The sequence below is a fragment of the Pan paniscus genome, chromosome X, assembly GCF_029289425.2.
Source record: "Pan paniscus chromosome X, NHGRI_mPanPan1-v2.0_pri, whole genome shotgun sequence".
Taxonomy (NCBI): Eukaryota; Metazoa; Chordata; class Mammalia; order Primates; family Hominidae; genus Pan; species Pan paniscus.
This window is the reverse complement of record NC_073272.2, coordinates 152,951,916-153,094,000: the sequence shown is the minus strand read 5'-3', so window position 1 is coordinate 153,094,000 and position 142,085 is coordinate 152,951,916. Positions and strand designations below refer to the sequence as shown.

The window sequence follows — 142,085 nt, the reverse complement described above, 5'->3', positions numbered from 1 at the left end:
CAGCCCACACGGCCTCCTGGAACTCATGTTCCTCGAAGTCGTCAGGGATATCCAGGATGAGCAGAGAGCACTCTGCGTTCACACCCATCCTCCTGCACCAGTCCCGAAGCATCGCCAGAGCCATCGCAGAGGACTTGAGGGAGGGAGCCTGATCAGACAGGAATGTGTGCTGACTGTTGCAGTCTCTGACGCAGCCTGTGAGTGCAAAGGAGAGAGAGGGACGTTGCTGCCAGTCAGCCCACCCCCACCGCACAGCCAGAGACCAGCCACTCCCAAATGCAGGGCCTGAAGCATCTCCCCTGCCCAGTGTCACAGCCCATGCTCCCCCACCCCTACTGCTGCAGCTCAGAGTCCTTCACTGCACCCCCCACCTCCACAGCAGGAAGCGCCTCTTTCACCTGGTGAACAGCCCCTGATCACAAAACTTACAGCTGGAGCCCCTCCAACCATCATGTGCAACCCTGCAGCTGGATGTGCCCACCTCCTCTTTTTCCCAGCACTTGACCAGGAGCCCTCTCCCTAATCCCATCCTCCCTGCAACCTGGCAACCCCCTCCCACGCCTCCCACATCAGCAGCCAGGAGTCCCCTTCCCCCACAGCCAGAGCCCCTCTCTCTCCCATCGCCCCCTTCTGTAGCCAGAGGTGCCCTGCAGCCAGGAGCTCACCCCACCCAGACTCCTGCAGCAAGGAGACCCTCCTCCCCTCTCCTCGGGCTCCAGACCAGGACCCGCTGTCGCACCTACTGCCTGGGGGGACAGCGATCTGGCTCCTGCCCAGTGTGCCCTCAGCCACTCTGGGGTCCCGCTGGTGCCTGCTCACTGTCTGCAGACACTGCAACCACCCACGGGGAAATGCCACCTTCAGGCTGTGGAGCCCACTCTGGAGGCCGCCTTGAGACCCTGGAATGGGAAGGTGGAAGATCGCGCCCCAGCAGCCCATCTGGGACTGCACAGGGCAGGGATATCTCAGGCCAGCTGTACTAAGGGCACGTGGGCTTCCAACTTCTCCCAGAAGCCTCAGATAGATGAGGGAGAAAAATCTCAGAGTCTCTGTGGGAGGCAAATAGCTAAACAGGGGGAGGCATCCGTGTTGCCCTGGGATCGGGACCTGCACGGTAAGGGCTTGATGTGCCAAGGCTTTGAGCCTCCAGGGGCAAGAGGCCCAACCATTGACCCTCTACCATCAAAATGGCCTAGTGGAAGTGTTGAGAGAGAAAGGGGATTGGAAACTGGCAGAGAGGAAGCTCATGCTTAGGGGCAGCGTCTGGAAGCTGGGAGTTGGTGGACAGCCAGGTACTAGGACTCCAGACTAGGTCCCCCAGATCACTACATTCACAGGCCTACCTCCTCATTCCAGGAATCTCCACAACAGGAAGAGGCTAGCTGTTCCTGACTCAAGAGCCTCATCATAGTTCTTAGGCTACAAAGCCAGCCTTCACCACCTAGGAAGCCATTGCATTGGAAAGACTGTGTACTGCCTTTGGAAGCAGGCAAAGCTGGCTTCACCTAGCAGCTGGGTGGCTTTGCACAAACCACTGAACATCTCTGTTTCTCATCTGTAAATGAGCAATAAGAACATTTTTCTTGCAGGGGAGTCATGGAGCTTTACCTTCTATTAGACACACGGTAAGCCTTCAGTAAATAACCACAAGGGCACAGGAATGAAAAAGGGTGGTGTGGCCAAGAATGGTGTGGGTATTGGAGGCTGGTTGTTGCAGCCAGCTCAGTGGTCCCAGGTCTGAGCTCTGAGAAAAAGCAGGATGTAAGTGGGAACATTGGAACCATTTTCCTGAGGAATGCAAGGATTGGCCAATGTGAAAATATGACTTTCTGTTTCTGCAGGCCTTGGTCAAGAGAGGCATTTGGGAAACTCAGCCAGTCTCTGCCATGTCTAGGACTGGCTACCCATCTGGCCAGCAGCTTTGGGAGTTTCCTGAGAGTGAACCCTTGATGCATCCTTGAGCACTGCTGCACAGGCACCACTGCCCTCACGTCACTTCCCCAGCCACCAACAGGAACAACAGGAAGAGTAAGAGAGTAAGGGTAGGAGGGGCAGAAGCAGACCACATGTGACATTCTATGCAAAGTGTAGGTGAGGGACTTGCCTGTGAACTCTTGTAGTAGATTTATATATATATATACACACATATATATATACACATATATATATACACATATATATACACATATATATATACACATATATATACACACACATATATACGTATATATATGTGTATATATGTATATAAAAATATATATATAAATCTCTCTCTATATATATAGAGAGAGAGAGAGTAGAGAGAGAGAGGGAGAGAGGGAGGGAGAGAGAGAGAGAGAGAGATGGAGGCTCACTCTGTCACCCAGGCTGGAGTGCAGTGGCATGATCTCGGCTCACTGCAAGCTCCGCCTCCTGGGTTCAAGCAATTCTCCTGCCTCAGCCTCCTGAGTAGCTGGGACTACAGGTGTGTGCCACCACGCCTAGCTAATTTTTTGCATTTTTAGTAGAGACAGGGTTTCACCGTGTTAGTCAGGATGGTCTCGATCTCCTGACCTCGTGATTGGCCTGCCTTGACCTCCCAAAGTGTTGGGATTGATTTTTTAATGTCCCTGGTTCTCCATTTGTAATATGATTTCAAAACTCATTCTATCACAAGTTAGAGTCAGTTTCCCTACCTCTGGAATCTAGGCTGGCCTAGAGACTTGCTTTGGAACATGGAACATGAGAGAAGTGATGAGATGCCAATTACTGTTGATCATGGGTCACATTTCCCTGTTACTTCACATGTTCTGGGTTTTTAAAAGTTGCATGTCAGGCATTGTGCTTCAAAGAACCACAGGGATTAGAGTACACTCTTTCCTTGGTTAGGTACTATAGTTTCCCTGAGATATATAACTTCAATCCAATCAGAATTCGAGCTGTACCATGGCTTGCATACATCTTTAGTTAGTATTAGTATTAGATTTCAAACACCCTGAAGGTAGGATTTGTGTTAAAGGCTGCTTCCTCCAGTTGCTAGAGTCAAGCAGAACTTTGGGGCCTAAATACAAGATTGATTCTCTCTCTCTCTCTCTCTGTCTCACCCCAGCCTGCCATATTACTTCTGTCACCATGCACTCAGAAAAAAAAAAAGACTCATTAGGAGAATCCATTGATGGGGAGAACTAGCTATGCATTTGGGGCTCCTACAGATTCCAATCTGTCTACCCAGGCCACACAGTCATTAACTGTCTTTATCTCAGCAATTATTGCACCTATGGCCGGCACAATCCTCTGCCTTGTAAGACCATTCTTGCCGGAGAGGACAATGGCCATTGATATGTGTTTGTCTCTCTCTGAAATTTAGTTACTTTAGACTTCAGGCAGGGCACGGTGGCTCATGCCTGTAATGCCAGCACTTTGGGAGGCCAAGGCGGCCGGATCACTTGAGTCCAGGAGTTTGAGACCAGCCTGGGCAGCATGGCAAAAACCCGTCACTACAAAAACCCAAAAATTAGCCAAGCATGGTGGCGTGCACCTGTAGTCCCACTTCTCAGGAGGCTGAGGTGGGAAGATCCTCTGAGCCAGGGAGACGGAGGTTGCAGTGAGCTGAGACTGTACCACTTCACTCCAGCTGAGGTGACAGAGTGAGACACTGTCTCAATATATATGAGATTTTTGACCATCTGATTTTTTTATAGTTGTTACAATGAGATTAATGCTCTGTCATGACCTACATCCTAACCAGAACAAGTCTACTCCAAACCCACAAAGATATGGGTCTGGAGTTCTTGTTCTTGAGACATTTTAAGTGATCTCTTTTAATCCTAGAAACTAGGTGGTAGGGGTATTCGGTGCACTTGAAATTTTGACTTGAGAGGGAAAGTGACCCTAGTGGATTTATAATTTCCCTAAGTTCCATTTCTGTAGAGCTAGGGATGTTCATATTGGTGGCTTACTTTTGCTCCCTGGCTTTACAAATAACAAGTGGACACAATTAAGTGCCCGGTTTGTCAATGGGAAAGTTGTGTAGACCTGGTTCATTGGACATTTTTCTGAGATGTATATTGGGTTATCACCAAGTGAGGTGATAACCTCATCCCAAACCTGCTATTAATAACAAAAATTGCATTGTAATGTAGAATGCTAGAACAATGGGATATTGCACAACTAGGCTCGAGGAGTTAATTTGGATTCAGTGGACAAGGTGCATGTGCAATTGAGTGTTCAGTAACAAAATTTATCCTAAAACACAGAGGAATTTTGTATCCATATTTATTACCATAATTGTCCACAGTATGTATCAGTCTCTCCTGGAGATACCACATGGTGATAGACCAGCAAGACTGGACATATTTATGCTCACAGAAACATTTTCTGTTCTATCTGCAGTGCTATCACAGCTTACATGGTGGCACCTGGGGAAAGGTAACAAAAGCACCTGACAGAAATAAGGGACCCAGTGGATAGTGATATAACAGAAGTGAGTAGGTGGTAAGAACTTGGTATAGTGGTATGGCTCCACGGTTTGCACATGGAAAATAATACATATAAGCTCCTAAGAACTGGAACTTCACTACACCAGTCCCGAGGAGGAAATACTCCATGGCTCTCTCCCTCTGTGGGAAGTGGGGGGACTGTGGCTCCTTTGATACTCATGTTGCACCCACTGAGACCTGTGGTAAAAGTGTAGCTCATCCCAGGCTGAGCAAGGAAGAGCCATTCCTCCAAGCCCAAAGCAGTAGAAAGGATATCAGTCATCATTCCCCACTGGCTGCTGTCATCAGCATATGCACTGAGCTTGCCCAGAGGGCAGAAGACCTGCAACCCTTTCCTCCCCTTTCTTGATAGTGTCCTTAGATGCACGAACGTTTTTGTTTTTGTTTTTGTTTTTGTTTTGTATGAAGTCCAATTTATCTATTCTTTCCTTTGGTTGCTTGTGGTGTCATATCTAAGAAACCATTGCCTAATCCAAGTTCATGAAGATCAACATCTATGTTTTCTTCTAAGAGGGCTGTAGTTTGAGCCCTTGGATTTAGGTGTTTAGTTCATTTTGAGTTTATATAGGATGTGAGGTGGGGGTCTGAATTAACTGTTTTACAAGTGGAAATACAGTTGTCTTAGCACCATTTGTTGACAAGATTTTTTTTTCCCATAGAATGGTTTTGGTGTCCTTGTCAAAAATTCACTTGACAATATATATATGGTTTTATTTATAGACTCTAAATTCTATTTCATTGATGCCAGTATCATAGTCTTTTTTTTTTTTTTTTTTCGAGACAGGGTTTCACTCTGTCGCCCAGGCTGGAGTACAGGGATACAGTTACAGCTCACTGCAGCCTTGACCTTTTGGGCTCAACCTATCCTCCTGCCTCAGCCTCCTGAGTGGCTAGGAACACAGGCCCAAGTCACTAGGCCCAGATATTTTTCCTTTTTTTGGTAGAAATGGTGTCTCTCTATGTTTCCTAGGCTGGTATCAAACTTCTGGCCTCAAGGAATCTTCCTGTCTTGGCCTCCCAAAGTTCTGGGATTACAAGCATGAGCCACCGCACCCAGCTCCAAAAAATATTTAGCCTCTCTGTACCATTTAAAGACCAGAAGGAAAAATAATATAAACACAAATATAAATTTATGCATAGTAATTAATATTTCAGTATTTTTACTTAGAAATAATCTAGCCATTTAATGAATATCTATTACTTAATTTAGCATAGCATAAGGTTGTAAGTTATCCCCTAAAAATTGGAAACTGTTTTTAACCATATTATAAATATTGTTGAAATAAAAGTTATCATCAGAATAATGACTCGATTAAACTCAAATTTATATTCTGTGAAATCTTAAATATCTAACAGATACAGTGTTAACTTTTTGACTAGGAAGCCTATATAAGCTTAGTAAGAACATACCCAGGTAAGATAAATATGTATGTTTGTATTATGCTTAATGCTGATAACTCAGAGACATAGCTGTTTTTATTAAAGCAGATATCTATTTACAACTATATCTACATCTATTTAGAGACGGAGTTTCTCTCTGTCATCCAGGCTAGGTTCCAGCAATCCTCCCACCTCAGCCTTCTGAGCAGCTAGGACTACAGGTGCATAACACCATGTCCAGCTACTTTTTAAATTTTTGGTAGAAACAGGGTATCGCTATGTTGCTAAGGCTGGTCTCGAACTCCTGGCCTCAAGTAACCTTCCTGTTTTGGCCTCTCAAAGTGCTAGGATTACATGCATGACCCACTGGGTCTGGCCTTAAGCTAACTCTTCTTTATCAAAGATTTACTAAATGATGTGATGTTGAGTTTTTAAAGCATTTGGGTTAGTTTCTAAATTCTTGAGAGTTTTAGTTTAACTTATATAAGTGCTTATTTATCTCCAGGATACCTAGAATGGAGCTCCTTTAAAGGATTTATAAGTTTGTTTGGTAATACCATCTATAGTCAGGAAAATATCACATATACATAACATACACATATACATACATACATGTATATATAAACATACACACAGATACAAATACAGATCTTATGGCTTTATTTCTAAATTTTCAGCCAGGACTCAGGCATAAACACAAAAATACAAAACTCACGGTTTAATTTTTTTAATTGGCTTTCATCTTTGACACACCTTTAAATTTTGACGAAGATTGTGTTTTTGGTAGATGGCACAAGATGGGGTTACCTGCTCAATAAGAAGGCTGAAGCATCCCACTAATATTTGTAAAGGAGATTTGTAAGATTTTCTTTTGCCCTGATGTATAATCCAATAAGAAGCTATAGATTAAATTTTGGGTGAGGGACCAAAGAGACATCAAGTGGATGTCTGGATGTCTCAAAAATCCATCTGAGTGGATATAATATCCACAGTGGTCCCAGTGAGCCTTTTCATCCTTGAGTGATTGATTTTGAGGTCCCTGAGCACCTGGAGAGCCCTCGATGGGGGAAGGGTGCCTGAAGCCCTAGTGACTATAGGCAGCTAAGAGGCCTGAGTGGGAATGGAAAGGCCTGCTGAAGAGTGGATAGAGGGGTGCAGGAAGTAGAGGTGTTGAAGGGGACAGATGAAAAAATTCAGGGAGCTGAAGGAAAGGTCCAAGGTGGTGAACAGGAGGGAGGAGTGATGAGGGAGGGGGAGAGTGACAAGAAGCGGGAAATCTTAGATGAGCCGGTTTAGGGAGACCCCGAGTTCTCAAAGAGGCCATTGCAGTTCCAAATCGGCTGTAAAATTTTGCCATTTCTGGAGCTAGTGAACTGAGTCAGTGCCTTTATGGCTAAGCATGTAAACAGCGGGGAAGAAAGGAGAAAAGGTGACTGACACAGTAAGAATTACCCATGGAATTAACAAATAGTTAAACAAAAGAGAAGAAAAACTTGTAAGTGACCAGAAAGTAGTCCCACTTACTTAATTTTTCACACTCCCTGTGTCTGAGAATGAAGAGAACACCCCACACAGTCCTTGAATTCAGAAGCCTAAGGATCCCCTCCCCAATTTCTGGGTTCCAGAGCCAAGGGACCCACTACCACCCTTCTCGATTTCCAGATTCAGAGAGGCAAGGGAACCCTCCCATCGAATCTCTGGGTTCAGAAAGCCAAGGGAACCCCTCTCAATCTCTGGGTTGAAGAGTGAAGGGAATCTCCTTGCACAGTTTCCAGGTACCAGGTAGCCAATGAAATTCCCACAAAATGCCCAGGTTAGGGGAGCCTAGGAACAATAGAAGATGCCTCATGGAAGGTGCAAAGAAAAGTTGTTTTGCCAGAATAAAACTCTTTAGTACCATGTTACAAGAGACAAGTGTCTGGTCACTGAATTCCATAAGAGCGTGTAACTCACCACCATGAACCTCAATTTCCCCAGTCAAGAAAGGAGACAAAGAGTCTGAGAAGCTGGTGTGGATATCCAGGTGAAGACAGGAGTAGTCAGCATGCCAGCAGATATGCTGCACCATTAACTAATACATAAAAATAAATCCCTCTGGATATATACCCAGAAGTTGGATTGTTGGGTCATATGGCCATTATATTTCTAATTTTCTGAGGAACCTCCATACTTATTTCCTAATGGCTGCACCAATCTACATCCCCATCAACAGTGTACAGGAGTTTCCTTTTCTCCACATCCTTACCAACACATGTTGTCTTCTGACATTTTGATAATAGCTATCCTAACAGATGTAAGTGATACCTCACAGTGTTTATGATTGGCATTTCCCTGATGATCAGTGATGCTGAGCACCCTTTCATGTGCCTGTTGGCCATTTGTATGTCTTCTATGAAAAAATGTCTATTGGGTCCTTTGTACATTGTATAATTGGGTTATTTGGTTTTTGCTATTGAGTTATATGAGCTCCTTATATATTTTAGATAGTAACTCCTTATCTGATACATGGCTTACAAATATTTTCTTCAATTCTGTAGTCTGCCTTTTCATTTTGTTGTTTCCTTTGCTGTGCAGAAGCTTTTTGGTTTGATGTAGTCCCACTTATTTATTTTTGCTTTTGTTGCCTGAGCTTTTGGTGTCATATTCAAACTATAGTTGTCAAGATCAATGTCAAGGAGCTTTCCCCTTGGGTTTTATTTTAGGAATTTTGTGGTATCAGGGCTTATATTTAAGTCTTTAATCCATTTTGAATTCACTATTGTGTATGGTGTAAGAGAAGGGTCTAATTTCTCTTTTTTGCATGTGGATATACAGGTTTCCATACAATTTATTGAAAAGTTTATCCTTTTGTTATCAAACTGAACTGGGGTCTGCTCACCTGGCACAGTAAAACCAGATATCCACACCAAGGTTTGCAGTGGTAGAAATGAAGGTGCTTATTTGCAGGGCACTAAGCAAGGAGGATCAGGCAGCTAATGCTCAAATCCAGGCCTCTCCAGCGGCTTTCAGGTAAGGGCTTTTAAAGGCAGGAGTAAATTTCACGAAAGCAGAAGTTACAGGCCAATTCATAAATCAATATACATGGAGGTTACACGTTGGTTTTGGCCTAAAAGGATGGGATATCTTGAAGTGAGGGGGATATCTTGAAGTGAGGGCTTAAAGGCTGTAAATAGATACAGAGATTTTCTGATTTGCAATTGGTTGAGAAACTTTGTTTAAAATTTTGGGGTTAGCAGAAAAGAATGCTAGCTCTGGCTCGTGGGTGGGCTGTAACTTTCTCCAGGCCCCTCATGAAGAAATTTGGAACAAAGAGGGGTGGTCAGAGTTCAGTCCACAGCTCTACCTTTTCTGAGGTTTGCATGCCACAGCATCCATTTGGTGGGGGTCCAAGTTTCTGAAAAACAACTTAGAGACATATGTGAAGATGTTATCTTTAGTTTCTATAAGGGAACAAAACATCCTGTGATTCTAGCGTCCTGGGCTATTGTGGTTTTTGTGTGTTTTGTTTTGTTTTTGCTTTCCAACTTTTAAGTTCAGGGGGTACATGTGCAGGTTTGTTACATGGGTAAATTGGGTGTCATGGCAGTTTGGTGTACAGATTGTTTTGTAACGCAGGTAATGAGCATAGTACTCAGTAGGTAGTTTCTCACTTGTCACCCTCCTTCTACCCTCCACTCTCAAGTAGGTCCCAGTGTCTATTGTCCCCTTTTTTATGTCCATGTGTACTCAGTGTTTACCTCCCACTTATAAGTGAGAACATGTGGTATTTGCTTTTACCTTCCCACATCAATTCACTTCGGATAACAGCATCCAGTCCATTCATGTTGCTACAAAGAACAGATTTTATTCATTTTATGGCTGTATAGTATTCCATGGTGTATATGTACCATGTTTTATTTATCCAGTCTACAATTGATGGGCATTTAGGTTGATTCTGTGTCTTTGCTATACTGAGTAGCACTGCAGAGAACATACACGTGCAGGTGTCTTTATCGTAGAACAATTCATATTTCTTTGGATATATACCCAGTAATGGGGTTGCTGGGTCAAAGGATAGTTTGGTTTTTTTTTTAATTGAATATTATAAGAATTGCATTTTTTAATTATACTTTAAGTTCTAGGGTACCTGTGCACAATGGGCAGGTTTGTTACATATGTATACGTGTGCCATGTTGGTGTGTTGCACCCATTAACTAGTCATTTATATTAGGTATATCTCCTAATGCTATCCCTCCCCCTTCCCCCCACCCCACGACAGGCCCTGGTGTGTGATGTTCCCTTTCCTGTGTCCAAGTGTTCTCATTGTTCAATTCCCACCTATGAGTGAGAACATGCGGGTTTCTGTCCTTACAATAGTTTGCTGAGAATGATGGTTTCCAGCTTCATCCATGTCCCTACAAAGGACATGAACTCATCCTTTTTATGGCTGCATAGTATTCCATGGTGTATATGTGCCACATTTTCTTAATCCAGGCTATCATTGTTGGACATTTGGGTTGGTTCCAAGTCTTTGCTATTGTGAATAGTGCCGCAATAAACATACGTGTGCATGTGTCTTTATAGCAGCATGATTTATAATCCTTTGGGTATATACCCAATAATGGGATGGCTGGGTCAAATGGTATTTCTAGTTCTAGATCCTTGAGGAATCACCACACTGACTTCCACAATGGTTGAATTAGTTTACAGTCCCACCAACAATGTAAAAGTGTTCCTATTTCTCCACATCCTCTCCAGCACCTGTTGTTTCCTGACTTTTTAATGATTGCCATTCTAACTGGTGTGAAATGGTATCTCATTGTGGTTTGATTTGCATTTCTCTGATGGCCAGTGATGATGAGCATTTTTTCATGTGTCTTTTGGCTGCATAAATGTCTTCTTTTGAGAAGTGTCTGTTCATATCCTTTGCCCACTTTTTGATGGGGTTGTTTTTTCTTGTAAATTTGTTTGAGTTCTTTGTAGATTCTGGATATTAGCCCTTTGTCAGATGAGTAGATTACAAAAATTTTCTCCCGTTCTGTAGATTGCCTGTTCACTCTGATGGTAGTTTCTTTTGCTGTGCAGAAGCTCTTTAGTTTAATTAGATCCCATTTGTCAATTTTGGCTTTTGTTGCCATTGCTTTTGGTGTTTTAGACATGAAGTCTTTGCCATGCCTATGTCTTGAATGGTATTGCCTAGGTTTTCTTCTAGGGTTTTTTTGGTTTTAGGTCTAACATTTAAGTCTTTAATCCATCTTGAATTAATTATTCTATAAGGTGTAAGGAAGGGATCCAGTTTCAGCTTTCTATATATGGCTAGCCAGTTTTCCCAGCACCATTTATTAAATAGGGAATCCTTTCCCCATTTCTTGTTTTTGTCAGGTTTGTCAAAGATCAGATGGTTGTCGGTGTGTAGTATTATTTCTGAGGGCTCTGTTCTGTTCCATTGGTCTATATCTCTGTTTTGGTACCAGTACCATGCTGTTTTGATTACTGTAGCTTTGTAGTATAGTTTGAAGTCAGGTAGCGTGATGCCTCCAGCTTTGTTCTTTTGGCTTAGGATTGTCTTGACAATGCAGGCTCTTTTTTGTTCCATATGAACTTTAAAGTAGTTGTTTTCAGTTCTGTGAAGAAAGTCATTGGTAACTTGATGAGGATGGCATTGAATCTATAAATTACCTTGGGCAGTATGGCCATTTTCACAATATTGATTCTTCCTACCCATGAGCATGGAATGTTCTTCCATTTGTTTGTGTGCTCTTTTATTTTGTTGAGCAGTGGTTTGTAGTTCTCCTTGAAGAGGTCCTTCACATCTCTTGTAAGTTGGATTCCTAGGTATTTTATTCTCTTTGAAGCAATTGTGAATGGGAGTTCACTCATGATTTGGCTCTCTGTTTGTCTGTTATTGGTGTATAAGGATGCTTGTGATTTTTGCACATTAATTTTGTATCCTGAGACTTTGCTGAAGTTGCTTATCAGCTTAAGGAGATTTTGGGCTGAGATGATGGGGTTTTCTAAATATACAATCATATCATCTGCAAACAGGGACAGTTTGACTTCCTCTTTTCCTAATTGAATACCTTTCATTTCTTTTTCCTGCCTGATTGCCCTGGCCAGAACTTCCAACACTATGTTGAATAGGAGTGGTGAGAGAGGGCATCCCTCTCTTGTGCCGCTTTTCAAAGGGAATGCTTCCAGTTTTTACCCATTCAGTATGATATTGGCTGTGGGTTTGTCATAAGTAGCTCTTATTATTTTGAGATACGTCCCATCAATACCTAATTTATTGAGAGATTTTAGCATGAAGGGCTGTTGAATTTTGTCAAAGGCCTTTTCTGCATCTATTGAGATAATCATGTGGTTTTTGTCTTTGGTTCTGTTTATATGCTGGATTACATTTATTGATTTGTGTATGTTGAACCAGCCTTGCATCCCTGGGATGAAGCCCACTTGATCGTGGTGGATAAGCTTTTTGATTTGCTGCTGGATTCGTTTTGCCAGTATTTTATTGAGAATTTTTACATCGATGTTCATCAGGGATATTGGTCTAAAATTCTCTTTTTTTGTTGTGTCTCTGCCAGGCTTTGGTATCAGGATGATGCTGGCCTCATAAAATGAGTTAGGGAGGATTCCCTCTTTTTCTATTGATTGGAATAGTTTCTGAAGGAATGGTACCAGTTCCTGCTTGTACCTCTGGTAGAATTCGGCTGTGAATCCGTCTGGTCCTGGACTTTTTTTGGTTGGTAGGCTATTAATTATTGCCTCAATTTCAGAGTCTGTTATTTGTCTATTCAGGGATTCAACTTCTTCCTGGTTTAGTCTTGGGAGAGTGTATGTGTCCAGGAATTTATCCATTTCTTCTAGATTTTCTAGTTTATTTGCGTAGAGGTGTTTATAGTATTCTCTGATGGTAGTTTGTATTTCTGTGGGATGGGTAGTGATATCTCCTTTATCATTTTTTATTGCATCTATTTGATTCTTCTTTCTTTTCTTCTTTATTAGTCTTGCTAGCAGTCTATCAATTTTGTTGATCTTTTCAAAAAACCAGCTCCTGGATTCATTGATTTTTTGAAGGGTTTTTTGTGTCTCTATTTCCTTCAGTTCTGCTCTGATCTTAGTTATTTCTTGCCTTCTGCTAGCTTTTGAATGTGTTTGCTCTTGCTTCTCTAGTTCTTTTAATTGTGATGTTAGGGTGTCAATTTTCGCTCTTTCCTGCTTTCTCTTGTGGGCATTTAGTGCTATAAATTTCCCTCTACACACTGCTTTAAATGTGTCCCAGAGATTCTGGTAATACCTGTGTCTAGAATGTTATTTCCCAGATTTTATTCTACAATTTTTATAGCTTAAGTCTTACATTTAAGTTTTAATTCCTCTTGAGTTGGTTTTTGTATATGGTGAAAGAAATGGATCCTGTTTCAGTCTTCTGCATATGGCTAGCCAATTATTCCTGCATGATTTACTGAATAGGGGGTCCTTTCCTCATTGCTGTTTTTCTCAACTTTGTTGAAGATGAGATGGTTGTAAGTGTGCCACTTTATTTCTGGGATCCCTATCCTGTTCCATTCGTCTAAGTGCCTGTTTTGTATCAGTACCATATGGTTTTGTAAATGTAGTAGAGTTTGAAGTCGGGTAGTGTGATACCTCTGGCTTTGTTCGTTTTGCTTTTTTTCTAATTCTGAGAAAAATGACATTAGTAGTTTGATAGAAATAGCATTGAATCTGCAAATTGCTTTGGGCAGTATGGTCATTTTAATGATATTGATTCTTCCTATTCATGAGGATGGAATGTCTTTCCATTTGTTTGTGTCATCTCTGATATCTTTGAGCAATGTTTTGTAATTTTCCTTGTAGAGATCTTTCACCTCCCTGGTTAGCTGTATCCCTATAGGCATTTTCTTCATTTTGTGGCAATTGTGAATGGGATTGCATTCTTCACTGGGCTTTCAGCTTGGATGTTACTGATGTCTAGAAATACTACTGATTATTGTATCCTGAAACTTTGCTGAAGTAGTTTGTCAGATCTAGGAGCCTTTGGACAGAGACTACGGAGTATCCTTGGTTTAAAATTATATCATTTGCGAAGAGAGATAGTTTGACTTCCTCTCTTCCTATTTGGATGCTTTTATTTACTTCTCTTGCCTGATTGCTCTGGCGAGGACTTCCAGTGCTATGTTGAATAGCAGTGGTGGGAGAGGGCATTCTTGTCTCATTGCAATTCTCAAGGGGAATGCTTTCCGCTTGTTCCCAGAGACTACATGTTGAAAAATGTCCTTGAGAGCTTGACTTTGTAACACGTGGCAGTACCTTCTCTCGGTCTCTGCCATCCAGGGAACAGGAATTTTGGGGTTCATATCAGTTAGCCCTAAACATTATCTCGAGCAGTTAAAAACTTTTGCAAGCTCAAAATTGGCTGTTCTAGGCTCCTTCTGAGAAGAGGAGTGGAAACTGCCCAGTGCTATAGCTCGGCAGCTAAGGTTTTGCCGTATTATAATGGCTGCCCGGATTCAATTCCTGGCTTAGGGAATGAGTCCTTTCTGATTGATATCTGGGTAAGATTTACCATTTTTTAATTCTCTTCTCCTCCAAGAACTGTCTTGAATTTTCCTTTCTCTGAGCCAGAAATATTGGTCATTTGGCCTGGCTAAAGTTGGGTAATAAGAAATTTAAAAGAACTTTTTAAAAAGAGCATTATGGTTAAAAGTCAGCTTAATTAAAAGCGGATATTCAAGCTCTAATAGCCTGGACTTCTTGAGGAAAACAGAGGAGGCGCCACAGACCCTGTTTTGGGAAAAACCTCCTCTGTTTTCCTTGTAAAACCCAAGGAATTGAAAGCAGATAGATCCCTTTCCAAATCTAAGGTTCTGTTCCGTTTTGCATTGCATTATCTGACGTTTTTTACTTTTTGAGGTATCAGAAATTACTTCACATTATAAGAGAGCTTTGCTGTGTAATAACTAGGTAGGAAATATACTTTTATGGATGGCTAATGGCAGTCATGAGGCAATATGTGGCTCTTTGCATGTTTGGATTAGAAAAGCATGCTCCTGGCCACCTGGAAGGTATGGAGATATTCCCCCACTGAGAGATAAGGGTCCCATGGGAGATGGGCTGATTCCCTCTTTTTGGGATCCAGGATCTGGTATAAAAATGGGACCTTAATTTTGGGGAATCTGTTTTTGCCTTTCAGCTGTGCCTGCTTAATAGGCCCTACAAACTGCATCTTTTAAAAGAAACTTAAGAAACTGGCAAATGAAAAATCTTACAACTACTGGTTATTCTTCTGTCTGTGTATTTATATGTGTTGTGTGTGTGATGTTTATGAAAGAGCTTTGATTAATTGGCTTAAAAATAGTGCTTAAATATTTTATCAGAAAAATAAAAAGCATAATGCCTTTTAGTTCACATTACTTTAGTAATTTTGGGGAAATAAAAACAGTTTTACAAGCAAGGTGTGTAAGGAAAGTGAAATGTGTTTTTGGTAAAAGATTAAAAGAAGGCATGGGAATGTGGATTTTTTTTAGAAGGTTAAAGGATTGTTTTAAGTTAGGTAGGAAAAAGCTGAAGATTTGAGCAAGTTGTGGAAGGTTTGTGAAAAATTAATCTTGTAAAAGAAATTCTGTGTGTGAACATATTGGCTAACATTAAAGGGTATTCAGTTTTTCTGTAAATTGAACATTGGAATAAAAGCACAACAGGCTTTTCATAAAGCACTCATCTGCTCTTTAACAAAAATTTTTCAAGGGTTTATAAGAATCTTACTTTATGATGAGACTTTAAAATTGGATAGATTTGTGTATAAGGTTTTATTAAGAATTGGGTTTAACATCAATAGTGCATTAATAGAAAGGGTGAAATGTGGCTTTCTCTCTTGAACAGGATTTTCATGTTTTATTAAAAAATAATGAAAGATTTTTGTTTGCCTTTTAAATAAACTACAGGAAAAGAGGGGAAAGAAAAGAGACATTGTTTGGAAAGCTAGGTCTTCCCTTTTCGTGAGTAAGGGGTTTTGCCTTTAAAAAATTTTTTAAGTTATTATTTTGGCAAAATGAATGACTTCTGGTCACCTGGGATTCTATTTTGTGATATCTAGTGTTTTAAACCTTTGATATTTGACAAGCTTCCTAAAATCAAATTATAAAATATGTCTTTTTCTGACCTAATTAATCTTTTAGATATTAGGTCACCTAAAGTCCAAAAGTGACTTTTGGCTTATTTGGTATAAAAGTCATACAGGAAGCATTGTCAAATATGAAATGGTGTTTGGCCTTCTTTGGGCTGTGTTTGTATAAATATGTTATTGGCATGTATTCCAAAATTATGGAAGCTCCTATAATTCTGATATAACTTAGTGTATGTTATTAATAGTTATAATTGCTATGTAAAATTGTTGTATACCACAGAGGTAATCAAAATTTTTTTGTCAATTGTGGCTTTAATAGTGGCTGTCCTAAAATTTTGTCATCCACAGACAATTGTTATCTTGTTTTAATACTCTTCAGAAGGTGGTTTTATAATCACCTATAGAACCCTAACAAGTGTTATTAAATGCAGGTTTTCTGATAACTTTGGAGAGTGTGACATTCAGATAGAGGAAAAACTTTCAGGACTCATGGACAGCTGAAATGTTCATGAATATCAAACAAGACAGGAGCTAACTGCATGTATTGCGCTAATAGAAGTTTGAAGTAATCTTGGCTGTTTGCTTAAAACGTTGCTGATCCTTTGTTTTGTTTTCCAGAGTCAAGGAAACTTTTGAGCTATTTAAAGCTTTTAACAATTAAGTAAAGTATACACCTATGAACACAATTTGGAGCATATGGGGAAACTGGTTATTTTACCAAGGCTTTGATGAGAATAGGGTGCTTTCCTTTAAGGAAAAAAACTTGACTTATAGAGCCAATAAAAGCCCCTTGGGAAAACTGGCCTCATACGTTGTCTATACAGTCCCTGTACAGGGTTCCTGACCCGTGGTAAGTAAAGCATGTCACTTTCTGACAGGCCCAGGTGCCCCCAGTTATCTTAGGACCTCAAGAGAAGAGGAATTTACCCAACTCATAAGTATTTGAGAGTATAAACCCACAGCTGGGCTTGGCTTTAAAAAAAAAAAAAAGTCTTCAGGGCTCACGCCTATAATCCCAGCACTTTTGGAAGCGGAGGCGGAGGCGGGTAGATCACGGGGTCAGGAGTTCAAGACCTGCCTGGCCAAGATGGTGAAACCCCATCTCTACTAAAAATACAAAAAATTAGCTGGGCGTGGTGGCAGGCACCTGTAATCCCAGCTACTTGGGAGGCTGAGGCGGAGAATTGCTTGAACCCGGGAGGGGAGGTTGCAGTGAGCCAAGATCATGCCATTGCACTCCAGCCTGGGTGACAGAGCGAGACTCTGTCAAAAAAAATGGAAAAAAAAGTCTTATCTGAGATTCTTTCAATGGAACAGAGTTCCATCAAAGCTAATTTAAAAATAATTATTCTTGCTGCACTTTATATGAACGATCAGGCCAAGTATAAGAAAGTAAATTGGTCTTACCATGATTTGTTTTTAATAAAAATGGGAGACTGGAGATAGAAAAACTCTTTCAAACACTGTGGTACACATGTTAATAGATTCTAGTCTCATCAGTTGTTCTGGGACTTTTTTCTGCAATTTAGACTAACCCTGCTTATTCCTGTGAACAAACCAGTGACCTCTGACTGCTATTCAGAAGAAAGAAGAGGGATAGGTGATGTAAAAATCTGGATCTGTATTCTAATTCTGGGCACATATTGGGATGGGCTAGCAACCCCATATCAACTTGGTTCCAACAATTGTCCAGTTCATGGAAAGCCTTTTCTAATTTAATTTACTAGAGATAATTTTACTTATTTTGCTTTACTGTTGTTGAATATATTGCTGTTATAGTCTTTGTGTAGGAATGCAGGACAAGCTTACTGAATGTTTCCTTAAATTGAACACTTATTAATCTTCCAGATATCACCTTTTGTTGAAACTCAAGAGTTATGAATGGCCTTCAACATACCGACACTTTCTAACTGAACTCCTCTCTACCCTGAATGCAAGAGACCCAGTAGTTAGGTAAGAATATCATCTCCCCTGTTCAGCATAAAGAAGTTACAGAAGATGGATTTTCATCCCTTTGCAACCCTTAGGATTAAGGGTTCTCTTGTAAAAGGGAGCAGGGAAATGTCAGAGGCATTTGAACCAAAACAACTCCATCTTGAATAGGGGCTGGGTAAAATGAGGCTGAGACCTACTGGGCTGCATTCCCAGATGGTTAAACATTCTAAGTCACAGGATGAGACAGGAGGTCAGCACAAGATACAGGTCATAAAGACCTTGCTGATAAAACAGGTTGCAGTAAAGAAGCTGGCCCAAACCCACCAAAAACAAGATGGTGATGAGAGTGACTTCTGGTCATTCTCACTGCTACACTCCTGCCAGTGCCATGACAGTTTACAAATGCCATGGTGATGTCAGGAAGTTACCCTATATGGTCTAAAAAGGGGAGGCATGAAAAATTCACTCCTTGTTTAGCATATCATCAAGAAATAACCATAAAAATGAGCAACCAGCAGCCCTTGGGGCTGCTCTGTCTGCGGAGTAGCAATTCTTTTATTCTTTTACTTTTCTAATAAACTTGCCTTCATTTAAAAAGAAAAGAAGAAATTAAACCATTGGTTAATTATGGTGAAATCAATAGGCTCAGAACAGTTCATAACCTTAGAGTATAGAGCAAATCCCACACCCCTCCACAAAGGAGTTAGAAAGAAGCAGGGAACTGAAGATGTAGGGTCCAGGATTGCTCCGTTTGCTTGATAGGTCACTCAAGAGGGCCTTTCATTATATTCTATGGTAAAATTGGGAACAGCTGTAAAGTTAGTTACAGGCATGATTAAAGGATCAGTATGGTCATGAAACCAAAACAGTTTGGGATGACATACACGACAATCAGTTAAATTTACTGAAGAGGCCAGAGATTAGGAAAATCTAACCGTAGAGTTATCTCTCTATGTGAAACAGAAATCATGTTTACTGGTTCCTAGAGGGGCAATTAGAATGATATAGCAAGTAACATATGCTATATGCCACACACTTTTAAACAACCAGATAGTGCAAAAATTCACTATCACAAGGACAGCTCCAAGGGCCATGAGGCTAAACCATTCATGAGAAAACCACCCTCATGATCCAATCACCTCCCACCAGGCCCCACCTCTGACACTGAGAATTACAATTCAACATGAGATTTGGGTGAGGACACAGATCCAAATCATATCAGCATTTAAAGATAGATCCAAAGATTGTACATACCTGACAGTGTCCAACTCTTTGATTTTTAAATCACTTATCTGTTTACCTTGTGGCTCAGAATATAGACAGGGTCTCCCATACAAGATTTCATAAGGGCTTAATTGAAGCCCGCTTCTAGGGGCCGCTCTAATCCTAAGCAGTGCAACTGGCAATACCTTGTCCCATGTCCAATTTGTTTCCTGACGAATTTTTGCAACAGTGTTTTTTTTAGGGTGTGGTTCATCTTTTCAGTCTTTCCAATGGACTAGGGTTGCCAAGAGGCATGTAATTTAATTTCCAGCTGTTTGGACACCTCCTAGGTTATCTTGGCAATAAAGACACTCCTATTATCGCTCTGGATGGTGAATTGCAACCCAAATCTGAGGATAATTTCCTCCATTAAGATTCTTACTATTTCTGAAGCCCTCTCAGTGTGGCAGGAAAAGCCTTCCACCTATCCAATAAATAAATAAATGTATTACTAACAATTATCTAAAATTCCCTTTGGCTCTTGGCATTACAGTAAAATCTGTTTGCCAATTTTCTCCTAGCCCATTGCCTCTTGCATGTATTCCCTTTGGTGTGGATGAACCCGATTTTGGATTATTCTTGGAACAGATTAAACATTTCTATATGACCTTCTATATAATCTTTTGCATATTAGGACCTATGATGCAATTCTGAATCCACCTAAGTGTGGCATCCCTTCCATAGTGGGTACTCAGATGAAGCAAACTAATTATTTTTTCCATTAAAATCTCAAGGATCAGAGCTGGACATGGTGGCTCACGCCTGTAATCCCAGCACTTTGGGAGGCCGAGGTGGGCAGATAGCTTGAGCCCAAGAAGTTTGAGACCAGCCTGGGCAAAATGGCAAAACCCTGTCTGTAAAAAAATTTTTTTTTTAAACACAAAAGTTAGCTAGGCGTGGTGGTGCATGCCTGTAGTTCCAGCTACTTGAGAAGCTGAGGTGGAAGGATCACCTGAGCCTGGGGAGGTTGAGGCTGCAGTGAGCTGTGATTGTGCCACTGAACTCCAGCCTGGGTGACAGAGTGAGACTCTGTCTCAAAAAAAAAAGAAAAAAATATCAGGGATCAGTACTGTTCCTTGCTGGCTTATAAAGCAGGAGTTGGGTTTTAGGACCACTACATTGAAACCCTACCCTTGCGTTCCTCTTAAACCTTTCAGAGAATATGTTGGACAAAACAGGGTCAAGTCAATCTGTGAGACTAGGGCCATAATAGTGGAAGTTTTGGTCCAGGCTGCTAACTGGTCTGCTTTATTTGATTTCCGTGAGATATTAAACAGTTTGATTTTTCGTGGCTCAGGCAATGTATGATTGCTGACAGAGCAGGAGCATCGCCATCTTGAACAAGCTCCTCATTCTAATGTTCACCTTAATAAAAAAGCTGCCTAAATCTAAAGGGCATCAGCCTAATGGCTAATGTCAGCATGACCATAAAACACAAATAACATCTCCAACAAGAAACATCCAAACTCCTCCCTGACCAGAGACATGCTAGCCCCGAGATAACCCCCCTCCGGGCCCCAGAAAGATGTCTGCCCCAAGATAACTTCCCCTCCTCCCAGGGGGATTCCAACCCTTCCATAAACTTCTCCACACACCTAAACATTCCAAGCTTCTGATAAGCCACCTCACTGTAAAACCAATATATACTCTTAGTCTGTAAGAGAAAGTGCTCTTGACCAAAATTGGCCAGGAGCACCTGTCAGGTTTTATCTAAAGAAAACCTGTCTTTAACTGTCAGCCACGTTTCACGTTTGTTTCCTCTTTCTTTAATTCTTACAATTGCCACTTCTTTAGGTTCTAACACCATTTTTAGTAATTTTAAAATTTCCTGCACATGTTTGAGTTATTTTTTTCCCAATGTTAATAATAGCCCTCTTTCTTCCCAAATAGCCCCATGTGCATGCACCATAGAGGAGTTCTTTGAATCAGTGTAAATGTTTATCTTCTTAATTTTTCCTCAGTGAAGAGCACGGTTGAGGCATTCTGGGCTGACGTTACCTGGTGGCAGTGCTTCAGCTTCTTATAATATCTTGCAAAATTATCACTGCATATCCCACTTTCCAGTTTCCCTGGTCCATGAAGCTGCTTATATCCGTGGACATTTATAGATCTGTTTTTCCCAAGGGCACACCTGTTTGTCAGAGTGGCTGGAATAGACTTGTTCAATAATTTGTAAACAGTTATGCCTAGGTTCCACTGATGGGTTTGGAAACAGAGTCGTGGGGTTTAAGGTGGACCGTTTTTAGCATCACATTAGGATTATCCTAGAAAATTCCTTGGTTTTTTTCCACATCTGGCCTGAAGTAAACCAATAACCACCTTTCTACTCTAATAATGGTAACACACAATGTGGGGTATGCAAGATTGTGGACTGCCCCCAAGGTGAATTTTTCAGCTTCTTGCAGTAAGTTACAGGTGGTGGTCACTGCCCTATGGCACACTGGCTACCCCTGGGTTATGATGTCCAAAGTGTCTGAAAAGTACTATACAGGATGCTTGGTGTCTCCTAGATTTTGGGTAAACACTTGCAACCGTATTCCTTGTCTTTTGTGCACAAATAGATCCAACGGCTTTTTGAAGTCTGGCATCCCTAAAGCCAGAGTTGCTAACAATTTCTCTTTTACCAACTGAAAGCCTTTTTGACATTTGGCAGACCATACTAGAGGCCCATCCTTCATTCCCTTCAGCATGCTATACAGAGATTTTTTCCATCAACCTGAAATTAGGAATCCATATAAGGCAAAATTCAGCCATTCCTAAAAACCCTCATAATTGCCGGGCGCGGTGGCTCACGCCTGTAATCCCAGCACTTTGGGAGGCCGAGATGGGCGGATCACGAGGTCAGGAGATCAAGACCATCTCGGCTAACACGGTGAAACCCCGTTTCTACTAAAAATACAAAAAATTAGCCGGGCGTGTTGGCGGGCGCCTGTAGTCCCAGCTACTTGGGAGGCTGAGGCAGGAGAATGGCATGAACCTGGGAGGTGGAGCTTGCAGTGAGCCGAGATCGCGCCACTGCACTCCAACCTGGGAGACACAGCGAGACTCCGTCTCAAAAAACAAAAAACAAAAAACAAAAAACCCTCATAATTGTCTTTTGGTGGATGGCATAGCTATGGCTACTGCTCCCCAGCAGTTGGGGAGTAAATTCCTCTGTCCTTTAGTTAAGTCAAATCCTAGATACCTTTCCAAGGGTTGAGAAGTTTGTACTTTCTTTTGGGATACCTTGTACCTTCACTCAGCCAGGAAATTTAAGATGGTTATGTTATTTTCATCTGAACTTTACTTTATTTGCTATCAATGTGCCATCTACATATTGGAGGATAGCCCCCTCTTGTAACTGGAGTTCCCCAAAAAAGATGAGGGAGTTTTTGAATCCTTGTGGCAACAGTCCAGCAACATTGGTGCTTGCTCTTTGTTTCTGGATCTTCCCATTCCAAAGCAAAGAGTTCTTGAGATTCAAGACTTGGGGAATGGAGGAAAAATGCATCTTTTAAGTCTAATACTGTGAACTAACAGAAGTCTCCTGACAAGATAGTCAGCAAGGTGTAAGGGTTTGTAACAACTAGGTAACCTCCTCTACTATTTAGCTTTTTAATAGGTAAGATGGGAGTATTGTATGGAGAGCTACATGGCCTGATGAGCTGGAACTCTGGAAAGGCAGTGATTAAAGGCCAAATCCCCCTTTTAATCTGTTCCTTTAGGGGATATAGTTTTGAGTTTCGAGTTTTTGCTTCTGGTTTTAGCTTCATCTATACTGGTATAGCAGGGATATAGTTTGGATGTCCCCTACAAATCTCATGTTGAGATGTAATCCCCAGTGTTGGAGGTGGGGCCTGGTGGGAGGTGTTTGGGTCATGGGGTGGAATCCTCATGGCTTGGTGCTGTTTTGTGATAGTGAGTAAGTTCTCACAAGACCTGGATGTTTAGAAGTGTGTGGCACCTTCCCTGCTCTCTCTCTCTCTTGCTCCTGCTCTCACCTGCTTCCACTTTAGCTTCAAACATGAATTAAAGCTGCGTGAGGCCTCCCCAGAAGCCAAGTGGATGCTGACACCATGCTTCCTGTACAGCATGCAGAACTGTGAGCCAATTAAACCTATTTTCTTTATAAATTACCCAGTGTCCAGTATTTCTTTGTAGCAACACAACAATGGTCTAACACAGAAAATTGGTACTGAGGAGTTGGGCATTGCTATAGATATCTGAAAATGTGGAAGCAGCTTTGGAGCTGGGTAACAGGCAGAGGTTGGAAGGGTTTGGAGGTCTCAGAAGAAGACAGGAAGAAAGTTCCAAGAAATCTTGGAAATTCTTAGGGACTGGCTAGATGGTGGTAACAAAAATACTGATAGTGATATGGATAGTGAAGTCCAGGCTGACAAAATCTCAAATGGAAATGAAGAACTTTTTGGTAACTGAAGCAAAGGTCATCCTTGTAATGCCTTAGCAAAGAACTTGGCTATATTCTGTCATGCCCTAGGGATCTGTGGAAGTTTGAACTTAAGAGTGACAACCTAGGGTATCTGACAGAGGAAATTCTTATGCATCAAAGTGTTCAAGGGGTGGTCTAACTGCTTGTAACAGCCTATGTGCAGATGCAGGAACAAAGAAATAACTTAAAGTTGGGAATTATATTTATAGAAGAAGCAGAGCATAAAGTTTGGAAAATTTGCAGCCTAGCCATTTGGCAAAGAAAGAAAAAGCTTTTTCAGGGGAAGAATCCAAGAAGGCTGTGGTGTAACCACTTTCTAGAGATATTAGCCTGATTAAAAGCAAACAATGTCCTGATAGCCAAGACAATGGGGGAAAGACCTTGAAGGCATTTCGGAGATCTCTGAGGCAGCCCCTCCCATCACAGGCCAAAAGGCTTAGGAGGGAAGAATGGTTTCAAGGGTCAGGCCTGGGATGCCACTGCCCTGCTCAGCCTTGTGACACTGCTCCTTGCATCCCAGCTGCTCTGGCTCTAGCCCCAGCTCAAATGGGCCCAAGTACAGTTTGGGCCTCCACTCCAGAGGGCACAAGCCATAAGCCTTGGCAGTTTCAAAATGGTGTTAAGCCTGCAGGTGCACACAGTATAAGGGTGAAGAAGGCTTGACAGCCTCCGCTTAGATTTCAGAAGATGCATGGAAAAGCCTGGGTCTCCAGCCAGACACTTCCTGCAGGGGCGGAGCCCTCACAGAGAACCTCCACTAGGGCAGTGCAGGGGGGAAATGTAGGGTTTAAGCACCGCCCACAGAGTCTCCAATGGGGCACTGGGTAGTGGAGCTGTGGGAAGAGTTCACTGTCCTCCAAATGCCAGAATGGTAGATCCAGTAGCAGCTTGCACTCTGCACCAGGAAAAGTTACAGGTACTCAATGCCAGCTTGTGAGAGCAGCCTCAGAAGCTGAGCCCTGCAAAGCCACAGGGTCAGAGCTGCCCAAGGCCCTGGGAGCCCATCCCCTGCAGAAGCATACCCTGGATGTGAGACATGGAGTCAAAGGAGACTGTTTTGAAGTTTGAAGATTCAATGACTGCCCTGCTGAGTTTCAGACTTGGGTGGAGCCTGTAGCACCTTTCTTTTGGAATGAGAATGTTTACCCAGTGCTTGTATCTCCATTGTATCTTGGAAGTAAATAACCCATTTTGATTTTACAGGCTTCTAGGTGGAAAGAACTTATTTCCAGATAAGACTTTGGACTGGGGACTTGGGACTTTTGAGTTGTGCAACCGCCCAAGGGGTTCACCTTGCCTGCTGCCTAGACACAGCTTATTTATCAAGACAGGGGAATTGCAATGGAGAAAGTAATTCACACAGAGCCAGCTATGCAGGAGACTAAAGTTTTATTATTATTCAAATAAGTCTCCCCGAGTATTCGGGGATCAGAGTTTTTAAAGATAATTTGGTGGGTAGGGGCTTGAGAAGTGGGAAGTGCTGATTGGTCAGGATGGACATGGAATCATGGAGAGTTGAAGTGAGTTTTTCTTGCTGTTTTCTATTCCTGGATGGGATGGAAGAACTGATTGAGCCAGATTACTGGTCTGGGTGGTGTCAGCAGATCCATCAAGTGCAGGGGCTGCAAAATACCTCAAGCACTGATCTTAGGTTTTACAGTATTGATGTTATCCTCAGGAGCAATTTGGGGAGGTTCAGACTCTAGTAGCCAGAGGCTGCATGTCCCCTAAAATGTAATTTCTAATCTTCTATCTAATTTGTTAGTCCTGCAAAGGCATACTTGTCCCCAGGCAAGAATGGGGTCTTTCTGGAAAATGTCTGTTATCAATTTTGTTTCAGAGTCAAACCATAAATTGAATTCCTTCCCAAAGTTAGTTTGGCCTATGCCCAGTAATGAACAAGGACAAAGGTTAGAAGCAATATGGGGTTGGTTAGGTCTGATTTCTTTCACTGTCATAATTTCTTCACTTATAATTTTGCAAAGGCAGTTTCATTAATGCTGGAATGTGTTAAGACTTTGGAGGACTATTGGGATGAGATTATTGTATTTCACAGTATGAGAAGGACATGAGATTTGTGGGGGCAGGGGAGAATGATATAGTTTGGACATGCCCTCCAAATCTCATGTTGAGATACAATCCCCAATGTTGAAGGTTGGGCCTGATGGGAAATGTCTGGATCATGGGGGTGGATCTCTCATGGCTTGGTGCTGTCCTCATGATAGTGAGTTCTCACAAGATCTGGTTGTTTAAAATTGTGTGGCACCCTCTCTCCTCCATCTCTCTCTTGCTCCTGCTCTTGCCATATGATGTGCCTGCTCCTGCTTTGCCTTCCATCATGAGTAAAAGCTCCCTGAGGCCTCCCCAGAAGCTGAGCAAATGCCAGCACTATGCTTCCTGTACAACCTGCAGAACACTGAGCCCATTAAAGCTCATTTCTTTATAAATACCTAGTCTCAGGTATTTCTTTATAGCAATGCGAGAATGGCCTTAACACAAGCAGTCTTAGCCCTTCCCAGCCTCCCATCAGCCCAAGCATCTGGGCTTATCTGCTTTAAGATGTTCTCCATAATATTGATGGTGTATTTTTCTGCTCTGTGGTCATAAAGGGCATTTGGGAGAGCACAAGCTTGTTCTGGTGGCACCTCAATTTTCCCAAAGCAAAGGTTACTGTGGCAATTAACTTAGTTAACAAGTCCTGTCCCAGTGAAGGGATTGGGCATTCTGGCATGTACAAGAAACTATGCTTTAGTTTGACTGTGCCCACTTGGTAGTCCATAGGTTGTAAAAAGGACTTTTTCATAAGTGTTCCAGACACCCCATGATAGTCATAGTATTGGGCGACAATTTTGTTATTTTGATATTTAGGACTGTATTAGTCTGTTTTCATGCTGCTGATGAAGACATACCCAAGACTGGGCAATTTACAAAAGAAAGAGGTTTAATGGATTTACTATTGCACCTGGCTGGGGAAGCCTCACAATCATGGCAGAAGGCAAAGAGGAGCAAGTCACGTCTTACATGGATGGCAGCAGGCAAAGAGATGGCAGCAGGCAAAGAGAGAGAGAGCTTGTGCAGGGAAAACCCCATGATTCAATTATTTCCCACCAAGTCCTTCCCACAACACATGGGAAATATGGGAGCTACAAGATGAGATTTAGGTGGGGACACAGAGCCAAACCACGTCAAGGAAGGAGTACGTGGCTCCAATATCAATCAAGAAATCAACTTGTCTTTTTCCCACCAAAGAGTTACCCAGGGTTCCAGGCAGGAGATGGGGATGCAGCCTCATCCACCTATTGTACCCCCTGAGACCCCATCACTCTCTTGGATACCTCTGACAAAAGTAAAGCCTTTTCTTCTTTCCCCTGGGATTGCCCTTTTAAACTCAGGAAGTCCTTTTCCAATGGTCCTCTTGTTTACAATATGCACAATGCTTGGGCCCCATCTATGGATCGCCTTTCTGGAGGCCTTTCTTGTTTCCAGGGGTGCCTACCTTCTCATTGGGCTTCTTTACTTCAAGTGCTGTGAACAGAGCAGCAACCAACAAAGATGCCTGTTTTTCCATCCTCTGTTGCTCTTTATGATCCAATGCTTGATCTCAGTTTTTGAACACCTTAAAAGCAATCTATACAGTTAAGAGATAGACATTCCAAAAACACTTTCTAATTTTTATAGCTTTTTCTGAATGCCAGGAGTGCTTTGACTAATAAAAGTTATGTTAATTAATCTGAGGTTCTCAGGGGCCTCAGGATCTATCTCAGTTGACATTGCCAGGAGGCTTCAAAAATTATCTCCAAAAACTTTCAGATGAGTTTTCATTTGGCCTCTGTCACATTTCCTGAAATTTATTAAAGCTACACTACTTTGAGACCCCTTTCCTCAGGACTGCTAAAATTCAATCTCTTTAATGCTCGCAATGAGCTTGACTCTCGTGATTTGGATCCTATCAGGATCTTGCACATGCCAGAATGCCCAGTCCCTTTGTTGGGACAGGACGTGTTAACTAAGTTAATTGCCACAGTAACCTTTGCTCTGGGAAAATTGGATATTGAGGTGCCACCAGAATAAGCATGTGAGCTCCAAGATGCCCTTTTTGACCACGGAGCAGGAAAACACACCACCAATATTATTGAGAACATCTTAAAGCCCAGACACTTGGGCCAATGGGAGGCTGGGAGGAGCTAAGACTGCTTGTGTTAGGCTATAGCCTCAGCAGTAGCTGCCCAGACCAGATTGCTGGCAGTCTCAGTATGTTACTGGTCAGCTTCTTCTCTAGCTTTTTCTAAAACTGTTCTCCACTCTTTGGAGGTAAGTAGTGCATTTCGTAAATATTGCACATTCTCTCAGTTAGAATTATGAGTAGTGTAAATGGAGAACATATTTTCCATCCTCCTTGGGTCACCCCAGTAGGTAAGCATGTTATCCTTCCAATGGTATAGGTCAGAGACTGAGAATGGCACGTGTACCCACACAGGTCCAGCTGGCTGACCCTGGGCATTGATTCTGCCAATGGGTACTTGCCTAATGGAATTGCCCTACCTCAACCAGAGTGGCTCCCTGACGATACTGAGTGCCCTGTCAGGTGTTTGAAGGAGAGAGCACTCCTGGCCTGTTTACGTCACTATTATTCCCCAGTCCAGCCAGGGTAATAGGGGCTCCCATTCCTGCCTGAGCAGGGGGGCGGGGCCATTGCTCTGGCTTCCATATCTCGCCCCCCATAAGGTGGAGAGATAGGATTGGTGCATTCATTTGTTGAAGTAGTAAGTCATCTTCTGATTTTTGAGAACCGGGTAAAACTTTTACCTCTTTCACCTTAGAGGCATTTCTTTCAACCATGATTCTATGCAAATTATACCTTCTTTGAATTAGCTCACTTTGGTACAAAAGCATAAAAGCTTGTACATTCAGAATTTCATCCCATTTACCTTCTTGTTCACAAAACAATTCTAATTGAAAAATTATAACGTAATTTAGATATCTAAATTCTGGCTACCATTCCCTGGATCCTAGGGGATACCGTGGTCAGGCAGAATTTCAACATTAAAAACATTTTTCTTTTTCATGGGCTCAAAGCTAAAAATGGCCCGATTCTGCAGAATGCACCACAATGGGTTACAAGGAGGAACATAATTTGTAGTTCCCATTTTAGATGACAAGACCTTAGGTGAAAAACCCTTAATGCCTCAGCTGGGCTTTAGGCAGATTGTCAAGCAAGCAAATCGAAATCAAAATGTGATTTCTCAAAGTCTCCATCCCTTCAGTTGCTTATGGAGTATTCCCTACTAAACACACTATGATGAAGCAGAGTCCTGTAAATTGCCAAAGCAAGGCCAGATGTCCTGCCAATGCAGAACGTAGTGTTTGAAGAAAATATACCTTGGGGCTATTGCCCACAAATTTGTCACCTGCCAAAAAATGTCTTCCCAGCCAAGTGTCTCATTTCTAATGCTGCAAAAGTAAAAGCAACACAAGCAACACAAGCCAGTGATGCCTTGGTGGCAGCCAAATACACAGATCCATCCCTGAATAAAATAATTCAGGCAGCTACTGGACAGGGTCCAAGGGTGCTCATAGCCAGGGGCTGATATGCTATTGGCAAGACACCCACTCAGGGCTTTTGAGTTGTGGCCAAATGTTGTTGAACTGAACTGGAGTTCTCTTGCCCATCACAGTAAGATCAGATATCCACACTGAGGTTTGCAGTGGTAGAAAGGAAGACATTTATTTGCAGGGCACTAAGCAAGGAGGATCAGGCAGCTAACGCTCAAATCCAGAGCTCCGTGATGGCTTGCAGGTAAGGGCTTTTAAAAGTAGGAGTAAATTTCAGGAAAGCAGAAGTTACAGGCTAATTCATAAATCATTACACAGAGGTTACACATTGGTTTTGGCCTAAAAGGGTGGGATATCTTGAAGTGAGGGCTTACAGGCCATAAGTAGGTTCAAAGGTCTTTTGATTTGCAGTTGGTTAAGCAAGAGAAGCTTTGTTTAAAATTTTTGGGTCAGCAGAAAAGAATATTAGCTCTGACAGATGGATGTGATTTCCTCCAGGCCCCTCATGAAGAAGTTTGGAACAAAGAGTGGTGGTCAGAGTTCGGTCCTCAGCTCCCCCTTTTCTGGGGTCTGCATGCCAGCTGATCAGTTTGGTGGGCATCCAAGTTTCTGAAAAACAACTCAGAGATATATGTTAACATGTTATCTTTAGTTTCTATAGGGAAAGAAAACATCCTGTGATTGTAGCTTCTTTGGCTATTGTTTTAAGCTATTACTTTCTTGCTTATCAAGTTGCTTATTTACTTCTCAGGGCTAGCTAGGTGCCTGGCATTTCCCCTGAAAGAACTCAAGATTTCCCTTTATTTATATGCTTAAGGGGGCCTGCAGACCCCTGAGACGGGGTCCCTGCTCCATCTCACTTTCCTCATTGTGTATTCTTGGCAGCTTTGTTGAAAATTAATTGTCCACGTATGCTACTGTATGATCCAGCAATTCCACTATGGGTATATATCCTAAGCAAATAAAATCACTATCTCTAAGTGGTATCTGGACTCTCTTGTCCATTTCAGCATTATTCACAATAGCTAAGATAAGAAAACAACCTAAGTGACCATTGACAGATGAATGGATAAAGAAAATGTTTTTTATATATCTATATTATATATATATTATTTATATATATTATATATATTTTACATATATAATATATAATATATATTTTTTATATATTATATTATATATATTATATATTATATATAACATATATAATATATAATATTATATTATTTATATATAATATATAATATATAATAGTATATTATTTATATAATATATAATATATATAATATATAATATATATATTATATAATATATATAATATATAATATATAATATATATAATATATAATATATAATATTATATTATTTATATATAATATATAATTTATATTTTTATATATAATATATAATATATATTATATATTATAATAATATATAATATATTATTATATTATATATTATATATAAAAAATTATATATATTATATATTATAGATAATATATAATATAATATATATTATATATTATAGATAATATATAATATAATATATATTATATATTATAGATAATATATAATATAATATATATGATATATTATAGATAATATATAATATATATTATATGTATTATATATTATATATTATATGTATTATATATTATATATAAATATTATATATTATATGTATTATATATTATATATAAATATTATATATAATTTTCTTTATTATATATTATATATAATATGAATATACTATATATTCATATCATATATTATATATTCATATTATATATAACATATATATGTTTTATATATATGTTTTATTTATATATATATATATATTTTCACAAGCAGCCTTAAAAAAAGAAGGAAATGCTGCCCTTGGCAATAACATGAATGAACCTTGAGGATATTATGCTAAGTGAAATAAACCAGACACAGGAAGCCAAACATTGCATGCTCTTGTATGTGAAATCTTTTTTTGTTTGTTTTTTGAGACAGGGTCTCATTCTGTTGGCCAGGCTGGAGTGCAGTCACAGCTCAGTATAGCCTCAACCTCCCGAGCTCAAGCAATCCTCCTACCTCAGCCTCAGGAGTAGCTGGGACCACAGGCATGTGCCATCACACCCAGACACTTTTTAAATTTTTTTTGTAGAGACAGGGGTCTCCTTATGTTGCCCAGGCTGGTCTCGAACTCCCAGGCTCAAGGCATCCTCTTGTATCAGCCTCCAAAAGTGCTGGGGTTACAGATGTGAACCACTGCAGCCAGCCATATGTGAAATCTTTAAAAAGTGAACGTCAGGCCAGGCGTGGTGGCTCACACCTGTAATCCCAGCACTTTGGGAGGCCGAGGCGTGCGGATCACGAGGTCAGGAGCTTGAGACCAGCCTGGCCAACATAGTGAAACCCCGTCTCTACTAAAAATACAAAATATTAGCCGGGTGTGGTAGTGTATGTGCGCCTGTAATTCCGGCTACTCAGGAGGCTGAGGCAGGAGAATCGCGTGAACCCAGGAGTCAGAGGTTGCATTAAGCCGAGATCGCACCATTGCACTCCAGCCCGGGCAACAGTGGGAGATTCCATCAAAAAAAAAGAAAATGAAAAAGAAAGTGAAACTCATAGTAACAGAGCAGAGAGTATAAAGGCAGTTATCAAGGGCTAGGGTGTGAAGAAAAGGGGAGATATTAGTCAAAGGGTACATACCTTCAGCTATAAGATGAATAAGTATTGGAAACCTAATGTATAGCATGGTGACTCTAGTTAATAATACTGTATTGTGATTGAAGTTTGGTAAGAAAGCAGGTGTAAGTTCGGTAAGAAGGTATGTGTCTCGTCACACATACAAAAAAAGTAACTATGTGAAATGGTGGATATGTTAGCTCATTGTGGTAATCATTTCACAATGCATACATATATTCAAACATCACATTGTATGCCCTAAGTATATACATTTTTATTTGTCAATCATACCTTAATAAAGTTTGGGAGGAAAAGAATCACAGGACTTAATGAGAGATAATTTATTTGAAAGGCTTCTTGCAACTGGGGGAGGGGATGTTTCAATCGGGTGTCCAACTGTCAGTTCCACAAGCAACTCAAGGGTTAGGCAAAAAGGAGCTTTTGAAAAAAAAAAAAAAAAAAAAAAAAGAGGTCGGGGGGAGGAGCAAACAAGCCTAGAAAGAACTTGGTGTGAGGATGTGGAATGACCAGATATTAGATCAGAGAATGTTTTACCTGGGACCAGCCTATGAGAAGGGCCTGTTAAGGTTATCTGCTGGCTCAGACTAAAGGTGGGCCAAATTTCAGGAGTCTGGAGAAAGAAGAGAAGCTACCTAAACTTTGGCTAACAAGCATTTTTTTTTTTTTAATCTCGCTCTGTCTCCAGGCTGGAGTGCAGTGGCGCCATCTCAGCTCAGTGCAACCTCCACTCCCAGGTTCAAGCGATTCTCCTGCCTCAGCCTCCCAAGTAGCTGGGACTATAGGCACGTGCCACCACGCCCAGGTAATTTTTGTATTTTTAGTAGAGACAGGGTTTCACCATGTTGGCCAGGATGGTCTCGATCTCTTGACCTCGTGATCCACCCGCCTCGGCCTCCCAAAGTGCTGGGATTACAGGTGTGAACCACCGCGCCCAGCCACAAGAGAACGAGCAGTTCAGTTTATCATTTATTAAGTAAAGAATGGGAATTTGGAGGGTCTCGTGTCTGGCATTGTCATACATAAACACGGGTGACATCCCCTAAGTCTTATCTAAGTCATATGGAAAGGAGGGTTCTTTGCAGGAAGCTGTTTTCTGGAACACAAAGGGCTGAGGGTTTCTTAACCTTCACTGTTTTCCAGGATCACAGGGCTCAGGAAAAATTCAACATTGTCACTATCCCCAATAACCTTTTTTAAAGAAAAGTCTATGGTTTGAATGTGTCCCCCAGAGTTCATGTGTTGGAAACTTAATCCCCAATACAACTGTTGAGAAGTGGGACCTTTAAGAGGTGATTAGGTGAGGAGGACTCTGCCAGTGTGAATGGATGAATGCTGTTATCTCGGGAGTGGATTTGTTATTGTGGGAGTGGGTTCCTGATTTTTTTTTAAAAAATGAGTTTAGGCCCCTTTCCTCTCTTTCTTTTGCTCACTCTTACACATGCTTTCACGTCTTGATGCCTTCATGCCAGGCCCTCAGCAGGTGCAGCCCCTTGATCTTAGAGTTCTCAGCCTTCAGAAACATGAGCTAAATAAATTCCTGTTCATTATATGTTACCCAGTCTCAGGTATTTGATTATAGAAGCACAAAACAGACTGAGACAGAAAAAAGAGAGAGAGAGAGGAAGCTAGTCTTCTAGTGAGAAATAGAATGAATTGAAGTATACGTCTGGCCAGGGGAGCACCCAGTATCCCAGAGGTGACTGAGGCAGAACCTCTTTCCAAAACATCACCTTCTGTGATGTTGTGATACCAGGCAGCTAAGCAATGGCTTTCAGCACTATTTTCTCCTTGTCACATGAAGGAGATTGATTTAATGGGCTCTGAATTGTCTTTTTTTTTTTTTCCAGACAGGATCTCGGCCAGGCACGGTGGCTCACACCTCTAATCCCAGCACTTTGGGAGGTCGAGGTGGGTGGATCACGAGGTCAGGAGATCGAGACCATCCTGGCTAACACAGTGAAACCCTGTCTCTACTAAAAAATACAAAAAATTAGCCGGGCGTGGTGGCGGGCGCCTGTAGTCCCAGCTACTCGGGAGGCTGAGGCAGGAGAATGGCGTGAACCCAGGAGGTGGAGCTTGCAGTGAGCCGAGATCGCGCCACTGCACTCCAGCCTGGGTGACAGAGTGAGACTCCTTCTCAAAAAAAAAAAAAAAAAAAGACAGGCTCTCACTTTGTTGCCCAAGCTGGAGTGCAGTGGTGCGATCTGGGTTCACTGCCACCTCTGCTTCCCAGGTACAAGCGATTCTCGTGCCTCAGCCTCCTGAGTAGCTGGGATTACAGCTACTCAGCTACTCAGATTACACACCCAGCTGATTTTTGGATTTTTAGTAGAGACGGGGTTTCGCCATGTTGGCCAGGCTGATCTCAAGTGATCTGCCCACCTTGGCCTCCCAAAGTGCTGGGATTACAGGTGTGAGCCACCACACCTGGCTGAAGAAGGTGATATCTGCAAATATCTTTCTCAGTGACCATAAATTTAAAATGTTGTCCGCTTTTAACATATTTATTAAAACAGTACCAGAAAAGCCTTTCTTTTTTTAATCACAGAGAAAGAAAAACAAATATATTCTGTCACTAAAGGTCCACAACTTCTGGCCCTGAAATGTAATCATAGGCTTCAGATCCTTGCTCCACACAGCCTGGGCAGGGATATGCAGCAAGTAACCTAGCTTTCAGTGGAACCATCCCTGCCTCAGATCTCCTCACGCATTTTTTTTAAGATTACCAGGGGATTTGTGTGCACCTTGAAGTATGCTACCTGTGCCGCACCCACACCCTTTTCTGGAACAGCACTTTCGGGCCGCTGCAAGCCCCAGGACCTTCCCTCTGTGGAAGAAACCTGCTTTGGGAAACGACAGGAAGCAGTTTGGGTACTAGGTGCGTAATGTTTGGTCGTGAAATCAGGAGAATAATGGGAGAATGGAATATTTTCAGTCATCTGGCTCTCAGTGAGCAGCGAAAAAAAACTAATGCCCTTGTGAAATGCAGTCAGTAGCTGTATTTTTTGCCCTCCTCCCCTAGAACAGTCCAATAAAAAATAAACGCCCGGGCGCGGTGGCTCACGCCTGTAATCCCAACACTTTGGGAGGCCGAGGCGGGCGGATCACGAGGTCAGGAGATCGAGACCATCCTGGCTAACACGGTGAAACCCCGTCTCTACTAAAAATACAAAAAATTAGCCGGGCGTGGTAGCGGGCGCCTGTAGTCCCAGCTACTCGGGAGGCTGAGGCAGGAGAATGGCGTGAACCCGGGAGGCGGAGCTTGCAGTGAGCCGAGATCGCACCACTGCACTCCAGCCTGGGCGACAGAGCGAGACTCCGTCTCAAAAAAAAATAAATAAATAAACGAGGGCTATGACTGTCAGGTAGTAAGGGCGCTCACGTGGCCTATACGTTGCACTGGGTGATTTGCACCCGGCCCTTCACCCATGGGCTTGGGACGCCACAGCTCCCCTCCAATGAGGAAGAGCCACAGTGGCTGCTGGGCCAAATGGCACGTGGCGAGCCTGGCTGCCACCATCGTCGGCACGGGGGTGGGTGGGGTGAGGAACCACCTTGCAGGAAGTAGGAGGGTTTATGTCACCAGTGCGCAACCGTGAGCGGGCCGTGTGCAGTTCCGCTCATGGGGTGGGGGGCGGTCGTCACCACACAACCTCTTCCCGCCACAGCCTCGTGGCGCAGTCAGCACGGAGGCGGCAGCCGCCATAGACGTGTGGTGGTCGCGCTGCGCGGGAACTCCGGCTTGGAGGCACCTCCGGCAGGTACGGAGCTGGACCCCGGGCTCGGACAGCAACCCAGATTACGGGGGAACCCCCCAGTAACTCTTGCTATTTTCCACGGGGTCTAGGGGCTGGTGGCCATAGGTTTCCCTGGAGGCGGGATCCCACTAGATCACACCCAGCACGCCAAGGAATCCCTGCCATTTCCAGGCAGAACTTCAGAGAGACCTGGCCGGGCGTGGTGGCTCACACCTGTAATCCCAGCACTTTGGGAGGCCGAGGCGGGTGGATCACCTGAGGTCAGAAGTTGGAGACCAGCCTGGCCAACATGGGGAAACCCCGTTTCTACTAAAAATACAAAAAGTAGCCGGGCGTGGTGGTGTACGCCTGTAATCCCAGCTACTCAGGAGGCTGAGGCCGGAGAATCACTTGAACCCAGGGGGCGGAGGTTGCAGTGAGCTGAGATACGCTACCGCACTCCAGCCTGGGTGACAAAGCGAGACTCCGTTTCAGAGAAAAAAAAACAAACTTCAGGGAGACCTATTCCACCCTTGACCTGCCCGGAGACACTGCAGTCAGGACAGTAGCTCTTGGCCCTTGCCCTTGAGGGAAAGTGGCTTCGAACCTTCCCCTCCTAGATTCTGCCTGCTTCCACTGATGTCGGTGGTGTGGGTGTATGTAGATAACCGGGTGGGGATTGGGGGGAACAGGGGAATGGAGGTAGGGGATTTGGGGACATCAGTTAGACTTGCCTCGGGGTAGGAGTTGGACTTGGTGAGGGGGCAGGGCTTGGGGTAGGAGTTGGACTGTGGGTGGGGGCAGGGCTTGAGGCACGAGTTAGACTTGGGTGGTGGAAGGGGTTAGACTTGGTGGGGGGCTAAGCTTGGGGTAGAGGTGCAACTTAGTTATAGGCAGAGTTTGGCAGCAGGGGTGCAGGTTTTGAGGTGGGGCTTAGGAAGGGGTGCAACATGGCTGTAGGGGCGGAGCTTGGGAGGGAATGGAGTTTGCAGTGGGGGTAGGGCAGCAACCTTACCTTAGGATCCCTTCTGCCCTAGCAGCAGCCCCCCTGCCCCCACCCCCTACCTCCCTCCTCACCTCCCACCCCTCTCACCATTCGTCCCCCAACTCCTCCCCACACTCCGCTCCCTCTATCAGTTGAGCAGTTTCTTCTATCCCTGCACCAGGGTCCTAGTGAACACCTATGCAGAATCTGAATTGGCATGGCCTGGGCAGGCACATGTGTGTGGGACAGAATCACAGCAAAATACCTCTGCTTTGCCTTGGACAGATCCAGTGAAGCAGGACCCATCACGCCTGAGTCAGGAACTGCCTAACTGGATAGCGTTGAAAAGCAGAGCGAGTCTGAAGTGGCTGTATTATTGCAGCATCCGCGCTGCCAGCAGGGCCAACCCAGCAAGGTGAGCAGCTGTGAGTTGGGCCCTGTTGGGAGGGGCTCTGGAACCCTGGCAAAGAGTGGGGAGAGGGGACTGCCTGCCAGGGTTCACAGACTCTGCAGGGTAGGGCCATCTCTAGGGCAAGAGTTGTTGGTTTCCTGCAGTCTGGCAGTGGGGACCTTATCTGGGTCCCTTTTCTGCCTGATTTCAGCTTCCACACAATTGAAACCATGAGCTCCTGTCCTTTCAGCACTCACTCCTCATGCCCATCTCGCCTTCCCTCTCCCACCCTGCTTTTTGCTAGTACGCTTTATTGGTTGGAGGCCAATGACATCACCTGTTGCTTTTCAAGGACCTTGGCCTTACCACATGACACTCCCCTGCAATAGCAACCCATGGTCCATGGTATTCTCTGTATCCATGGCAACACTGCAGCTTGTCACACAATCTCCACACCCACCACTCTCATTGCATTGCGCAGAGCTCAGCCATCTTTCTCATCCGTCAGGCATTCCTGAGAAAGAGGGCCACTCTACCTCTCTTGCTGCCAGCCTTCACTCCAGCAAGGAGGGTGCTGGGTGACCTGAGCCCACATAGCCCTGAGTGAGCAGTGAGGCTGTCTCCTGCCCTCTTCTGCCTGGAGGGCTTGTCAGTGTCCCCAGGTGTCAGGCCCTGCCTCCTGACGTTGGCCTTTTCACTACAGGCACCCGAAGCACACACAGCAGAGTCCTCTGGACTTCGAGGAAGAACCCACAGCAGGAGGAGGTCAGCAGGGAGTGGTGAGATGGGGAGATCTTTGCCTGGGGAGAACCTCCACACTCTACCCTCCCCAAAATGACTTGGGGAACCCTGGGAAGAAAGGACTCCATCCCTGCTTGGGGGTGGGGGCAGAGGAGGGGTGCTTGGGGGCGTAGGTTGGGGTGGGCATTAACAATGCTCTCATCCCATTTGCTTTGCAGGCTGTGTGAAACCTGGGACCACTTCTGCCTTCCTACGTGGCAGTGGCTCAGAGTTATTTGAGTGCTGTCAAACTGAGCTGATTGCTGCCCTAGTATTAGATCAGTCCATAGAAAGTGGGAGCAATGGCACTGGCACTGCTAGAGGATTGGTGCAAGGGGATGGACATGGACCCCAGAAAGGCCCTGCTGATTGTAGGCATCCCGGTGGAGTGTAGTGAGGTGGAAATTCAGGACACCGTGAAGGCAGGCTTACAGCCCCTGTGCGCATACAGGGTCCTAGGGAGAATGTTCAGGAGGGAAGACAATGCCAAGGCAGTCTTCATTGAACTGGCTGACACTGTCAATTACACTACTCTGCCCAGTCACATACCAGGAAAGGGGGGCTCCTGGGAAGTGGTGGTAAAACCCCGTAACCCAGATGATGAGTTTCTCAGTAGACTGAACTACTTCCTGAAAGATGAGGGCCGAAGTATGACAGATGTGGCCAGAGTCCTGGGATGTTGCAGCCTCCCTGCCCAGAGCCTGGATGCAGAGATCATGCCCCAAGTTAGATCCCTACCTTTAGAGCCTCCGAAAGAAAGTATGTGGTACAGGAAACTGAAAGTGTTTTCGGGAACTGCTCCCCCTAGCCCAGGCGAAGAGACCTTTGAAGACTGGCTAGAGCAGGTCACTGAGATAATGCCTATATGGCAAGTGTCTGAGGTGGAGAAGAGGCGGCGTTTGCTGGAGAGCTTATGTGGGCCTGCTCTGTCAATCATGCGGGTGCTCCAGGCCAACGATGACTCCATAACTGTGGAGCAGTGCCTTGACGCCCTAAAGCAGATCTTTGGGGATAAAGAGGACTTTAGAGCCTCTCAGTTTAGGTTTCTGCAGACCTCTCCGAAGATTGGAGAGAAAGTCTCCACTTTCCTGCTGCGCTTAGAGCCCCTGCTGCAGAAAGCCGTGCACAAGAGCCCCTTGTCAGTGCGCAGCACAGACATGATTCGTCTGAAACATCTCTTAGCTCGGGTCGCCATGACCCCCGCCCTCAGGGGCAAGCTGGAGCTCTTGGATCAGCGAGGGTGTCCTCCCAATTTTCTGGAGTTAATGAAGCTCATTCGAGATGAAGAAGAGTGGGAGAACACTGAGGCAGTGATGAAGAATAAGGAGAAGCCGTCAGGGAGAGGCCGGGGCGCCTCCGGTAGACAGGCAAGAGCAGAAGCCAGTGTCTCTGCACGTCAGGCCACCGTGCAGGCAAGGTCTTTTAGCGACAGCAGCCCCCAGACCATACAGGGAGGCTTACCCCCATTAGTGAAACGCAGGCGGCTATTAGGCAGTGAAAGCACTAGGGGAGAAGACCATGGCCAGGCCACGTATCCCAAGGCTGAAAACCAGACTCCAGGCAGGGAGGGGCCACAGACTGCAGGAGAGGAGTTGGGAAACGAGGCAGGGGCTGGGGCCATGAGCCATCCCAAGCCCTGGGAAACATAGGCTCAGAAGACCGAAGCACTCCTTCCCCTGGCAGGCAGCAGGGACATTTGAACAAGGGGAAGGGGCAGCTTACACTAACAGGGAAGTTGACTGGGGCAGAGGGACAGGGAAGCCAGGTCGATTTCAAGCCCCCTTACTTTCCACCAGCTGGAAGGGACTTCACCAACCAAGACCAAATAGCATCTGGTTCAGTGGGGGCCGGGCCCATAGCCCCTAACAGGTACAGGAGACACAAGCGGGGAACCACTACACTTAGCACATGGGGTTCCTGGGCTTCAGATGGGGACCCCAGCGAAGCAGGGGCTGAAGAAGGTGTGGCTGGGGGCTCTGGCCTGGTCCTCTGGACACCCCCAAATATCTACCCTGTGGACTTTGAGCTGAGCATGCCCACTGGCACCCAGGCCACGTGGGACCTGGAGGAGCCTGCCTGGGGCCTGCCTCTGTCAGAAGGAGCCAGGGCTGCTGAGGAAGAGCTGTGGGGCAGAAGTGAAGCCCCGCAGGGGAGGCCACAGGATCCAGCCTGTCTTTAGGATCATCTACACTGCATGAGGGGAGCCCCAGGAAGGCAGCATTCATAAGCCCCTGCACCAGTGAGGAAGAGAAAGAGGAGGAGAATTAAGAAGAGGATGATCGGGAGGAGGAAGAGGAGAATAAGGAGGCGCAGGAGGAAAAGGAGGAGGAAGAGGGGGAGGAGAAGGAGGAAGAGGGGGAGGAGGAGGAGGAAGAGGGGAAGGAGGAGGAAGAAGTGTAAGAAGAGAAGAGAGGATGTGTTGGGGGTGGGTAGTTGTTTTTGGTTTGCGTCATCATCAGGCCCAGGCTCTGCTCACTGCTGTTCCGTGTCAAGAACTCCACCTCTGCTTTGCCGGTGTAGGTCTCAGCCAGTGGCTGCTTGTTCTCTTGGGGATGTGTGTGTTTTTATCTGAGCAGCTCCTTTCCAGAGTACCCCAGCGCAGTTCCAGGAGACGGTGGGAAGGAGGCATGGCAGACGCTCACCTTGTGACTGTGACCTCGACTGCAGGAGGACCAACCAGACACGGGAGGGAGCAGGGCTGCCTGAGGCTCCCCAGGAAGCTTTGTGCTTTGGCGTTCCACCCCTGCTGTTACTTGTGACTCAGTTTCCTCAACTTGGTGGGGTGTTCCCTGCTATGTTTTCCAGCATCCTGTGACTGTCCTGTGCAGTCTATAGGGCAGGGCCCTGCCCCAGCGGGTGGGCTCAGGAGGGGGTTCCCTGAAGCGAGTACACATTGCCAGAGCCCACCATCCTGGCAAGAGGTGGATCCTGGGGCCCTATGGAAGGAGGGATGTGGTGGGGGGGGCCACACTGAGGGAGGGGCCGGGGACTTGTGACCTGTAGTGGCTGTTTGCAGTTTCTCTCTGTGTTAGATTCCCTTTTCTTCAGCAGTTTCAGTTCATGTTTCTCTTCAGTAAATTTTGTTCAGTGTTCCAGTGGTGTCTTGCCTCTGCTGTGTGAAACTGGGGTGGGAGGTGGTCTGCTGGGGATGGGGCCACAGTGGCCAGGCTGACATCGAGGTGTGTGTGGGGCAGGGTCTGTGAGGGCCTGTGGGGTGCCTTGGGCTGCATGGAGCCTGGCAACAGGATGCTGGTGGTCATGAGCAGTGACTGGCTGGGTACCAAAGGCACTCCAGGTGTCCTCAGGAATAAGTGAGTTGGACATTGAAGGCTGGGCAAGGGGCAGCAGGTGGGACCCAGGCCCCTGATCCCTGGCAGCACTGTAGGGGTGTGGCTCAAGGCTTCCGGAAGGGTCAGAGAGGCCACGTGTGCAACCAAGGCCAGCAACCGAGGTCAGAGAAGAGCCCCAGGAGGGCCTGGACAGGCAGTCAGAGGCCCTGTGAAGAGCTGTGTGCAGGACTCGGGGTGGGGTAGGGGCTGGTGTGTGCCCATCCTCCCAGATCAGCCCGCAGGTGGCCAGCCTTGGCCTAGCCACTGAGGGATGTTTGGGGACAGTGTGTGTGTGATGGCCAAGGGGACAGAGTGTGGGCGAGAAAGGGATCCCAAGTGCTCATGTCTTGGGGAGGGGGAGAGGAAGGGCGGGGGAGCTGCACTTCATCCTGGGTCCTGTCCTGCTCCCTTCCCAGTGTACTGGGAGGCGCTCTACTCCTGTGCCCTGGGAACAGGCAGTGGGCCATGAGCAGGAAGCCTAGATGGCCCTGGGGAGTGACCCCTTTCTGTCCTGCATCCCCGAGGCCCTCTGAGGCCTGGATGCTGCCTGAGGAGGGCTCCCTCAGGATGGACGGCGCTGCTAATCCAGACACCCCTCCTTCAGCACTGTGGCCAGAGGGGCAGTTCTTGGTGCGGGCCTGAGGATCCTGGAACCCGCCCTCCTGAGCCCTCCTGGGACTGGCTCTCTCTCCCAACAGGCCAGAGAGCTCACCACAAATGGAGGGTAGTCCTCGATCAGCCATTTAACTAACGCAGAGTCTGTGGGCGACAGAACTGGGACAAGTGATAGGCCCCTCCCTGCACATGTGTGGGGAGGGGACGGGATCATTGACTTGGACGTGGCGACGGTCTCCCGGGGCTCACTCAGTCTGTGTCCACACACTTCCTCCGGCTGTTCTGGAGCACAGAGCCTCCGGCCATCCCCATGGCTCAGATGATAGCCAGGCTCCCCCAAAGCAGCCTCAGAGCCAATGCTGGGAATGGGTGGCTGCCCACCTGGGCTGAGGAATCCTGGATCTAGGCGACCTGTCTGCTTGAGCAGAGCTGCAGTCAGCAGGTCTGCAGGGCGGCAGGGGCCCTGGGAGACATTAGGCATACACAGGCCAGTGCAGGCATGGGAGGGGTAGTTTTGCGGGGCTGTCGGGGAGGGGCAGGGGGCGGCAGGTCTCTGGGGCTGGGCCTGCAGCCTCCTCGGCCTGAAGGTGCTTAACCGGTGTCTCAGGGACCCTTGTAGTGTGTCCCATCGGGGTGCCCTGCAGGCATGCCTGGGGCCCCCACTGTGCTCTGTTCTCCCTGCCTTCTTCAGGCTGGGCACAACCCCAGCATGTCCGTCCCTTGTGTCTCAGCAGGGCCAAGTCAAGTGCTCACTTTCCAAGGGCCCCTCCAGATTTTGGGGACAGGGCAAGAGGAGAGGGCATAGAGCTTGGCTGACCTTGCCAGGGCCTGTCAGGGCTCCTTGGTTTTCCCTGTTCAGAATGGACCTGTGTGTGCCGTGATTCCCAAGCAGGTGTGAGTGTGAGTGAGCGGGTGTGTTTGAGCGTGTGCGTGTGTGTGTCAGTGTGAGCATGTGCATGAGTTTCTGAGAATGTGTGTGTGAATCCAAGTGACAGCATGTGACTGCATCACTGAGCGTGTGTGAGTGGGAGGGTGTGGGGGAATGAGGCTGTGCCATTGAAGGTGAGCATGCATGTCGCTGAATGTGTGTGACACTGTGAGTGTGTCAATGTGTGTCAGTGTGTGTGTGTTTGTGAGTCATTGTGCGTGCGTGTGCTGACTGCAAATGTGGGTGTGTCAATGAGCAGGCATGAATGCGTCATTCAATGTGTGTTTGTCACTCAATGTGTGTGCGCGTGTGAGTGTGTCTGGAACATGAGTGTGTGAGTGAATGTGTGTGTGACTGTGTCAGTGGGCATGTGAGCACACATGCTGGACAGTTGGGTTGTGAAACCCAGAAGGGATCTAGCCAGGGAGTCTGGAAGGAGGTACCGGGAGAAACCAGTTGCTTCCCCACCAGCCCAGAGCAAGGAGACTTTGTCGGGCCTGAAGGACGGGCCCCCCCGGGGGGCCACCTGTCCCCTTCATCCCGGCCAGGCCCTTGGTGCGTGCCAGCTGGCAGAGCTCCTACCATGCATTGTGTTTTGCTGCACAGTCCTCAACAAGTGCCCCTGAGGAGGGCGGCATGTGTGGCCTGGGGACAGAAAGGTCCATCAAGGTGCCTTCCTGGGTGCCCAAGGGCTGACCAAGCCCATCCAATAAGCAGCAGCCTCCTGGGCTCACAGAGGGCTTGAGCGGTGGATGAGGGAGCTGGATCAGAGCCCAAGCATGGGGGTGAGGCTGAGCAGAGAGGACTCAGAGAAGTCCCGTCCTCAGGACTGTCCCGGGGTAGACAAGACTGAGAGGGGTCCCATCCTAAGGCCTGTCCCCTCAGCAGGGAGGACTGAGAGAGGTCCCGTCACCAGGTCTGTGCCTGATCAAAGTGGTCTGAGAGAGGTCTTGTTCTCAGGTCTTTCCCTCGAGCGGAGAGGAGTGAGAGAGGTCCTGTCCACAGGTATACCTCTGAGAAAATGAACTGAGACGGGTGCCATCATAAGACCTGTTCCTTAATGAGAGAGGACTGAGTTGGGTCTCTTGAGCAGACAGGCCTCTCTCCAAACCCTGAGCGGTGGGAACTGGGAAAGGTGCTGTCCTCAGCTCTGTCCCTGATCATGGAGAAATGGCAGAGGTCTCATTTTCAGGCCTGTTCCATGAGCAAAGAGGACTGAAAGAGGTCCCATACTCAGGTGTCCCCTGTGCAGAACAACAGAAATGTCTGACAGAGTACAACCCGCAGGTCTCTTTCTGATCAGAGAGGACTGAGAGAGGTCCCATCTTCTAGTCTGTCCCCTGAGCAAACAAAACTGAGAGGTCTCATCCTCAGGCATCCCCTGAGCAGGAAGACTGAGAGGAGTCCTGTCCTCAGACCCATCCCTGGGCAGAGAGTCATAAGAGAGGTCCTGTCCACAGGCCCATCCTCTGTGTAAGAGGTCAGAGAGGGATCCCATCCTAAGGTCTGTCCCCTTAGCAGAGAAGACTGACAGCGGTCCTGTCCTCAGGCCTGACCCTGAGTAGAAAGCAGTGGGAGAGGTGTCCCCGGGCAGAGAAGACTGAGAGAGATGCTGTCTTCAGGTACCTGAGGCTTAGTGGGCAGAGAGAGGTCCTGTGCTGTGGCCTGTCTTCTGAGCACAGTCGACTGAGAGAGGTCCCATTCGCATATCTATCGTAGAGAAAAGAGGACTTAGAGGGGTCCTGTCCTCAGGCCTGTCCTTTGAGCAGAGAGGACTGAGAGAGGTCCTGTCCTCATATCTATCCCCTAAGAAGATGGACCGACGGGGGTCGCATCTTCAGGCCTGTCCCCTGAGCTGAGGGGGCTGAGAGGGTTCCTCTCCTCACACCTATCCCCTCAGATGATGGACCGACAGAGGTCCCAAACTCAGGTCTGTGTCTAGAGCAGAGAGGACTGAGAGATGTCCTGTCCTCATACGTATCCACTTAGAAGATGGACAGAGAGGGGTCCCATCCTCAGGTCCGTCCCTTGAGCAGAGAGGACTGAGAGAGGTCTGGACCTCACATCAATCCTCTTAGAAGATAAAACGATTCGGGTCACATTCTCAGTCCTGTCCCTTGAGCAGAGAGGACTGAGAGAGGTCCTGTCCTCACATGTATCCCCTTAGAAGATGGACTGACAGCAGTCCCACCCTCAGGCCTGTCCCCTGAGCTGAGGGGATGGAGAGAGGTCCTGTCCTCATATCTATCCCATCAGAAGATGGACCGACAGGGGTCCCATCCTCAGGCCTGTCCCCTGGGCTGAGGGGACCGAGCGAGGTCCTGTCCTCATATCTATCCCATCAGAAGATGGACCGACAGGGGTCCCATCCTCAGGCCTGTCCCGTGGGCTGAGGGGACCGAGCGAGGTCCTGTCCTCATATCTATCCCATCAGAAGATGGACCGACAGGGGTCCCATCCTCAGGCCTGTCCCTTGAGCAGAGAGCACTGAGAGAGGTCCTGTCCTCATATCTATCCTCTTAGAAGATGGGCCGAGGTGGGTCCCACCCTCAGGCCTGTCCCCTGAGTTGATGGGACTGAGAGAGGTCCTGTTCACTTATCTATCCCCTTAGAAGATGGCCCAACAGGGGTCCCATCCTCAGGCCTGTCCCCTGAGCTGAGAGGACCAACAGAGTTCCTGTTGTCCTGTTTGCTGAGTGACATGTATGTGGAGAGGTGTCCCTTTATGAATTGCTCCTGAGTAGAGAGTACTGAGTGAGGTCATGTCCTAAGATCTGTCCCCTGAGCAGAGAGGACTGAGAAAACTCCTGCTCCCTCATTGGCTTTGATCAGAGAAGACTGGGAGAGTCGTGGCCTTAGCTCTTTCCCTTAGCAGTGGGGACTGAGTTAGGTCCTGTCTTCAGGTCTGTTTCCTCAGCACAGTGGATTGAGAGAAGTGCCATCCTCGGGCCTTTCACCTGAGCAGAATGAACTAACAGGGGTCCCATCCTCGGGTCTGCCCCTGAGCAGAGAGGACTGACAGGGGTGCCGTCCTCAGGCCTGTGTCCTGTCCTTCTATGGATAGCACCCCGGGGTCTGTGGCGGGCCAGCATATTTGGTACTTAATTTTAGGCTCATCTGAGAACCTGTCGATTCACTACCTTGTAAGGTAAGTCTATGTCCCATTGCAGTTGGTTGGGAATGACAAGGCCAACCTAGGGGCATGGCCGGGACCCCCTGCTGCTTCTCCCACAGGATCCAGCACCCTCTGTGGCCTTTCTGGACTCCAGACCTCCACCTGTTCCTGGCCTGGGATCACCTCCTCTTGGTGAGCTGTGTGGCAGCTTCATTTTTCTGAAGATGGAGACGCCACAGAGCAGTCACTTTCCCAGCCACTCCCATGGCAGGGTGCCAGGAGAAAGGTCACACCCTGGGCAGTCTGGCTCTAGATGGGTTCTGGGAATGGGCCCTCTGGCTGCCAGACACAGGAACAGGGCCTGGCACAGAAGAGTGAGACCCCTGGGGGCCACCCTTTTCCCAGCCCTCAGTCTGTGGCAGGTCAGGTATCACTAACACAGGCCTCCACAACAACTGCTTCAGCACTGACCAAGTGGTAAAGTTAAATATTAAAAGCTGAAAGAGCCAGCACCCTTATACAAAGGCTGGAATGTAAGAAAAGCCCACCAAAAGTTTTGCCTAGACCTTTCCTGGGCCTTGAAACATGACAAAGTAATGAAGGAATTTTTCACAGGACCCGTTTAGGATTCAACACATTTTATTGAAGGTCTGAAGAAACTCACCAGGCCTCCACAAACAAGCTTTATTGGAGATTAAAGGAATTCCCCACACCTCCATGATTTAGCAGGAGACAAAATAATGGTCATCACCCCAGCACCTGGACCCATTTAGATTAAGTCAATTTACTGAGGCTCCAGAGGGAGGCCTTCCGGACTCAGATCTTAGTTCTAGATTAAAACAAGGTAATCACTTATGTCTTTTTAGATGAATGCACACTTACATGTAGACATATAGCTTAGAAGGGATATAAGCTCTGGAAAACTTTGTAATTTTGAGTTGGTCTGGCGATATTTTCCAGGTTTTCTCTCTGTAACCAGTTATAGAAATAAAAACTCTCTTCCTCCCCAGTTCATCTGCATCTCATTATTGGGCCACAAGAAATAGCAGCCCGACCCTCAGTTTGGTCAGGGAACAAGTCCTCTCCCACTGGGCAAGATAATTTGGAAAGAGCCGAATGTGACCTTTTCTCTCTCCCCTTTCTCTTTGCCTGTTCAAATGGCACCACCACCCAGGCCCTGACTCCTTCACCCACAGTGGGTTGTGCAAAGGCCAAAGCAGAGGCACCTGCTGGCTGCTTCCCTGGGCCTGCAGGGCAGACTCTGGTCCCCTGCTGCTGTGGTCCCCTGAGCCATGGGCCCCAGAGGTTCGGCTGGCTCTGGGCCTGGGCTTACACTCTGCCCTCTGAGCTTTTCCCCATCCAAAGACACCCAGCATTTGGGGGCAGCCTCTCTCAAGGCTACTATCTTCCTCCAGACCCTATCCCCTCCTCATGGAGCCCAGAGCAGGGCCTGCCTCCCACGCCTGCAGTCCTGCACACAGTAGTCAGTCCTCTGAGCACTTTGGCCTCTAGCACCTCTGGCTGCCCTGCTCCTGGCCCCAGGTGCCTGCTGACAATGTTGAACATTACTCAAGCCCTGTGATCCTTGAAAACAGCAATGGTTACAAAATCCCCCCATCCCTTAGTGTTCCAGAAAATGACTTATTGCAAACAAAAAAACAAACAAAACAACAAAAACACTGTTATGGGTGGGCTGAATTTTATTTCCCCCCAAAATCCATATGCTGAAGTCCTAACTCCAGTACGTCAGAATGTGGCCTTGTTTAGAGATAGTCTTTAAAAAGGTAATTAAAGTTAAATGAAGGCATTATGGTGGGCCCCATTACAATATGACAGGTGTCCCTATAGGAAGAAGAAATTTGGACACACAGACAAGGAAGATAATGAGAAGTAAAACAGGAAGAAGATGGCCACCTACAAGCAAAAAAGAGAGGCTTGGAACAGATTCTTCCCTCACAGCCCTCAGAAGGAACCAAGCCTGCTGACACCTTGGTCTTGGACTCCTGGCATCCAAAACTGTGAGAGAATAAATTTCTGTTGTTTAAGACTTTCGTTTTGTAGTACTTTGTTATGACAGGCCTGGGAAACTAACACAATACCCCTTCCCCATAAGACTTAGTTAGGACTCAGGAATGCTCTCCTTGTTTACCTATGACACGGACAGACACAAACCCTCCAAATTCCCATTTGCATTAATCAGAGCACTCCAGAAAAGCAAAACCAGTAGGAGCTGATAGATATATTATTTTGGGAATTGGCACACATGATTATGGAGGCCAACAAATTCTATGATATGCCATCTGCAAGCCGTAGAATAGAGAAAGATGGTGGAATAATTCAGTCCAAGTTCAAAGGCCTGAGATCCAGGGGAGTTTATGGTGTTACTTCTAATCCAAAGCTAAGGGAGTGGGGAGCGCGGCCCATTGGTGTACACCTTGGAGTCTGAAAGCCTTAGATCCAGGAGCTCTGATGTCTGAGGACAGGAGAAGATAGATGTTTCAGCTCAAGAAGAGAGAGAAAGAGAGAATGAGCGAGCGAGAGAGAGACAGAGAGCGAGAGAAAGAATTTGCTCTCCCTCCACCTTTTTGTTCTATTTGGCCCCTCAAACAACTGGATGATGCCTTCCTACATTGGTGAGGGTGATCTTTATTCATTGTACTGATAGAAATGCTCTCTCTCCTGGAAACACCCTCACAGACACACCCAGAAATAATGTTTTTACCAGCTATCTGAGCATCCCTTATCCCAGTCAAGTTGACACATACAATTAACTAGCACATCCCTCTACCTCTCACCCTGTTCTTCTGTTCCACTTCATGGCAAAGCTCCTCTGAAGACTTGTCTATGCCTATCACCCACACTTTCTCAGCTCCCATGCTCTCCTTGATTCTCTGAAACACTGTTTTCACCCATTCTGCTACTGAAAGGACTCAACAAAGTGACCAAACAACCTCAATCTTGATGAATCCAAAGGTCAATTCTCTGTCCTCATCTTACTTACACCAACATCTCAGTAGAATTTGACCCAGGTGACTATTCTTCCCTCATGAAGCACTTTTTCCCCTTGGCTCCTGGGATACCACATGCTTCGGGTTTCCTCCTCCTTCACTGGCCTCTCCTGGTAGAGTTTTCTGATTCCTCCTTCTCTGCTTGATTCTCCGCAGGACTCAGTGCCCTGGGTCCTCTTCTCTTTACTATCTACATTCACTTCCTTGGTGATCTCAGCCTGTCCATGCTTTCATTATCATTGGCAGGCTGCTTCTAAGCCCAGTTCCCTCTTAAGCTCTAGGCTTATATGTCAAAGTGCTAACCCACATCTCCACTTGGGCAACAGAACATCTCAATACCAATTTTCCCAACACAAAACTCTGGCTCCCAAGCCACACCATTCAATCAGTGCCAAACTGCTCATGAGCTCACCCAAGATACTGGCATCACCATCTACCCAATTGCTCTGATTCCAAAACTAGACTCAGTTTGTCTTCTTCTCTTTCCCTCATAGATTCATATTCCATTATCAGCAAGTACTGCAGTTCTACTTCCAAATACATGTAAACTCCATCCACTTCTATCTCTACCACTGCCATCATTGTCCAGGCCACCGTCACTGATACTTGCAGTGCAATAGCCTCCTCTCTCTCTCCTCTTGCTCCTCTATAGTCCATTCTCCAAATATAACTCATAGTGATTTTTAAAAATCAGAAATCAAATGACATCATTTCTTTGCTCAGAAGCCATGGATGGCTTCCCATATCACTTAGACTAAAACTCAAACTTCTAACCATGGCCTGCAAACCCTACATGATCTGGCCCCCACTCTGCTGTGTGTTTACCACCCTCTAGCCCCACTGGCTAGTCCCTCAAACACACCTGGCTCTTAATCTTATCTCAGGGCCTCTGCCCTTACTGGCCCCTCTACCTGGAAAACTTGTGGGAATGGAAATATTCTAGGCCTGTGCTGCCCAATAGGGTAGTCTCTAGCCATGTGTGGTTACTAGGCACTTGAAATGGAGCTAGTGTGACTGAGAAACTGGATTTTTAAAATGTATTTTAGTTGATTTCTATTTAAACACAAGTAGCCTAACGTGGGATGTGGAGACCATATTTAGCATGTGGAGACCAGAGCTCTAGCTCGTTCTGCTTTATAATTTTACAGAACTTGTCTGAAATCATCTATTTTATGCATTCATTTAGTCAACATTTACTGAGCACCTACTATGTGCAGGGCACTATTATAGACACTGGGAATTCAGCAGTGGAGCAAAAGGACAAAAATCTCTCATGGAGATTTCATTTAAGTAAGGAAATACAAACAATAAAATAAGAAGAAAACATGTAGTATGTTAGATTGTGATAAGTGCTACAGAGAAAAAGCAAGGAAGCAGGTATAAGGAGTGTTATGGGTGTGCACAGAATTTTAAATTGGATGGTCCATGAAGGTGATCAGGAAGAAGGTAGCATCTGAGCAGAGATGTGAAGGACGCAAGGGAGATGGCCACGTGGGCATCTGGGAGATGAGCAGTCCAGGCAGAAGAGACAACCAGCACACAGCTCAAGGCCAGAGAATGCCTGGAATGGTATGAGTAAGAAGGAAAGGTGGTGGGGACTGGATAAAGCAGCACCTGCTTGGCCAGCCACCTTGAGGACCCTGGCTTTTAGTCCAAGTAAAATGAGGCCTGGGGAAGGTATGGAGCAGAAGAGGGATGTGATCGGATTGAAACTCTTCACTCTTGCAGCCATGCTGGGGTACACTTCGGGGTGGGAAGGAAGGAAAGATGATTGCTTAGGTTATTGCAATCATCCACATGGGGGATTAGGGGACAATATGTTTATGGTGAAGGTGGGGAGAAATGGTTTGCCTCTGGATCTGTTTGGCAGGGAGAGTTAACAGGCTAGGCTGATGGGCTGGAAGTGCAGTGGGAGATCAGCAGGTGATGTGTAGGTTTTGGTCTATGCAAGCTGAAGAATGGGACTGCCATTTACGGAGCTGTGGATGGCAATGCATAGAGCATGGCTTCCATGGTTGAGTATGAAATGACAATTAGACTCCCCAGGTGGAAATGAGCTGTGGGAAGTTGAAACACAAGTCTGAAGTTCAGGAAGATGATGTGGGCTGGAGCAGCTGCAATTCCAGAAGGAGGCAGTGTATACTATATCTGTTGAAGCCTGGACCCCAGTGATACAACGCAGTGAGTGCAGATAGAAAAGCAAAGGGGTCCAAGAACAAAGTCCTAGAGTACTCCAAAGTTGAGAGAATGGGATGATGAGAAAGAACCAGCAATGGAGATAGAAAAGGAGTGACCAGTGAGGTGGAAGGAAAGGCAGAATGGGCCTAGAGGCCTAGCAAAGGGAATGGATCTGATATGGTTTGGCTCTGTGTCCCCATCCAAATCTAATCACGAATTGTAATCCCCACACATCAAGGGAGGGAGCCATAATTCCCACATGTTGAGAGAGGGAAGTGACTGGATAATGGGGGCAGTTCCCCCCATGCTGTTCTCGTGATAGTGACTTCTCAGATATGTGATGGCTTTATAAGCGTTGGCATTTCCCCTGCTTGTACTTCTCTCTCCTGCAGCCTTGTGAAGAAGGTGCCTGCATCCCCATCACCTTCTCCCATGATTGTAAGTTTCCTGAGGCCTCCCAGCCATGTGGAACTGTGAGTCAATTAAACCTCTTTCCTTTATAAATTACCCAGTCTCAGGTATTTCTTTATAGCAGTGTGAGAACAAACTAATACATGCCCACTGGACCAAACGCTGCTGCTCAGTCAATGAGGCCTGAGAAGTGTGCATGGGGTCTAGCAATGTGGTGGTCATTGGGGACCTTAGCACTAGCATTTTTAGTACCATGGTGGAGGTGAGAGCCTCAAAGAAGTGGGTTCAAAAGAAAATGAAAAAAGAGTAAAGACTTTCATGTTTATTTAGCACCTGCTTCCTATCATTGACCAGAAGGACAGGGTCTTTGTCTGATTTGTCACTGGTGTGTCCTCAGTGCCTACTATAGTGTGTGGCCCACAGTGGGTGCTCAGGAAATATTTAAATTATTAAATGGATGAATGAATGAATGATTCTTTCTCATCCTTCAGGTTTCAGTTCAGAGGTCACCTCCCCCAGAATACCATCCTTAGCCCCAGAAATCCAGGTGACACACCTCTGTGCTCCTTTAGCTATTGCGACTGAAATAGGATTGTTGCTTTGTCTTTCTCCCCATGAGATGGTCACTCCACAAATTCACAGATTGTCTGTCTTGCTCATTGATGTATCCCCAGTGCCCCACAGAAGGCTTGATGCACTGTACAAGGAAAGTGAGTAGCCTTGAGGGGTGGAGCTGAGTGTAGGGGAACATTAAAGAGGGCCTGGAAGATAGCCTCCTTTTGTATAGCAAACTCATACTAAAGCCAAATATCATGTCCTTGTGAAAAGCTTCTCTGTTAGATGTGGTGGTATGTGCATCTGTAGTCTCAGCAACTCAGGTGGCTGAGCCTGGATAACTGCTTGAGCCCAGGAGGTTGAGGTTGCAGTGAGCTATGACCATGCCACTGCTCTCCAGCCTGGGTGACAGAGTAAGAATCTGTCTCTAAAAACAAAAATGTAAAAAAGCTTCCCTGACTAAGTGTTGTGGGAAGTCAGGGACCCCGAACGGAGAGACCAGCTGGAGCCGTGGCAGAGGAGCACAAATTGTGAAGATTTCATTTTAACATGGACATTTATCAGTTCCCAAAATTAATACTTTCATAATTTCTTATGCCTGTCTTTAATCTCTTAATCCTGTTATGTTCAAAAAGAAAGGGAGAGATGTTGCAGGAAGTCAGAGACCCTGAACAGAGGGACCGGCTGGAGCCACAGCAGAGGAACATAAATTGTGAAGATTTCATTTTAGTATGGACATTTATCAGCTCCCAAAATTAATGCTTTTATAATTTCTTATGCCGGTCTTTACTTTAATCTCTTAATCCTGTTATCTTCGTAAGCCGAGAATATACATCAGGTCCACTCAGGACCACTATTGTGTTAACTGTACAAACTGATTGTAAAACATGTGTGTTTGAACAATATGAAATCAGTGCACCTTGAAAAAGAACAGAGTAACAGCGATTTTTAGGGAACAAGGGAAGACAACCATAAGGTCTGACTGCCTGTGGGGTCGGGCAGAATAGAGCCATATTTTTCTTCTTGCAGAGAGCCTATAAACAGATGTGCAAGTAGGGAAGATATCACTAAATTCTTTTCCTAGCAAGGAATATTAATAATTAAGACCCTGGGAAAGGAATGCATTCCTGTGGGGAGGTCTATAAACGGCCGCTCTGGGAGTGTCTGTCTTATGAGGTTGAGATAAGGATAGAAATACGCCCTGGTCTCCTGCAGTACCCTCAGGCTTACTAGGATTGGGAAACCCCCAGCCCTGGTAAATTTGAGGTCAGACTGGTTCTCTGCTCTTGAACCCTGTTTTCTGTTAAGATGTTTATCAAGACAATACATGCACAGCTGAACATAGACCGTTATCAGGAGTTCTGATTTTGTCCTTGCTCTGTTTCCTCAGAAGCATGTGATCTTTGTTCTGCTTTTTGCCCCTTAAAGCATGTGACCTACTCCCCATTTGTACACCCCCTCCCCTTTTGAAATCCTTAATAAAAACTTACTAGTTTTGCGGCTCAGGTGGGCATCACAGTCCTACCGATATGTGATGTCACCCCCGGAGGCCCAGCTATAAAATTCCTCTCTTTGTACTCTTTCTATTTCTCAGCTGGCTGACACTTATGGAAAACAGAAAGAACTTACGTTGAAATATTGGGGGCGGGTTCCCCCGATAACCAAGCAGCCCAGAGTAGGTCACTATATTATAGCATATAGGTCAAGGCTGCAGTGAAGGCCTTGACCCTGTCTCCAAAACATACCCTGTATGTTTTGTTCAGAGCACTTATCACAACAGTATTTTGTTGTGGGATGTTTGGTTTACTCCTCTCCTCTTACACTGTGAGCTCCACAGAAATACAAACTGTGTCTACTTTACTGGGGCCCCCACATCTGGCACATGGGTAGACATCCAATCAATGCTTGTTGAGTGATTAAGTGACCAACTGGAACATCAAGGTGCTGATCAAAAGAAGGCATCAATGGGCAGAAGACATTTGTGGGAGGAGATACTGAAGCAGGGGGATCTGCCAAGGGCACTACAGGCAGAGGACATGATAAGGAGGTGATCTGGCAGCCAAGCATTATGCATGCCACGTTGCAGCAAGCTCACAACTGGACAGCTTGCACAATGCGGAGCACAGTGTACAGTGGGCCTCAGAAATGAAGAGCAATGTGCAGCAGACTTTCAGAGAGAGGGAGAGGCAGTTCTCAAGCAGGGTGCATTATTCAGAGAGGCTGTGAAGGCAGAGGGCAGAGTGGAGAGTGGTCACAGGCAGTGACCGCAGCTGTGCAGGGAGAACCCCATGAAGAACACATTCACAGCAAAGCAAAGGGCTATAAAACAAGCCTGCACAAATTTTAAAATGTTGAAGTTATGCAAAGTGTGTTAACCTACCATAATGGAATGAAATTAGAAACTGATAACTGAAGGAAATTTGGGGAACCCACATTAAACAACAAACTCCAAAATAACCAGTGGATCAAATAAGAAGTGATAAGGGGAATTAGAAAACCTTTGAGATGAATGAAAAGGAAAACACAACATGCAGCTAGAGAAGTGCTCACAGAACAATTTCCAGCTGTACATGCATACATTCAAGAAGAAAGATATTGGCCAGGCATGGTGGCTCACACTTGTAATCCTAGCACTTTGGGAGGTCAAGGTGGGAAGACTCATTGAGCCCAGGAGTTCTAGACCAGCCTGGGCAACATGGCCAAACCCCACCTCTACAAAAAAATTCAAAGGAAAAAATTAGCCAGGCATGGTGGCACGTGCCTGTAGTCCCAGCTACTCAGGAGGTTTAAGTGGCAGGATTGCCTGTGCCCAGGAGGTCAAGGCTACAGTGAGCCATGACTGTGCCACTGCACACCAGCCTGGGAACAGGGTAACACCCTGTCTCAAAAAAAAAAAAAAAAAAAAAAAAGAAAGAAGGATCTCCAATCAATAACCTAACTTTACAACTTAAAGGAACTAGAAAAAGAAGAGCAAAGTAAATCCAAAGCAAGTAGAAGGGAAGAAATGACAAAGATTAAAGGCGACATTAATGAAACAGAGAGCAGAAAATAATAGAAAAAAATCAATAAAATGATTTTTTTTAAAAAAGTCTATGATGTGGTTCTTTACAAACAAGAAAATCAATAGACCTTAAGTAAGACTAACTAAGCAAAGCACACTATGGCAAGGGCAATTACAGGCAGAAGCCCTCGTGCAGATAGGCCTCATTGGCTGGGCCCTAGGTGATGAACAAACTCAGCAGCAGAGATCAGAGAGCAGAAGGCATCTGCAGGTAGAAGGCACTGTGCAAGGAGCCAGGAGCAGAAGGCATTAGGAGGCAGAGGACAGTGGGAAGAAGGCATTCAGAAGCAGGTTTGGGACCTTCACAGGCAGAGGATACTGTACAGAGAAGTTTCACAAGAGGAATACATTCTGGGGAGGAAAATCCACAGGCCAAACACAATCCTAAGCAAGGAGCAGTCCCCAGAGGACACAGAGATGCATGGGTAGGAGACCGTCACAGATACAAACCTGGGATAGAAAGGAGGAGTCATGGTAATGGAGGAGGCCCAACAATAGGATCGACTTGCTGTTTCAGAATGACCCTCCCCTATTTTTCCTTTAGGTCTTTGTGTCACACTGTCACCAATTAAAAGTCCTACAAATACCTAGTTAGGAGCTACTGTTGCAGTCCTTGTCATTTGAATTAGTAAAAGCTCTTCCTTCCTTCCCATTGTAACAAGATGAAGGCCAAAGTTGGGGTGAGAAAATAGCTAGAGGGACACTAGTCCAATGGCCCTGAGGCCCCTACTCAGTGGCAGAAGGAGTTCTCGGAGTATTATGTCTATCTTTGGACTTCCTGATCACCCTTTCCTGTCCCTGGGTTGAATCAAGACTTGGATCGCATGCAGATTACATTGGTACACATCTAGAGGAATGAGTTGGAGTATGTGTTGGGGTCACCTTTGAGGAGGGCCTTTGAGAGATGTGTATTCAGAATTACTGTCAAGGAAGAGTTAGAGGGACCAGGGGTGTTTAAATGTGAGAAGAGTTGACCAAGACAGAATCTGAGAAGTATTTTCATCTATTTTAAGAGTCGGCATCTAGCAGAGGGATTAAAGACCACCAGTGGGTGACATACAGAAATGGACTTTAACTCAACTGAAGAATGCATCTTCTAAAACCACAGACAGCAGGGGCTTGTAAGGAACTGAGCTCCTGGTCACTGGCGGTGGGCACTAATGACTAGGTGGCTGTCTGTCTGCAGTGGTAATCATGAGAAGGATGGACCGCCCCCCCTCTCTGCCGCCACAATACAATATTCTTCATTAAGATTTGATGTGTCTAGAATTCCACAGTTCCTGTGCATGCCCAGTGTTTAGAGCTTGCTATTAAGTACTTGTTTACTTTTGTACAGAGAATGGCTTCAGGCAATAGGAATAAAGAAATCACGCAGCTGAATACACCAAGTTATTACACTTCGAAAGAAAACTTTAACACTGACACATGTGATATCTTACCATTTATTATAATTGTGCACATTAGTGTGGATTAAGTATGATTAGAAACACTAAGCAATTGAAAAGAAGCAAAAAGGTAATGCATCCCTCTTCCTCAGATCTGCAAAATTCTGTGCCTTTTTAGACATGAGAGAGGCTGTTTTGGATCTAAGTCAATAATGGCTCTTGCAAGATTTCTTTCAATGTCTTGCATGTTGGTTCTAAAACTCCCTTAAAGGCAGACTATACCTTGAACGGGGGAAGCCAGCCTATCTTGGGCCTCTTTACCTTGCCTTTCATCCACTGGGCCTGCACTGAGACTCAGGGATAGCCCTTCTCACCAACGGGGTGACTTTTATTTCCTTCACTCATTCATTGAGTACCTGTGTGTTAGTGTCCACCATGTGCCAAGTCTGATGTTGGGGACTACAGCTGAGGAAGAGCAGTTGGTATTTAGTGTGGGTACATGCCCTCCAGAGGAAATCCAATACAAATAAATGGAATGTTCCTCTCTGATCATTTGGCAGGAAGAACAAGTCCACAGCCAATGTGCATAGGGCTCAGAAACTGGAGAAAGACGTAGACATTTTGTAATTAAATCAAGAGCAGAGGCCCTCATTTTGTATCAGAAATACTCTAAGGTTGTTCTTCCTTTCAAGGAACTTACAGAGTGATGCTGGGCCCACAGATGGCAGAGTCCAGCTGAACCTGAGCAGAGGGTCGGCTGACTGCATGGACAGGCTTACATCTGCCCAGCCATCCAACGAGTTTCCATGTCCCAAGTACCTGGGGCCCCAGCAGTTGCCACTAGCTTAAGGCAGAGTCTAGACAGGAAAATGGGTCACTGAAAGCTCTCTGCTCAGATCAGCTAGCCCCCTGGAGCTTTTCCTGGATTCACAAGCTCCTCTTTGGTAATTGTCTGTGAGTCAAATCTGTTCTCAGCTGAAAGCATCTCAGTTTGGAGGCATTTTCATGGGTGGAGAGGAGGGAAAGGGGCAGCTTGGCCCTTGAAGTACTTCATGGGGGGGGGGGATAATTCAGGGATCCAGGATGCCCAGAGGAAGAGTGTGATTTCACACCTTCTGCTCTTTGCAAGCCTATGCCTTTGGGAGGCCTGAAGGGAGGGTGTTAACCTGGCAGGAACTGTGTACCCTCTGCACAGTGCTTGGCACACACTGAGCACAAAATCAATGCTTGCTTTTGTGGGTGCTGCTCTGGGAAGAGCATGGGCTCTGTAGAGTTCTGCGCAATGCAATAGCCACCTCTCTGAGTTCCAATATCCTCATGTCTAAGATGGGATGAGAATATCACCTTCACGGGATTATTATGGGGATTAATGCCATTACTTTGTGACAGTGCCTGCTATGTGGTAGAGCCTCAAGAAATGTTAGCTGCTTTTCCACCTCCTTAATCCTGCTGGGATCTATACACCCTAAAACCCACTTGGGAAGATTTATGTGTGAAGTTCAGGGAGCAGAATTGAGGGCAAATTAATCAGCTATCAAGATTCCAACAGACACAGATATCACTTTGATCAGTAGCATCCTAAAATCACATCCTACTGAATTTAAACCTAACTGTGTAAATTTTCCAACACATGCCAACATACCTGTAAGGGAACACTCAAATATAGTGAAAGGTGAGTGGAAAACCAAATGAAAAACTGCTATATAACTCAATCAAAAGCAACTAACTACTTTTACAAGTGTATGGAAATTTAAAAAAAATAGATATGGCAAATAGACAAGCTAAACACTAGCCTATGCCAATCCCTAGCATTTGATGTCTGCAATTTACCCACCAGGGATCATCAACAGTCTTCAACTTGGCCCATTATAAGCCTCAAGGGAGTCAGGACACACTGAACCCTACACTTCTGCCCACTTAAACTCATTAGAAAGCCAATCTGTCTTAGGGAAGCCAAGATGGAATTCCTGTTTGATCCTCTTTGGTTGAGCCTGAAATGACATCATGGACATAAAGCGCTTTCTAAGCTATAAGAAGCTACACACACAAGCAATTATCATAGCATCATTAAGATACGATATTGGATGTATGCAACTTCAACTTGAGAAGGGCAAAAGCATGAAGAAATCAAACAGGGAGGGAGGAGGTGAGGGAAGGGGAGACAGCAACTTGGGGCAAAACTGGGGACAGCCAAATTTGTCCACGAGTCATCAGCTTCTGATCAGCCTGGCGGTGGGGGGGGGCGCTAAAAGAAAACAGAAGTAGCCATGAGACTGGAAACACATCAGCTAGAGGCCCTCAGGGTGGGTGACTGCTCCAGTCATCAGGAGTTACCACCTAGCTCAAGGTGTGTCTTCTGGAGAGAAGACCATCAGCATGGAGCTAGTGGAAAGCCTGGTTGCTACTGCCTTCAAGGGATATATTCTGCTCTGTGCTCAGACACCGTGATAAATTCCACTGGCTATGAGCATGCAAACACACATCTTCAGGCAGTTCTCATAATGTGGCCCAGAGGCTTGTTTCACTGAGCACCATGGCTATGCAGTCCTGATCTGAAGCTATGCGAGTGACAGTGAACAGAGAGCCCTGGACAAGAATCCAAAGACCTGGGGTGAGGTCCTGATTCTACCTGGGTTTCTCCAGGTCCCCTCCCTTTCTATATCTTTATTTCCTTGTTGCAAAATGGGGCTAACAACAGCGGCCGAGCGAGTATCCCAGGGTAGCTAGAGGGCTCGGCTCAGGTGCTGGACGGAAGGTGTGATTTGGAAGTGTCCTCATAGAGGGCCTTTGTCCATGCCATCTAAGATCTCAAAGTATCACAAGGCATAGGGACATGAGGACACAAGGCCCCCTGAACATAAGGAAGAGCCAAGAAAAATAGCTGTGTCTGGGGCTGAGACTCCAGGAGAGACCAGGGTGCATCTCTACTCCTTAATGAGTCTCTTGGCCACTTGTCCTTTGCAGTGCCAGCACCCACCTAGAAGAGCTTTTCATAGCATTTCCCACAGTGAATGGTGTCACGGTGAATGAAGATCTGATCCAGGAGATCACCCATCGGTTTACTGCAAATCCCACACTGAAAAGAAAAGCAAGCTGGAGGTCAACACACAAAGCAAAGCAAGAGGAATGAGTGGAATGGGAAGGGGATGCCTGAACAAGGTGGGCGAGCAGATGCTGTGAGCCCGTGGCACATCCTGGACCTCAGGACTTGCAAACATCACAAAATAATACAAAAAACATCACAAAATAATACAAAAAAAAAGCCTTTTTTTTTCAGTAGGGAGTAGTAAGCACAGCTAGCAGCTCAGCTACTTTCAAGGGCCAGTGGGCAAGCAAAGGGGAACCTGTTTGGCATGATTTGACCAGAAATGTGTTTCCCTGTGGTCAGCCGGTTCTCAGGAGAAGCTGCTAAGTGGGGCATGTTCTGCATTGCAGCACTTACTTAACCAGGAGCAAGCAAAGTTCAGGCCCTGTGGGGAGGACAGAAGCCTGCCTAACATTCTGTCAAGGCAAAGGGGAGGGTTGTTTTTCTCAGTGCACCCAGAGGTGACACCCTAAATGGATTGGAACCAACAACCTGGGGTTACAAAGTGCCACACACTGTGGAGAATGGGGACCCCAATGTCACTTAGAATAAAATCCAAACTCTGTGCCCGCCAAGGCCTACATGATCTAGCCCACCCTGTCACTCCTGCCATTCTCCCACGCAAGCTAGAACACTCTAGTGCTTCTGCCCCAGGGCTTTTGCACTTGCTGGCCCTCTGCCAGGAATAGTCTTTCCTGAAAAGACCTCTTTTGTCTTCCCTACAGTACTAAGCATGCAGAACCACCAACACTCATCTACTGTCTTAGACTTGGAAGCTCATTCAGCTCCCAGTTGTGCAAAGCCTCTGCGACTATGTGCAATTGTATATGGAGATCAAGCCTTCTCCACAGTCTCTGAACCCGTAAGACTCCCGCACTCTACAAAACGTTCTCAGCAGCACGTGATCAGGAGTTACCGCCTAGCTCAAGGTGTCTTCCACCTCTTTTTTACCTTAAAGCAATATTCATGGCAGCAGATACCAAGATGTTCTAGGGTAATCTTTGGACAGTCTCGGATCTCACGGTTGCAGTAAGTACAGATCCCTCCAGTTGTCCTGTGAGATGAAGAACAATAACCCGGTGGTCAGGCTGGTGTACAGACCTCTGATGTGACACAGCCAGACCTTCCAGTTTGGTGCAGCCAGGCCCAGGTTTGCTGTCAGGATCCCCAGGATGCCACTGTTTTCTGTGGTGTGCAGCACAGCCCTGGGCCAGATCAGTTCTCAGCCTGCTGTAGACCTCTGCATTATTTCCAAAAACTAGTCATGCATCTTTTTCCAGCTCACAATGACATGTCTCCTGTAGGTGTCCTGATATGATACTTATTCCAGACAGTTTGCCTCCCCCTGACCTTCTGCTTGGATTATCCGCTGGGGCCTGCTACCCTCTAGAGCAGGAAGACCAATGCCTTCTCCTACAGGAGACATGTCATTGTGTGCCCTGCCTGGCCCCGTCTTGATGGCCCTTCTCCTCACGCCTGGGCCAACTGAGCCCTGCCCCTGCCTATACTCCTGGACCCACCCTTCATGCTCTGTCTGTAGAGCCTACTCAGATCCGACACTGAAGTTCTAGATACTGACTCCTGGGTTGAGCATCTTTCCAGTTCCAGGATGCCTGTTTCTGAGAGTCACCTCTGCTTTTCTTCCTCAGACTGCACTTCCTGAAAGTAACTGCTTGATCTGATCCTACAAGCCAAAATTCAGGGTACTTTCTTCCAGAGATTTGGGTCTGCTTCTGACAGGAGCCCAAGGGGCGGGGGGACATTAACAATCTAGATCCACATTAGCTCTGTCGGAGGACCCAGAAGTGCCACGGGCAGCTTGGGTGTGGCCCACCATCCTGCTGCTGGCCCAGGGTTCACTCTGGACAGCAGTGCTGCTTGAAATCCTTGTCCTCAGCGCAGTCCTGCTCCTCCTGCTTCTTTCACCACCAGCAGCACCAGCTCACAGCTGTTCTTTGTGTGCGTGCATGTGTGTCTGTGCATATGCATGTGTGCAAGTGACTGAGATTGTCCCTAGAGAGTCCCCTTCCTTCCTCCAAGCCTAGCAATGGATCAGTAATGACTGATTCTGGATTTAGTAGTTGTGCAATGGAAAGGGGGGTCCCTAGAGTATCTGGTTTGTCACTCCACTAGAATTGGAAGCCTCATTCAATTTGCTCCTATGTAGGTGGTTAACTCTCAGGTTTCTGACCAACCTGCCCTTCTCTGCTAAGACTTCATCTGCTGATGTGCCTCACCAAGTAATCTGTAGTTACTTAGAACCACCTGCTTCTTCAGCTATAGTGGAGGAGATTCCCTGGCCCCATATGCTTGTCTGCTCCTATATGTTTGCCTCTGGGGCCCGGTAGGATTCTCTTTATCTTAACCCTCTTACTTCCTTCCTCTTCCTCCCCAATGTAGCTTTGGTCTCTGAATGTCATCCACATGAATTTAGATCTGCCCATCAATGAGAAGCCAGATGGCAGAGTAGAAACATCCCTAACCTGGGAGTAGTCAGGGCCCTGGGGTTTAGTCCTGGGTCTGCCGTATTTGCTTATTGTGGACTGAAGGCTATTTATTCCATTTTCTTCACAGAAGCCTGAGTGAACTCAATCTCTGAGACTCTCTTCTCCCCATTCCAAGAATCTGAACATAAGATTTCTTTGTCATTAAGACTGTCTAGTGACTGTGCCATCATCTAGTGACAGCTTTCAAAACTGCTGAACGAGGTGTTCTCTGCCCCTGCTTTCAATTTGGTGGCTCCACAGCACTGGGCATTCTTGGCTTTGTGTGTCTTTCTGGCTTCTTGATGCCAGCAGCCCATTTTTCTTCCTTCTCTGCCCACTCCTCTCTTTTGCAGTCATTTTATTTTTACTTCTGGTTATGAAGTGATTGATTAGGTTCTAATCTGAAGGGCCCCTCCTGCTGACACGAGTCCTCTGGGTTGTCAGATGCCACCACTTCCCTTCTCAGTCACCGTTGGTATCTACCCTCTAGTCTTAGCTCAATTCAAAGGCTTTAGTTGTCACAAGTGTGATATCCCAACAAGGGAAGCACCACCCTACGGTAGTGTCCTTCACCTTTCTGCAAATGGATTGGAGGCTGCAAAGCAGAAGACAAAAGCAAACAGACTCAGCAGGAACTCTCCCTTCCCTGATTCTCCTCTGTAGAAGTGCAAGCTCCGTGCTAAGAAAGTCAACATACCTCTCAGAGTATGGAGTGCTGCCACATGGAGGCTTCTTCTCCATGGCGAATGAGTCCTCAATGCTGCTGACGCTGCAGGGAGTTTGATAGGGGAGAGGAGGGCAGAGATGAGAGCCAAATCACTATCATAGTTAATTTTCTAATTAACCTTTGGCCACAAGCTGAGACATAACTACGATGCCAGTCGTCATCCATGACTTGGTGCCACAGGGCCCTTCTATGGGGGGGCAAAGGAGACCTTTCACAATGAGGGAGATGATCGGGGCTGGGTGGCTAGGATTCCTGAGGTTGTATATGCCAAGGGGACCCCACTGACCAGTGGGAAAACAGCAGAGCTTTCCTCCCCATCTATGATATAATGTGACAGTCACCAGGAGCCCACTCAGCAGAAATCAGATACTGGGAATGAGAAGAAAGAAGGGATCATTCTGGTATAATACCTGTGCTTGAGTTATGGGGTAGAATTAGGGGGTGCAGACGGGTTTGGAGTTTCTTTTTGGGGAGACAAAGGTGTTCCAGAATTGGATAATGATGTTTGCATAACTCTGTGAATGTACCAAAACCTCGGGACTGTACACTTTAAAGGGTGAATTATAACTCAATAAGCTGTTGAGAAAAACCACCCTAAGGGCCTACAGATGGTGAAAGCAAAGCTCAGAAAGGTTGAACATCTTGTCCGAAGTGATCCTAACAGGGGGGCCTGAGCTGGGGCTTGAACTTGACCCCCACAGCCATGCTCATCATTCCACAGCACCAATAAAAGCCAGTCCAGAAGCCCCAGAGGCCCAATCCTGAAATAAGGCCAGGATGCTCCTCTCTATTGCTAAAATCCTCCAGTGAGATGACATGTCATAAGAAACATTCTAAGGGACCTCACCTCAGTGTGGTAGGTAGCAATACACCGAGGTGACATGGAAGTACCCCTCCACATGGCATCACAAAGCAAGAAAATGAAGAGATGATCAATGAAAAGGGGAGGCCGAGGCAGGTGGATTGCTTGAGGTCAGGAATTCGAGACCAGCCTGGCCAACATGGTGAAACTTCATCTCTACTAAAATACATCTTCATCTCTACTAAAATACAAAAACTAGCTGGGCATGGTGGTGGGCGCCTGTAATCCCAGCTACTAGGGAGGCTAAGGCAGGAGAATTGCCTGAACCCAGGAGGCAGAGGTTGCGGTGAGCTGAGATGGCGCCACTGCACTCCAGCCTGGGCAACAGAGCAAGACTCCATCTCAAAAAAAAATTAATTAAAATTAATTAACTAATTAATTAAAATTAAAAAGCAAAGCCACACATGTATCAGGAACTGCAGTCACATGTGTGTTCAAATGAGGCAGCCTGGCATGACAGAAAAGAACATGAGGGCAGAAGAGAAGAGCTCTGTGATCTGAAAAGAAATAGGATGAGCTAGTTGGTCCCTAGGGCTCTGCCACCTCTGTCAAGAGGTGTGCTCTCAGCATTTTACAAAATAAAACAACAAAGATAAGCAGAACAGAATGGCAGTGAAAATGGTGTGCAGGATGAATTCACCAGAAGGGAGAACCCAAAGGTGCCCAGTTCAGTAGAAAATGCATCAATCCCATCAGAGAGCAACTACATCACTCATCCACTCGACAACTACCCCGAAGCTACTCTGAGCCAAGCCCTGGACAAGGAACTGGAAATGCAGGGATGAGAATATGGGAGCCGGCAGGAGAAGGTCGACATGGAAGGGTTTGGGACTTGCTCTTACTTGCTATAGCGTGCAGATACTGGCTTCCCAGAAGACACTTCACTAGCATTCACGTACTCCTTCACGAAGAGAATCCCTTTGCTGTAGAAGGAGCACAGAAGAAATCAGAGGTACACCAGAAGATTCCAGGGAACCAGGCCTGGCCCACAGGAGTGGTTCAGGGCTGGGGAGACCCAGCCTGGTTTGAAGGAAGTGAAAGAGCTCATGGGAAGGCCCAGGATAAAGGCACTGGCACTGCTGTGGACTCAGACTACAATCCCAGGCCATGAGCGTCTCTTGTTGTGTTTGGACTGAGGGCCCCAGAAAGGGGCTTCCTGCAACCAATGACAATGTGCTGTCCTCCTCCATGCAGACCTCGGTGACCCCATCTTCTCCCCAGGCTTCTATACTTCTACACTTCAGTCCTGTGGGCTTTCCACCCCTACTTTAGGGCTGCGTCGTCTTTCCCCTCTACCCACAACCAAGATATCCTCCAAGCCTTAATCCTACACTGTCAGTCTTTACCACTCAGCACTTCCCAGAAGGTACTCAGCTACTGTGCAATCTCCACCTCACATCTAACCTCTCCATTCTCACTCCTAGGGTCCAGAGGCCTAGAGGTTGCCTCATCCTGGACTGGCCTCTGCAGGACTGGAAACAAGGTCTGCATCATGCTGGGCTCAGGATGGCCCCAAATTTTCCCCCATTTCCATGCTGCACACTCCAGCCTGCTGACCTGATGTCTGCAGAGGCCCCCTTGGATATGCCCCCCTCCCACCCCCAACACACACACCTCACTGAGCAGCCTTCCTGCAGTGACATCCCTTCCTGCACCCTGACAGGTGGCCAGGAATGCAGGTGAAGCAGCGGGCATGTGACAGAGACAGACAAACCTCATGTTGAAATGTGATTCCCAGTGTTGGAGGTGGGGCTTGGAGGGAGGTGACGGGATCATGGGGGGATCCCTCATGAACAGCTAGCACCATCCCCTTAGTGAAAAGTGAGTTCTCATTCAGTTAGTTCACACAAGATCTGGTTGTTTCAAAGTCCGGGCCCTCCCCTTCCTCACTCTTGTTCCTGCTCGTGCCATGTGATGGTCCTGCTCCCACTTCGGCTTCCACCATGATTATAAGCTTCCTGAGGCCTTTGCCAGAAGCCAAGCAGCTGTTGGTGCCATGCTTGTGCAGCCTGCCAAACTGTGAGCCAATTAAACCTCTTTCCTTTATAAATGTCCCAGCCTCAGGTATTCCTTTACAGCAACACAGGAATGCCCTCACAGGCCCGGCCTTCACGGACTGGAGCTGGCTTCCCAGGCATGGACCCATGAATGGCAGAGCCACATCCACTAGTGCACTAGGAAGTACCACTGCAGCCTCTTACAGAGATAGGAAAAAGGAGGTGTGGGAATGTCTAGGCCCGGTAGATGGGAGTTTATATTAGGGGACTAACACTGTCCTGTGTGGCCCCTTGGCTAATGGCCTGCTAGAAACTGGGGAAGGCACTAAATGGGAAGCAACATGGAACAAAAGCCAAGTCCTTTACCGCCAAGGAGGAAGTGGCGGAGGAACATCTCCCAGGTTGCTAGATAGCCCTTCTTACGTGGTAGAGCTGGAGTCCAATTCACTTGCGGGGGCTGGAATATAAATGTGAGGCTGCTCAGATGTGGCAGTGACAGTAACAGTGACCATGCAGCTCGAGGGGCTCCTCACCCTGAAAGAAATAAAGGGAGGGGTGGGCACGTCAACCTGGGAGCTGACACCTTCCAGGGTCAAACAGGCTTTTCTGAGCCTAACCCTTGAGCACTGCTCTTGAAGCTTCCTCCAAGACCAACAAATGGAACTTCTCACTTTACAGATAAGCAAACCCAGGCTAGGTGAGTTGAGACATGTCCCAGGTCACATCGTGAGTCGGTAGCAAGACCCCAGTCTTCCAGTGTCCACTCAGTACTCCTGACTGCAGCCAAGGGCCTTGGCCTCTGTGATTCACTCAGTTAGAGTGGAATCATGGGGCTCCCGGGGATGTGACAGTCAGGAGGGTGCAGAAGGGGAAGACACAGCCCAGCTCACCTCCTCACTGGATGGGACGGTCCCTTACTAGGATCAGCTCCTTCTGCCACCCTGCAGGGAACTCTCTAGAGAACACAAGGCCAAGGGGCAGAGGACCAAATGAAATTAGGCATCATTGAGGAGGAAAGTCAGATGCACCTCATTCCCAGCAGAGGCGGGAAACTGACCGGTGTCGAAGTTTTTCTGAACCTCCACACTTCAGCTGCCAGATATGGCCCTTGGCCTGGAATCCAACCTCCTCGGCAGCCCAAAAGGGCTTTTCTCTGGCCAAGCCCATATTGGCTCTCACTCTGCCTGCCCCCAGGCTATGAGCCTCATTACCAAAGCTGCCGTAGCTGTCAACTGCAGTTCAGGGCACGATGTTGGGCAGCACCACTGACCACTTGTTTGCACCTTCCAACTTAAGTCTGCTCACCCTCCAAAGGCCTGAGGCCAGCACTATGGGTGCACACTGCCCTGGGCTGATTCTGGCTTTTCTCCAACATGCTGTGGCTCAGATCATACTCCAGATATGGCTGCCTCCATCTGGCCCAGGCTACTGGGTATTGTCCCCTTGCCAGAGAATCCAATGCCTAAGATTACAACTAGTTGAAGAGTGGGGAAAGGGAAGAACAATCATGGTCTAGCATCTGCCTAGCTCTCTCGCCTCATAGTCTCAAACTGTATCACGTGCCACTCAAGCCGTACAGACCAGCCTGCAGTTCCCCTGGACTTCCAGGCTCTCATATGCCTTTGCAGACAATATCACCTCCTCCTCTGGGAAGCCCTTCCTGAGGGCCTGCCCTCCTACCTCACCTCAGTGTACCCAATCATCCTGTACCTGTTCCTGCTTCACCCTATGACAAAGAAATATACCATAGAGACTGGAGAAGGTGGACTGGATGGGAGAGGAGGCCCCACAAAAATCTGAAAAGATACACGGGGGATAAAATGCAGAGCCAATGAGTGAGAAAAGGATTGATTCTAAGAGGAAGGAAGGAAGACCTCCTACTGACTGAACAACTACCAGGTGTCTGGTATCCTGTGATCCATGTCAGCAGAATACTGAAGGGGACGGCGCAACTGAAGAGGCAAGGTAAAACAGAAATTCCCTGGAGCTACTTGGGAAGCTGAGGCAGGAAGATCACTTGAGGCCAGGAATTCAAAAACAACCTGGGTAACACAGTGAAACACCGCCTCTTAAAAAAAAGAAAAAATCCCCTGGGCATCCCCCCAGGACTGCAATGTGAGCAATAGGAGCCCTCCCAATAGCCTCCTCTCCCTCACCTACAAGACCCTACAGGGCCCAGCTCCTGCCCCCTGCTCACCTCACCCCGTACCCTCCAAGCACAGGGCTCATTGTTCAGGCCCTCCTCCCTATCTTCTTTGTCCACAATGCCTCTCCCCAGGTTCTTTGGAAGGCAGGCTCCTCCAGATGTTTCAGGTCTCAGCCGAACTGTCTCCTCCTCGATAGAAAAGCTTTCCCTAACCATCCTTGCTCTAACCCCTCTCCATCAGAGCACCTGGTTTCTTTCCTTCCTGGGCTTATCACAAATGGAGGGGCAGTATGGATGCCACAGCGATGAACAGTACAGGCTCTGCACTCTGTCTGGATTCTAATCTCGGTTAGGCCACTTCCTGGCTGCAAAACTGCCAGCAAATTACTTAACCTCCATCTGCCTCAGTTTCTCCATAATAAAAGCACCTCCTTGAGTTGGTGTGAGAATTAAATGAGTGAGTCCACATAAGGCATGGAGAACAGTGCCTGCGCATTCTCAGCACACAGCAGGTGCTAATGGTTATTACGATCATGCTTATTCCTTAGTGGACTATGTGCTCTTTGAGGGCGGCTGGATGGGGCCTTAGCCATCGTGTTCACTGTGTACATGGCTGCTCACAGGAGGCTCTTAGTATGCAGCATCTCTAGCCGGCGGCTCATGGCTCCTGGTTATTCCCAAACTCATGGCCACTTTGGGAAAAAAAAATCTCTGGGGAACAAAGGGAGTTCTCAAAAGACACGTGCACCTTCTTTCACCATCATCAACTGCAGCTCCAGGCAGTGATAAAGCAAGGACCTCTGGCCTCACACAGAAAAGGACCAGAGGGAAACTGAGGCTGGCTGCTGGCATGCATCCCATGTGTTAGGTTTGAGAGACCAGAGCGAGGCTGAGGAATGCAAGAGGTCAGCAAAAATTTTCTTTGCTGAGTTCCTTGGCAAGATAAAGCTAGCACAGCCCTCTCCTCACCCTGTTCCTGAAGCCACCCTATCAAAGCAATGGATCATGGCAGGAGAGTGAAGGCAGAGCCAGAATACTTCATTGGCAGGGACAAGATGAGGAAAGACTGGAAGCTGGTCAAGGGAATGACCTGGAACTGGGAGACAGAGAGAGCACAGAGATCACAGCAAGGCAATGGGTCAAAATCAGTTAAGTGGACAGGACGATCACCACAAAATACCAGAAATAAGGACATCTTGAAAATGCAGCCAGTCCTGCCTCGAACTGGAAGCCTCTACCACATGTCCTGCCAGTGCAAGAGCCAATAGGTGGGTTCCCAGTGACCAAAGCTGGATGTGAGAGCCAGAAAATTCTGTCATAGAGAGGGAGATGAAGTTCACCTGGCAGGAATGGGTAAAATGTCATCAAATCATGGCATTCTCTCCTGCCCTCTAGGCCCTGCTCATGTTGCAATGGCTGTGAAGCACTTCCTGAGACCACACTGTTTCCAGTTCAACAACTCCAGCTTTCCATGGATTTTTGGAAATGGCAATTGACAGAATGTTTCAGGATGATATAAAATCTGATACTAGATTGCCTGTAAAAACATTTTCAAAACTCAATTATTTTCAAATGTGAAAAAATATGCTACAAGTCACCTAGGATTTCAAAATTGGGAAAGTTCTTACAGCTACCACAAACATCACAATTGGGTGTGGATCCACACTGATCTACAAAGGCCAGAAGCCAGGAAACTACCACTTTGGGAGACCTGAGCTGCTCACAGAAAAGCACAAGCATCTGGTGTTGTCTGTTCCCTAGTACCTGGCTGTTCCTTGGTTCTTGGTCTCTCTCAGAAAATTCAGAGCCCCTGTTTCCTCAGGCTACTGCTGCCAACTTCTTGCAATCAATGAGCAACCCTGAGTCAGCACTGTGGAGCTACATTACTGCCCAAATCCATGGCCATCCCAGTGCTGATGGCAGTGGAAGAGCTCATCCAACTGGTACAGTTGTTATTTCTGGCAGTGAATCACATCCACACCATGGCACACCTTGCTCAGAGAGTTTCCATCTCCATTAACAGAAAAAGCAACCTATATCCCTCCCCTGACCCAGGTTTCCAGGTTCGAACTGGCTGCCAGACAACCTGGTTCTCTGTGCATCCTTTCTGTGCCAGACTTAGTCTAACAGATTTGATGCTATGGCTCCAAGCTGAAACCCATGAATATCTACCCCTGAGATGCTGGTTTCTCTCCTTCCCTCTGGCTCCTAACCACACTCACCTGCAGAGGATAAACAGGCATGCCTAGTGTGTGGGGGTTTGTCCTGGGTTACTGCCCTGGACAAAAACACTGGCTCTAGCAGGTAAGGTCCCAGTGCAGTTTGGCTCTTACCTGCTGGTGCAGCTCTCTCGTCTGACGAATTGCTCAGATCCGCTGGGGCTGTTCTGCTGTTCTGGGGTGCTGGGATCTGCAGGTTGCTGAGTGGGTACAGCTGGGTCTCCTTGGCCACCTCTTGGGGCTCCAGGCCTGTCCTGCCAGGCCTCTCCGACCTTGGTGGCCACATCCTTCCCCTCAAAATCAGCCAACACGCTGAGGAAGAATAAGACCCCTTATGAAGTGAGTGCCCTGAGACTAGACTTTGTTCTCCCATGGCAGGTAGGCTGGCTGTCATGTCTCGTGGACTTGGAGGGACTCATCTCCCCAAGGGTGGGGCAGACAGGAAGGAGGCACAACCCCCACCCCAAGGAGCAGTCAGTCTCCTCCTCAGTAGGACCCCAGCAGTGCTGCTCCTTTCTGACAAGGGCAAAGTCACCTGACGACTTCAATGAGGTGTTAAAAGACATAGTCTTCTGGCTGGAAACACACTGGTATTCTTGTCCCCATCTTCCCACTGCCATCTCTCCTTTCTCCAGTTCTTTCCCGCCTCCGGCCTCTCTAGGAAGACCTAAGCCATTCAGCCTTCTTCCCTGACCATGGTGCTCAAGACCTGTGCGCTGGCCAGGCTCATCAAATACCCGGCAGTCTAGGGAGGAGCTTCTCCCCCAAGCTACCCTGGAGGGCTCGGTAGGGGCAAGGGTAGGGGAGTGCGCACGTGTTGGTCACCAGATTCCCAAATCCGCTGTTGACCCCACAAAGGGGGGAAGGGCCAGGAGAATCCAAAATTTCTTAGGCGGGGCCATTATGAGAACCCTAGACCCATTTGTGATCCTCGAGCGCCATCTGGTGGCAGGAACCGGGACTGCTGCAGAAAAAGCCTCTCCACGGTCGATCTCGCCCAAAACAACCATTTTCTTTGTTGATCGTCTCATTTCTCGGCGAACACCGCGGGCAGAGTCTGCGGCTGCAGGAAATGGCGGCACGCGCAGGCGTACTCACGCCGGCCGCACCCCGGCCTGTGCACGCACGATCTCAGCGCGCGTGCGTGCACCCGCCCACTTATCGTTGTGACCGCGTAGTTTTCACATGTGGAATCTTCTTGTCTTCTTTATTGGAAGTAGTCATAGCTATTCCTGGAAAGCAATAGCATTTTCATCCCCTACCCCCCCTTTTTTTTTTTGAGACGGAGTTTCGGTCTGTCGCCCAGGCTGGAGTGCAGTGGTGTGATCTCGACTCACTGCAACCTCCGCCTCCCGGGTTCCAGAGATTCTGGGACTACAGGCGCCCGCTGCCACGCGTGGCTAATTCTTTGTATTTTAGTAGAGACGGGGCTTCACCTTGTTGGCCAGGCTGGTTGTGAACTCCTGAACTCAGGCAATCCGCCCGCCTCGGCCTCTCAAACTGCTGGGATTACAGGCGTGAGCCACCGTGCCTGGCCATCCCTTTTTTTACAGATGAAAAAGTTGACATAAGGGTCCAATTTGCAACTAATAGTAGTCAAAATGGAACTTCCTTGTTGCTGCTGCAGCTCAACCTGATCAGGTGACTCCTGCTACATACACTTTTAGCGTCTCTAAACTTAGTTCCTCCCACCTAACCCCAGCTGCTTCTCTTCCCCTTCCAGCAGCCAAACTCCTTAGAAAGAGCTGTCTACGCTCACTCTTGTCACCTTTTCCTTCCTTTCTTACCATCAACATTCCACGGAACCTATTAATTGCTTCTGGAAAACTGAGTTCCTTCTGGCTTACACATTACGCCCGGGAGGCAGCAAATTCTTACAGAAATGGTGACATCTTACGAAAGATAACTTACAGTGGAACATTCCAAATGAACAACACCACACTGAAGTGCATTTAAAAAAAAAATTCTTTTGTGTTGTGGCTTGGCTCCCGGGGCAATGGTGCAGAGAGCCAGATCACCAGGGCCACTCAGGGAAAGGGAGCCCAGAAGCCTGGCATGCCAGCAAAAGGGTAAATATCTCTTCCCAGTCAGATTTCAGGCTTCTCTCTCTCTGTGCAAACTGATTGTAAAATCACTGTTTATCTCCTCTGTAAAATTTTAATTAATGCAAAAAGGAATTCTGAGGCTGGCTAGTCTTAAGCTGTAGTCAATCTGGTATATTTTGTGCTATAAAGTCGTTTTTCTGTGTCGAGGGGTACCTTAGGATAAAACATGGGCTTGGGCCCCCATAAGCTTGCTGCTCAAGATGGCCCAGCAAGCTGGTCAGTGACAAACTTTGCTGCAGGTCCCTGAAACAAACAAAAAACTGGACAAGGTCGCCATCCTGTTTTATGTCCTTGGGAGCTTGACCTTGTAACCATGTGGCAGTACTTTCTCCTTGTCTCTACCTTCCAGGGAACAGGAATTTTAGGGTTCATATCATAGTTAGTTCTAAAAATTATCTTGAGTAGTTAAAAGCCTTTGCAAGCTCAAAATTAACTACTCTAGACTCCTTCTGGGCTCAGTAGTTAAGGTTTTGCCCTTTCACAGTGGCAGTCTGGGTTCGATTCCTGGCTTAGGAAATAAGTCCTTTCTGGTTTAATATCTGCATCACCTTGTCTATACCTTTCTCCTCCATGGACTGTCTTAAATTTTCCTTTGAGCACCTGGGAGTTCGAGACCAGCCTGGCCAACATGATGAAACCCCCTCTCTACTAACATACAAAAAAAAAAATAGCCAGACATGGTGGCACACGCCTGTAGTCCCAGCTGCTCCAGAGGCTGAGGCAGGAGAACTGCTTGAACTGGGGAGACAGAGGTTGCAGTGAGCCGAGATCATGCCACCGTCAGCCTAGGCGACAGAGCAAGACTCCGTCTCAAAAAAAAAAAAAAAAAAAAAAAAATTAACCTTGTAAAAAATTATATGTATGAAAATACTAAATTTAAAAGGGTATTATTCAGTTTTTCCATAAATTGAACACGGACATAAAAGCACAACAGGTTTTCTTAGAGCACTAATCTGCTCTTTAACAAAAATTGTAAAGGGTTATAAAAGGTTTATAAAATTCTTACCTTATGTTCAAACTGATTAAGATTGAATACATTTGTCTATAAGGTTTTATTTAAGAATTGGGTTTGACATCGATAATGCACTAATGCAACAGTGACATTTGGCTTATTTGGTATAAAAATCATGGGAGGCATTGTCAAAATAAAAATACTGTTTTGTTTTGTTTTGAGACTGAGTTTTGCCCTCGTTGCCCAGGCTGGAGTGCAATGGCATGATCTCTGCTCACTGCAACCTCCACCTCCTGGGTTCAGGCGATTCTCCAGTCTTAGCCTCCCGAGGAGCTGGGATTACAGGTGCATGCCACCATGCCTGGCTAATTTTTCTATTTTTAGTGGACACAGGGTTTCACCATGTTGGCCAGGCTGCTCTTGAACTCCTGACCTCAGGTGATCCGCCTGCCTCGGCCTCCGAAAGTGCTGGGATTACAGGCGTAAGCCACCGCGCTTGGCCAATAAAAATAATGTTTAATCTTCAGGGTATATTTTTAGTGAATGATATTAATATATATTCCAAAATTATATGGGGTTTCTAAAATTCTAATATGTATATCAAGTGCAGATTATAAAAATTAAGTCATACAGGATTAATGAAAAGATCACTTAGTGAAGTGAGTAGACTCTTCGTCTAGCTCATTCTTTATTTTATTTAATTTAGGCGGTTTGTTTTATGGGGACCTCAGGTAAACAGCATACTCCAAACTCTGGGTATTATCCTACTGATAGTCATAGTAGTCTCCCCAGTGCACTGTATTCTCTCAAAGGTTTCAAATGTTTGCATGCAGCCATCTCTGAAATGTCAAATGGTCTCTCTTCAACTGGAATAACAAAACTGATTGAAATGTATGATTATGAGGACATCATAACCTATGAATGACATGCTGAGACTGGAAAACCTAAAATGATGGTAACTAGGTAACTAACAGTGGTGCTAAGGCCCTAAGTTTTGGTCACACTCTCACCTAAGTGAGAACCTGGCCAATAAGGGGAAATTTTTTTTTTTTTTTTTTTTTAGGTGGAGTCTCGCTCTGTCACCAGGCTGGAGTGCAGTGGCGTGATCTTGCCTCACTGCAACCTCTGACTGCCAGGTTCAAGTGATTCTCTTGCCTCAGCCTCCCGAGTAGCTGGGATTACAGGCGCATGCCACCACGCCTGGCTAATTTTTGTATTTTTAGTAGAGACGGGGTTTCACCATGTTGGCCATGATGGTCTCGATCTCCTGAGCTCGTGATCCGCCCGCCTCAGCCTCCCTAAGTGCTGGGATTACAGGCATGAGCCACCACGCCCAGCCAGGGGGAATTTTTTAAACAAAATTCTGGCAAGCCATTGTTGTGTACTGAGCTCATGCACTAGGACCCAACAGACCAAACCAAACAAAATGGAGTTGCTCATGCTAAATGTAACATAATCAAACTAAGACTTTAAGGAAACAAATAGTTCTTAAAACAGACCAGGTTTTGTTTTTGTCCTGTAAACTGAACATTCTAGCATAAAGAGGTACCTTCTACTCAGTCCTTATTCTCTCCTTACAAAACCCACTGTCCTCCTGTTTCCCAGTGGGTTTCAAGACCATATAAGTACATTTACAAGGGTAATAGTGATATCAATAACTAAGGTTTTTGTCAATCTCTCAAAGTTGAGAAAATGACCAAAAAGGGGGAATTGTTGAAGCAAATTAAATACGGCCTGAGAAGGACTCCATAGTTCTATATTTGAGTCTTTGTCAATAAACTGTAACCTAGAGGCAGACAAAATTGAAAACCTAACTTAGGAGTGTGTACCTGTAACAATAGCTAAGTCTTGGCCAATCCCAGCGGCCATACTTCAACCATTCATACACTGGTGAGTGTTCAAACTGTGTTCAAATAAGGCATACCCCCAACCTGTAACCAATCCAGCCGTTCTGTACCTCACTTCCAATTTCTGTACGTCATTTCCCCCCCTCCACCTTTTTTTTAATCTATAAATCTTCCACCATGTAGCTGCGCTGGAGTCTCTGAATCTGCTGTGATTCTGGGGGCTGCCCGATTCACAAATAGTTCATTGCTCAATGAAACTCCTTTAAATTTAATCCGGCTGAGGTTTTTCTTTTATCACCATGTACCTGCGTCCTGCACCTCACCTCTTACATGTCTCATAGGTGTTACATTTAACATGCCCCCAAACATTTCTTCTACCTCGCTGGTTGAGAGTCTGAGTCAATGAGGTGATAACAGTTTTTTGAGATGAACAACACAGGGGGAGATGCAGAATTAGTACATTAGTTAATTTGTTTTATTTGGTTGTTTTTGGTGAGAAGCTGTGTTGATAAAGATGGTTTGGGACATGCTGAGTTTTGGAAGGTGGCAGAAGTCCATAAGGCTACCTCACGGAACTACATATAGGTGAGCCTGCTGCTCCTACCAGTTGTTTCCCCTTGTTTCTCAAGAGTCTTAAGCCAGAAACCCAGAATGGATTATTGCCTGGAGGATGATCAAGTGTTCACAGCTGTCTGCTTTTTACCCTCTCCTTTGCCTTGACAGAATGTTAGGCAGGCTTCTGTCCTCCCCACAGGGCCTGAACTTTGCTTGCTCCTGGTTAAGTAAGTGCTGCAATGCAGAACATGCCCCACTTAGCAGCTTCTCCTGAGAACCGGCTGACCACAGGGAAACACATTTCTGGTCAAATCATGCCAAACAGGTTCCCCTTTGCTTGCCCACTGGCCCTTGAAAGTAGCTGAGCTGCTAGCTGTGCTTACTACTCTCCCTACTGAAAAAAGAAGGCTTTTTTTTTGTATTATTTTGTGATGTTTTTTGTATTATTTTGTGATGTTTGCAAGTCCTGAGGTTGCAGCATTGTCCCTATTGCAATAGTCTTTTTAAATAAAGTATTGGTCGGGCACGGTGGCTCACACCTGTAATCCCAGCACTTTGAGGGGCCAAGGCGGCTGAATCACTTGGGGTCAGGAGTTCAAGACCAGCCTGGCCAGCATGGCGAAACCCCATCTCTATTAAAAATTGAAAAATTAGCTGGGCATGGTGGCGCACGCCTGTAATTCCAGCTACTCAGAAGGCTGAGGCGGGAGAATTGCTTAAACCCGGGAGGTGGTGGTTGCAGTGAGCTGAGATGGCACCTACACTCCAGCCTGGGTGACAGAGAAAGGCTCTGTCTCAAAAATAATAAAATAAAATAAAATAAAAGTCTCTCTTTATCTAAATCCATATTTGTTGTTTTTGAGACAGGGTCTCACTCTGTCACCCAAGCTGGAGTGCAGTGGTGCAATAATAGTTCACTGCAGCCTCAACTCCTGGGCTCAAGCAATCCTCCACTACTTCAGCCTCCCAGGTAGCTGGGACTATAGGCACACACCACCATGCCTGGCTAATTTTTAAAATTTTTATAGATATAGGAGTCTCGCTATGTTACCCAGGCTGGTCTCGAACTCTTGGGCTCAAGTGATCTTCCTCCCTCAGCTTCTCAAGTGCTGGGATTACAGGTGTGAGCCATTGCACCCTGCCCGGAGACGGTATTTGCTTTTATTGGACACTTTTTATGGTTCTGTGATTCAGTTACTTTGATTCTGTTAAATGAGCTCTTCCCAGTTCTTTTCTGTTTGAGCAAGAATCTTCGCAGACAGAACTCTTCCTAGCTCTTTTTGAGTGGGGATTTAACCCCTGACTCTGTTGAGCAGGACTCTTCCTGGTCCTTTTCAATTTTAGCCAGAATCGTCCTGGATAGAAGTTTTCTTAGTTCCTTTTGAGTGGAGATTTACTCCAAATTCCTGGCTCTTCTGTGAGGCCTCATTGTTTCCCTTGACACCTTGTCTAGAGATTGCACAAGGAAAGCCCTTCAGCTCCTCAATGAGGACTGAAGAGAAACTTTGGCTCCCAGATGACGACTGTGTGCAGAACTTCCTAATGAGACTGTCCAGCCTGGCTCCTTTCTCTATTTGATCTGCCTCTTCCCACAGGTAACTCTCAATCTACTGGGTGCCCTTCCTCCTCCTCATCCTCCTCCTCCTCCCTTGCTGACTACATGCCCTGCCCGTATGGCACTCATTCTGTCCAGTATTTCCAAAACTGGCAAAAAAAAAAAAAAAAAAAAAGGTAATCACGAAGGGTAATTTGGAACTTCAGTGACCTTATTAGGGAACCTGGGGTCTCCCCAAACCTGCTCATCTAAGATTCTCCCTTCTCATCTTCCTACCGCATCCCTCTTCCCTTCTTTTCACCACCTTGGACCTTCCCTTCAGCTCCCTGAATCTTTTCATCTGTCCCCTTCAATGCCTCTACCTCCTACATACCCCTATCTACTCTTCACCAGGCTTTCCCCTTCCCACTCAGGCCTCTCAACTGCCTATAGCCAGTAGAGCTTCAGGCCCCCTGCACCCATTGAGGGCTCGCCATTAGATCTCTATTTGTGTCTGTCTGTATGTTTAGTATACATGTATGTTGTATATGTGTAATAGTTCAGTACCTCCAGATGGCATTACCAAATTAATTTACAAAATCCCTTATCCTCTATTCTAATTGACTTAGAGATAAATAAGTACTTATATAAATTATTATAAAGCTCTCATAAATTAAGGAAACAGCTTCTAATACTTTCAGTGTAAACAACAAAAAAGTATTCTTATAAAAACTAACCCAAATGCTTTTAAAATTCAAGTTCACAGAATTTATGTAAACTTTTGGCAAACAAAACTAGTTTAATATTGTTAGTTTAATAGACACCTATGTGTCTTTGAGTTATCAGAATTACATATAATACAACAGAATACAAGCATATATTTTTACTCTACTTGGGTATGTTCCTCCTAAACTTAAACAGGTTTACATGTTGAATAAGCTAGTATTATATCTACTACATGTTTAAGATTATAAAAATTTAAATTTGCTTTTAACCAAACTGAGATTATTCTGGCAAACTTTATTTCAACAGTAATTATGTTTTATAATATGTAAGCTTAAAGGCAGTTTCTAAAATCTTTTTGGTAACTTAAAACCTTAGACTTATGCTGAATTAAGTTAACTAAATTCATTAAATATCATTTATAAAGAAGATAAAATACTTAGTCACTAGACCTAATTTTAAGTTTATATACTTTTTGCTTTTTTTATGGTACAGTGTGACTACATATGGATCTGTTAAATGTGTTCATTTGTCCACATTGCAAAATGGTACTATAAAAAGTATATAACTATAAAAAGTTATGAGATGTATATTCATAAGCTTTACTAGTCTGCTACAAAATGCTGGTATATGATATTTCAAAATTACCTACCTCCTGTTTTCTCTGTGAAAGAGAAGTTATTAATGGTTAAAATTATAATAAGTAAATAAGTGTGTGTGTGTGTGTGTATATATATATATATATATATATATATAAACTACTAAAAGTAATAATGGCAAAAATGGCAAAGGGAAACAACTTTGTATGCAAATATGCTTTTCCTAAGGAAAAAGAGAATAGCTTTGTCCCAAATTAAAATGACAAATAATTTAAAAATGTGTGAGACAAAATGTAAACAAATATCTTTAAAATTAGAAAATGTTCACAGAAAAGGAATTTTATTTGTCATGGTTAAAACTTTTATTCAGTGTATTTATAAGATTTTCAAAAAAGAACTAATATCAAATATTATAATTGTATAAAATTAAAATGTTGGTTTCTCTGTTAAAATAACAAAATTTTCTTAGGCTAGGTGCAGTGGCTCACGCCTGTAATCCCAGCACTTTGGGAGGCTGAGGTGGGCAGTTCACCTGAGGTCAGGAGTTCGAGACCAGCCTGGCCAACATGGTGATCGCGCGACTGCACTCCCGCCTGGGCAACAGAGCAAGACTCCATCTCAAAAAAAAAAAAAAAAATTCTTGATCATTGGTCTGTCCCTAATAAAAAGTTATAAATGGTCTGTTTTTCTTCTGAGTAATCTGCCTAAGAGGCAAAGATTTTATGTCTTATCAAAATACTGTAATGCCCTATCTGTATGTTCAGTTTATTTTGTCCTTAGTTATTTTTTTAAAGTCTTTTCAACTTTAAAGGAACTGAAGATTCTTTACAACCATGTTACCTCATATGTTTACTTGAAAATTTTTACAACTCTGATTCACTAGCTAACCAAGTAGTATTTCTCGCTAACCCATAATGCTATTCAATCAAATGTTCGAGAACTCCTGACAACTCTTAACATTTGCCTTCCCACAATCAAAACTTAAATATATTTTATACCTAAAACTGGCTTTGGGATTTGCCAGGGACCTTCTGGAAAATCTCAAAGGATTAGTTCTTTCACCTTGTAACAAGAAAGGTGCAAAAACTAATTAGTCTTATTTAATATTGTATAAATTGCATTGGAAACATTGTCAAATCAAAAAAAGTGCAGAACCTTCCCTAAATTAGTCTATAATGGGTAAAATGTCCTTAATATAAATATTTTAGAAATTCCATAGAATTCCTAGCAGGGTTTCAGTGTCCTCAGTGCACATGAGATATTGCTCTTTATCAAAGCCCCAGTGCTGCTTTGCCTTATATTAGATAAGAACAATACAAGGTTATCAATCATCATTTCAATTATGGGAAATTCACATTGCTCACTGATGGAATATTGTTAATATACAGATGTTTAGGACCTTTCCTGAACTGCCAATTTGATTTTATTCTGCACCCAAATCTCATGATTATAAATATGTTCTTACTAGTTTATTTATGTTTTTCTCACTGGCTTGAAGCTTTCCCTTATATAAAAGGATCATTGCCACTAATGTTATTAAGCTTTTGTTAGAACAAGTATTCCCCACATGTGGAATTCTACCGCTTCTTTCAAATGACTAAGGAATCCATTTCCCCAGTAAAGTCATCCAAGAAATATAATGAGTTCTTCCTTTATCCCCCAAATTACATTGTCCTTATCATCCCCAGTCGTCTGAAATGATGGAAACAGTGGAGTATTAAAGTGAAAACTTGCCAACTGATGAAAAACTCAATCTCCCATGGCCTAAGTAAAGTTTTACCCTTAGCACTGACTGTCCTCTGGTCCTCTCGTGCTGGGTCACACGTACTCTCCCTCCATATGATATAATAACTGGCCCACCCATGAGATCTCCCTAGTGTCTAGACTCTCAAAGATTCTAATCTGGTCAATTCAGACATTTAAAAATAATGACAAGGATTTTTTTTTAATTTTTCCATCTACTCTCCCTCGAAGTTCTGCTACTATCGTTGCCTACATCTCTGAAGGCTCTCACTCTGCCTGTCTCTGCCCTTCTTGGAACTCCAGGCTAGTTATCCACTAGGAGAGCACATCTAGTGGCTTTCTTCCTGGCGTGTGCCCAGACTAGGACTGAGGGAATGCTTGCTACTTAGAACTATTAGCAGTAAGCAGCCCTTAAGCCCCTGGCCCACAGACTCTAAATGCTGCCCATCAGGTGCCATGACATAGTTGACCCTTCCTGATGAACCTAGCCTACTGAGATGCCATGCCAGTGACCAGACCCAAAGACTGCAAATAGAGAACCCCAGGGGGCCCGGAAAGGGGATTTGTCTACAGTCGCACCCCAGCATGCTACAGGATTTAGACCACTAAGAGGAACGGGAGAAGAGCACTTGCAGAGTGCTGCTGTCTGCCTCAGTAAAACAGCAGTGTGCCAGGGCAATCCAGCCAGGCCAGCCTAGGTAGGGCCTCCACCTGAAAGCCAGAGGCTGGCCTCAGGTGCCCTTGTCAGCTTGGGATCTCCATGGACCAGGCATTTGCTCAGTCAGTTGCAGGCAGTGTAGAGGCAGGTTAGAGATACTTTGGCCACCACCTAAGCCAGGAGGGGTCACATACTCCACTCACTCGACCAGAAATGTGGCTTTCTAAATTGTCACTTCCCTCTCCGTCACTGCTCTCCCAAGTCTTACCTGTCATCCAATTTGGGATCTCTTCTACTTATTTTACAGTTCTGTCTCCATCTCCACAGCTAGTCCCCTAGTCCAGGCCCCATCATTTCTTACATGGAGGATGCTGTAAGCACTTCCTCTTCTCCCTGCTCCACTCTGCCCACTTCAGTCACTCTTCTCACTGCCACTGGAGATCCCATTGCAAAGCAATACTCTCGCCATATCATTCCCCTGCTTCAAACCTTCCTGGCTCCTCTTTGCCCTCGAAAGAAAATCTAAAGTCCTTGTTATGGCATAAAGTTCTGATCCTGCCCATTTGTGTCAGGGGTCCCCAAGACCATCCCTAGGCTTGGTGATTCACAAGAAGAACTCACAGGACACATCACATCATCACACTCAAGGCTATGGTTTATTATAGCGAAAAGATACGAAGCAAAATCAGCAAAGGGAAAAGCACACAAGGCAAATTTCTGAGGGAACCCGGGCACAAGCTTCCAGAGTCCTCTCCCAGTGGGTCACACAGGATTCACTCAGTTCCCCTCAGCAGTGAGTTGTGACAACAAATGTGAAATGCTGTCGACCAGGGCAATTCATTAGAGACTCAGAGTCCAAGGATTTTATCGGGGACTGGTCACGTAGGCACCCTCTGCCCAGCCTTTACCTAACATGCACACGTTGCTTTCACCTATAGGAAACCTTCCCCATTATCTTGTAGCTGTAATTATCTGCTCACCCCTCCCACATCCATCACGTCACAGCCAGTTTCAGAGTGTGTACCCCATCAACTGCACCTGCTTATCCTCCCCTCCCTCCTCAATCCATTATAATCCAACTACAGCCTTTCCCACTGCCCCAACCTACTCCCCTCAAGGCAGTCATGAGTTCTACATAGCCAAATCTGATGGGCCTATTTCAGGATCTACAGAGCACTGGAAAGTTAGCTCAGCGTGGCTTGGTTTCCATGACGGTAGTCTTTCCTGATTCTTCCATTTATCCAAAATTTTCCTTCTCAATACCTCTCTGTAGCTCCTCTTCCTCCTTAAGACCTTTTGGAATTATTTTCCAAAATTATGGTCCATCTGCCTTTGCTTCTCTCATATTTTTACTTCTTTTCATTTTATATATTCAGCTAGGGTTTTAGGGGATCAATAATTAATATCCCCTCTTTTTTTCTTTTTGAGACAAAAGAAAACAGAAAATGGAGAGAAATGTCAGCTGATGAAGCAGCTTCCCTCAGCATCCCTGAACCACGTGGACTCACCCACCCAGCCAAGGGCCTGGCTGGACAAGTGTCCCTGGAAGCCTGCAGAGAAAAGCCGAGAATACATGCTTTGTACACACTGCCTTCCAAAGGCATTCTCCAGGCAACCTCATGCATTCTCTTTAGTGACTTCCTATGAACTGACAACTCCCAGCTCTCTAGCCCCAGGTCAGATCTTTGCTCAACTCCAGATTTGTTTACTCAGTAGCCTACTGGACATCACTGGCTGGAGCCCCTACAGGTACTTCTCATTCGGCATGGCCCAGTGACCTTCTCATCTCTGTGCATCTCTCAGCGGGCCTGCCCCCAAACTCCTTACCCTCAGCTAGTTCCTGTCACCACCCATCCAATTGCCTAGCCCTGAAATCTGGGGAGCAACCTTGGCTACCACTTTTCCCTCACTGTTATCTTTATTTTTTTTATTTTTATTTTGGAGACAGGATCTTGTTTTGTTACCCAGGCTGGAGTACAGTGGCAGGAACATGGCTCCCTGTATCCTCGACGTGCAAGGCTCAAACAATCCTCCCACCTCAGCCTCCCAAGTAGCTGGTACTACAGGCATGTGCCACCACACCTGGCTAATGTTTTTAAATTTTTTGTAGAAATGGGGTCTCGCTGTGTTCCCCAGGCTAGTCTCAAACTCCTGGGCTCAAGTGATACTGCCACCTCGGCCTCCCAAAGTGCTGGGATTACAGGTGTGAGCCACCACGCCAAGCCCACTTTTACCTTTAATAATTCAAAAATACTTGCAGCCTTATCACCTTGCCCCTGGTGTAAGCAAACAGTCTCCAATATGGCCTCCTGCCTTGTCTCGTCGTATACTCCCCTGGCCTGGTCCTCCACAGGGCAATGGAGGGATCTTCTTTGGACTCGAGTCTGGCTGTGGCACTCTCCTGCAGGAAAACCATCAGTGGCTCCCAAGGCCCTCAGGATGTGGGTCACACTCCTCAGCCTAGGAGCAGGTGCCTTCCCAGCCCCTACTTGGTGCTTCCTGCCAAGCCAGGCTGGATTAACCCTCCTTTGTGATGGCTACCTGACTGGATGTTCCCTATACACTTTGTGAGCCTCTACTCGGAATGCCTTCCCAAGCACGTCTGGCACATCTGGCAAAATCTCCCTCAGCCTTCCAAACCCAGCTCCAACATCACTCTCCCTGTAAAGAAAGCCTTTCCTGACACTCCCCTGCAAAACGAAAACAAAACCCGGAACCACTCGCCTCCTCCTTCATCCACAAGCCTCACTTTTTATACCCCTTCTGCATGGAACACTGACTAGTTCTAGAAGCCACACAATGTGACAGCAAGTCCAAAGTTGTTCACTCTGTTTTTGGACTGGGACCCTCCAGGGCCTGGAGCCAATGAATCAAAGATGGGCTAGATATTCTTAGAAGGTAAAACTTGTTATCTAACAGTTGAGCCAGGCCCTAAAAATAACCTCCTATCTAACTATTAATAATTATGGAACCTCTGTGGTACAAGAAGCCCCAGAACAAAGAAGGCAGATGACTGTGTTTCTTTCATCCCTGCAAAAGGAGCCCCAGGCTCCACCTGCTCCCCACAGCAGATGCCCTGCTGGATTCCACTAGCTCCTTTCTCGGGGCAATATGAGTCTTAGCTCTCTCCTTCTACATTTCTGTCTTGTGTAAGAAACTGTTCGCTTTGCACCCCTGGAATCACTGGCCTGTTGACGTGTCCAGAGCTGCAAGGACATGCAGTGTTTGCGCTGGCAGGCAAGATGCCTTCAAGAGAGCCTGACTTGAAACTCTCACACCAATGCCACATGGTCAGCTCCAGTAACAGGCACGTTTGTCCTCTTGCTCATGCACAGTGGCACACACCAACACATGGCCAGTCACATCCTGTGTCACTCTCTCATGCCTGCTCACACATGCTCCCTTTCTCTCCCTCTGGCCTCTCTCTCTCTGCTTCACTCTGTCACTTTTGCACTTTTACCCTCCTGTTTTTTGCTCTTTCACACTCTGTCCTTCTCTGACAATGGCATTTTACCCACACAAATAGCCCTCACTCTGCCCAGGACCTCCACCTGTAGAGCACCTGTACTCTGAGAGACAGCCTTCCTTCCTGCCCCATGCATTGGGAATTAGCCAGGGCTTCTCACACCTGGGGACAGACACATCCTCCTATCACAGTCCCCTCCCAGCTCCTTGAGCCACAAGAAGCCTGATGACACTGCTCTAGGACCAGGGAATCACCACCATGACCCACTCACAGAACAGGAGCCTGGGTGTGCAATGTGTCGGGTATTGGCACAGGGTGTGGGGAAGAGGTTCCCATGTGGGTTGCAGACCCCAACAAAAACATGGGCTCCAGAGGCAGAGCCCACTGCAGCTCAGCCCTTACCTGCTGCCACAACTCTCTCGTCTGACAAGTTGCTCAGATCCGCTGGGGCTGCTCTGCCGCTCTGGGGTGCTGGGATCTGCAGGTTGCTGAGTGGGTACAGCTGGGTCTCCTTGGCCACCTCTTGGAGCTCCAGGCCTCTCCTGCCAGGCCTCTCCGACCCTGGTGGCCACATTCTTCCCCTCATAATCAGCCAAGGCCCTGAAGAAGAATAAGCACCCTTATGAAAAAAGTGCTCTGAAACTAACCCTGCCTCAGCCCCAGGACGCAAGCTGGCTGTCACCTCCTGTGGACTTGGAGGGACTCATATCCCTGAAAGCGGGGCAGAAAGGAGCCAGGCACAGCCCCAATTCCAGGGAGCAGACAGTCTCCTCCTTGGCAGGAGCCCAGCATCGCTGCTCCCTTCTCACTGAACAGGCCTCCACGTGTAATAGATGAAGCCGAAGCCTCCGATGTTTTTATTGTTGTTGTTTGGAGGCAGGGTCTCACTCTGTCACCCAGGCTGGAGTGCAGTGGCATCATCTCGGCTCACTGCAACCTCTGCCTCCCGGGCTCAAGCCATCCTCCTGTCTCAGCCTTCTGAGTAGCAGAGACTACAGGTCTACACTACCACGCCCAGCTAATTTTTGTATTTTTTTTTTTTTCTGTAGAGACAAGGTTTCACCATGTTGCCCAGGCTGGTCTCAAGCAATCCTCCTGCCTTGGCCTCCCAAAGTGCAGGGATTACAGGCATGTGCCATTGCACCTGGCCCTCCAATTTTTGGCTTTTGCCACCCCTGAATCCAGCAAGAAGGACAGGGCTTCCCCCAGATGTCTCAGGCATCGAGCTCTTCAGGGGTCCTCCCTGGCCTCACACCATGATTGCACTGCACCCTCCAATCTGGGTACCGTGGGAAAGAGGCTGCTAGCTGATCCTCCACTTCCACACCCCTCCCATCACCAGCCCCACACCGAGGTGCAAGGTACTGCTTCCAGAGTCTACTAGGCCAGGGGCAAACACCAAGTTGGGCTACTAAGAGAGTGAGCCCAGCATTTCAGAATGAAAATCTACTTCGCCATCACCTCAATCCTAGCTCACTCTGAATATAACCTTCCCAACATCACCAGCCTACCTTCAATAGCTGGTGGGGGCTACCCCGAGACAAGAACACGCTACAAACTACCCTGGGACTCTTTGTATATAGGAGTTAACTTTGTCTAGGCAGGCTTCCTGCCTTCAAGCTGGAATAACAAGGCCAACGGAGGCCACACTTTTTGGAAAGTATGCCCTGAAAGCAACATGATTCTTCAGCCTCAGGTGGAGGTCAAGGGAACTAAAATTCTCCAGCAGGCACAACAAGCTAATTGCCACCTCCAGCTGCACCAGGCAGAACTGCAGGCAAGTGAGTGTGACGCCACACAGTAACTGTGGGGAACCATCCCACTGGGCCTGTGCTTCTCTGTGCTGCTTCCACCCTTAGGGTCTGCTGCAGCCCATGCAGATCCAAAAGTGGTCTGCACAGGTAACACCAGTCCCAGGGTTGCCAGCAGGGTGCCCTGACACACCATTCAATCTCTGTCAGTGACATGCTTGCTTGAGCCAAAGACAAACATACAAGGCCTGAAGAGCTTGTCTCCCTACTGTGGTAGCCCTGAGTTAGCTTTACTATGGATTTAATCAGAGTCCCATCCTGTCCCACGTCCTCTGTAGAAATACACTAGTAGAGGTTGCCCTCACCAAGTCTGTGGATAGAGCCAGGATTATCCACAAAGAGAAATTTGGGCTCTATTGTGACACAGGGACAAATGGATGAACAAGGCTTCTTCTTTCCTAGGCCTGTGGCAGGGCCACTGTGATTTTAGGACATATGACCTATGTGGGTCATAAAAAGGAAATCTTAGGCAAACACTCACAGGAAGCTCTGCTGGACAATGTAACATCCAGGGGAATTACTTCCCAGCTATCCTGCCCGAGCTCCTCATGAACTTCCTGGAAGTCAAGTGGTTAGAGATAGGCAAGGTAACATAGGGGATGGTGACCAACGGGATTTTGGATTTTGGATTAATTTCTCTGAAGCCTTTCCTTCTGAGTGTAATTGGACCAAAGATCCAGTAGCCTAATACAGCCACTGTCAACTCCTAACACAACCATAATCTACACACTTCCATTCTTTAAAAAAACGGAAATTGTAGTCCTGGCGTAGTGGTTCACGCCTGTAATTTCAGTACTTTGGCAGGCAGAAGTGGGTGGATCAGTTGAGGTCAGGAGTTTGAGACCAGCCTGTGCAACATGGCAAAAACTCCTCTCTACAAAAATAAGCCAGGTGCAGTGGTGTGTGCCTGTAGTCCCAGCTACTTGGGAGGTTAAGGCAGGAGAATCACTTGAGCCCAGGAGGCAGAGGTTGCAGTAAGCCGAGATCACCCCATTGCACTCCAGTCTGGGGCGACAGAAGTGAAACATTGTTTCAAAAACATATATATATGAGATATACATCATATATATGATATACATATACATATATAGATATAGATATAGATAATATTTGTAGAGATGAGGTCTCACTACGTTGCCCACGCTGATCTCAATCCCCGGAACTCAAGTGGTCTTCCCGCCTGGGCCTCTCAAAGTATAGGATTACAGGTGGGTATGAGCCACCGCACCCAGCTGACACTTCCACCCTTGTACTGCCTCCACTGGCCAACAACGGTTGCCAGTGGTGAGGAAATGTGGTGCCTAAACTTCACCTGATCCTCATGCAGAAAAAATATAAACGAGAAGCCCATGCTTGCAACATAATGAGGAAAACAGCATGTTCTAGATGGAAAATTTGATGACAAAAGTTTAGTAGGAAGAAGATGAGATATCGTGTCATGTCAAATGAAATCAAACCAATAAAGCTGGTTAAGTTAGCTTTCTAGGTGTCCCTGAACACCTCTGAGAGGAGGAGATATTCCTCTGGTGCTGCTTCACTTAGCTTGCAGGTTTAAATGCCCTACAGGCTTTACATATACAAACCGATTTGGCCATTTCAACAACCCTATATGGTAGCAGGTATGATTACCACTATTCTGCACGTGAGGAACCTGAGGCACAGAGAAGATGAGTAACATGCCCAAGGTCACGGTGCTTGTAAGTGACAGAGCTTGGACTGGAACCCAAAGCACCAGAGTCCAGGCTCTCAACCACTATACTATACCGCCTCTCCCTGTAGTGTGATGGAGCGGCCCAAGATGGAATAGGGCGGAGTCCCCACAGTTTGGGACAGTTAAAACTGTGTTGTAACCTAGGGAAAGTAAGGCTCCACTGCCCTGCGGGATGTCAGGATGACACCACCCCCATGGCGCTCCCTCATCAAACTCCTAGGGAACGAAGCCCCTCCTCACTGAGCCCCACAGACCAGCCCCGGTCAGCCCGAGGGCCCAGCGTGGTTGGAGGGTCCAGCTGCCTTCCCTGTCTGCACGTCCACACCCCCTCCCCCTGGGCAGCCCTGACGACCCGTGTCCAGTGTCCCAGAGGCCATGGCCCCAGGGCTCCCTGCGAAACAAGCTCAAGCCGCAGGGGCCCCGTTCGGCCCCTCGCGGGACCGCGCTTCCTCCCGCCGGCGACGGTCCACGCGCGGTCACCCCAAAGCCACTCTGGCCGCGGCTTCAGACCTTACGCGGGGGAAGGGGCAGCCAGCTCCTCGGGCCCATTCGTGATCCTCGGGCGACCTCTGGCGGCCGGCACGGGCATGGACTCAAGAGAATCCCCGCCGAGGCCGAGCTCGTCCCGGGCGGCCATTTCACTTTGTGGACGGTCGCATTTTCCCGGCGGGCACTGCGACCGAGTTCGGGGCTTCAAGAAATGGCGGCCTACGCAGGCGTACTCACTACGGGCGCGTGCTCGCCGAGGTGCACAGGCGCGCTCGCGTCGCGTACGCTGGTGGCGAGCGCGCATTCGCGGAGGCGCACACGTCCTGTGCCCGCTACCCAGATTTCGGGGAAGGTGAGGGGTGTGGTTCTGTGCCATCCCTTTTTCTTTTCCGTCCCTTCTGTCTTCCCAAATAGATCGTCAAGGCTCTACAGCAAGGTTTGTCAACCTTAGCACTATTACCATTTTGAACCCCATAATTCTATGGTGTGTGTTGGGGATGTGGGGCGGGTGCTGTCCTGTTCACTGTAGGAGATTTAGCAGCATCCCAGAACTCTGCATATAAGAAGCCAGTAGTGTCTCCCACTCCCAGTTTTGACAACCAAAAATGGCTCCAGACATTGTATCGTAGCAGGCTGGAAGGTTTGGGAGATGCCCCTGGGTCAGAACCACTACCTGAAAACGATGGTTCTCGACCTAGCCTGGAAGGAGAATAAACTGGGGAGCTTTGAAAAAGACACACATGATGGAGACCCACCCCAGAAAAATAAAATCCAAATCTCTACCTGGGACTTCGGGAAGTTTTTGTTGTGTTGTAAACCAAAAATAAAATTCTAAGCTCCCCAGCTGAATGAATGGACACTTCTCTCAGCCAAGGGGACACAACGTGAAAAACTAGTTCAGGTCATGATGAGAAAGGGGAAGGTCAGACATGCCTCAATATATTCTCCTCCCTTTGGAATTCATGCCCAACTGACCAGTATTAACATTGAGAGAGATATTCAGACTGACAAAACAGACTCCTTGAAGCAATAATATGCCAAATTCCAACCTGACTCTAGTATAGCATCACATGACAGACAGCGGGTAATGAAAGAAATTGAAGTATTTTACACCAAAATATATTTTTTGACATATTTTGAAATGACCTGGCAAAGCTGTCTCTCCTGGGGGAAATTTACATTCTGTAGAGAATCTCCTTCCCTTTCCAGGACTTTTTCTGATCTGACGAGTTTAGCTGAGAGTCTAGCACCTTTTAAAGGTCTGAATAAGAAACATTGGCCATCTATTGCTTCTAAGGGCGGCCACTTATGAGACTTCATCTATATAAGAATTCTGGTCTCCACAACCCCTTATCTTAACCCAGGCACTCCTTTCTATTGATTCCAGGTCTTTAGAGAATAACAACTCTTTCAACCAATTGCCAATCAGAAAATCTCTGAATCCACCTATGACCTGGAACCCCACCCCCACCCCCACCCCCACCACACTCCCAGCTTTGAGGTGTCCGGCCTTTCTGGACCTAACTAATGTATACCTAGGCCTTTCTGGACCTAACTAATGTATACCTCACATGTATTGATTGATGTCTTATGTCTCCCTAGAACATAAAAAACCAAGCTGTAACTGAACCACCCTGGGCACATGCTCTCACGACCTCCTGAGGCTGTGTCACGGGTCATAGTCCTAACATTTGGCTCAGAATTTCTTCAAATATTTTACAGAGTATGGCCTTTTTCATCAACAGTGTATTTCAGTACTTCCTAGGTGATTCTCAAGTACAGCCAGAGTTGTGAAACACTGTAATCAAGAAAGTTTGTATTGGCCAGGCACAGTGGCTCACGCCTGTAATCCCAGCAATTTGGGAGGCCAAGATGGGTGGATGGCTTGATGTCAGGAGTTTGAGACCAGCCTGGCCAACATAGTGAAACCCTATCCCTAGTAAAAATATAAAAATTAGCTGGGCGTGGTGGCATGTGCCTGTAATCCCAGCTACTTAGGAGGCTGAGGCAGGAGAATCGTTTGAACCCAGGAGGCAGAGGTTGCAGTGAGTCGAGATTGCGCCACTGCACCCCAGCTGGGGCGACAAAGCAAAACTCTGTCTCAAAAAAAAAAAAAAAAAACACCTCTGATTTTGCAGACGTTTAAACATCAGAGGAAAGTAGTGTGAGCCTGGCTCTAGAGTTGGCTGGATCTGGGCTCTGTTCCTAAGTGTGTTCATTACAGGAGTGAGTCCCTCAATTTTCTCCTCTGTCAAGTTGCATAATAAGAAGCCTTATCCTTTTCCACGTTTGGGGAAAATTAAGGTGAGATCACACAGCATGTTAACCATGTTAACCAGCTGTAAGTTACTGATTCTGGGTCTTGAGACTAGGCTCCAAAGACAAGATTTCATAAACTAGTTTTTCGTAGTTTCTCCTGAGGATTTTCTTAGAGCCTCTTCCCTTGGAACTCAGCTCTGCCACTTGTAAGGCCTTGGCTAAGTCACTTAATCTTTCTATGCTTCAGTTTCCCACCTTACCCATCTCACAAGTTGCTGGGAAGGCTGTAAGGCACCTAGCACAGCACAGTATTGGTGTCAGCTATTGTTTTCACTCTGATTGTTAATTGTCAGTGCAATTCGAATGAGAAAAGAAACACAATAAGGCCTCATACCTTAGATATCCATTGCCCACCCCAGCCCCCAGCATCTTGGTTTAAGTAAAAAAGCAACAGCAATGTGGTATGAAAATGCAAACATGCATTCACCTTTTAAACACCTAAATCACATCAGACTCCCCTTTGGCTTAAAACTTGAAATAAGATCCAATCTCTTAACCATGGCTTACCAAGGCCCTGCTCCATCTGTGGCCCTCCTCACTGGCCAAGCTCCAGCCACTCTGTCCTTTGGAACATGCTAAGCATGTTCCCACCTCAGGGTTAGTTGGTTTGTGGTTCCTTATCTATAGCTCTCTCCACCATGTTCTTTCTAGAGTTGGCTCCTTCTCCTCTTTAGAGGAGCTCACCTGAGTTGCCTTTTCCACCCACCTAAGTAGTACCCTCCTCACCGCCATCACTCTATCTCAGCTGCGGCTGTTTTCTTCGGAGCACTATCCTTCCCAGGAGGCACAGAGACCTAGGCTCCAGGCTTTTGGGTTTTGTTGTAATTAGGCATAAACCTTTGAGAGACTGTGAGGAGAACCATATGAGACACTGTGAGTAGAGGGCTGTGCACACAGTAGGCTCCAATATCACAGTACAAGAGGCCAATCAAGCCCTACCTAGTTCACTGAGCCTCCTCTTCCAGCACTCCCCAACAAGGACACTCATCGCTGACCACACCCAGCTACATACAGTCCCCATGAAGCCCCCTTCCCCTGCTCTAGCGCTCATGTATTGCTCTAATCTGGACCAGCCTTTGCCCACCCCCTGCCTGAGAGTTCCTGGAGGGCAGAGGTGTTTCTGATTTGTCTGCATGCTCCAGCCTCCAGCAAAAGGCAGTTGCTGTCAGAGTGGTTGCTGACTGAAAGACCCTTTCTGACTATGATGTATTTCCTGGCCAAGGCAACAGAGTTTAGTGGAAAGCTCCCTGGCCCCAGAAGCCAGAGGGTTCTGGTTGGGGCTTCTGCCCTTGCTATGTGCCTCAGGCCAGCTCACAAACCTTGCTGGCCTCACCTTCCCAGCCAAAGGCCAATGGACACACAGCCCAAGCTGCCTCTCTCCACCCCAGAAGTTCAGCACTGTCTGCTCATGCCTTACCCCTTTGGGTCTGCCTTTGCATCCTCCTGGGCTGCTGTGCTGTTGCTCTTCCTATCAGCAGGGACAGCAGAGACTGAAGTGGCACTGGAGCTGAGGAAGGAAACACAGGCCCGCTGAGATCTCAGACCAAAGAAGGCTGGGGCCCAGGTCTTCCCCCTCCAGGCTGCCTTCTCACCAGAAAGGGAGGAACTGTGTCTTCCAGTAAAGGCTGGTGTCTCAGTCCTGGCATTAGTGTGGCACCGATGCCACTGTGTGTGACAACCTCATGTCAGCTTTGGACATGGCCTTAGCACCTGAGTTCAAGAGCAAACACTGCCCCTGACCAACTTGGGTTCCCTGGGGAAGTCTCCTAGTTTTGGGTTCTAGTATCCTGTAAGGTACCTGGATGTGCTTTGGTCAAGGAATAGGCAGAGGGGGATATCCAGGCCTGCATGACTCAATGAGTCTGGTGCACAGGTGCACACCTCCACTTCTTATATAACCTGTTTATGTAAGTTCATACTTGGCTCTAAACCACTATTGTCTGTAAAAGGTATAACTGCCCTGTTGACGCTGTGTATGGGGGACATGTCTCTTGGGGCTTGGCTCAGCTCAACATAGCTTGACATGGCGGGTGCACGGGAACCTAGAGAAAGAGAGAGAGCAAGAGCTGTCTGTCTTTGCAGGTGGACAGAGGGGAGCCAGGACAGAGGGGAGCCAGGACACAGCTTGGCTTGCCCGTGCCCAGGGAGAGAAAGAATTAAGCTGCTGACCCTGAAGGCAAGGGAGAGCTGGCCACGCAGCTGTGCGTAGGGGCCACCGGACTAAGCAGCCAAGACAGGGCAGACAGTGTGAGAGTAAGCTGCTAATGAGAAAGCTAGTTTGAGAAAGCTGTGTAAGAGAGCTGCTGCTGAGTAAAGCCATGTCTCATTTACCTGCTATCTCTCGAGTGTTCTTCCAGCTCCCTGCCCCACGTCCACCCATTCCCCTTAGCCCTCAGCTGTGGCTGGAACCTGACCCTGAGCATGACGTATCCTTACCTGACCTACACCTCCGTAGGGTTTATGGGAGTTAAGAAAGATTGTTCCTTACTAGGACTTGCCAAATGCTCCACACACCCACAGCAAAGTGGCCATGCCCACTGGTGGATTGGTGGGTGAAACAGGGCAGACGCTTACAGCATGGGAATGCACAGCTTCTTCCCATTGTACCTTTGTGCCCCAGGAGCCATTTTTGCCCATCCCAGCCACCGGTCATGTGCTCCTGGGAACTGAGCCCTCTAATGCTGGCTGCCCCTGGGAATCTTCTCCCTGACTCCTGCTTGCTAAACCTGGCTGTAGTCCCTACAGCAGAGGTTCTCTGAGACCTCCTAGCAGGATCTCTTCCCAGGCTCTGCCTTCAGATGCCCTCCTCTCTGCCACCTCAGCTTGGGTCCATGTAGGTTAGTGCTGGGCTCTCTGGGTGAGCAGACATATCACCCATCCCTCTTCTTCCACTGCCCCTGGTCAGGGCTCCCCCTGGAGTTCCCTGTCTTGCTGTGATCACCTGATGTGAAAGTGGCATGGAGCTGAGAAGTTCGAGGGGGATCCTGGGGTGCTGCAGCTGAGGCTGGGCCCCAAAGGCTGTGTCTGGCAATGGGATAGGGCACTAGGGCAGTGGCCCTAACCTTACCTGATGGCTGCTGGTCTAGGCTTGCAGGACTGAGAGTTGGCACTGTGCCCATCCTGGTCTTCCAGGAAAGAGGCAAAGCTAGCAGCTGCACACAGCCTGTGAAAGGAGGCCAAACCTGGTCCAGCTTCAGGACTTTGTGTCTGTATGTCTACCCTCTCCCGAGAAAGTGGATCCTGCCCCCCACAGATGATGAGGACCAAGAAGCTGCTCAAATGGATGCTTGAGGAACAATATTTATATCTCAAGGCAGCCTGACACCTGGGGCTCTGTGGCATAGTGGTTGCCCTCTGGCGTTGCAAATCGTGGCTTTGCTATCTCCCAGCTGTGTGACATTGGGCATGTTACCTGACCTTTTTTTCTGGGCCTCAGTTTTACCATCAATGAAATAGGGATGCTAATCATGTCTGTCTCGTAAGTATTCTGAGAAAAGTAAATGAGTTCATAGATGCCAAGTACTTTGAATAATGCCTGGGCCATAACATGTGCTAATGTGTTCCTGTTACCACAGGGCCCAGTGGCTGTTTATAGAAGCAGTGCCCCTTCCCAGTCCACCTGTATTCACCCACTCAATATGGATTTAGTGGGGAATGTCTTACCCAACCTTCTCAGGGTGGAGTCACATTCTCTGTGTCTCTGTAAACCAGGCAGAGTGATGCTCACAGCATGCTGAACAATCACTGCCTATACAAGCCCGTGCCCTCCACTAACCAGCACACTCACTAAGAGGTGCTCTTGTTTGGTCCCAGACCTCTTTATGCCAGTTGTATTTGCACAAGAAGGGGACAGCAGACCCTGGCCTCTGAAACCAATGTCTCTGAGCAGATCCAAGGAAAGGCCCCTGGGGCAGAAACTCAGTTCTTTGAGCTGCCACTAATGGGGAAGAATCAGTAAGTTCGATGATTAAGTAAATCCATGAAAATGAATGGAAAAGGAGAGTGGTTGTTTCCATGAGAAACAACCTTTCCTTTGGAAAAACAAGGCCGGGCGCGATGGCTCACGCCTGTAATCCCAGCACTTTGGGAGGCTGAGGCGGGTGGATCAGGAGTTCAGGAGATCGAGACCATCCTGGCTAACATGGTGAAACCCCGTCTCTACTAAAAAATACAAAAAATTAGCCGGGCGTGGTGGCGGGCGCCTGTAGTCCCAGCTACTTGGGAGGCTGAGGCAGGACAATGGCATGAACTCAGGAGGCGGAGCTTGCAGTGAGCCGAGATCGCACCAGTGCACTCCAGCCTGGGGGACAGAGCAAGAGTCCGTCTCAAAAAAAAAAAAAGGAAAAACAATAAAGGAGTTTGTTGAAAATTATAGTCAAACTAAGTGTGGTCAGCCCTCTATGTTGTGGGTTCCACATCTGTGGATTCAACCAACTTCAGATTGAAAATATTTGGGACCAGGTACAGTGGCTCATGCCTGTAATCCCAGCACTTTGGGAGGCTGAGGTCGGTGGACTGCTTGAGCCCAGGAGTTCCAAACCAGCCTGGGCAACCTGGTAAAACCTCGTCTCTACCAAAAATACAAAAGTTAGCCAGGCGTGGTGGTCCACGCCTGTAGTCCCAGCTACTTGGGAGGCTGATGTGGGAGGATCCCTTGAGCCCCAGAGGTTGAGGCTGCTGTGAGCTGTGATCACAGCACTGCACTCCAGCCCTGGTGACAGAGCAAGGCCCTGTCTGAAAAAGGAGAGGAGAGGAGAGGATGAGATGAGATGTGGGAAAAATAATTAAAATAGGATGGCTGCATCTGTACTGACCATGTACAGGCTTTTTTCTGTCATCATTCCCTAAACAATACAGTATAACAACTATTTACATACCACTTACATTGTATGAGGTATTATAATAATCTAGAGATGCTTTAAAGGGTACAGGAGGATGTGCATAGGTTACATGCAAATGCTACACCATTTTATATCAGGGACTTCAACATGCATGGATTTTGGTATATGAGTGAGGTTCTGGAACCAATCCCCCACAGATACCTAGGGACGACTATATAGGTAAGACAACTGTAAAAGACTGGGTTAAAATTCATGAAAATCTAGAAGATTCTTCAGATGACTTTACAAGTAACTTTGAGGCTTGGTTTCATTTTAAGGAAACAGTGGACAGCACAGGCTTCATGTTATGAGGGTGTATAAGCAGGCGGGGTGACATGGAGGAGACCAGAGCCACCCAATCACAGTAGACCAGAAGTCTCTTCCGCGACAGCCATCAGCAGAGCCAGTCAAGCTGCACCACTGTGGGGAGAGTAGCAGGAGCCCCGACTGGATAGAAGGCCAAAGATTCTGCCATGCAGGACCCAGTGGGCCATGGGAAAGGGTTTGGACTTCATTCTAAGGAAAATGGAGAGCCACTAGAAGGTTTTAGCAGGGGAGAAATGTGATCTAGCTTATTTTTAAAAAGATCCCTCCAATGCCTCTGCAGATGGCAAAAAGTTGCAGGCTGCATGGACAGGGCTCTAGCGGAGTCCTCCCCATTAGTGGCAGCTTAAAGAACAGAGTCTCTGGTGGCCTCTCCTTGGACCTGCTCGGAGACAGTGGTTTCAGAGGCCAGGACCTGCTGTCCCCTTCCTGTGTTGACTTGTGGGCCTGGATTTAGAATTCGGGCTCTGGTTCCATGGCATGAATTGCAAACTATTGAAGTTAGTGAGGGAAAGGGGCCCTGGGTGTGCTGAGGGAAGTAGGAAAGCATCAGCAGGGCCTTCCCCACAGGATTCCCTCCTTGGCCAGACTGCAGTAGGATGCAGGAGGCAGATGATATCTTGCGGTTGTAGCTCTTTGCAGACACTGGCTTTGCCACTCCTCCCTAGCCATCTGCTCTGAACCAGAAGGACTCTAGCATAGTTTGGAGCTAAACTATTTATGCCAACATCTGCATACCTAGCCTTTGCCCCAAGAATGATTCAGGCTTGGTTTGGAACCACTTAGGGACAAGAGGGACCTTGCCACTCTGCAAATCACCTGAGAAAGTGGCCCCTGACTCCCTCCAGGTCCAAGAAGCCAGAGCCCAGCTGGACACGCTGGTCTCTCCAGGGCTACTGCTTTTCCTCTCCCTGAACCTCAGAGCAGAGCCGCCTGGGGTAGGGATGGGGCAGGAAAAGGAGAGAAGGGAGAAAGCAGGAGCAAAGGGCCTCCTAGCTGGTCCTCAGAGCTTAACCAAGAAGTAAGAAGGTGCCGACTCTTCCATCATTCAGTCATTCACTCATTAATTTGTCCCTTCATGTACTCCCTACACGTTCATTTGACCAGCCCAAGACCAGCACCATGTGAGGGCTGGGCCTCCAGCTGTGAGTGGGCCTAGTGCCTACTCTGGAGGAGCTTGAGGGCCAGTGGCAGGGATCAGAAAAATGAACAAGATTCCAAAAAGTGGAAAGCCCAAGGACACAGGATGTGGTGGAATGTGGGAGTGTGGGAGAAGCAGTAGACAGGAGCCATAGGAAGTGACCAGTGCCCCCCCCATAGCAGCCCAAGCAGCCTGGCAGCTTGACCCTGGTCTGTCACCAGGGGTATGAGAGAACCTGCCTCCCCCGGGCAGCTCACCTTCCTCTCTCGGAGCCGATGTCTACTGCAGCCAAGCCTTCAGGCCGGGAGCCCGTGGCTCCGGATCCCACATTGCCATCACTCAACTGTGCACTTGACCTGTTATGAGAAGTGGAGTATTTGCTGACTCTAGATGCGTTTTGATCTCATCTAACCCAGATGCCATGAGAGTGGGCCTCAAGACCAGAAGCACAGGCCTTTGGCTGCTACTCTGTGCTGCTCTGACCAGAGCTGAGCCAAGCCCAAGTTGACTCTAACAGGAAGTATTTCTGTATTTTTTCCAAACCTGATGGGTTGGTTGGGAGCAAGGTGGAAAGTCAGGAGGAGGTTAGTTCATTGGTGGGGGGGGGGAGCTGATTGCCAACAGAGCAAGGGGCAAGACATGTGGGTCTGGTAATAAGCCATAGAGGGATTCCTTTCCTCATTTCCAGGGCTCAGGGTTCCAGCTAGGGGCTCCAGGGATCCACACTGAGAAGATGGGTGTGTGGGTTCTTAGCTGTAACTGGCTACCAGGTTCTCACTGAAGAAATGCCCAGCCTGCAGCCACTGCTCACCAGACACATTTGGCACTGGTCTGGCTTGGAGGACAGGTCAGTGGGCTGGCTGTGCAGCGACTGGGGACAATCATCCCATCTGGACTCATCATCCACCGCTATGGCTCCAACTTCCCGTCCTGGACCCCTCACCCCTTGCCACAATGTCTCCCTTAGTCCACGGGTCATCCTGAAAGTCTCCGCTACATGCTCTATGGGGGCCCACATACTTTGGTCACTGACTCTCCCAGACTGCCAGCTTGGTGGCCTTGCTTTGCCCTGGCCATTGGCAGGGCTGCTTTGTCCTGCAGTAAAAGCACAGTGAGTGTGGAAGCTTCAGGGGAATGGAAGGAACTCAGCACAGGCCAGGAGCTGGGGATAGCCTGCCCTGGAGTTTGGTCCTGCTCTCTAACTGGCTCCCTGAGGAATCATGGCAGGGGCCTACCTCCCTCCAGGCCTCATTCATTCATTCTTTCTTTCTTTCAACAGATGTTCATTAAAGACCTGCAGTACCCCAGGTACTGGGGGAACAGTGGGAACAGGACCTTCCTGGCCCCAGCTGCATCCATTGACATTGCACCGGAGGCCATGGAAGTCCTTCAGCTGGGTGTATGTGGGCTCCGTGTTCTGGGAATGAAGTGTCTGCTTCCTGCACTGAGTTACCTTGCAGCATCTGTGTTGGGGCCCCTGAAAGCCTCCTCACCAGCCAAGTCCCTCTGGAGCTCTCTGGAGCAGGGGGCCTCCTTGTCTTTGTTGCCTGGGGAAGACCTATGGAGGAAAGAAATGGAAGTTAACCATGCAGCAGCCATTCACACTCAGGTGTGGGCTGTTACCTCATCCTCAAACGCCAGCTGTCTCCACGGAGCTTAAAACCTGCTACTGGGCTGGGTGCAGTGGCTCACGCCTATAACCCAGCATTTTGAGAGGCCGAGGCAAGAGGATCACTTGAGCCAGGAGTTCAAGACCAGCCTGAGAAACACAGCTAGACTCCATCTCCACAAAAATATTTTTGAAAGTTAGTCAGGAGTGGTGGTGTGTGCCTGTGGTCCCAGCTACTTGGGAGGTTGAACCTGGAAGGTTGAGGCTGCAGCGAGCTGTGATGTCACCACCGCACTTGAGCCTGGGCACACACAGCAAGATGCTGTCTTAAAAAACAAAATCAAAAACAAACAAACCCTGCTGATTGACAGATTGGCCAGTTCTCAAAACTTCATTACTAATAGCTACTGTTTTTTGTTTTTTGTTGTTGTTGTTTTATAGCTACTGTGCTGGGATTACAGGTGTGAGCCACTGCGCCTGGCAATAGCTACTGTTGATTGAGCATTTGAGCCTGTTCTCGTGACTTTATATGCGTTGACTCTGCAAATCAACCCCAGGATATGGGCACTGTTATCACCCATGCCCATCTTTCAGATGAGCAAACGGAGGCACACAAAGCTCCTGTGATTTGCCCCAAATTTCACAGGTAATAAGAGGTGTAGCTGGGATTTGAATCCAGGCAGTCTGACTTCAGAGTTCTGGACTATATCCCTGTATGGTGTAAGACTGATCCTAATCTCCTAATTTAAGCCCCATTCTGTTCTCCTTCAGGTCCTCAGGGAGCCCCATGTTGTCAAATCCAGGAGAGACAGTCCCATCATTATTTCAAACCACCATTCAGTACTGCTGACCCAGTGGGCCACTCCAGCCTTCTCACCACCCCTCCTCCCTTGATCCTGTCAACACCACCTGCCTACCTCCCTGGCCACACACCTTCCTGGTCTCCGCCTTTTTCTCCTCCCTTTGGCGTGCTCCACCACTTGCTGGACTGTCTCCTCCCCTCCCAAGGTGTCAACTGCCACCCTTGAAGCAGCGATCTCCACTTGTTCCTGCCTCTCCTCTGTACTGGCCTGCACACCCACTAACTCCCAACTGGCCCTCAGGAGGCCCACTCTCAACATGGCGAGAAGAGACTGCCCTCACCCAGCTGTCCCCAGGAGGGCTGGCCAGGTGGCTGCCACCTGCATACTGAGGTCGGTGCCCAGCTTCCATTGGCTCACCATGAGCCCCATGTAAAGCTAGTTTACGCTCATGATTTCAGCTCTATTCTGTCTGCATATAACGTGGAAATCTCTTGAGCCCTAATCACTCTCTCAAACCTCAATCACAAACCTTAAAATACCTCCCTCCTGGAAATTTTGACTTCAATGCCTACGAATAAACTCGTCAAATGAGTTCACTCAGCAAATGCCAAGTCTTTCCATCACCCCTCTCTGTCCCCCTGCTCCCTGCCCCAGCTAGTACAATGAGCTATGGTGCAGAAGGTGGAAGGTGGGAGTAGGGCAGGCTGAGCGGATCTGCCTGCTCTGGACCATATGACCTTGAGCAAGTTACTTAACCATTCAGGGTCTCAGTTTCTTAATCTGTAAAATGGGCATAGTGATTGTATCTACATCCATGCAGAATGGATGCTGCCATGCAGAATCAACAAGCCCTCAGATGCTGCCTGGGGAAGAAAGTCAGGAGAAGGAGATGACCCAGAAGAGAGGACATTTGAGGTGGAACGGAAAGATGAAGAGGGGAAAGGGCATCTCAGGCAGAGCCTCCAGCCTGCACAGAGAAAGGCCCAGGGAGGGAGGAGCCTGCAGGTGGGGCCAGGTACTGAGTTCAGGCTGCAGAGCATAGTGGGAGGGGCTTTGCAGGGCTTTCTGCAGGGGGCTGGCATAACTACTTCTGCCCTTTGGAAACATCACCCAGGTAGATGTGGAAGGGAGTCCAGGGATGGGACAGTAGGAAACGGTCGCAGACAACTGGGTGAGTAGCAGTGGAGGCCTGGGCCAGGGGCAGAGCAATAGGGATGGAAACATCTCTAAAATAAAGTGGACGGGACTTGGTGCCTTGGGGGCAGAATTAAAGTGGGAGGAGCCAAGGAGGAGGGTAAAGGGACCTAGAGATCGCTCAGGACTCATCTTGGATGTCACTTCCTCCAGGAAGCCCTCCCCAAACACTCCCACCCACCACACTGTTGAGAGGCCTCTGCTCGAAGTTCCTGCCACCCCAGGGATTAAGGGATGACCTTCAGTGTACACTCCCGCTTCTCTCCCCAGTCTCTGGCCTTCACAAGGTAGGGGCCCAGTCTCCCTGCTCGGATCTCTCCTAGCCTCCACCCCAGCCCCCGAATCCTGCCTGCATGTCACCTGGCTGTCTGACCCCCACCCCAGGGCAGAGGCTGAGCCCCTCGTGCTCCCTGCTGGTTGTGGCCTCCTTGACCCACCCCTCCCCAGCACAGAGCCTAGTGGCATGGAGAGCTGTGGACTCTGACCCAGTGACCCCACTCTATTCCCAGTGGCCCTCTCACACAGGCAGGGCAATGGCCTCAGTGGCCTTCACGGGCTCCTTAGACCCAATCCTCCTCCCACCCCCACCAACATCCCCAGCACGGCTGACTGGTCCCATCTTCAGCGATTGGCAGGGTTGAGCTGTCACTTCCCAGGGGCTCCTGGCACACAGCATCTCTGGCTGACCTCATTCATGCTCATGTCGGCGTCTGCCTCCCCCACCAGGCAGATGGCAATTCCAGCCAGGGGGTCCTGTTCACTACTGTGTCCCAGGGTCGGGCCTGTACCCTTACACAGACTAAGCGCTTGCTCCATAATGGTTTTCTGAGTGAAAGAATGAGATGGGGCAGAAAACCCAGGTCGACCATGCCTCCCATCAACCTGTTGGCCCTACAGTGGCAGAGCCGGCCTTAGGCCTCATCATTTGCCACCTGAGGCTGCTGCTTCCATCTCTAGAATGGTGTCCAGGGAGCCAGGACAGCAGCAGGACCCCCATACCTCATGCCTTCCAGGTCTGGGGCCACCAGGCGGAGTCCTGCCCTGGGTGTCAGGATCTGCAGGCGGACAATTTCCTCACCTCTTGAGCTGCGGGCCAAAGGAGAGACCCAGTGGGTTGCAGGTGAGAAAAGTCTCCCCCTTCTTGGGCTGGTGAGTGCGGTGGGCCGCCCAGACCCACTGCCCCCTTTTGATGTGCTCTCATCTCCTCCTTGGCCTTGAGCCTTGTTGGTGCTGCAGCTGAGCTCGGGCCACTGACCTGTAGGCCCCTTCCCCAGTCTCCCACCCCTGACCTGAGCCCAGCCCTCCCTCAGGCACAGCAAGGGCCCTTCTGGGTAGAAATGAAACCTCCCAACCCGTGCTTCTACCAACCATTTGCAGGGGCAACCCCAGCCTGTGACCCCACCAGGGTATCCAAAGTGGCCATTTGTGAGGCCAGGGGTAGTTCTGCATTCATGGACTGGTGGGGACTGAGGGGTATGAGAGACTCAGAAAACCCACGGACCAAATATGGAATGAAAACCAGTGGGAGGGGATGTCGCAGACTCGGGGATGAGGACAAAGGGCCCCTTTGAGCTTTCCTCTTGCCAGCCACGCTCAGAGCCCTCCCCCAGATGACCACAGGCCACCCCGGACACACATCCCTCCAAGTCTGATGCATTCTCTGGCCGTACTGCAAGGCATGACGCCCAGCAGGCTTGGCCATGGTGTGGCCAGGGCCAGAGAGAATATAGAGCTCCCAGGCTTTCTGGGGGTGGACCCTTCACCCCAAACCAGACCTCCTTAGGTCCATGGAGCAAAGCCTAATTCCAAGCCACACTGCAGTCACTCCTGCCTTTGATTGTCCCTGGGCACTGGAAGTGCAGACAAGCCTGAGCCCCAGGCCTGCCCTGGTGAAGCTCTGGGCCCAGCAGGGTCAGGCAGGGGCAGAGAGGCATGGAAACTGACCTTGCTGTGCTGCAGGGCCCAGAACAGGTTTAGCCATGGGAGCAGTGGACAAGCTTCATGGAGGCATATATGGCCCGACCCAGGCCAGCTGAAGGGAGATCGGGGGAGGAGGAGGAGGTAGAGGCTGGCAGGGGTCCTGAATGTACAGACTAGATCTGGTATGGCAAAGGGAAGATGCAGGATGGGCTTGAAGTGGAGGTGGGGGGTTTATAGGTTCAGACTGGCACTTTAAAGAGGCCACTCAGGGGTCCCAGGAGGGGTAGGGGTTGGAGTGGCCAAGGTGAAAGCAAGGAATGAGCCATGGAGGGCTGGGTCAGTGGGCTGCTCATCTCTGTCCCTCCACTTTCACCCTGGCCAGGGCCTGGAGCGCTCAAAGTGACCAGAGGGAAATGGAAGGGCTACCAAGGACAAGGCCTCTCCCATCATGAAAGCCAGGAGGGGCCCTAGACACACAGACAGCTCTGACTTCTCCCCATCTCCTCTCGTGATAACGACGATGACATTGTTGTTGAGGATGATGTCATTTATGATGACAGTATAAAACCCCTGGCTAACTCATTTAAATCAGGTGGTGCCAGGGAACAGGAATGTCACAGGCAAGCACAACATATTTTCTCACTGGCGTTTCTGGCTCTGTCACAGAGGAAATGGGAACAAAGTGTCACCCCAGGCTGCTCCAGTGACTGATGTCAGACTAGGGCAATGTGGGCAGACACAGAGGGAAGACGGCTGCGCAAAGACAGAGGCCGAGATGGGAGTGAGGCGGGCGCAAGCCAGGAAACACCAAGGATTGCAGGCAACAAAAGGTAAGAGAAAGGTATGGAACAGATTTTCCCCCAGAGCCTTTGGAGGGAGCATGGCCCTTCCGACACCTTGATCTCATACTTCCAGCCTCCAGAATTGTGAGAGGATAAATGCGTGTGGTTTTAAGCCACTCAGTTTCTGGTACCTTGTTACAGCAGCTCCAGTAAACTAATACAAGGGTCTCTCCTCCCCCACAACCCGCTACCCCACCATCTCCCCAGACTCTCAACCACAGACAGCTCCAGTCCAAGCTGAAGTCCAGGACCACGCTGGAAGGCTGCACACCCTTGGAAGGCACCCAAGGAAGAGAGGCAGGCATCTGCTGAAGCCTGAAGCCCAAAACTGATCACAGCCACCTGTGGGAATGCGACCAACTGTGGCCTGTGCCAAACAGTGTGTGACTCATTCTGCCAAAGAGCGAGGAGGCGGGGATGTGGGGCGAGGGGATACCTCCTTTTCACTGCCTTTGGCCACATTTCCCTCAAATGCCAGCAGGTGGAGATATTGATCTCTTCCTGTATTTGAATAACGGCCCTGCAGCTCAGCACGCCTATGACTGGGAGCCCCCGAGGATACCAGCACCCAGGCACTGTGGTAAGTACTTCAGGTGCACTATCTCATTTAGCATTTGGGACAGCCTTGGGAAGTAGCTATTACTGCTCTCCCTATTTTATCCACGGGGAAACTGATGCATGGAGAGATGAAGAGACTTGCTCAAGGTCACACAGTCAGTCTGATGCAAAGCCAGGGTTTTGTCCTGTGCCAGAAGCTGTGCTCCTACTCCCTGCTCCCCAGACGCTCTGCCAGGCAGCATGCTGGGCAGAGCCTAGGACCAGGACCTAGGAGGCCATGCCCTGGTCAGGTGAGGCAAGCTTGACCAGTGCTTCGGGTAAAGCAGCCAGGCCTGGGGTCGAGAAGGGGTGCGTGTGTAGAACCAGTTTCTCCAAGAGAGGGTCCCTAAACTGGGTTCAGGTTGCAAGGGGGGCAAGAGTTATGAGGAGCTGACCTTTGCACTGTAGCTAAGGGAAACAGGGCAGGGCAGGGGGTGGGGAGAGGGTAGCCTCGATAGGTCTGTGCCTGGGGACAAGGCTGTGACATTCTCCTCTTCCACTCTGCCACAAACCAGCCTTTTCTGAAGTGCTGCAGGACCCTGAATTTGATTGAGTCATTGTTCCTCACGGGCTGGGCTTCTCAGACACCAGGCAGATAGGAGCTGGGCCTGGGAGTACTGATGGTGGCTGCTTGGTCCAGTGCAGCACCTAACGTGGTAGGGTCAGAGAAGACGGCCCTCCAGGGTCAGGATCAGCCAGCAGCTTTCCTGGAAGCTGCCTGGGTGAGCTCCAAATATTGAGTGACCAGAATTGGAGGAAAGAACTCTCAGAAGCATCAAGCTGAGCCTCCTGTTGGGAGCTTGCCCCAGACCCTGAATCTCTAGCCTTTATTTGTTATGGCAACCTGAGCAAACTTAAAAAGCCACCTTGCAATGACAACCATATGATGGGGATTAAACATCGAAAGGAATTTTCTGGAATAAATGTCAAAGTGCCTTTTAAATCTATAATACAGCACAATCTAATTCTCCTCCATTCTTTCTCTCTTTTTTTTCTTGTTTTAGAGACAGGGTCTTGCTCTGTCACCCAGGCTAGAGTGTAAGGGTGCAGTCACAGCTCATTGCAGCCCCAAACTCCTGGGCTCAGGCAGTCCTCCCACCTCAGCCTCCCAAGTAGCTGGGACTACAGGTGTACATCAATGCTCCCAACTAATTTTTAATTTTTATTTTTTATTTTTTTGTAGAGATGGGGTCTTGCTATGTTACCTAGGTTGGTCTCAAACTCCTGGCTTCAAGCCATCCTCCTGCCTTGGCCTCCCAAAGTGCTGGGATTACAGGCATGAGCCACCATGCCCAGCCTCCTATATTATCTTCTAAAAGGCACCTGAGGCCAAGCACGGTGGCTCACGCCTGTAATCCCAGCACTTTGGGAGGCTGAGGTGGGCAGATCACAAGGTCAGGAGTTTGAGACCAGCCTGGCCAATATGGTGAAACCCGTCTCTACTAAAAATACAAAAATTAGCCGGGCGTGGTCGCGTGCACCTGTAATCCCAGCTACTCGGGAGGCTGAGGCAGAAGAATCGCTTGAACCCGGGAGGCGGAGGCTGCGGTGAGCCGAGATCACACCACCGTACTCGAGCCTGGGCGACAGAGCGAGACTCCATCTCAAAAACAAACAAAACAAACAAACGAACAAACAGAAAGGCACCTGAAACCATTTATTGCCTTTCTTTAAAAGAGAAATAAGGAGAAATGAGAACTGTATACTGTTATGGGCTGACTTGTGCCACCCAAAATTCATATGTTGAGGTCTTAACCCCCATGACCTCAGAATGTTACTGCATTTGGAGATGGGGCCTTTAAAGAAGTGACTAAGTTAAAATACAGTTGTTAGGGTGGGCCCTGATCCAGTTGGACCAATGTCCTTATAAGAAGTGATTAGGGTCTGGGCGTGGTGGCTCATGCCTGCAATCCCAGCACTTTGGGAGGCTAAGGCAGGAGGATCATTTGAGTCCTAGAGTTCCAGACCAGCCTGGGCAACATGGTGAAACCCTGTCTCTACAAAAAATTTAAAAAAAACTAGCTGGGTATGGTGGCCTGTGACTGTAGCCCCAGCTACTCAGGAGGCTAAGGCTGGAGGCTCTCTTGAGCCTGGAAGGTCGAGGCTGCAGTGAGTGGTGACTGTGCCACTGCACTCCAGCCTGGGCGACAGAGTGAGACTCTGTCTCAAAAAAACAGAAGTGATTAGGACGCAGGCACACACAGACAGGGATGAGCATATAAGGGCCCAGGGAGAAGATGGAGTCTACCAGCCAAGGAGAGAGACTCAAGAGGAACCAACCTTGCCGTCACCTTGATCTCACACTTCTATCCTCCAGAAGTGGGAGATGATACATTTCTGTGGTTTAAGCGCCCCAGGGTGTGGTACAATACTTTGTTGTGGCAGCCTTTGCCCCCATATCCCTCAATTGCCAAGTCCCCTAGATCAGGGGTCCCCAACCCCAGCCTGAGGATCAGTACCAGTCTGTGGTCTGCTGGGAATCAGGCTGCACAGTAGGAGGTAAGCTAGAGATCATTACTGCCTTAGCTCCGCCTCCTGTCAGATCAGCAGATTCTCATGAGAGCGCGAACCGTATTGTGAACTGCACATGTGAGAGATCTAGATTGTGCGCTCCTTATGAGAATCCGGTGCTTGATGATCTAAGGTGGAACAGTTTCATCCTGAAACCATCCCCTGCTCCGTCCCGTGGAAAAAGTGTCTTTCACGAAACCAATCCCTGGTGCCAAATAGACTGGGGAGCTCTGCCCTAGATATTGCCTTGTAAAGAATTCTCAAGTCTTCCTTTCCACATCTTCTATGGACCAAAGTTCTTATGGGGAGAGTCAGACAACCAGAGAAGATCAAGAGAGGGAGAGAGTGAAAAGGAGGAGCACCCTGGCAGTCTGCTGCCTGGGGCCATGGAGGGAGCTGGCCTCATGCTCCTGGCTCCCTCTGCCAGCATTTCTGTCTCCCTCCCAGACTGAGGAAGTAACCCTGAGGACAGTGGTCACCTGTCTATAAATGGCTGTGGAGCTCAAATTGGGGGATTGCTATGGTATTAGGAGAGCCTGAACAGCCCTTGGGGGCCTGGGAAGTGACCGGTAGGGACAGGCCCTCTCCCCTTCTGGATGCAGGGGTCTTCCAAGGGTGCTACAGAGATGCAGCTCTTAGGAGACCTAGATTTGAGCAAAGGTCTCAATCCAGGCAGGCACTTTAAACAGCAGCAACAGCAGGTGGTGGCTCTCCCTGCAGGACTTAGCACCATTCTGCACAAAGTACAAGAAGGTATTAGTTGTCCACAGACAAGAGAGCACCATTATCTGCCCAGATTCTCAGGGATCAGAAATCAAGACAAATCACGGCCCTTCCTGGAGTGAGATCACCAGTGCTCAGCCTGTCCTTGCCCCATCACCCCACTGCCACACCCTCCCCAGCTGGCAGAACCAGCCAGCCAGGCTGGCGGGAAGCCATCACACCCACTCACAAGCCAGAGTCAGCTCTCGGCACCCACCTGAGCTCCTGGCTCCCAGCGGGGCTAGGCATACTTGGCAGGCACTCTATCCAAATTGCCCGAGATGCTTTGGTCCTGCCTCCATCCGCACTGGCAAAGAAGGTGGCTGTGAGAGGCTCTGGAGATGTCAGAGCCTCCTCCCTGGGCATGCTGAATGTGGCTAACTTATTGGAGTGCAAGGAGCAAGTCTGACAATGGCAGGCTACTGCCATGGTGGCTGGCCCTCTCAAACCCCAAGGATGGTACTTTTTCTTGGGGTGTTCAAGTTGCCACCAGGCTCAGTGGTGCAAGGGTTAAGGTGACACAGATACGTACTCAACAGACCAGAGCCAGGTGCTCTCTCCCGGGGGGCTGGACTGTTTTGCTCCTTTCAGCCCTGGGACATCCAGCCAGATGGGCTCTTACTGATTTCTTTGTCCCGTCTTGTCACTGGGCACATGGGGACACTGATCTCGAAGCCCAGCGTGGAGGTGCCCTGACTGAGGTTCCTCAGTGACTGAGTGGCAGGTATGGCAGCCACCAGCCCCAGGCAGAGATGAGCGCAATGGATTACCTGTTTGAGCCAGGAGTGGATCTTGCCAGAGCAGGTGGGTCCTGGCTCTTCTCAGAAGGCCCGTCCTCTTCCACCACCTCCACCCTTTGAGCAAGAAGAGAAACGGCGCTTGTGGTCTTCTTGGCTGCCCTAGAGCTTGGAGGCCTCAAAGAACATGCTTCCAGTGGCGTCTAACTGACCCAACCCTTCAGGATCACGGCCAAGAGGTGGCCCAGGCTGGGGGTTCAGTGACTCCAGCTCAGGATAAGGACAGCATACTGGGTTGAATAGTGTCCCCCCAAAATTCACGTCCCCTGGAACCTGTGACTGTAACCTTATTTGGAAATAGGGTCTTTGCAGATGTAATCAGGTAAGATGAGGTCATACTAGAGTAGGATGGGTCCTAAATCCAATGACCGCTGTCCTTGTAAGAAGAGGGAAATCTGGACACAGACACACAGAGAAGAGAAGGCCATGTGAAGACAGAGGCACAGACTGGAGTGATGCAGGTACAAGCCGAGGAACGCCAAGGATCACCAACCACCAGCAGAAGCCAGGAGAGTGGCCTGGGATGGTTTCTCCCTCAAAGCCTCCAGAAGGAACCCACCCTGCTAACACCTTGATCTAGACTTCTGGTCTCCAGAACCGGGAGAGAATCCCTTTCTGATGTTTTAAGCCACTCAGTTTTTGGTACTGCGTTACGGAAACCACAGGAACCAAATGCAGCCAGGAAGACCCCCCCACCGCCCCCCGTTCTCTGTCACTTCCTTTGTGCTGCCACCATCCCTGCTCTCTGTATTCCTGCCAACTTCCTGGTCTTCCAACACAGCAAGCTAGTCCCACCCCGGGCCTGTGCACTGGGGCCCTCTGCCTGGGGCAGTTGGCATGCTGTCTTCTCTTGGGTTTGCAGTCCCCAGCTAGCCACCTCAGCACAGAGAGGCCTTCCCTGTCCACTCAACTGGAAGTCCCTCAAATTCAAGTTTCCAGAAGTTTCTTTCTTGCTTTCCCCTGAATATTTTCCTCCTCCAGAAGGTGCCCTGTCTCAACTAATGGTGACACCCCTCCCTCATTCAGCTGGAGTGTCCCAACGTTCTGATCATTCCCTGTTAAGCCCTGTTCACCCTTTAGGGCCCATCTCCAATGTCACAGTCACCTCCCAGGGGAAGTTCTCTTGATGGCCCAGGTTTTGATCCTGGATGAGAGCAGAAGGCAAGGCATCAGGCAAGCAACAGGGGCAGGGGAACAACTCCCAGAGGGCCTTGGAAATGCTCCATCTTGGGTCAGGGGCCCAGCCCCATTAGCCATTGGCAAATGGAAGAGCTTGACCACATATGCTACCACAGCCACCCAGGTGCTTGCCAGGCCTCCAGACAGAAGCCCCCAGCCCCTCACAACTCCCCCTGCTCAGGGACAGTAGTCCCCCACATCCACATCCCCTCTCCACAGCTCCCACACTACACCCCTGCTGACGGAAGGCCTTCCTGTGGCCAGTAACAGGCCTCCAAGGTGTCCCTTGATGACACTTACCTCTTCGCGATAAACGGTGCCTGTGTCTCCTGGGTAGGACTGCTGGAAAGGAAGCAGAAAGGCAATGCTTTGGGCAGAGCCCGTGGGCAGGTGACATCAAGACCGCTCTACCTCAGAGGGTCCTGGGCCCTCTCCATTCCCGGCACTTCACTGTCCCTGGTGGTAGCCGCCAGACCTCTCCATTTTCTAGAAAGTACATCTGAGAATCTGAGAAGGCTCAGCTAGGAAGGCCCTTGGGGGTGATCTCTCCACCCACCCTTTCATCAGCCAGAGAAGGCTGGAGCTCTGAGGAGAGGAGAGCTGTCCTAGAGCCTGGAGCCAGTTGGTGGCAACTCACCCAGTGCTCTTCTTGGCCGCTGACAGGACGTAGGAGTGCTCCCGGGGAGCTGTCCTCCTCAGAACACTGCTTGCAGCCTCTGACCTGGGGTGACACGGGGTGGGGGAGCATCTGATGGGTGCCAAGCTGGACATGCTCTGCCAGCCTAGCCTGGGATGGACTCGGGGTGACTTAGAGCCACCCCAGGGAGGCAAGGGGTGAGAGAAACCAGATTTGCACCTGCTCCAAGGACTATTCAAAGGAAATGTAGAAACTGAAGGAAGGGCAGCCCACGTTTATGGAGCATGTGGCATGTGCCCGGCTCTGCGCCGGATGCCAACATCCTCGCATTGGCTTATTGCTCTTCTCAATCCAGGAAAGTAGACACTAGTATCCTCTGTGATTTACAGATGAGGAAACTGAGTCCAAGAAGCTTTCATTATTTGCCCAAGAGCACTCACCTAGCAGGTGGCAGAGCTGGCATTCAATGCTAGGCAACTCCTAGCTTCTGGCTCTTTTCCTTGCTCCACCCAGGCCTGGGGGCCCCTGCCACTGTGAACTATTCCCTGAGGATAGCCAATCTGCCAGGGCCTTTGGCAATGGGGCTTTGCTGTGATTCCTGCGCCACAGATGGGTCAGCAGATATGGACCTGGTGGCTGGCTGAGCCCAGGGAGGGGAGGGCTTTATTTCCTCAGGGCCCAACTGCTGTACAGGCCCCAAGCCAAAGGCATACAAAAGGTGATTAACAAACCCTTTCTGTCATAGTTCACCAGCACTGGGTGGTGTGTGGTCAGTCCCCATGGACAGAGGACTGAGGAGGGGCAAGGGTCCATGGAACTTTGCTGGCCTGTGTGGACGAGGGCAGCTTGGCGCAGAGACTAGGGTAGAATTTCAGCAGCATGGGGCACACTCCCACTGCTGTGCATGCCTGGGGCTCAGTTTGGGGTCCAGGGGCATTCAGAACTGTGGAGTCAACCCCTGCCCCCAAGGCATGCAGATCATGCAGATAGAGGGCACTGTGCAGGTGGCTTCTCCCTGAATATTTTTGTTCAACTGTCTCAGGGCCCTTTCTAACAAACCGATTTAGAGCCCTGAAGAGCCTCCACATGAGACTTTTCCCTGGACCCACATTACCTAGGTTCTACCCCACAGAAGGTTCTCAAGGGCCCCTCAGCTGGCCCAACACTGAGTGGGTGGTTCTGGCACTCAGAGAATGACACCTATTCTCATGCTCCGTGGGCTACCGCTGATGGCCTACGTGTTGTGCATTTTGTCACCCCAACCAGTACAATTCATTCCAGCAGTCTTCGAAGACTCAGGCTCCTGCCCTGCCCCCCGGGATGCCCAAAAGGCACCATTCCATTACCTCCGTTTCTGTTCATCTGAGGAGAAAGGCACCACCTCCTCCTCCTCCTCGGTGTCCCCTGATGTAGAGCTGCGCCTGATATTGTAGGGTGCCCTAAGAGAGGGGAGAGGCGCTTTCCTGTCATAGGCTGCCACCCTCAGCAGCTTGGCTTCCTGGCTTTCAACAACAATGACAAGGCAAGTCAATATCTCTGCCTTTGGGCCTTAGGTCATGCCACTTGTTCCTCCTTGAGAGCCAGCTTTCCCCTCCCTCCCTGTTCGAGCCTCTCCCCTTCCCCAGAAAGGTTACCCAGCAGCTCCCCAACCCTGGATGATGGAGGCAAGGGACAAACAACGGAAAGATGTGGTCCCCTGGGAACTAGAGACACAATTCACACCTCTGTCCAGAGAACCCTCCTCCCTGAGCATGCAGTGGGGGGTGGGGGGCTTTGAAAGGGACCCCAAGGGGAGCACTAAGGGAAAACCCAAAGGTTTCTATCCAAGAAGCAGCTCAGATTTAGGCACACAATGCTCAGACTGACAGCAGCACCCTGAGGATCCCCAGGCCCCCAGCCCAGTGCAGCCAGGCAGAGCACCTGAGGCTCGGCCGGGTGCAGGGCCAAGCCCAGGAAGCACAGCCAGCCAGCAGCAGCCTCACGACCCATGACCCTTTCCCCAGATCCGTGGGGCCCCTCCTACAAGCTTCCTGCAGTCTCCGCTCTGCCTCGGATCAGACGTGCAATGTGCACAGCCATCCAGTTTTCTGGGGCTTGTTACCCTCTGGTGGGCTCCAGGCCACAGCTGCAACTGGCAGGGAGTGTCAGGCAGGCGGGACTTCCCGGGCTGTGCTCGGAGGCAAGTAGTCAGCTGCCTTCAGTGGACCCAGAGTTTGGACTTGTTCCTTGGAGGAGGGAACCACGCTGAGCCTGGCATTGCATACTCACAGCTTCTTGTAATCCTCAGTGGTCATCTTGTAGCCAGAGGAGGAGGGGCGGGGAGGACCAGTGTTAGCTGTTCTCACCAGACTGGCAGCACTAGAGAGGAGAAGGTTCCATGTGTCTACCTGCAGGCTCCCTCCTGCCTCCAGATTTGGCCACACAGCCCAGTGGACACATGAAAAGTGGACCAGGAGCTGCCTGGGAGCCTTTCCTCTTTGCTTTTGGCCCTGACAGACACCCAGAACTGCGCCACTCAGAGCAGGGCAGCCCCTGCTGCATAGGCAAACCCCACCGAGCTTCAGGGAACAGCCCAGCGGGCTCTTGTCTGTGTCTTTGCTTCCTGTTTCCGGGTCCCCTTGGCCTTTCCAGTCTGACGGAGTCCCAGGCAATGTCTGATGCCAAGGTGCTTGAATTGCATGCAACTTCAGCCTTCTCAATGCCATCAGCAAGTCAAGTCAAGGGTGCCCACTGCCAGGCTAGGGGGACTCTACACCCAGCCCCTCCCAAACTCCTGCACCTCTCTGTCCCATTAGCCAGGCCTAGTCAGGACTGACCCCAGGACAAGGACACTGTTAGTGGCCCAGGACCTCCCAGAGACCCACACATCCACTTGGGACTGCCAGTCCCACCCCAACCCATCTCCTCTGGTCACCCCACCCTGCTCTCCAGGGTCCTGCCCTACCCAGGATGAAAGCTGGCACCTCCAAGGCCCCACAGTCCTGATAGGCAGAGCACTGTCTCTGCCAGGAGCCCAGACCAGGCCCTCACACCTCCCCACTGGCCGACTGGCCAACACCCCATGGACATACCTTTTTGGAGTCCCATTGGCCTTGGGGAACTGCTGCTGGGGCTGGGAAGAGCTGTCTATGGGCTTGGTGAACACTCCCCTAAAAGAGAGCCCAGGAGATGCTGGTGAGCTCCCTGGAGGGACTGGAGGGGTAAGAAGTCAGGGCTTGGTGTGAGTGGGCACAGGAAGGCCGGCAGAGTCCTGCGGTCACTTACCGGATGATGTAGCCAGTGGGAGCCCTTGTGCTCGGAGGCCTGCCGAAGAGAAGAAGGGGTGGAGTGAAGCGAGGCTTGCTGGAGGGCTGAGGTCATCCTACTTTATCCTGCCCTTAACTATAGCAAATAAGATTGGCTGGCAAGTGCTCCAGGTGTCCCAGTACAGCAGAAACGAGGGGTGCCAGCCCCCTGTGTCCCTGATCAGGTGCCCGCTATGCTCTGCCTATTTCCCTCATGCTCCCCCAGGAAAAGTGCCCCAGGTGACTCCTCATGGCAGGTGCCTAGGAAGGCAGTTTGATGGCCTCTCCAAAGTCCAGCTTCTCCTTGGCCAGCCAGTTCCCAGTGCTGCGCCGACGGAGCACTCCTCTCAGCTGACAGCCCTCCCATCCTCTGTGCTTGGGGCTGAACCAGTGCAAGCTGGAGGCTCCCCAGTCAGGGCCAGAGGCTTCCCCTCAGCCCGGGGTCTGACCTGATCTCCCTCAACAGCCTCCACCAGGAAGGTGCATGAGGGCCTGAAGGGGAGAGCCCAGGCAGCAGCCAGCCAAAGCCAGCTGTCCCCCTTCCTGTCCCTCGGGGCCCTCTTTGCTCCAGCTCCTTGCATGCCCACACCCCAAGTCTTGGTGGAAGTTTGAGACGAGAGGGCACGGCCAGGGCTTGTTCAGTGGCTGAGAAACATTAGGCTCTGGGTGCTTGGGACCTCCTGCTTGGCAGCAACTGAGGGGGCTCAGATAACTCAGGGGGCAGCCAAGACGAGCGGGCAGGGAGCTGACAGCCAGGGGTGGTCAGCCTGGAAGTTCTGGCCTCCGGGCAGGAGTTAGGGGCCCCTGCAAAGAGTCCTCCTCAGAGTTAGGGGAGGAGTCAAGGGGTCAGGGTAGACCCTTCTGTCCTGCAGTGGAGGGGATCTGGGCTGCAGCATCGGGGTTTGGGTCAAGGGCAACACAGAGCCTCCGGTAGTCTCCAACCCCACAATCTCCATCTCTAACAGGGGACAGCCTCCCAGAGGTGGCCATGTTGCAGGCACACTTGGGGGTTCTCGCTTTTGTATTGAACTGTTTACTAGGGTCCTGACTGAGTCCCCTGCTGGGACGTCAGTTGCCCAAAGACAGGGCCTTTGTCTTGACCACTCCTGCATCCTCTGTGCCCACCATGGGACCTGGCAGGTAGTGGGCGCTGAGTCATCGAGGGGTGACAGAGAGACCGTAGTTACTAAAGGTAGCCCTGTGTGCTGGCTGTAAACTTGAGGCCCTCCCTTCCAGAGGCCGCCACTGCCTCTACCACCCCCTGAGAAGCCGCCTGCCGGCTGTTTGGAGCAAGGAGCGAGCCTGAATTTCAGTTCCCTTTCTCTGTCAGGAGCAGTTCCTCCAGAGGCCAGCTGCCTTTATCTGTGCCCACGCTCAAGGGATCTAGGCCACGATCCCTTGAGACCTCCTCCCTGGTCCCTGGCCTGCTGCCTTTATCTGTGCCCACGCTTCAGAGCCCCCGTAGACACTGTTCAGAGCCCCCCTAGACACTGTTATGGAAAAGTCCCCAAAAGAGAGAGAAGCCAGTTCTCCTTGGTCAGCTGACAAAATATGTCACGGTAAACTTGGGAGATAGTCAGAGCAAACTCGTGCCTCTCTACAGGCATGCTGAGTCCCAAGTACACTCAAGCAGTCAGGGTGACCTGCAGGAGTGAGTCACTGTGACTCTGGAAGCTGCCCAAAGCATCTCAGAGGCAGTATCAGTCCCTGCAGGGAATGGGTGGGAGGTCGTCTTCTTCTTAAAGACAATTTCAATCCCAGTTAACAGCTGGAGCCACAGAGGCCCAACAGGGAAGTCAGCTGCCCCACAGCCACACAGCAAGGCCAAGGGCCTGGACCAAGTGACTCCTACACTCCCCTTCCCAAAAGGAAGGTGCAGTGGAGAAGCCCCTCCTTCCTGCAGATTTCAAATTACTCATTGCAGACCCTTGGCTGGGGCTGCATCCCTGTCCCCTGTGGACTGCCCACCCCTCCCTGTTGAGGGCTGGCCCCAAGCTGCAGGAGAGTCCCTGGGGCTGACCCACCAGCCACCTGAGCACCACCTCTTACCTAGGCTTCGGAACCTCCCCAGCTGATGAAAAGGATGTGGCGCGACTCCGGCCTGAGGGCAGCTCTCTGGGGGAAAGAGGCATCCTGAAGGATTGGCTCCGAGACTCCCTGTCACCTGCCATCCTGTGGCTGCCCAGCAAGTCCTGCCATTTCTGCCACACATTCTCCTTCCCAGGCACCCAGGGGCTCTCCCACCCTGTGACATTGCTGGATAGCCTTTCCCATGCTCTGCCCTCTACATGGCCTGGCGGAGCTCTGAACGGTGGAAGCCCCTTCGCATCCCCAGGTATGGTCGGTCCCCCACGGATTGCGCGCCCCCACGTTGCTGCGGTCCCTCCCCACCTCCTTGCCTTACATGGTGCGACCCTCCGATTCATCCTGCTTGGTAATCCAGCTCTTGTCCCCCTTCAGCGTGGTTCGCACTTTCATCTGCTTGAGAACGTTATTGCGCTCCTCCTCGCCTGGTGGCAGAGGCTTCCCTGTGGTGGGAAAACCCAACCGCCTCAGAAGAGGAATGCAGCCCCAGGACCCTCGACCTCCTTTCCAGTTCTCCCAGTATGCTGCTCTCCCTTTGCTGCTGGGACAGTGCTTGTGGCCTGTAGGGGCAGGCTTGGAAGAAAACAGCCCCAAACAGAGCCTGGGACACCAGGGAGCCCGGGCCTCACCTTTGGTGCGGCCTCCAAGCGCTGAGATACTCATGGTGATTGCTCCGCAGCTCTCTTCTCAGTTGATTCAGCAGGGCTTCTGGGGATAAAGGTAAGCAAATGCTGTCACTTCATGCATTTGTAGTGTCTTGCAGGTGACCATATGGGTCCTGGTACACCAAGATCATCCAGACTGCCCTCTGCGCATCGGGGGTGGCAAGCGTTGGTGGAGTGCTAAGTATGGGCAGAAGCCAGGGGGCAAGCACTCACTGTACCTGCTGCTGCCCAGCGGCACACCCACCTGCCTGCCCAGGGCTGCTCACCTAGAGAATGTGGAGCTCAGGGGCTGCCAGGGACTGTCTGTTCAAAGCGATCACTGATAACGGGAGAACATGAGCCCTCCTACAGAGTGCTAACAGCCTGGCTCAGGCTGGGGGGTGTGGGGAAGACAGCTGGCACTGGTGGACTCAGAGGGTGGGACAGAGTGCATCCAAAGCCGAACAGCTTCAGGGCAGGCAGATGGCCTGTGGAGAGGGACGGGCTGGGGGACCAGCTGCTTTGGGGTTGGACCTTGCTTCTCATCCCTTAGGAGTTTTCTGACAGACCTCGGGCAGGTCAGCTAACCTCTCCGAGCTGCCTCAGTTTCATCATTTGTAAAATGATAGTTAAAAAAAAATTATACCTTTCAGGACTGCTGTGAGGATGGAACGCGCCGATGCTCCTATAAGTACCCGGCACCACCTGAAAAGGAGCCAAGCAGCAGTAGCTCTCAAGTCATCTGCTAGGAGAGGCGCGGTGGTGCTCAAACAGCGCCAAGAATGGTCTGGGGTGTGCAGCCCTGTTTCCTTCGGGGGTTGGCTCCACCTTCAGTGGGGAAAGCCCAGGGCCCCACTGCCAAATCCTAGTGGCCCTCAGGGAACAGGCGAGTGTGGCAATGTGGTAACTTAGGCTTCCTCACGCCCTGGCCCACAGCTGCCTTGAGCTCTGCTTCCTCCTCCTCTGTGTCTTCTCGCCCTGCTCTACCCCTGAGCCCGGTGCTGCTCATGCTGCCCAGACGGTGCCACACTGCCTTCAGCCTCTCTGCCCTTGAGCCCAGTGCTGCCCTCTCGTGCCCATGAGGGGTGAGCTGTGGTGGTCTCGAGGGCCATTTGCTCCGGAGAAGGGCCCAGGGTGATGAAGCTGGCTCTCCAGGCTGGGAGCGACCCAGAGCTGCAGGGACCCCTGAGTGGCCACAGCCGAACCCTTGGGCCTCAAAATAGGGGCTGGGGGCTCAGGCTTGTGGGCATGACAGGAAGCAGGGCCCTGGTTGTGCTGGCATAGTCACAAAGCAGAAGAGTCTTTCTCTCCAGGGTCTTTCATCCCCTGGGCCCCTCCAGGGCTAGGGTCTGACCAGCTCAGCACTGCTGCCAGCTGGCAGGGCCTGTATGTGTTTCTGTGGAGATCAGGGGCACACTCAAATGGGCAGGGCAGGGGGACGAGAGCAAACCAAATTTGCCACATCAGCAAGAGCTGGCTCTTCCATAAACTGCACTGAACAAGCAGCCCAGACAGCCCGAGCCTGCTGTGTGCCAGGAATGGCACCTCATCACTGCAAATGGGAGCCCCGCGTGCCCAGCCCTGCACCAAAGCTGCCACGTTAGAGTTCTGTTGAGTGGAGCTCACTCCACAGGTGATCCTAGGGCCATACAGGCCTAACTGTCCCCATCCCAGCAACCTGTGGAGTGGCCCCATGGGCAGGGCCGTATGATTTATTTTGCGCTGGGCACCTCAAAGACATACTCCTTTCTAAGGCCTCAGGGACTGTAGCCACCAGCTTCCACATATGAGCGTGGCAAGCAGGTGACAGTCATCCACAGTTTCGGGGGTGGACTCCATCCCAGGCCCAGTACCAGGCACAAGGACTCATCAGTTACCCCTTGTCAAACCTGATGGCCACATTGCCTAGAAGTTTCCTGCCAAATCAGGACCAAATAAGCCACTTCCAAAGTCAAGACAGACACTTTTGCACATGCAGAATGACAGAGGCAGAGGGACCCATGGCAAGGGAGGGCAAGGCTGGGTGGGAACACCATCCGTCCCCTGCAGAGGGCGCCATGCTGCCTTCAGTCCCGTCTTTATAGCTGAGACTCCAGTCAGAAGACTCCGGGTTTATTGCCAGACAAAGACCAGGGCTGGTGCTTCTGCATGGGCTCCTTTCCCTCACGCCTGGCTGAGTCTCACAAGTGAAATTTCTTTTTTGATGAGACAATAAATATGAAAGAGTCAGAAAAATCTCTGCCAAAGTAGAGTCTTTCCACACGATGAAGTGTAAGGCAGTTCTTTGGGACAAGGAGCCTTTAAAGTGATGAGTGTCAGGCAGTGGGATGGGGTGGGATGGGATGGATGGGATGGGATGGACGGATCAGATGGGATGGATGGGATGGGATGGGATGGGATGGATGGGATGGGATGGACGGATCAGATGGGATGGATGGGATGGGATGGGATGAATGGAATGGGATGGGATGGGATGGATGGGATGGGATGGATGGATGGAATGGGATGGGATGGATGGGATGGGATGGATGGATGGAATGGGATGGGATGGGATGGACGGGATGGGATGGGATGAGATGGATGGGATGGGATGGGATGGGATGGATGGGATGGGATGGGATGTAGTGGGGTGGGATGGGAGGGATGGGATGGGATGGGATGGGGCGGGGTGGGGTGGGTGGGATGGGCAAATGAGGTTGGAATCTACATCCCATCTACAGAGCTGACTTCTCCCTCCAATTTGCCCTGGTCTAGGCCACGATCCCTTGAGACCTCCTCCCTGGTCCCTGGCCTGCTGCCTTTATCTGCACCTCCTCCAAGCAACACTCATTGGTCTCTAATCCCACTTGGCCCACATCAGCCTTCAATTCTCAGTCAGCACCTGATGGTTCCACACTGTTTCTAAGACTGGGAGCAAAATCACCAGTCCCCTGAGCCAGCCTCTTTCCCCCCAATGCCGACACTGTGCTCCAAGCAGACCATGTGCCTTGGAGTCCCTGGAAGGTAGCCCTGCCAAGTGAATGCCTGTGCCTTGGCTTATGCTGGTCCGCCCACCTGAAATGCCCTTCCAACTTCCGCCGAGCTAAGCCCTGCTTCTCCCTCAGGGCCCGGCACGTGGAGGCCAGCCCTGCTCCTACTGGGTGCTCCCCTCCCCTAACTCCCACAGCCAGGCACAGACCTGCAGATCCAAGTCTTCCCAGGCAAGCCCTGCTCCTCCCCCAACCTCAGCACGGACCAAGCCCAGGCACCCTGTGACAGCCCAGCACACCCCACCAGGGAGTGATGGCCTGAAGCCACCTACCCCTGCTCGGACCCAGGTCTCCTCCCAGATCCACCATCCCCTCCCCTTGTCCAGCCCTTCACAGAGAGCAGGGCAGAGTGGCCCTCCACTCAGTGACAGCCAGGAAGACCCTTGCTACGGATGTAAGCAGCCTTGAAGGATGGAATGTGGACCCCTCCAGAGGTGGCTTCCTGGTGGCTCTTGCGGGAAGGGAAACCAGGAATCTCGACAGAATGAGTTTCTGTATGTATCAAAAGGCTTAAGGGCAGGCCCGCTGGTCCAGTAATTCCCCTCGCAGCCAAGTAGCCTGAGGAAGAAATTGCACGAGTACAACAAAGATGTATATGAAACAGGTGTCATCACAGTGTTGAGTATGGGGGTGAAAATGTGGCAATAATCTACATGCCCATCAATCATATTTAAACATATTGTAATCTATCCATTCAAGCAAATACCATGCAGCTATTACAAATCATACTGAGACATGTAGTATTTAACATGCTTTATAAACCTGTATTGTGTACAGTTTCTATACATCACTCAGTGAAAAGCAGCCCGTAAAGCAGGATGTGTATGATGGTGTCATCTAAGTCAAAATATGTTTACATAAAAATGCACAGGGGAAAAAATCTGTAAAGATATACACCAAAATATTTTGCTGCTTTGTGTATTTCTAATTTTCCTGTCATGAACGTGTATCTTCTGTGTGCTAAAGATGAGCCCGACGGTGGTTTACCCAAATGAAGTGCGAGTGGGGTATGCTTGAGCAGCCAAGGGATTAGTCTCAAGAGTTGATACCAGGGCCGGACGTGGTGGCTCATGCCTGTAATCCCAGCATTGTGGGAGGCCAAGGTGGGTGGATCACCTGAGGTCAGGAGTTCAAGACCAGCCTAGCCGACATGGGGAAACCCCATCTCTACTAAAAATACAAAAATTAACCAGGCATGGTGGCACGTGCCTGTAATACCAGCTACTTGGGAGGCTGAGGTAGGAAAATTGCTTGAACCTGGGAGGCGGAGGTTGCAGTGAGCTGAGATCGCATCACTACACTCCAGCCTGGGCAGCAGAGTGAGACTCCATCTCAAAAAAAAAAAAAAAAAAAGAGTTGATGCCAGGCGAGCAGTGCCTAGGAAGGATGGGAGGTGAGGAGAATGAACAGATGCAGGGACTTCTCTTGCTTGCTCACTCCGAGGAGGAAATCCCCACAGCAGCAAGGGCAGGCCCTCAGCCTCTGGGGCCCAGCTGTGCTGTGCACTGCTTTGGGCCACGCAGTGCTGCAGCCTGGGCCTCTTCCCGGGGCCTCCTTCATCTTTTCCCACAAGCTGGGGTGGAGAAGGAAGCGGAGAGCAGGCAGGGGTGTTTTGGGCCGGATGCCAGACAGAGGTTGCTGCAGCGGCAGTGGCAGTGGCGGTGGCACCCCTGGAAGCAGGAGGCCGGCTTCTCCGTTCACACATGTACGGGGCCCAGGGAAGAGACGACGGGACAGGAGGACACATGAGGCCCACTGATGGCTCCTCTCCCACCCCACGCAATCCCGCCCTGGCTCCCCAGCCCATGGCAAGTCAGCCAGAGGGACCTCCACAGAGAGCAAAGTACTCCAGGGGGCAAGGACAACTCCCTGCTCACGAGGCTCACGTCCAGAATGTCTGAAGAGCCTGGTACAGGGACCGGTTATGGCTCAGGTGTGGACATTGGATGCCTATGTCTGCTTTCACATGGGTGGCAGCAGGGAGCGGGGGGAAAGGCCCAGTCTACCCAGGGAGAGAGCACCCACCAGAGAGGCCTGGCAGATAAACCCTCTGGCCACCATGGCTGCTGCCCCAGGGCCACCCTCAGCTCTCCGCTCTCCGGGGCAGTCATTAGCGGATGTGAACCCCATTTGGGAAGCCAGTGAAGCCTCCAGAGCCTGTGTGCAGGACTCCCGCCCTCCCCAGGGCTGCACCCGGGTCCCAGCAAAGCGGCCAGAAGACCCGGCCACTGGGACGGTGGCCTGGGCTCCGCTCTGCGATGAGAACCATGCCGTCCTCTGGGAAGCAATAACAACACTGGCTTCCCTTGCTGGAGCACCACCCCTGTGTCAGGCAGGCACCCTGCATGCACACTCCTGGGATCAGGTCTCAGAAGGCCAGCAGTACCGTGTGCAGCCCATGCACAAGAGCTGTGCCAATGCTCCTGCTTCCCCTTCAGCAGAGTCAGCCAGGAGTGGGCCCGTGTCTGGCCCTGGCCACACTCCCAGGGCTCTGAGTCCCAGCCACGCAGTGGCCCAGGTAAGCCCATGCACGACGGCCTCGAGTGCTCCTGGGGCACACCCACTGCCAGTCGCCTCTATGGCTTCCTCCAAACCGCTGGGCCCCAGCAGCAATGCTCACCCGCTGGAGGGAGGAGACACTTCAGACTCACCCAGCTGCACCGTGCCTGCCTGTGCTGCTCGGCCTGATGCAGCCACAGAGGCCTGCCACATGTGACTCCAGGACCCCACGGAGCAGGCCACCCACTCCCGCAGCCCTACACTCTCACTCTCCATCTGAGTCCAGTATGTCAAGCTCTCTCATGCCTCTGGGCTTGTGCCTGAGAAAGACTCAGAAAAAGTTCCTGAAGAAAAAGAAACTGCTGTAACTGGGGTTCCCTGCACCTTCCCATTTACCCTGCCAAGAAGATGGAGAGCAAATGTTCCTTCCTTAGCCACCTTTGAAAGTGGTGCCAGGGGCTTGCTACCTGCCCAAGTCTTCCAGTCTTCCTCTTCCTCTGCGAACTCAGGCTTCTTTCAAAGTCCATTAGCCCTGACACCCAGAGAGGCCACACAACCCAAAAGCAAACACTGTCCCCGTGGGCTGTGGCCTGTGCTTACATCTCTGCTCCTCTTCCCTAAGTGGCCTCACATGGCTGTGACATCCCACTCTCTGAGTCTAGGTCTCCTCATCTGTAAGGTGGCATCTGTGGGCCTGCTCACTGGGTCTCTTCCTGACAGGATACACCAAGCTAGAACATGTGCCTCTCTGGATCTCTCATGCCATGACACGGGTGTCTTGATAGCCTGTGTGGGCACATTTCTGGTCAGGACAGCCACTCTAGGCCTTTTCAGTACCATGGCCCTCATTTCTACCTTGATTTGGAGAAGACTTCTGGTTTTTTGGAAATCTCCATATCATCCTGCTTAGGACCTGGCCTGGGCCACCAAAGGAATGGTTGGCTTTTCTGACACCCTCTGCATGAACTGTCCCTCGTGGTGCACCCCCGAAGCCCCACAAGATGTGGCCACACTCCACAGTACCCCTCTCTGTGCTGACTCTGAGCAAAGCCCCGTACTCAGGCAACACCAGCCTGTCCCAGGGCAGTTCAGGGCCAAGTCCAACTCCTCTTGCACAGGCCAGGCCACCTCAGACACCAGGCAGATGCCCCGGCCCGCCCTTCATCCCCTTCTTTCTCCCTCTTCCTGTCTCTGGCCAAGTGGGCTGAGAGATGGCAATCTGAGGAAGTGTCCCTGGCAGGGCTGGGTGGGGGAGATGGGGACAGGCCTTCCCTGAATTCAGATGGCCTCCAAATGCCCATGGGCATGTTCCTGCTCTACCTTTCTCCCTGCCTCTGTGGCCTCTGAAGGTTGCCCAGCAACCTCGAAGGAAGGGGCCCCTGGCCCTGATTGGATAGATAGGAGCGAGGAGCCAATGAGGTGGCTGAACAGAGCCTGTTATCCCGACCACAGCAAGCCTGGTGTCATCAGCGAGTGGAGTGAGAGGGGAGCTGACGCAGGGGGCTGATGCATGCAGATTCCCGTGCGCTGGAGGAGCGGGGGCGGCAGCAGGCAATGACGCAGGTGCTGGAGCGTGAGGAGATGGACACAGACGGGAGCGGCAGGAGAAAAGACTCCCTCTCACACCACAGGACGTGCTCAGCCTCCAAGATGAGAGGACTAACTCAGAGAAAGTTTTGTGGAACGTCCCCGCTGCCTGACTCCCCGAGGGCGGCACCTCCCAGAGAAGCTGGCTCGCAGGGGATTAGGATGGCTCCCAAACTGTGCAGAAGGGAAGTAGGACGCTAGGCAGGGCCTCCTAAGCAAACTGGGAGGGCAAGGGAGCAAAACGCCTTCAGCCTTGCCTTCCCGGAGCACTGAATATCGCTGCTCATGGATGAGATGCAGCCAGAGGGCACAGGTGTCAGGGCTTGTCTCAGTGCATGTGTGCTGGGCACTGGGCGCCATGCACAAGCAGGAGCGGGTGTGCCACAGGCAGAGGTGCAAGCAGAAGGGCTTCTTTCCCAAAGGTGAATTGGGATGCTTTGCATCCAGGAGCTGAGCAGACACCCAGCTCTGCCACCCCACGTGTGCCAACCTCAGCTAGGCTCACAGGGATCACTCACAGCTCAGATCTGTGTGGACCCCTTTGGGGTGGGTCAGGAGTCAGCATAAAGAAACAGCTGGACAGGGCAAGAAGGGGGACACAGCCCAGAGTGCTGCCCCTGCAGTCAAGTACAGGGACCAAATATGGATCTGTCAAGTACAAGTGGATGAAGCCATCAAGACTTGGGCTGCCCACTGCAGAGGCTGATTGCTATGTTTTAGGAAACCTCTGGCTATGTTTCAGGAAAGCTCTGTCTGCAAGCACTTTCACGTGGCTCTGGGACAAGGAGCTTTAATGGAGGCAGAGGCCCAGAATATAGCTGGGGACCAGCACATAGGCCTGCCCCCATCACTCCAGCAGAAACATAAGTACTCCCATCTGGTCATGAGGTAAGTGGTGAAGGGATAAGTCCCTTGTCTCCCAAGAACTTGCTCCTAGAGATGGGTGGACCCAGGCAGTGCTGATCCCTCAGCTTAGATACCTGCTGGGGCTCATGCCTGCTGGAACCCTCAGAGAAGATGGCTGGTCTCTGGGAAGGAGACTCATCCCAGCTTTGCTGCCCTGGGCAAATCCTTTCTCCCCTCATGGTGTCTGGGTTCCCTACCACTCGATAAGTGTGGCAATGACCAAACCATGGAAAAACACATGTGCAAGGGTGACCCCAGCTGCTACACCTTTCCCCCCAGTCCTCCTACAAGAGCCAGAGTTGGGCTTTACAAACCCAAGGCTCCAGGCTGCCCAAGCCCTAGAGCCCAGCCAGCCCAGGTAGCTCCCCTGGAGGGGAGTCCCTGGAGGGGAGGGACTCTGGAGGGGAGTCCCTGGAGGGGAGGGGAGTCCCCTGGAGGGGAGTCCCTCCACCCCTCCATTCTGGTCCAACTCAACCTGGGGACCACCAGCACCAGCACCAAGGGGTGAGAGGGAGGCAGTTCCCTCCCAGGCTGTGACCCCGCCCCCCCAAGCCTGTCTGACAGCTTCATTTGCTGGAGGACTTGCCTTGGTAAAATAGGGGTGGAGGTCAAATTCTGCATAGGGTGGGGGTGTCGAGGCTCCTGTCCATTTCTCACTGTAAATGTTCCATTTGGGCAAAGAGCCTCCACTGGACCTAGTGTCAGGAAAAAGACTCAAAGAAAAGTCCCCATGTCTTAGGTCCTCTTTTGCTGTCTTTCAAGCAAATGCCTGTGAGCTCTGAGTAAGGGCCCTCCCACGAAAGACCCTTCACAATCCCCTCGCAGTGTCATGAGCTGCCCCAGGAACAGGGCGGTCTGGGTGACCAGGAGAAGGGCGACACTGAGATAGTCAGAGCTGGCTTGCTGGGGAATGCAGCCTGCTAAACAAGGGGCAGCAGGTGGCTTCTCCCAGCCCATTCTCCTTCCTTAGAGAGCTTCCCTCTCTGTGGCCAGACTGCAGCCCTGAGCCAGATGGGGCAGCAGAAACAGATGCTGAGAGGGTAGTAGGGGCACGACATGTTCAGAAGGCCCCGGCGCAGAGCCAGCCATGCCTTATCATCTGTCATGTCATGAGACGGGCACAGTGGTGCCGTCAGAGATGTGGAGGGCTTGGTCAAGGCCACAAAGCCACACATCCATGCTGGCTCTTCCAACTCTGGAGCAAAGGAAGGAGTACTGACGAGGAGTCCAAGGACCTGGGTTTTAGTCACTGGACGCGTCACTCACCCTCCCTGACCTTCACTTCTAAACTTTGAGGTAAAAGAGAATGCTCTGTGCCCATGGGAGGGGGAATGGGCTTAAGGAAGCCCCATTCTCAAAATGCTCCCTGGCCCCTGCACCTGGTCGTGTGAGGAAGGTGTAGGCTTCAGTGCAGCCCCTCCGGTCATCACCAAGGCCACAGGACCCCAAGCAATGATACTTCCCAGGGATGAGGCTAAGGTCAAAAGCCTAGCGCAGTGGGGAGAGCCTTGGCTGTGGCACAGACTCCGCCTGGAGGCTGCCATGGGAAGTGCAAGGACAAGCCTGAGGAATTATAAAGTCAGGAAGAACGACCTCCACCCCCGCTCAGATGCCCTCATCCCGTCCTTTCTCAAGGCACGCGCTTGGCTGACTCAGTTTGGACCCAGGCTGATTTAAGCCGGTGCGGGTGCTGATTTTCTGGACCAAAAGGGTTGGAACGATGAAACGTTCCATTTGATGAAGCAGCCTCCTGTGGCCAGGTCTGGTGAATCAGGACATTCTGATTCCCAGTCTCCTGCACTGGAGTCTCAGCAGCTGGCAAGGCAACAGTCAGCAGACAGGTTGCTTTCCTCTGGGAAGGGGATGGAGCAGGCACCGCCACAGGCACCGCTGCAGCGGCTGTAGCTGCTGTTCCAGGAGTTGCTGAGATCCAGGGGGATGGGGCACTTCAAAGGTGATTTAGGGACCGTGGGCAGGGCTGAGCAGCTGGATCCCGTCTGAGCCTCCTAGTCTGCTGCTCAGCGTGCAGCTCCCAGGAGGCCTAGGCTGGGCCCCTCTTGCCAGAGCCAGAGTGCACGACCTGCCTGGGATGCTCCAGTCCCAGGGGCTCTCGCCTGGAGGCCAACAGGGTGGCAGGAAAAAGGCGCAGCAAGTGGAAAAAAAAGAGCTGAAAAAGACTTGAGTTGCAGAGGGGAAAATATAATATGGAAAAAGAACGCATGGAGGGGGTGGTATTTGTAAATGTGCTTTACAGGTAAATGACTTCTGCATGAAAGTCTGGAATTTCACCTCTCCCCATCCCACCCCTAACACCCCAGCATCTAGACTTCTCGGCGTCTGCACTGGAGGGGCCCTGGGAGGCAGACTTTTAAGGCAGGCCAGCTCCTTCCCAAGGTGGTGGGGCGCTGGGGGTGAGGAGGAGGGGAGAAGGCAGCTGGGCCACCCACCGCTCCTTGGGGCCTCGGGATTCCTCCTGGCTTTCATGCGCCCATTTTCTCGTTCTCAGAGAGCCAGATACAAGCGACCATTCAGGGAACTGGGCCATTTCAGGGCTGGCTTGGCTTCAAGGGCCCTTGGAGATGTCTCTGTGGAGAACAGAGGGCTGGGCAGTGACCCTCTTGTAGGGCCCTGGCTGCTTCTGTACCCCTCATCCTGCAGTTGTCTCTGCAGCCAGGGAACCAATGTGGTCTTCAGCCAATACCAGTCATGCAGAGATGCTAGTCCCATTTGCAGACAAGGCAGCCAGTGAGATCAGAGGAGGCTCAGAGGTCATGGAGCCCACACTCCAATCTCCACAGCACCTCTCCCTCTCCCCCTACTTTCTTTCTTTCTTTTTTTTCCTTTTCTTTTTTTTTTTTTTTTTTTTTTTTTGAGACGAGTCTCGCTCTGTCACCCAGGCTGGAGTGCAGTGGCATAGTCTTGGCTCACTGCAACCTCCACCTCCCAGGTTCAAGCAATTCTCCTGCCTCAGCCTCCCTAGTGGCCGGGATTACAGACGCCTGCCACCACACCTGGCTAATTTTTGTATTTTTGATAGAGACGGGGTTTCACCATGTTGGCCAGGCTGGTCTCGAACTCCTGACGTCAAGTGATCCACCCACCTCAGCCTCCCAAAGTGCTGGGATTACAGGCGTGAGCCACCGCACTCGGCCACTTTCTTTTACCCTCTTTCGCTCTCCCCTAGGAACACCCCCACCTACACACACACCATTGCTGCCATCCATTCAGTCTTTGCCAGAGCAGGCCAGTGACAGGAAGTCACTCCTTCTTGCCCTTGACTAACATCAGCCAAAGCTAATTCCTTCTGTCCTAGATGCAGGTGATCACTAGTTAGGAGCAAAAGGAACAGAAAGAGCCCGCTGCCTCCCCACTTCCCCCAAAGCTCTGACTCCCTATCCTCCTTCTCCCCTCCCACAACCCTCTTTCTCATCTTTCTGCCCACTCTAGACCCAGAGTCCCCTCAACCCCACCCTTACCTCTAACACTGCCCCTATTTTTGGATAAGAATAAGGAAGTCCAGAGAGAAGAAAGCACTTGCCCAGGATCACATTGCCATGTATGCAACAAGCATTTTCAGAGCGCTAACCGCCAGGCTGGGTGCTGGGGGGATCGGCCTAGCGGAATGTTGCCAGAGCACTGCATTTCCCAAGGAGGTGCCTAGGCTCAGGCCCAAAGGAATGAAAGCATGAGTAAGGGATCGCTGGCACAAGTGGTGAAGCAAGTCCTGGTTTGGGGTTTTGGGTTTTATTTTTATTTTTATTTTTATTTCAGTTTAAAGCAGGCACTGCCTGATGTAAGCATTTTCACCAGGGATGCCGGTTCTTGTGATTAAAATCCTTGTGCTTGCTCTCTCCATAGCGACTCTTCGCCACATCAAGCTCTCTGGGAAACTGACCTAGTCATCACAAAGTGGCGTGCTGAGCCAAAGATCACAGGGACTAGACCAAGGGGCCCGGACTGGGTGCCCGAGCTGGGCCTACAGATGGGGCCAAGGCCAGGGACCACCGCCAGCAGCCACCAGCAGCCTAGGGCTTGCCCACTGGCCCCAGAGGCTATGTCTCCTCTCTGACCCAGGGCGTGGCTTCAGAGCTCTGCCGCCATCTCAGCAGCAGCAGCCCCAAGGGCAGCTCTGCGGGAAGAGGGATGGCTCAGCGGGCGTTAATGAGTGGGTGAGGAATTGCTCTCTTGGCTGGCCTGGACCCACCTCCCTGCTCCAGGCAGGCACCCTCCCAGTTCCTAGCTCCCTTTTGAGACGAGAAATGAGCACACTCCCAACAGGAAAAGCCTAGACCGTGTTTCTGAAAGTGGCCTCTGGGACCCTTCGGCAGTCAAATTCCCTGGGAGACACGCTTAAGCTGCAGATTCCTTCCTGCATTCCACCTCCGACATTGAGAGTGATACCCACAGGGCCTCTTGTCTTTTCCTTTTCCAGTCTCTTCTCCACTCAGACCTGTCCCTCCCACTTTGCTGTCAGTTCTCAGTCATTTCTGTGCCCCAGCGCCCAACACAGAAAGTGATCAAGAAAACACCTGCCAAATGCATCAATATGTGTCCCTGAGAGAAGTTAATCTGGCTCAGTTTCTAATCAATGGCACTTGAGCAAGTCCCTCTCTGTGCCTCAGTTTCCCTTTGGAAAAATGAACTGACAACAGCCCTGCCCACCCTCTGACCCATCCAAAGGCTACAAGTGAAGAAAGCTAATGAGAAATGTGGCAAAATGTTAATAGCGGGAATTCAGATAAGGCTTCAGGAGTTCTCTGCACGATTCGTACAACTTTTCTATGAGTTTTAAATCAATTCAAGGTAAAAAAAAAAATTAAAGATAAAAAGTAACAACAGTGCTGGCATGGTGGCACTCGCCTGTAGTGCCAGCTACTCGGGAGGCTGAAGCACGAGGATCGCTTGAGCCCAGGAGTTGGAGGCTGCGGTGTGCTATGATCATGCCTGTGACTAGCCACTGTACACCAGCCTGGGTGACAAGGCGAGACCCCAGCTCTAACAAAAAAAAAAAAGTGAAAACAAAAAAGAAAGCGAGTCAGACTTTAGTAGGCATGAGAAATCACCCTAAGAATTAAGTGTGTTCTTTAGTGAGTCACTTTAAATGTGGGTAGATACTGTTTGCATCATCAGCAGTAATTTCTAAACTGTTTTCCTCAGGTAGGGGCCCACATCCCAGTCAGCATCTCTCTCTCCACCTAGTCCCACTTCACTCCTTGCCACCACAGCCCTGAAGGAGGGTACCATAGTCCTGGCTCAGCTACCTTCCGTGACAGAGCACCTCTGTGCCAGGAACCCAGCACTTGCAGGCACCCAGTGCAGCAGGTGCTCCTGGCTTTAGCCACCCTTCAGTACTGGTGAGAAAACAGAGGCCTCAAGGGGTTGCATGAAGGGCCGAACTTTGCACAACTGGATGGTGGCTGAGCTGGGGTTTGAACCCAGGCTGACCACTAGGCTATGAAGGTGCCACCCTCACCTGCCACACACCTGACCAGGTGTGGGACAGTTCAACCCCTCCTCCTCTTCCTGGTCTTTGGAAGCAATGATGGCAACCTCTCCTGAGCATCTCTCAGGGACTGGTCCCCTGATGGCACTGCCCTTGTCTTGGCATCAGCCGGCTCACTATGGGCACAGTGGTAACGAATGCAAAGTCCCTGGACTGACCCTAAACATGAGAGCCCAAAGGCCCGGACTGCAAGGGGTTGCCGCTCAGGGCTCCAGAGCACTGGAAAGCAGCTCTCCTCTCTGGCACTGGTCCTGTCCCATGCCGCCAGGGACTGGCAGTGGGGGCAGCCTCAGGGCTCAGCAACAGAAGGAAAGCTTGTGTTACATGTGACCTGGCACCTTATGAGTTGTGGCTTGAAGCAAAACCCACACCAAAGGGGGCAGTCACCTGTGGAAGCTTGAGTAGGGAAGGAGGAAGGCAGGCTTCTGGCTTCCAGAATGCACCGAGCCAGAATTGGGGGAGTTTGCTTGGCATGCAACTGAAGACAGTTCAGGGAACAAGTGCCGATGCCTATCATGGCCAGGTCCTGGGCCCAGTGCTAGGGACCCAGAGTCCCTGCCCTGCCAGATCTCGGGAGGCCTTGGGGACACTGGGCAGGAAGACAAGGAGCACAAGTCAGGCTAAGGGAGGCTGAGCTGAGGCGCTGGCTGCCCCTGGCATCACTGGCCTCACGTGGGAAAGGCTTTTTCTGGAGTCTGGACTCGAGCTGAGCAGGAAGTGAGGTGGACAAGCACTGCTGCCATTTGGATTCAGATGGCAACTTCTTACTGACAGATGGCCTCTCTGTCACTCCTCAGGGCAAGGCATGGAGCTGATTTCTCTGTGGGCCCCCATATGCAGGAGCTCAGCAAGAAGTGGTTTATGATCTTTCAGGAGTAACGGGGAGGTTAGACTCCAGCAGCTCCAAAGGACGTGCGGGCCTTGACCTGGTGGCTGCCGAGCTCCTCCTCCTGCTTCCAAGCCCTTCTCCTCCAGGAAGCCTTCCCTGATCTTCCCAGCCAGGGGTGCCTCGCTGCTCCAGGACTGAGGAACCCCTAATGTTTTCATGCTACTCGGAGCTGCAACATCCTAAGTGGTCCTGGGCCACCTCTGTTGCTTGAGTCATGAGTGTCCAGAGGATGGAAATGAACAGATCTTGAGCACCTGCTGCGTATCTGGCCCTGCACTGAGTGCCTTCCATCAGCTCCACACGGCTGAATGCACAGCATCCAGCCAGGGGCTGGGAATTGCTGGAAGGAGGGGCAGGTGAGAGGGATCTGTTCCTTCCCATCCTGAAGTGGCCTGGGAGCGATGAGGGGAACAGCGGAGGCACCAAGGCCTGCCAGAAGGCTGGCCCCTCATCTGTGCATCTGTGTCTTGGCCACTTGCTGGCCTCTGAGCTGCTCCTTGTTTTTCAGATGAGGAGCGGAGGCCCTGGGAAGGCAGGACCTCTGCAGCTCTGTTCAGGCCTATCAACCTGTGCACCCCTGCCTCCCGCCCCCAGCCAGGTACGACAGCCAGAAGTCTGAAGGGCCATGAGACCAAGGCAGGACTTAGTCCAGGTACTGAAGCCTCAAGCACTGCTGGACGGGGTGTGAGAGGTCCTCTCTCGGGGCTCACAGCTTTGGGGCCTTCCATGATGCCAAGGCTTCGTGCCGACGGCTCAGCAAGAACACAACTCCTACCATGCCTCAGATGTCCCAAAGCCGGGACACACCCACCACCTACCTTATCTGAGTCCCCAGCAGCCCTGGGTGGGAGGCAGCTTGACGTGTCACCCCCTTAAACCGACAGAGTACCCAGGTGTCCCCAGCTCAGAAGTGGCAGATCAGGCAGGAGCACCTGAGCTTTCGGCCTTTTTGTAAGGCAAGGTATCCCTCTGCCTTTCCAAAGAGGGCAGACTCTTGGCTCCCTCTGCCCCCATCAAAACAATCCAGCCACAGAGCTGGTGCAGTGCCGATCCTGTCGATAACACCCAGTGACACCTGATTCGGCGCCTTCTGTCTGAGTGTGAGCAGCCACCATCCTCATGGCCCTCCCCAAGATTGCCCTGTACCCAGCACATGCACCTCACAGGCCCCAGGGCGATTGAGGGGATCCTCTGGGTGAGCCAGCCTCTGGGTCTCAGTTTCCTCATCTATAAAATGGGCACAGGGGGACGGAGGGATATGAGATTCCCTGATTCTTAAAGGCCTGCAGTCAACTCTCAGAGCATCCTGGCCCCTCGCCGTTTACTAACAATTAAACCGTGTCTTTCCTAAAGGGCAAGACAGAGGGATCAGGCTGGCAAGGGGGACACTTGCCTCAGTAGGGGACGCTGGCCTCCTCTGCCTGTCAGTCTTTTCACTCACAGCGAAAACCAGAAATCCACTGACTCCCGGGGGGAACCCGAAGAGAGATGCTTGGAGCTGGTAAGGGTTATGGATGGGGAAACTGAGGCCGTGACTTGTCCCCAGCTGGGCACGGACTGGGTGCCCCCCACTGCCTCCAAGCAGGGCCGCGTCCAATGGCGACTCGACAGCCCTACCTGGCACCGGTGCCCGGCTCGTGGGGCGGGTGGAGGGTCGGGCAGTCGCAGGGCGCGGGCTCCCTCGGGTGGACGGCGCGCGGCCGGGCCGGGCCGGGGAGGCAGGCGCGGGGCGCGGGGCGCGGGGCGCGGTGCACAGCGGGGAGCGCGCAGGGAGGCGAGGAGGCGCGGACTGGGCTCCGCCCGCAGGAGAACAAACAGGTTTTCTCCGGCCGCCCGGAGCCTCGCCCCTCGCCCCTCCCCTCGGCCGGCCCCTTCCTCTGCCCCTCCTGGGGTAGGTAGAGGCGCCTGGCACATTCCGCACATTCTCCCGCCAGCGTCCTCCGCCCGCCCGCCCCTTCTCGGCCCCGCCCCGCGGGGCTGCTGGAGAAATCAAGTCTGGGGCTCCCCTTGTCGAGCACGGGGCGAGCTCCAGAAGGCTCTGCCGTGATGGAAAACTTCCAGGCAAATTCCTCCGGGCCCGTGGCCCCCAGGCCGGGAAGCCTCCGCCACGTGAAGGGCCCCCGTTCCTAGTTGCGCGATCTGGCCCCGGCACAGGGCCAACGACTTCCACAGATGCTGTCGGGTTAATTCAGTCGAGAACTACCGTTCCTAGATCCATTTTACAGATGGAGATCCCAGACAGGGGCGGGGAGGGGGGCGGGGGGCTGGCGGCTGAGATCATCCAGGAAGTCCTGCAGGCAGGAAAGGAGGAGAAGAGTGAGGGAGCCGCTCATCGTGGAAGGCCATCCTGGGACGGACCCGGGGCTCACAAGGCACAGCAAACGGGGCTATCTCCCAGGCTGGGCGACGAGATACAGCCAGACTCCCAGAGCCAATGCGGTTTGATGTACCTGTGTCACGCGTTGGTGCTCACCGAGTGCTTATTGTGTGCAAGGCCCTGGGCTGGGGCTAAGGATGGAGAGAGCATGGAGGAAAGACCCCTCACCCCACGGCCTCCCAAATAGGGAGACAATTAAGCCAGCCCAAGAAATGGCATGGACTTGGCCAGGAGTTGGCCTACCAGGGTGGTAGGCTCAAAAGAATGGACCAGCTGCTTCTCCTTCATCAAGGCCTGCCAATGTGGTGTTTCCATGGCCCTCCAGTCCACCCACTTCTCCCTGTGCCTGCTGCCACCACCCTAGTCCAGACCTGGCCCCGAAGACCAGCCTCCTTGCTGGTGTCCCCCTGCCTCTGGTCTTGCCTTCCTTTCCCTCAGTCTCTACACGGAGGTCAGGTTAAAAGTTCACGTGTGTCAATATGATCAGGTGCTCTCCTGCTTGCAACTCCTCCATGGCTTCCCATTGCTCTCAGGGTAAAAGCCAGACTCCTTGAGACGACCTATCCCTGCAGGTCCAGCCACTCTTCCCTTTGTTCAATACATTACAGCCACACTGGCCTTTTTCCATTGTCTTCTGAATACATCACATGGCGCTCACCTTGGGGTGTTTGCTCCTGCTCCTCGGACTCCCTAAAATGCTCTTCATCCCCGTCGGGCTAGTGAGCTCTTAGTCATTCTTCAAGCCTCCACCCAGTGTCCGGAAAGCCTCCCCTGCCTGCCACCCAGTCAAGCTGATCACTTCCTTCTGTGCACCCCTTAGTTCCCTCAGATGACATCAATCCAGCATAGTGGCTGTCACCCTCTATTGTTCTAGATCCTGAGCTCTGGGAGGGCAGGGCCCCTTCTGATTCATCACTGGGTCACGGAGACCAGCACAGGGCATCCGAAGAATTTGCAGAAGGAAGTGATGGATGGGTGAGTGAGGCTGTGGAAGCTGTCCTCATCCTTTTCTTCTTGGGGTTCATGAGATAGGGAGAAGGCGACCCTGTGTGTGCTTAGGGGGTTGTATATAAAGTCACTTCTGTTCATGTCCGTCTCTTGCCAACAAGCATTTTTCTGCTTCCAATATTGTATGCCCCTGTCTGGTGGCCAGCAACTAACACCTCCCCTCCTCCACTGTGGCTACTGGTGGCCATGGATTTGGCTTGGCATCTTACCTCCTAAACATGTTTACTGTATGACTTAGGCTGTGTCATACTCTTTGTCTGGGTCCCAGTCCTCTTCAAGAGCCCCTAGTTTGAAAGGGTAGAAGGTAGAAGACATCATGATGGGTGAGATGTAGGGCAAGGAAGAGGGAAAAGGCAAACTTGTTCAAGAGCCCTGAGTCAGGGGTGGGGGGCCCAGCTGGAGAGCATGAGCAAATGTGGTGTCCAACGGCACGGCCAGCAAGTGGGGACTGCCCCAGGCTGGGCCGCCCCAGGGCCTCAAGCTCTTCCCATGTCCCAGGTGACTCAGTCTCTGCCCAGGCCCGATCTGTCACGACTGCTCCAGCCAAAGAGATCAGCCTTCCCTGAACCCCTCCCTCCCTGCCAGGCTGCCAGGCCCTGCAGCTGATCTTGCCTGCAAACGGGTTTGACTTGAATGGTAACTGCCCTGCCCTGCCCTGCCCACCTGTCCATTGCCCCAACAGTCTTCCACTTCCACGCCTGCCAGGGCACCTCTAGTCACCTCAGCCAGGCTTCAGGCACCTGCTGGCTTCTTCAGCCTCTTCAAGCACCAGACATGCCCAAATGACATGTACCCAGATAGACCAAGTGCTCAAATACCACCAGGACGCTGCACAAGATGCTCCCGTTGTTTGGAATGACATTTCCTCCCCAGGGACACCAGGTGGCCTCCACTTTCTCTCAGCAGTAACATTATCTCCTTCATGAACCTTCCCTTAGACCTCCCTCAAGTTCTAGGCCAAGGCTGTGGTGGCTGCTGCCTGCCTCCAGGCTGGGCTCTGTCCCTACCTGGCCTGAGCTCGGCCCTATCCTTTCCTATTCACATCTCTTGCACTTTTCCACCCATCCGCAGCTCCAAGACAGGCCAGCTCCCACCCCCTGGCTCTGGCAGAGTTCTCCTGAAGTCCCTCCAGCTTAGGCAGCAGTGCCACCTCCAGGGGACTGGACAGTCTCTTCCCACCAACAAGCAGGCCCTCAGCAAGGCTCTAAGTGAGAGGTAGGGGCTTCAGGGTGGGGCCAGGCTGGGCTGTCTGGGCAGGCAAGAGGCTGAAAGGTAGAGGCAGGGAGTAGCAGGTGGTGAGCCCTGTGCTGGAGAAGCCATAGCTCACAAGCAGGCAGTGGAGGCAGCGTCTCTGGGAGGCTGCATCTAAGCAATGAGATGGGTAGCACGGCAGGTGGCTGCTGGGAAAGAACTGGCCAGCAGCACTCCTCAGCTCCAGGGGAGGCCCCATTCTGATCTCCAGGGTTGGGAAGAGAACTCAAGCAAGGTGATCTAGCCCCAGAGTTCCCAGGCTAGGAGCTGGCACAGTGGCTCACGCCTGTAATCCCAGCATTTTGGGAGGCCAAGGAGAGAAGACCGCTTGAGCTCAGGAGTTCAAGACCAGCCTGAGCAATATGGTGAGACCCCGTCTCTACAAAAAATACAGAAAACAAAAGGAGTTACCAGGCTAGAGGGGGAGAAAGAGGGGTTGGGCCCTGAAAGCTGTCAGGCCGCAAAGCTGACCCAGGCAGTGTCCTCAGCTAGAGGGGACTGAAGACAGGCAAGCAACCTCAACACTTCAGTTGTACAAATGGGAAAACAGAGGCCCACAGAGGGACAAGATGTTGCCAGGATTACACAGCTAGTCTGAGGCAGAGCTGGGCTTAGAACCTGGGGTTCCAGCTGCTCTGGATGGAGCCCCTGCCCAGCTGGAGAGAAGCTGGGGTGCTCAGGTTCATGTGCGGGGAGGGCTGGGCTCCTGCTTGATCCCTAATCCCCTCCTTCCCGGGGCCCGCCCTGCCACCTCATCCTCTTAAGCTCTTCAACCGGTTTACACTTGCTGGGTGACTCTGCTGACTCCAAGCAGGGTGGATGCCCTGGAGGCAGGGGTCCCCAGGTGTGATTGCAGGTAGGATGGGTCCTTTGAGCCCCGAACCTGTGAGGCCAGGCCCTTGTGTTTGTAACCAGCTCTCCTGCTAGGAGCTGGTCCAGCCTCTCAGCATGTGGAGTGGCTGCTCCTCTCCCCCTGTTCTCAGCCTGCACTCCAAGCTACGGGGTTGTGGTCCCCCTCTCTGGAACACACACACATTCTTACTTGCCCCACTGCACTGCCACCCCAACCCTGGCCGGAGACCAGTCAGACCCTGTCCCGGCCTGTTGCGGCTCCCAGTTTGGGGGAGGAGGCAGCCCAGTTCTACTCCAAGGGACAGCAGCCATGCCTGGGGATTGTTTGCTGTGTGAACAGTGGTCTCATTGGGAGCAGTGGCCTTGTCACAAAGCAAGGAGAGAGGTGGTCTGACATCTGCCACTCCTGTAGCCTGGATCCCCACTGCCGTTTGAATCTACTGGTTCGAATGAGCCCAGGAAACTCTCAGTCATCAGTCTTGGTCTGTGTGACCTGATGCCCCACAACACAGGCTCTGCCTTTTGTCTGTGGCTCTGAAGCAGCCCCAGGCCAGGCCTCCTGAGCACGAGTGCGCTAGTGGAGCCAAGGCCTCGCTGGCAGATACTCCCTGCATGCCCTGAAGAATGGCTTTTTGCTGCTTTAAGAATCATCCACAGATCGGAAAAAGAATGTTCTAATTGGAAAACCTCCCCGCCATGGTTTTCCGGAGTTTTAGTACAGTTGGCCGGCAGGGAGGCTCCTGGGATAAGGAGGAAGGGAAGCCATGAGAAGGAGACAGTGGGCTCCCTGCCCAGCGCCCCCTCATCCCCCCAAGCTCAGCTCAGCCACTGCCGGCAAGGGGCCGTGCCGAGGGCCCCCGCGGTCCTCAGCCTGTTGACTCTGGAGGCTGTCTGGCCTCAGCTGGGAGCTCCTCCCCCAGAGCTGGGCCCAACCCCGCCCCCCAGAGGCCCTGCTGCTGCCCCAGAAGCAGCCCAGGCTCCTAGGACCCTCTGGCAGGGCTGATGCTCAGTGGGCATTGTGAGTATGTGCCTGGAAGAGGAAAGGTGTGGAAGCTGCCACATGCTCAAGAAATGGGAAGGTCAGAGTCAGTATTGGGGTCTGTGAGCACCCCCCCAGACCTCTCTGGGGCCCCAGGCTGGGAGGTCTGGCAGAGAGATGCAGGCTGCAGGTGAACGCTAACTTCTGAGCAGCTAGATCTGTCCTGCGAGGGAGGGAGCTCCGACTCTGGGGCCCTGCTAAGCCTGGCCTGGCTAAACCACTGGCTGAGGGAGCTGAAACTACATCAACCAGAGGGTATGTCTGGCTCTGAGAGTTGCGGATTTGTTTCTTTCTGTCTTTCTTTCTTTTTTTTCAGTCTGCCACCCAGTCTGGAGTGCAGTGGCACAATTAAGGCACACTGCAGCCTCAACATCCTGGGCTCAAGCAATCCTCCCATCTCAGCCTGCCTAGTAGCTGGGACTGCAGGCACGCACCGTCATGCCTGGCTAATTTTTTGTAGAGATGAGGTTTCACCGTCTTGCTCAGGCTGATCTTGAACTCCTGGTCTCAATCAACTCATCTGACTTGGCCCCCCAAAGTGCTTATGCCTGGGATTACAGGCATAAGCCACCATGCCCAGCCTTGTTCCTTTCGGTTGGGCACTGCCCTTGGCTTGGGAAATGCCCACCTGGGAAGAGGAAATGCAGTGGATCCCTAAAACACCATTGCAAATCCAAGTCCTCTTCACACAGGAGAGGAAAGGTTACTGGGTTTCACCTCTTAAAGGGTGTATGCTTCTTTATTAGTTTTTCCCAGAAACCTCCCTGGGTGCTTAGCTGCCTTGATTTCCTCATGGAGAGCAGCCTTTGGAGATTAGAGGGGAGAACAGCTCAGAGGGTGCCCCTTTGTTCAACTGAGCAGGACTGTGGTCCCTGACCTTTGGAGTCAGACCTGCTGCTTTTCTCCTTCTTCTGCCCACATTGGTGCTGGTCAGAGCCTCACTTGATGAAAACTCTAATTTTCTCAGCATGGGGGAAGGGGCTGGCTCTCATCAAAAAGGATTGGACCAGCCTGGCTGGGGGATGCATTTGGCTCCTGTTGATTGCATTTGGCCCAAGTAACCTGTACTTGGAGACCTTGAACTCGACCAGATAACTCTAGCCTTCCTGGCATTGTGCCGTCTGTTCCTCCTCTCCTTCTTCCCCCACCTGTCCCATCCCAGGCCTTGGGGACTGCAGCTCTGTAACCTGTAACCAGCACATGTCTCTAGAAATCCACTGATTACTGCAGGTGCCACTGGCCACATGTGGCTATTTAAATTTCAGTGAATTACAAAGGAATAAAATAGGAAATTCTGCTCCTCAGTCACACTGGCCACATTTCAAGTACTCAATAGCCCCATGTGGCCAGTGGCTACTGTGTTGGACAGCACAGATAGTGGACATGTCCATCATCACAGAAAGTTCTAGGATAGCACCACCCCGTATGCTGCCCTTCTTGGAGGGAGCTATCCACTTCCTCCTAAACTGAAGCCAGGCACCCTCCCGGCAGCTCAATCCAGAGGAGGCTCTTCCTTCTCCCACATCCCAGCTACCTCAGAATAGTCCAGTTTGCCATTGGATGAAAACCTCCCCGCTTTGAGGCCCAGGCCAACTGGCAACACCATCCCCCACCTGACATTCAGGCAGGTCTTTGCCCTGGATGTGAGAAAGTGACTGGGAGGGTGAGGGTGAGAGCAGTGAGGTGTGGTAGTGAGTGTGTGACTTGAGCATCCATGCTTGTGGCTTAGCTATCCCCAACCCTCAGGCTCCCCAGGCATCTCCCAAGACCCTGTCAGCTCCACCACAGCCGCCTCTTCCCACAGGTGCAGCCTGCCTGCTGTTGCTTCCTCCAGAATAGAGAATGCAGGCTTTCCAACTTCTTGCCCCAACCTCCTCTCTTTCCAGCAGGCTCGTTCAACCACTTCTGTGACAACTATCTTTCAAGCTCCCAACTGTTGGCTGCTCCACTTTCTATCCATCCATTAGTCCTTTCCTGTCTTCATTTCCCTCCCTATCCAGCTTACTCAACCGCTGTCTTGTGAACATCCTAATCTTCTCACCCTACTGTCTCTTTGTCACCTCCACCTGATGATAATGGCATCAAATCTGGACAAAGCTAAATGTCTATATTCTTCATGCTTGCCCCAAGGCAAGGAACCATGCTGGCAGACGTCACGCAACTGTGCAGAATGGTGCCAATATAAACTTCTGGATTCCACTCCTTCTCCCCTTCATACACTCTTCCCTCTTTATAATTATCCCTTTCTCTTCTACATCATAAAAATGTCTGTTTCAGTTGGAGCTTTCCCATCAACATAAAAAAAAAAAGAATCTCACCTGACCACACTCCCACCTCTAGTTACTGCCCCATCTCTCCACTTTGCTATTGAGCAAAACTCCTCAAAAGAGTTGTCTAGACTCACTGTCTCTCCTTCTCCTCCCATTCTCTCATAAACTCACCTGGATCAGGACTTCAACCCTACCACTCCCTTCACATCATTCTTCTCACCAGTCATCTCCATGTTGCTAAACCCAGTGTTCACATTTCTGCCTTCACTTACCCCGTGGCCACAGTTGATCACTCCACTTTCCCCTTCTGGAAAAACTTGCTTCTCTTGGCTTCCCTGACACCCACTTATCTGGAGGCATGAAGGCTATGAGCACAGACTCTGGAACTGGACTGCGTGCAAATCCCAGCTGTGCCAATTAATAGCTGTGTGACCTTGGGCACGTTACTTGCCCTCTCTGAGTTTCCATTTCTTACCTGTACAATAGAGATGAGAGTGCCAGCATCTACCTTCATAGGTTGTTGTGAGATGACATGGGATGGCGTGCATAAAGTGCTTGGAATGGAGTTTGTTACATGGTGGTGCTCAGTGAATGTTTACTATTGCTACTTTTGTTACTTGAAATCACCACATGAATGTCTGAGTCAATCCAAATGAAACATGTTCAAAACAAACTCTTGTGCCACCATCCTTCACCTTCCAAACCTCTCCTCCCTCAGTTCTCTTCATCATCAAAGGCACCTCCCAAGGCCTAGGTGTTTAACTGATCTTTCCCTCGTCTCCCATGTCCAATCCAGCAGCCAGTCCTGATTGCAGCTCCAAACCATCCACTTCCACTGCCACTATCCTGGGACACAGTAGTGTCCCCGATCACCTCCTCCCCAGTCTCCTGGCTTTTGCACTTGACTCCTGCATCTACTTTCTGCAAAGCAGCCAGAGCCATCTTCCCCTCTGCCCTGCTTGGGTGATAAGGTGACTCCATGTCCAGCGGTCCAGGCTAGAAACAGGGGCACCATCTGAGACTCCTCATTCCCTCTGCCATCCAAGTCTAGTACCTGCTATGGCTCCAGCCTCTTCACGCTCTAAGCTCCTGTCATATGGAAGCCATACTGGACTTCCTGCTGATTCCCAACATAGGCCTCCATTCTGTCTCTAGAACTTAGTGCTGACTGAGGTCCCTCGCACTGGTTAACTGCTACTATACTATACTAACCACCAAGACCCAGCTAAGTGTCTCTTCCACCGCCTTCCACCCTAGCACTTATTACCCTGCAGGGTCGCTGTCTCCTGTGTCTCCTCTCCCTTCCTCCTGGATGTAGGAAACACACCTCATGCTAGTATGATGCCTGAGTAGGCACACAGGAAGCAGCTGCCAAATTGATGAACGGAGGGATAGAGTGTAGTTTCAAATGCAGTGTGTGATCAAGGTGGCATTTTGAATCTGTGGATTAAAAGTGTATCATTCAAGAGATGATGTTGGAATAACTGGCCATTTGGAAAAAGAAGCTAGATTTCCTACCTCACTCTCCACACCACAATAAACTCCAGATGGCTCAGAAATTTAATGTAAAAAAAATGAAACCATAAAAGTATGAGAAAGAATCCTGGGGTGGGGACGGCCTTTCTAAGTATGTCATGAAAACCAGAAACCATAAAAGATGGAGAAATTAAAAACTTCTGTATGGCAAAACCCACCATAACTGTCATTAGACAAATGACAAATGAGGAAGAGTTATTTGAACTGCATATGACAGCGAAAGGCTTAATCTTCCGAAAATAAAAAAGGACTCCTTTTAAAGCAACCCAGTAGGAAAATCAGCAAAGGACCAAGGAAGGGAACAGATAATCACAAAAGAAGATTTGTGGGTCACCAATTAGCATATGAAGGAAATGCAAAGAAAGTCAACTGTTTCCACCCCTGCCTCAGGTATGTAAAACTTAAAACAAATCTGCAAAACCCTGGGGTACCTGGGGTGTGGGAAAATGGGCACTCTCCTGCCCCAGGGGCTCTGAGAGTGGGAGGATAAGTCAGGGCAACCTTCTGGGTGGTGATCTAAAAATATGCCACAAAATGAATGATGAGGTATCCCTTGGACTCAACAATGCTAACATTTTAAAATTCTTTTTATTATCTGACATACAAAAATAGTACATATGTATATTATATTAAATGAGATGCATATAAACATCTTCATCCCCTACCTCCACAGCACCATTATCTACACATTCTGCCCCATCCTGATACAAGAGAACGATGTGTCCTGAAGCAGATGAAAGGTCCCATTTGTTGCCTACCCAGGAACATCTTGCTAACATTTCGCCCTTTCTCCTGCACCATCAATTATTCCCTCTTGACCAGATCATTCTGCTCAGCATGCACACACGCTGGAATTCTTCCCACCATTTTAGAAAACCTTTCTCTTGACCCCATACACCTTTCTAGCTACTGTCCATTCATTCCCCTTCTTCCCTTTACATCAACAATCCTTCAGAGAATTCTCTACACTTTCTCAGAGTCCTCTTCCTCCCTTCTCTCTCACTCCCATCACTACACAGAAATGGCTCTTGTCAAGGTCATCAACGCCCTCTATGTTGCTAAATCCAATGATCAGTTTTCAGTTTGCATTTTACTGGACATGTCAGCAGCATTTAACATTCCCAGATGTGGAGTGAGTTTATCGGGATGTAACTGCATCATAAGTTCAGAATACCCTAAGTAGAAAATGCATTTAATACACTTAACCTACCAAACATCATAGCTTTGCCCGGCCTACCTTAAATGTGCTCAGAATGCTTATACTAGCCTATAGTTGGGCAAAATCATTTAACATGAAACCTACGTTATAATAAAGTGTTCAATATCTCATGTAACTTATTGAATACTGCACTGAAAGTGAAAAACAGAATAGTTGTATGGGACTTCGAGTTTGGTTTCTACTGAATGTGTATTGCTTTCACATCATGGTAGAGTGGAAAAATCGTAAGTCGGGCCATTGTTAAGTCATGAACCATCTATATAATATATCCTGGGGCAGAATTGCTGGGTCACAGGGTATGTGCATGTTCAATCTGACAGCAGAACACTGACTTTCCTGCCTAAACAATTCCCAGTGCTACATATCCTTGCCAACACTTGGTGTTGTCAGATGTGTTCTATTTTCTCAATGCAGTGGATAGAAAGTGTCAGCTCAGTGTGGTTTGGGGTTGTATTGCCAGTACCCTCGCATCTAGGCATTTATCCTCAGGTAGTAACTGCATCAGGGGGAGATAACTAAGTACCTGTATGCTCATTGCAACATTATTCATGATATTTTAAAAAAC

General features: G+C 49.2%; 2 protein-coding genes and 1 pseudogene across 12 annotated transcripts; 1 reads left to right on the top strand and 2 right to left on the bottom strand.

The window, feature by feature from the left end:
- The window catches only part of LOC112438209 (paraneoplastic antigen Ma6E-like), a 1,806-nt pseudogene extending 1,654 nt beyond the window's left edge, over nucleotides 1-152 (bottom strand).
- Nucleotides 153-34,632: 34,480 nt separating this feature from the next.
- PNMA5 (PNMA family member 5) lies at nucleotides 34,633-40,822 on the top strand. Of its 5 annotated transcripts, none has more exons than XM_055106260.2 (4): nucleotides 34,633-35,595; nucleotides 36,842-36,971; nucleotides 37,651-37,726; nucleotides 37,907-40,822. In XM_055106260.2, the coding sequence occupies exon 4, from the start codon at nucleotides 38,030-38,032 to the stop codon at nucleotides 39,374-39,376; it is 1,347 nt and encodes a 448-aa protein (XP_054962235.1). In that variant the 5' UTR covers nucleotides 34,633-35,595; nucleotides 36,842-36,971; nucleotides 37,651-37,726; nucleotides 37,907-38,029; the 3' UTR covers nucleotides 39,377-40,822. The 5 variants fall into 5 exon arrangements, with proteins under 5 accessions (XP_054962235.1, XP_054962234.1, XP_008964028.2 ...); XM_055106259.2 differs by having other exon boundaries at nucleotides 34,634-35,595; nucleotides 37,651-37,712; XM_008965780.5 differs by lacking the exons at nucleotides 34,633-35,595; nucleotides 36,842-36,971 and adding an exon at nucleotides 37,398-37,550 and having other exon boundaries at nucleotides 37,651-37,712.
- Nucleotides 40,823-56,346: 15,524 nt separating this feature from the next.
- On the bottom strand, nucleotides 56,347-131,675 carry ZNF185 (zinc finger protein 185 with LIM domain). Of its 7 annotated transcripts, XM_057301064.2 has the most exons (25): nucleotides 131,586-131,675; nucleotides 115,541-115,619; nucleotides 115,231-115,354; nucleotides 114,876-114,941; nucleotides 112,807-112,845; nucleotides 112,614-112,691; nucleotides 111,811-111,900; nucleotides 110,889-110,981; nucleotides 109,543-109,626; nucleotides 109,206-109,247; nucleotides 107,700-107,783; nucleotides 107,147-107,236; nucleotides 101,297-101,383; nucleotides 98,145-98,249; nucleotides 96,949-97,047; nucleotides 93,414-93,509; nucleotides 91,764-91,853; nucleotides 84,419-84,616; nucleotides 69,949-70,146; nucleotides 65,893-66,003; nucleotides 64,315-64,395; nucleotides 62,581-62,652; nucleotides 60,349-60,451; nucleotides 59,290-59,388; nucleotides 56,354-58,557 (listed from the first exon to the last, which is right to left on the bottom strand). In XM_057301064.2, exons 2-24 carry the CDS (start codon nucleotides 115,572-115,574, stop codon nucleotides 59,290-59,292), a joined length of 2,163 nt encoding a protein of 720 aa, XP_057157047.1. In that variant the 5' UTR covers nucleotides 115,575-115,619; nucleotides 131,586-131,675; the 3' UTR covers nucleotides 56,354-58,557. The 7 variants fall into 7 exon arrangements, with proteins under 7 accessions (XP_008964059.1, XP_008964070.1, XP_008964083.1 ...); XM_008965811.4 differs by lacking the exons at nucleotides 93,414-93,509; nucleotides 107,147-107,236 and having other exon boundaries at nucleotides 56,347-58,557; XM_008965822.4 differs by lacking the exons at nucleotides 93,414-93,509; nucleotides 107,147-107,236 and having other exon boundaries at nucleotides 56,347-58,557; nucleotides 109,206-109,244.
- Nucleotides 131,676-142,085: the final 10,410 nt, after the last annotated feature.

Bases quoted from the DNA above. Each gene is read 5' to 3' on its own strand.
- PNMA5 (XM_055106260.2), top strand. From the start codon at position 38,030: ATGGCACTGGCACTGCTAGAGGATTGGTGCAAGGGGATGGACATGGAC.
- ZNF185 (XM_057301064.2), bottom strand. From the start codon at position 115,574: ATGAGTATCTCAGCGCTTGGAGGCCGCACCAAAG. The intron at 114,942-115,230 runs GTAAGGCAAGGA...TCTTTCCCCCAG, and splicing joins GAATCGGAGGGTCGCACCAT to AGAGCTGCCCTCAGGCCGGA. The intron at 97,048-98,144 runs GTAACTCAGTGC...TTCTCATAACAG, and splicing joins CCCAACACAGATGCTGCAAG to GTCAAGTGCACAGTTGAGTG.